We start from the raw sequence: 144179 nt of genomic DNA on the forward strand, positions 1-144179 counted from the left end.
TGTAAGTAAGGATTCAGAAGACTTTGGCTCAACTCTCACTGCTACTGCTACCACTGTTGGTTACTTCACCTCTCCACCTCCCTTTCATCTCCCGTAGTCTACCCTCTGTATTTAAACAGGAAGACTTTTAGGACAGGGATATTTCAATGTCTAGTGCCAAGGGTTGTGGAGATCAGGAGGGGCCTCTTGGTGCTAGCTAAATACAAATAATAAACAATGATAATGGTAAAATTGTGAACGATGGCAGCCAGATATATGCAAGGTCCTGACGAGGTCTTGTGACAGAACTGCAGGCTAGTCTTGTTGTCCTAGTGTTGAGAATTTTGCAGTTGTGTATATTTTCAAATAATAGATGCACTACTGAACTATGTATTTCAAGACCATACCATAAACCACACCATACCTATATTAAATATATTTAATGCAACTCTGCTGCAAGGATTCCTTTCCTAATCATAATGTAATGGATTTAACTGTTCAAAAGCGATGGCTGATCCCATTCTAAGCGGTGGATTAGATCAGATTTGAATTTGTTGTGTAATCTGGGTTCAATAACTGCTTGGAAATTGCTGAGGACTTTATGTTTTGTTTTTAAGCTTTACTCTCTAAGGACCAAGGCTGCATGTATGACAATGGGAGAAGGGATGCATTTGAAATGCAGATGTGAATCTAGAGGTTGCATTAGCAGCATTTGCTCCCTGCTCTTGGTACTCTGCCCAAAAGTTGGCAGATGTAAATCTAATTTGCCCTAATTATGCTTTGCTAAAAGACTGCTGATTAGAGAAGTAGTGCACATCAGTCTCTCAAGTTGTATTCTTGTAAATATGAATCATCTACCCATTTAAAACCACTAAAACTTTTTTCCCCGTGTGTTTTCAAATCTTCCCACTTATTTTATAAAAACACTGCAGGAAGTAACGAGAAAAATATTTTAACTTTTCCTCAAATCTTAAATCTTAGATGAGCAAGGGCAAACTACAGACATTGAGCACATTACAAGGGATTACAAAAGATGAATACAAACCTGTATTGTATACAGACTATGGTTTTATTGTATACAATACAGGTTTGTATCTACCCTTCATCATTACCAGTGGAGTGTCTTGTCCAGGTATACAATGGGCTCAGAAAGCACAAAACACAGAAATATTCCGCATGAAATGAAACAAACTCTCAGAAACTTTGTAGCTCAATGCATGATGGACAAGAAATGAATGGCCAAATCTTCAATCAGTATGAATTGATCTCATTCTCTGCAAGTCAACAGAGCTACACTGATTTCCACCAGCCAAGGATTGGGTTTGAGCAGGGATCAGAGATCCAACTAACAAAATGTCTCAAGGAAATTTTTAAAAGCATCTTTTTGGTCCCTCTTCCCAAAATAGTGATCACATATTTCCTTACAAAATATGTTACCTGCTATTTAGAGAAGACAATGTGCAAGTGAAAAAAACCTAAGGCTCTTAGGTAGCTTTTTCCCCTCTTCTCTTGAGCGTACATTTTTTTCACACAAACTTTTCTCCTGGGAGAGGCTGGGAGAGTTTAATGTTCCTAACAAACAATGGAGCAAAATTCAGAGGTCCATCTTGCTCTCATATGAAAAACAAAAGAATTCAAACTGGAAATGAAGGCATTAGTGCTTAACAGAGGCGGCTGTCAACCACTGGGAGTACTTGATGAGGAATACATTAAAAATAGCTGGTCAGAAGCAAGAATTTTTATTACGGAGAAAATTCCAAAATTCTCAAAAAAACTCTTAAATTCCATTTCAGAACAAAACCCATACTTTCAAATTTCCTGCAGAATGAGGAAGAGAAAATTTGTCTGGAGAAAGAATAATTTGTAGAAAAGATATCATTTTTTCCCAGAATTGTGTCAGAAATGAGTTTTAGGCCAGAAATCAAGCAGAAGGTAGAGGCTGGAGGTATCTTAGAGGCCTGATTTAAAGTCCACTGGAAGATTTTGACATACTTTTATGTGGGTGATAGGTTCTCGTTGATTTAGAACAGCGGTTTTCAACCTGTCATCTACGGACCCCAGGGGTCTGCAGACTATATCAAGGGGTCTGCAAACGATGTCTATGATCAATCAAGAGTATGTGAGTATCCACACTTACAATTCAAAGGGGCCCACAATTCCATTTGAAATTTATTTTGGGGTCTGCAAAACAAGGTTAAAAACCATTGATCTAGAATATAACACCTTGCTTTGAGCCACTATAAATGTGGATTTCTCTCTGTTGACTGGGAACTTGGGGTGACAAAGAGCTTTGAAGTTTCCTACCTACCAGGGTGATCTGCCTTGGATTAGCTGGTCATTGAGCTTTGGCAGGACCATACCTTGTCTTCTTGTTCCATTAAGCAGTACCACCACTGCCAAGGCACTTGATGGATACTTCTGATGCTGTGGAAATACCTACAAGCAAGACCTTCCGCTAGAAGTGAGATGCTCCTATTAGGAGTCTGGGGTATTTCTGTCAGGTGAATGGACAATATTCAAATGTACATCTCAATGAGACAGCTGTGAACCAGGTTTGGAAATTTAATGAGCAGATGTTGAAGCTAAAGTCAGCATCCTGAACCTGAAATGATGGATAAATTTGATGAAGATATCAAAGGTCCAGTGGCTCCTTGTTTTGTGAGACATTAAAACTGGAAAGAACAGCTTCTGTCCCCAAAATTTAAACCTACCTGCTCTACTGCTTTAGACTTGGTACCCCCTATTCACTTTCTTTGATGTGGCCAGAAAGGACCCTGGCATGTACTACAGGCCTCTCAGGTTCTAAGACTTCCTGAGCTATATGGGGGGTGTCTAACAGGCACAGTAAGGGGCAGTCTAGGTGATTTGGTCTCTTCTATACCACCCCATATAGTGGTGGTGGAAGCATACAGGTGGGGATATACAGGCTGTGGAAGCAGGGGTAGCTACCAAGGAGGAGTATACTTACTTGGCTTGTAATTGCAGGGAGTCAGTTAGAAAGGCCAAAGCTGCAACAGAATTTAGACTGGCAATGGAAATTAAAGACAACAAAAAGTCCTACAGGTAGATAGGGAGCAACAAGAAGGCACAGGGTGACATAGGACACCCTACAGGGAAGACTTGGGCAGTTGATGACAGATAGGAGGGACAAAGCTGAGCTCTTCAATAAGCTTCTTGCTTCCGTATTCCTGAACACATATCAGGACAAATCTCCCAACTGGATTATAGACGAGCACAGGAGGGAAACCAGCCCACCAACTGTTAGCGCTGACTTAGTGAAGGGACACTTGGAGGGGCTGGATGTGTTTAAGTCAGCAGGCCCGGATGATCCTCTTCCAGGGGTGCTGAAAGAATTGGCCAGTGTCATAGCAGAGCCACTGGCATGGCTGTTTGAGCACTCATGGTGCTCAGGATGGGTGCCAGAGGATTGGAAAAGGGCCAATGTGGTCCTTATTTTCAAGAAGGGGAGGAAGGAGGATCTGGGTAACTGTAGGCCAGTTACCTTCACCTCTATCCTGGGAAAACCTTTGAAAAAATTATTAAGGATCACATGTGTGGGAGTCCAGCAGGAAAAATAATGCTGAAGGGCAACCAGCTCAGGTTCATAACAACTAGATCCTGCCTAACCATGTTTCTTTTTATGACCAGGTCACAAAATGCTTAGATGCAGGTGACAAGGTAGATGTCATCTACCTGGATTTTAAGAAGGCCTTCAATACGGTATCTCATCCTATACTCATAAATAAACTGAGCGGCTGTGATGTAGATGATTACATGGTCAGGTGGGTGGCAAATTGGCTTAGGAGTCGCACCCAGAGTGATGGTGGACGGGTTGGCATCAACCTGGAAAGATGTAGGCAGTGGACTTCCCCAAGGTTCAGTCCTTGGACCTGTGCTGTTCAATGTGTCTTTATTAGTGACTTGGATGAGGGCATGGAGAGCACTCTGTCCAAATTCGCAGATGACACCAATTATAGGGTAAACACACTAATGGGCAGGGAATGAATCCAGGTGGATCTGGACAGGTTGGAGAAGTAGGCAGAACAGAATAGGATGCAATTCAACAAGGACAAATGCAAAGTGCTGCACCTAGGGAGAAGGAATCACCAGCACGCTTACAGGCCGGGGGGGAAAGACCATCTTAGCAGCACAGTAGCAGAAAGGGAGCTCGGAGTCAACTTGTAAGATCAACATGGGTCATCAATGTGATGAAGGGATCAGTAAAGCTAACTGCACTTCATCATGCATTAGCAGGTGCATCACAAACAGGTCCACAGCGGTGATACTTCCCCTCTATGCGGCGCTGGTGAGTCTGCAGCTGGAGTCCTGCATCCAGTTTTGGGCGCCATACTTCAAGACGAATGTGGATAACTTTGAGAGGGTCCAGAGGAGGGCCACTCGTATGGGTGGGAGCCTGCAGGTAAGGCCCTACGAGGAGAGGTTGAGGGACCTGAATTTCTTCAGCATCTCCAAGAGAAGGCTAAGAGGTGATCGTGTGACTGCCTACAAACTCATCGAGGGGGACAGCAAGGGATAGGAGATGCTCTGTTTACCAGGGTACCCCTTGGAGAAACTAGAAATACCAGCCACAAACTGACAGAAAGCAGATTCAGGTTAGACATCAGGAAGACCTTCTTCACGGTAGGGGTTGCCAGACTCTGGAATGGGCTTCCAAGGGAGGTGGTGCTGTCTCCTACCTTGGGGGGTCTTTAAGAGAAGACTGGACAAGCACCTGGCTGGTGTCATCTGACCCCAGTGCTCTTTCCTGCCCAGGGCAGGGGATCGACTCGATGATCTGTTGAGGTCCCCTCTGACCCTATTGTCTATGAATAAAAAACCCCAAAAGATACATCAGCAGTTTTTGCCATGCTTTTGATGAAGTCTTGAAACACCTTGAAGTCAGTGACTGAGGAAAGCATCGGAGGATTTACTGCTTTGTACGGAAGTGATGAGATGTCAGTAGAGGCAAGTTGTTCTTTAAAGATATTGTTTAACACTTATCATTGTGCTACCCTGAAGGTAGCCTTGACCCTACAGACACCACAAAGTGGCTCACCTTCACTCACATCTGGAGCAGCACTGCTCCCTATCCTCATCGCAGGTCACTGAAGCCGCAATGGAGGCAGGTGACTGGGGCTTCTTGGTTGATGTACATGGGAATTTAGGGCAGAATCCCAGCTTACTAGGTCATGGACCTCTAAATCCAACCAGAGAACTGAGGTTTAGTTGTTTGAGCCTGCTTAGACAAGAAGCAATGCACCATGCATCACTCAGGAACATCTCTCTCCTAAAATAAAAAAGGCATCTAATCCACCTATCAGCCAGCCCTGAGACTACACATGAGCAACATTAAACACCCAAGACTTTGTTCCTGCCATTTTGTTGGGATGCAATTCCCAAACCCTGACTCAAATACAAATGTGTGTGTTCCCAATAAGCAACACAGACAATTAATGCTAAGCTATTGTACAGTGGGCAGAGAAGCAGGTATTATTTTTATTATTATTATTTAGATGTGTATCCTTTCCTACTCAGAAAGGCGCAGGGAGGTTTACATTAAATGACAAACTTACAGATAAGAATCAACAGTAACTCTCCACCTGATACTCCAAAACTTTAAGACTCCACCCCACCCATTTCTTCTTCCCTGCGTATTATCCAGGACAGCCAACACTGGCCCTTCTCATCCATGCTTGCTAACCTTCTCAACCCCCATCCACATGCAGGTATAGGAAAATCCCTCCCACCTTGCGCACTCACACCCATTCCCCTGCCTCCCACTCTGGGGCATCCATCCCATCTTCCTCATCGTCCCTCCCAATCCCGCACTCCCATATCCTAAACAGGGTCTGTAGTTCGCACCCAAAATACATACATCCTACCCGTCCCTTCCAACAAATGTAACAGTAAATTCAAAAGACCCATAATGGGAAAGTAATGGGAAGACACCCCTGCTGATGGGCACTCAAGGCATCCTGGAGGGTTGCTCTTTGGCAGCATCTCAAAGCTGTGGCTGCCTGGTTGCCTGCCAAGGGTGGCCTGCTGGCTCTGCAGGGCTTGCAGGCTGGCTGGCTCCCTCTCCCATAGTTTGGGCAGCCTAGCTGGTAGTCACCAAAGAGGAATTGAGGAAGGGTTGGGTCTACTCATCCCGAGTGGTAGATAATGGGGCATCTATGATGAAGGTACCAGAGGGCCAACATCAAAAAGAATCTGATTTCACTTGTTTGGGGCGCACACATACCGACAGAGAAATCTATGTGAACAACGACAGCCCAGGGGTTGCAAGTTCAAAGCCATAACAGGCACGCTCGTGTCACATCTGCTAATTTTGCTAAATACCTTGTCACGCCAACGACATGTGAAAGGACCATTCAGGAATAATTAAGACCTTTGTATCTATACCTACACTGGGGACATGCACATTTGATGGAAAATATTTAGAATTTATACTAAAATCAGGAGATGAAACTTTTAGCTATGAACAGCAACATTCTCAACAGTTTAATACTGACATATATCTTGCGACAACTGAATTACAAATGTATGTGTGAGATCTAATACTTGCCCTGCAACCATCGCCAAGGCGACTGAGTTATCTGATCAAACTTACTTGTTACTAACAGCTGAACTAAAAGGCTCATTTGACTTCTATTAGAACTGGGGGAAAAAACCTCATAGTAATTATGTTCTTCATAGGGCTGTTTGCTAAGATTCTTGTTTGCATTAGCTGTACATCTATGCAGAACCTATTAACTTGCACAGGACTGTGGATTCATTTAGTCTTTGCTTTTTTCACTTTTTTTTTTCGATTTCACATTACCAGCTCCTTACAGACACACAATTTATGCAAATTTAGTTCCCTTAGCCATCTCAGAAACCAATACTGAATTTGAGGGTACAATTCAAGAAGCTCAATTTACCTTGTACAGCCTGAACTCACAGGGTAAAGTGAATAATGATTCAAATATTGCACATTCTCACTTTTTATTGTTGTTTTGGTAGTTCTCCCAGAATTCATAAATCTCTTTGATCCAGCAGAGTGAGCAAATAATGGAATAAAGAAAGGGAGCCAATCTCAGTAAAAAAAAACACTTGCTCGTCCATAGGATCAAAGTAAGCTCGGGATAAAACTGAAGCCCAGCCATGCAGACAGACACTTGACTAGGAGGTCAAAGCCCAAGCACTCTGATTATCAACTGGGTGAGGAGCAGTTGTATTATAGCAGTGGCACTGAGCAGAATCAGAGCTAAGGGTGTTGTAGTGTTGGATTTGGTCATAAAAGATGTTTTTCAAGATGTTATAACTTGGTCACAGATTTACTCTTGATTGCTGCTTGACGAACAGGCTCTCAACCAGCACTAAAAAGGGGGTGGGGAGGGGGAATTTTGATAAAAGATTATATGGAAAATATTTGTCAATTTATAAATTCTAGAGCGCTCGAAGTTAAGAAAGAAAAGTCAAGTTGCAAATATTTAAGCTCTTACATTCCTGTGTATAGGAACACAGGAACCTGAAGAAGACATCAGGGCCTACAAGTCCTATTCTTGATACCTTGTATTTTAAATTTTTCCTGACCATTGCATATGTGCTGAAGCCTATAGCCCTTTCTGGCATTTTTTATATGCATTTTATAACATATTTTTAGACGTATGTGTATTTATTAGCATTGCATTAGCTCCATGCTGCCCAGATCAGGCTATTTTCTAACTTTCAGAGTCATGAACACACTCTCATGACACATCAGTCAGTGACAGAGGACACCAAGCATTATATTGGGTACAATAATTATTGGTATTACAGTATGACCTAAAGCTGTCACTTGAAACCAGGGTCTTATTGTGCTACAACAGCAATTCTCAACAGCAGGATGCCATGGGTTGTCTCCCAATATAGGCACTGTTATGTGCTATAAACTCTTACTTATGATTCTCAAGACAAACCCAGAAATTTCAAATAGAAATCTGTCGTGTCAAAAAACACTCTGACCTGTTGTGGGCTTTTTGAGTTCTTTGCAACAGAAGAATTGCCCTATAATTTTTCTGTAATCAATAAAGGAGTGAAAGCTAAGAGATGGCATATTCCAAAGGGTACCTTAAGTCTAAAAAGGTTGAGAATTACTGTGCTAGACACTACTGAAAAACAGTAACAAAATCTCAACCCTAAGTATCTGACCTTAGAGAAAATGCACCTGCTGCTCATGACAGCTCTTGAAACTTAAGTCCTCTGTTTATCTGCAGGAGATATACAAGGAAGACAATTGTGCTTTGCCCCTAAAAAAGAGCAATTTTTTTCGGGAGCTTGTTTCATAAATTTTATAGATGTTAGGGCTGGAAGAGACCTCATGAGATCATCAGGTCCAGCCCCTGCCCACAGGGCAGGAAGCCAGCTGGGGTCAGATGACTCCAACAAGGTCAGCATCCAGGCGTTTCTTAAATGTATCCAGAGTAGGTGCTTGCACCACTTCTGGGGGGAGTCTATTCCAGACTCTGAAGACTTGGATGGTAAAGAAGTTTTTCCTTATGTCCAGTGGAAATCGGTCTTCCAGAAGTTTGTGACCGTTAGACCTGGTCTTCCCATGGCATGCCCTGGTGAACAGACATTCCCCCAGTTCCTGGTGCACACCCCTTATATACTTACAGGCTGCCATCGAGTCCCCCCTGAGCCTTCTTTTCTCCAGGCTGAAGAGTCCCATGTCCCTCAGCCTCTCCTCATAAGGCTTATTTATAAGGCCTTGTTCTGCACATCCGCTCGATCCTTACAGTCCCATCTACCATTGCCAAAGATAATGTCATTAAATACCAACCTTGATGGTAACATCTGTGATTTAGATACCATTCTGTGTACATCTGGACTAGAGCCACATTTTCACATCAGACACTTACTCCATCCTAGTCTGTATTGCCTTTGAGTCAGTTGTCTCCAAGTGAAGGATTGCACATGACTTTCTACTATCACTTTCCTGGGAATCCAATTCTTTAGTAATCCTCATAGTACAAATAATATAGCCATAGTGATAAACATTAACAGGTTCATTAACGTGGCCAGATTCGATCAATTCTCTTTCTTTCAGGCATTTAGTTATTTCATATGCCAAATGGTCTGTTTCAGAAGATGACGGAATAGATGCTCTATAATCATATTCATGTATTGTACGCAGGGATACATGAAGGTAGCTCCCATTGGCTTCAATGTGAATTCATATGTAACAACAACAGTAACTACATCTTATATCTGGTGCTTTTCATCACCCGGATCAAGGACAAGAAGTCCTTTTTTAAATACACAGGGGGCAAAAAGAAGATACTGGGTAATGTGGGGCTTCTGCAAGACACAGTAGGAAATCTGGTCGTCACACCAGACAACAAAACTAACCTATTTAACGACTTCTTTGCCTCCATTTTCTTGACCAGGGACCAGATCAGCCCCCCCACTGGGCCCCCCTCAGGGCCCAGGGGAGGCGCACCTAGGCCAAGGGTCAGGGAGGACATAGTCAGGGAACATCTGGAGGGACTGGATGTATTTAAATCAGCTGGTCCAGACGAACTCCACCCCTGAGTGCTGAGGGAATTGGCTGAGGTCATTGCGGGACCCCTGGCACGGCTTTATGAGCGCTCGTGGTGCTCTGGTGTGGTGCCAGAGGACTGGAAGAGGCCCAATATGGTTCCCATCTTCAAAAAAGGGAGGAAGGAGGACCGGGGAAACTATAGGCCAGTTAGTCTTACCTCGATCCTGGGTAAGCTTTTTGAGAGAATTACTCTGGTACGTCCACGAGGGGCCAGCGGGGGAGGTTATGCTTAGGGGCAACCAACACAGATTCATTAAGGGCAGGTCCTGTCAGACCAACCTGGTGGCCTTCTATGACCAGGTCACCAAATCCTTAGATGCAGGGGTAGCAGTGGATGTAGTCTTCCTGGACTTTAGGAAGGCCTTTGATACTGACTCAGGCCCGCACTGTTCAACGTCTTCATCAGTGACTTGGACGAGGGGGTAAAAAGCACCCTGTTCAAATTTGCTGATGACACTAAGATGTGGGGGGATGCGGGCACACTAGAAGGGAGGAATAGGCTACAATCGGACCTAGACAGGTTACAGGGGTGGGCAGACAAGAATAGGATGGGATTCAGCACTGACAAGTGCAAGGTGCTGCACCTGAGGAGGAACAACCGGCACCATACCTACAGGCTGGGGAATTCCCTTCTCATCAGTGCAGAGGCAGAAAAGGATCTTGGAGTCATTATTCATGCCAAGATGAACATGGGCCGGCAGTGTGGGGAGGCAGTTAGGAAGGCCAACCGCACCTTGGCATGCATCCACGGATGCATCTCGAGCAGGTCCAAGGAGGTGATCCTCCCCCTCTATGCGGCACTGGTCAGGCCACAGTTAGAGTACTGCATCCAGTTGTGGGTGCTGCACTTCAGGAGGGATGTGGACAGCATGGAGAGAGTCCAGAGGAGGCTACCCGTGTGATCAGGGAACAGCAGGGCAGGCCCTACAATGAGAGACTGTGGGACCTGAACCTGTTCAGCCTCCAAAAGAGAAGGCTGAGGGGGGATCTAGTGGCCTGTTATAAATTAGTCAGGGGGGACCAGCAGGCATTGGAGGAGTCCCTGTTCCCCCAGGCACTACCAGGAGTAACAGTCACAAGCTGGCAGAAGGTAGATTCAGATTAGACATCAGGAGGCGTGACTTCACTGTCAGGGCGGCTAGGATCTAGAATCAACTTCCAAGAGAAGTGGTGCTGGCTCCTACCTTGGGGGTCTTTAAGACAAGGCTCGACAATCACCTTGCTGGGGTCGTTTGACCCCAGTACTCTTTCCTGCCATGGCAGGGGGTTGGACTTGATGATCTGCTTAGGTCCCTTCCAACCCGACCAGCCATGAAACTATGAATAGATCTCCTTTACCAAAGTGAGTCAGTATTAATAACTCCATTCCACAGATATAGACCTGAGACATGTTTAAGTGAAGTTACTCACACAAACTCACCCTGGAGACCAACGAAAGAATAAGAACCGTCTCCAGGGTCCCAATCCAGTGCAACCTCCACTAGGTCACGTTACAAAAGAGAACAACATTTGACCCGAAGGAATCAATTATCATTCAAGCAAACAAGGAGGCATTTGTTCCAGTGTCAGTGCACATGTTTTAAGACCTTTAATTCATACCTGTTATCATCACTGGTGCACAGCATTACAGAATACATTACAATGAACCTTTTGGTTGGTACATTCTCAGAAAGCACATCATGAGGGTTGTCTGCAAATGTCTGCGCACAAGCCCATGGGATGAAATTTCTGCATGCTAAGAAATATGTGCCCTATTGGACCTATGTACCATGGAGCAGCTCTCTGTGAGGATGAGCACAGAGGGCTAGGAATGAGGCAAGTATGTCTCTGACTTCCCAAGTCTACTGGCCAGAAACCTTTAGAGGGACAGCAGCAAATATTACAGTAAAGCAGCTGCCAGTACTCCAGGCTCCCCTGGTGAGTGAGGGCGACAGCTACACTAATGCACTCTGGGAGATCAGGATTGGTACAGGATTGTCACTAAACTAGAAGTCCTTTGTTCAAACATATTTACTCAAGATTTATACAGGGAACCAAAACCTGTCACCTAAAGTGAAATCCTGACCCTGCTGAAGTCAGTGGGAGTTTTGCCATTGATTTCAGTGGAGCAGGATTTCACTCTGCTTGCTTCATTTACAATTCCAGACAGATTCTCTCTGTGAGCGCGCCTTATGTTTGTCAACAGTTCCTGCTCCAACAACAACATTTCTACTACGCATATCTCATATTAATCCACAGAACATCCGGGAAGGCATTTGTCAAGGTTATAAATCATAGGACTTGCTTTTCATTTTTCTAGCTGCTCTTGGGCTCTGTGGTTTTGAAACCACATGAAGCTGAAGATCACACCCATTGTCTTAGGGAAATTTTCATTGAAAGCAAATTTCATGGAGTCCTGTAATGGTATTTCTATCACTTCAATCAGCTCTCCTTCTTCAGGCTGGCCACCCCCTTCTCCAGTTTTCATCTGATCTGTTACCTCTGCATAGAACATGGTCTGCTTAGAACCTGTCACACCGACTCCAGACCTGGGGGAAAAAACAAACAAGCCTCATATTTTTTTGGGAAAAAGTCATTTAATGAGTAAAAATGGAATCCTGATCCTCCTTAGATGTCTCTAAGCAAACCTGTAAGACAAATACTTATTTTTATCAATGAATTTTAAGGGTCCCCAGGTGCAAGGTGATAGGATAGAGGGAAGCAAAGGACATAATACACTGCAGCTTTAGTTAAGCTTCTGACATAGTCTCCCACAACATTTTCCTAAGTATGGAAGCACGTGAATAACAGGTCGCGCAATTAAGAGAAGTCATGCTGGCTCAGTCTCAAGTTGGGAGAAATTATCAAATGGGGTTTTCTAGGGACTAGTCCTCGGTCTGCTGCTGCTCAGTATCTTCATTAATGTCCCATAGGTTGAAATTAAGTCTACACTTTTTAAATTAGTGGGTGCTGCCAATCTGGGTGAGGTAGCAGACATTTTAGAGGACAGGATTAGGATTCAAAACGACCTTGATAAAACGGAAAAATTATCTGAAATATAAAGAGGTTAACATTTATACAGGATGAGTGCAAAGTACTACACTTAGCACCTGGGCAGACACATTTACATGTGTAAAATTTACACTGATTGGGTACACAGCTCCTCCAGTATGGAAGCAGACAGAGGACACCTTCACCAGTATAGCTTTAATTCTGAGTTTTTGCTCCCCAGGAGAAGACACTGGATCCAGGTATATTACACCGGTACAAGGGCTTATGTCATCTTTCTGCTTGTGTTGTCCACCGAAGCCCTTTGGCTAGAATAAGCAATTGCACAAATACAAAACGGATAACAACTGTTTCGTTTGCAGTATTGCAGAAGGGATCTGGGGGATCACAAGCTAAATATGAATCAATAGTGTAAGTCTTGCAGAAAAGACTAAGAGGGGAGAACAGGGATGCTGTATTGCAAGTTATGGGAATGGACCCTCAGTACTGTGGGCACCACGCTTTATGAAAAAAAGGACAAATTGGAGAGACTCCAAAGGAAAGGAAAAAACGTGATTAGAAGTCTTGAAAATATGACAAAGTTTGTAAAAGTCTAAATTGTTTAGCCTAGAGAAGACAGAGGGGATTTGATATCAGTCATCAAATACAAAAAGAGGCATGGTTTCTTTTTTTGTGTGTGTGTCCACAGAGGACAGAAGCCTAGTCACGGTTGAAACAGTAGCAAGGGAGATTTAGGTTTGATTTAAGGATTAAATTACTATGACAGTAGTTAAGTACTGGAACAGATTTACCTAGATGCCACTGAATCTCCAGCATTAGGCAAACATACATGGGATGATTCAAACAGTGAAGATCCTGCCTGAGACTGAGGTTCAGACTTGATATCTTTGGGTTTCATATTATTCTATGATAATATGAAATCCATTTTATTACCTATATGTGGAAATACTAGCCCCCTTTTAAAGTGGGTTCCTCTTTAGAACTGGGGCCCAGTGCTAGTCCCACTAACATCAATGAATGATTTTTCAGTTGCCAGCAAGCCTTGAATTAGGCTCCATTCCAGAGAAAGCCACAAACAACAAAGCTCCCTGGGTATTTGTATGCTACACTTTAGTAGTTTAAGAAGATTAGGTCCATGCGCTATCGGCTTCCTTTATTCATACACTGGGCGGGTATGAGAATGGAATGGCTGGATGGGACCCTACTCTGTTCAGCCTGACCCTTTAGCCTTGAACCCTAGGCCTGTGTATATCTGAAGTAATTCAACCTCCCAGCTACATTTATTATAGTGGATCTAGCTGAGAATATTTTAGATTATACAGTCTTCAGATAGACCACTTGCTGTGTCATAGACTTTTTATTTGTTAATCCTCTACTTCTTTAGTTACTTCATTTAGACATTTTTAAAATAAAAGATAAGTCCATAATCCACTCACAGGGTTCCTCCAAGAAAATATTCATATTGCAACTGCAACTTGCATTTCATGTAATTACAAGTGACTTCTCAAACGCATTAGAGCCTGACCCAAGGCTCACTGAAGCTCTGGATCAAGCCCTGAATACTGAAGAATTATTAGCCTCAGTATAATCTTAGTGAGTATAACCCTGCTTATCCAATCTCTAGTTAACTAAATCTTCCAGTTAATCCAAGGTAAATCGTGTCCCACAGCAGGAATAAAGCCATGCATAATTATTCCTTCAATCTCCTAAAACACTTCTAATTATTTTGGTTGGAAAATGAATATTAATTGTTCTGTTCAGCTAGTTGCTAAAATCAAGAGAACAATCTTCTTTCTTTATGAAAGCAGAACTGGGATTTGGCAAGCTGGGTTCTTTTTCTTGCTCTGCCACTGTCTTGTTGTACAAGAGTGGTACTCAACCAACTCTTCCCTGTAGCGTGGGGCCAGTCCATGGGCTGGATCCCGTGCATGAGATCAGTCTGTGGCTGGATCTGGTAGTGGAGCTGGTACATAGGCCCCATCCTGCATGCAGGGCTGGCCCTGTGCACTGGATCAAGTTGTGGACCAACCCTAAGGACAGAACTTGTGCACTGGATCCAGATCTGGATCGATCCCATGTATCTACCTGAACCGGCAAACCATGTAATATGGCCCAAAGAGCTTCCAGCTGGTCTGGAAATCCAGTAGTGGGGGAACAATAGCAGCATTAACTGCCTGTCTCCCATAACCGCAGGAATTAGCTGCCACCACGTCTGCACAGCCAAAGTCCTGAACTGGTGGGGAGCCCCACAAGTCGGATAACACAGCTCTGCAGGCTGGATCCAGCCCAGGGGCCCACAGGGTGAGCACCACTGCTGTATGAAGATGGGCTAGTCACCTCTCTCTACCTCGGTTTCTGCATTTGTAAAAGGCAGGTAATGACACTTATTCACCTTTGTCAAGTACCTTTTCCACGAGCCTGGGATGAAGGGTGCTACATAAGGACTCTATCACTTTCATACTCATCACTGTACTTTCATAATTCTTTCTGTATACTCCTTGGCCAAAGGAAAAGTGACCAGCAGGGAAGCAGCAAGAAAATGGACTAATGGGCTTCTCCTCTTTCACCCCCTCGGTTGCTGAAGAACTTGACCTCCTTTCTCAGTTGAACTGAGTTAGAATCTACCGTTTCTACTGACCTTGTTTGTGCAGACATTACCCTTAGCATTTGTATCTTATTATGGTGGCCATTAGTGCCAGGTTTATAGATTCATATATGTTAGGGGCTGGAAGGGACCTTATAAAATCATTGGGTCCAGCCTGCCTGCACTTTGTCAATAAAGGAGCCGTCCAGTCCTGATAATGATCCACAGACTTGACGCACCTGCCACAAGTTTAAATGCCTTCTTCAGACTCCTCCCACTCCCTGCTCTCTTCTTCTTTCTCTATTGGGAAGCTGCTCAGAGGAATAAGCTCCCTCATCAGGCACACTGCCACTCATCTCAATTGCAATGAAAGATCCACAGACAATACAATGGAAACACGGCTTTTGAAAGCAGCAGGATTTACACACTGGGCCCACCGGGCTGGCTTAATCGTTCTAATCTCATTATAAAAGTAAAGGAGACCCAGTTTTCATCAAGCTACTCCCAGCAACCACTTTTCAAAAGTCGGAATGGTATTTTTTATGCTAATGTGATATCAGTGTTCTTTCTGCTGTGATGATGACACACTTTACTATATTTTTTGGCATTAAAAAGCAATATATTTTCTTAGTACTAACACGCAATAACACATGGTGCTAAAAGCAACTCTGCAGATGAATCACTGATCAAAAACAAAGAAGGTTCTTTCAGAAGCCATCGCAGGCAGCCATTTAAGTCCTAAGAGAAGTGCAAGATATTTTGCAAACATGCTGACCACAGTTATTCAGCTTGGTTTCTATCACTGACCTCTACCCAAAGTGCTGTTAACTTTTTTCAATCCTTCCCCAGTACGTTGAACAAAATTGTAACATAAGGGATTTATTCACTATGGAATAACACCTTGGTTTTAATTCACCCTTACTTAAATCCTTGAATTTCCTTTTTCTAACCCATTTTCTGTATATCTTATGTTTAACAGGGTGAAGGGGCATTTGGTTTTTGTAATCAATGAAGTGGAGATATTCGATTTTCTTACCTTTTTCTTAAAAATAGAGTGATACTTTTTCTTCACTTATTTATTTTTGGAGGAATTCTTTTTTTTAATAACTATAAAGATGTGCACAACCTGGGATTTCTTGATTATTGTTAGTAGAAACTTAAAGAAATTTAAATAAATGAAGACATGGCAATTTAGCATCTAAAATCTTTAGGGCAGAAAATATGACTTGTTAATATCCAGACACCGTAAAAAGTTAGAATATTATAGACATGTATAACAATATTATTATTGCTGGTAGCTCTGTTCTCGGTCTCATCTTCTGCTCCCCATTTCCTAACCTGTTTTACACAACTTGATTTTAGTACCAGTTCTAACACATGTGTTTCATCCAAAACAGAAGTGGGAAAAAAAGAGAATCAGTTGAGTAGAATACACTGCCTACCCTTTTAATTTGTTTCTGAAGTATATTATCTCTTTTGAGTAACACAACTGGTGTAGATCTGTATTTAGATGGTGACAGCATTAGTCATTATCTAGTCAATTTGACCCTTATTAACATTTTCTGACTTATTTACAGAGTAGTCTCTTCCTCTTTAACACTTGACATAGCTGCAGCTGTGGAAATCACTGGAGTTCTCCTACCATGCATCTTTTCTTTAAAGTAGAAAATTTCTGAGGCACAACAACAGGAAAAAATGAGAGATTCAGTTTCTTGCCACTGTAATTGAAATGGCTTACTGATATCAATCTGTGCTTGCACTGCAAATTATTTACTTGCATTGCGTTTCTACTTAATCAATATGCATTTTCTTCAGAGCCCAATAAACCAAACCAGTCCATTATTCTCAAACTTAAAAATACTTCTAAATGTCATTTGCACTGGATCTGCCAATCTTGTTCCTTTTTTGTGGGGGGACCAATGTTTTTGGTAGATGTGCCACAAATTGTCACTCTGATTCCCTTCCCCTGTCTGATCTATCACTCTGCTCTCTGCTTCCTGCCCTTTACTCCCTGTCTAATCTGCTGCTCTGCTTTCTATTCCATGTGCTGCCTATCCCCTCCCTGATCTGCCATGTGCCACACACCGAGGCTGCCCAGGTGATTGGTGGCCTGTATGTAAACCCACCCCTGCTTTATACCCAAGAGTTGCATTGATTTGAGGTCATCACCTGCTATTCGTATGTTTGCAAAACTTGCCACTGAAGTCAATGGGGCAATGCAAATTTCGGCAGGACACAGCCGCAAGTTCATGTTGTTTATTATTTCTTTGCTATCTCCATTTTAATGTGCGTCTCAAAATAAACCCTATTTAAGAACAGAAGACCCAAAATGATTTTCAAAGCAGTTTATTTTACTCTTTTCTCCCACTGGCAATTTAAAACCTATTAATGTTCTAACTCAGCCATCTTCCCCCCACCCAAAATTTAACTGGCTGATTTTTGGAGGCTTTGCATTACATTACGTTATCTTCTGTATAATATTAAATTGCCTACATAATGTCATACGGTTTCAGTTGCCCAACTATGCATTTGTCTCACTGGTGTCTGAAAAAGGTAATTTGGTTCATTGAGAGAGGAAGATATTTTGCTTCACAATATGATCTATACCCTATGTTTTCCTGCTTTCTATTTTTGATCTAATCATTTATCTCTAACCCACAGTTAGTGGGCTACATGTTGCCCATGAACCTTCCAATGCTGCTCACAGATACAGGAAATTACAAAGTTAAAACTGAGGTTAACAGGGAACAACATGATGTGTTGGTGTGGGTATATATGGGGTGGGAAAGCATGTGGGTATGTGTGTGCATGTATAGAGTCTGGGGGGTATGGGTGTGTGTGGTGGGGAAGGGTGGCTGGGGTGTGTGTGGGTGTAGGGTGTGCATAGGGTTGTGGGTGTGCTTGTGGGGCGTGCATGTGTATGGTTGTGAGGGGGGTGGGGTGAGGTATGTGATGGGCCCCTGCCCCTACAAACACCCTCCCCCCATTGCACACAGCTCCTGCCACCAGCACCAACCGCAGGCAGCAAGCCCTTGGAGTGCTCACAGCCCGCAGCAAGTGAAGCCCCCCAGTGATGCACAGTCCTGGTGAGCCCCAAGACTGCATGTGGCTGGGCCGCCGGCTCCATCGCATGGGGCTCGTGTGCCTGGGCCACTGGGGGGAGCCCCAGCACAATGAAGCTGGCAGTGCAGATCATGGGGCTTGGCTGGGCCGGCAGGGCGGGGGTGAAGCCAACCCAGCTCCACAGTGCAGAGCTCCCCACCATTCCCCATGACCTGTAACTGGCAGTGAATGGGGCTGGGCTGCCTGCCCCAGCATATGGGGCTCCCTCCGGAGGCATGCAGCTCAGGTGGAGAACTCAGGAACTACATACGAGCCCTGTGGAGCCCAGCGCAATGGAGCCAGGCAGTCCTTGTGCCCCTACTAGCCCAGGATCTGCACTCCTGCTGCCCTGCCCTGGATCCTCACTGGCCCTGGCTCCTAGGCATTGGTGCAGGCCCTGAACTCCCACCCAGCAGCCACTTCGCACACTCCCGCCTGCCCACTGCCATTACTACCCCCACCTACCTGCTGCCGCTCCACCTTCTGCCTACCTGTCACCTCCGCCACCACTTACCCTGCCCCCACCCGCTGCTGCCATTTCCCTATCTTCCTGCCTGCCGCCATGCACCACCGCTTCCCGCTCACCGGCTGCCGTTGTTCTCTTGCCCGCCACTGCTGCTTCCCTACCTGTGGGGTCAAGGCCATCCCGCATGTGAGGGTGAGAGCTCAGCATGTGCTGCCCCCGTGGGAATCAGCAGGGCTCAACCTCATGTGAGCACAGCAGGAGCAGGAGCAGGAGCAGGGGCAGGGACCAGGCTGGATACAGGGAATTGGTAGGCACCCGCCCATGGGCCATAAGAAATCACCTGGTGGGTATTTTGCCCACCCCTGCCTTATTCCCTGTGACAGGGCTGTCCAACTTCTATGTGGCTGAGGGCCACATGCCCCAGAGGCAACAACAGTGGGAGCTCTATCCTGCACAGGTGGCACCACTGCATGCCGCGTAGGCACCCCTCTGCAGCACCATGCATGCGGGCATCTACCTCTACTTCGCTGCACTGGGTGAGTGGGAGCCCCAGCCTCACCCTCAGTGGCTTCAATGCATGCTCCCCTGGCACCACATGCTGCACTGTGCTTCCTGCTCCACCTCCTAGGAGGGGCAGGAAAAGGAAACTGGAAGAGGGAGGGGGAGCCAGGAGACCTTGGCTGCTGCAGCTGGAGCAATGTGGAGAGCAGTGCCATGTGGGAGCCTGGAGGCTGCAAATGAATCCCTTGGGGGCCACATATGGCTCATGTGCTACCAGCTGGACAGACCTGCCCTATGAACTTTTTCTTTCTTTCCTATTCTATCTGCTGTTCATATAAGTCTGTGGTATTGTGTTTTTTCATCTCTATGTTTTTTTCCTTTTCATATTGTTCCAGATTTCAAATGAAATTGCTTTCTCTGTGATGGCAAAACAAGCCTCCCAAGAACAAAGATAAGGACTGTATTTATTACTAACTACTGCATGGCATATCGCTGAACCTCCCAACCCCCAATGTGCTACGCCACATGAGGCAGAGCTAAAATAAAAACACAGAAAAAATTATCCTGTGGGAATCTAAAATGCTTGGAAATTTATTTTTTTGGTGCAAACTAATTTCTGATCTCCATCTCATAAGTACTCCAGTGCAAACACACACACACACACACACACACACACACACACACACAATGAGAGGGCACCAAATTTGAGTGGAACACAGGTATCTTGGGGATGAAAATAAAGGTAGTTCCTTGAAATGAATGACAAGTGTACAGATAAAGTATTTCCTCCTGGGAATCGGGATGAATACCTACATGTACTGTATATAACGAGACTAGGTGCGCAGGTTGTGTACATCAGTAAATCAGAGCGGAGCCTGAGAAAGCCACTTTGCCATTTGTGGGCTCTTCCTTCCCAGCCTAAGGAAGTGAATAGCTCTAGAGAGAAAATTGATAAAAAACAAGCAAGCAGATTTTCCACTATTTTCATTTGCTTATTTCTGTTTGAAAGTTGATTAAAGGTAAGTCACTTTCCACTTGTTTTATTTCTAGCTTGTAGAGAGAGACACTTTCTGGGTTACTGTTTATTAACCCTTTCATTGCTCTTAGAAACAGCTTGGAGATCTTACCCATAATATTCTCAGAATTTATAGCTCAAGAGAAGAACCAGCAATCAGCAGATACTGGTGACAAGTCATCCCAGCATGTCTTCAAAATAACTTCTGGCCACCTTTCATCCATACCATTTAATCTTTTCAATGCCTCTTATTAAAGTTCTGGCACTTAGGTCAAGAGTCATAGTTTCATAGTTTCATAGTAGCTAGAGTCGGAAGGGACCTAGGTAGATCATCTAGTCCGACCCCCTGCCTTAGCAGGAAAGAGCACCGGGGTCAGATGACCCCGGCAAGGTGCTCATCTAACTTCCTTTTAAAAATCCCCAGGCTAGGAGCCTGCACCACTTCCCCTGGAAGCTGGTTCCAGGCCCTAGCCGCCCTGACTGTGAAGTAGCGTCTCCTAATATCTAATCTAAACTTACCCTCCGCCAGTTTGTGACCATTATTCCTGGTCACTCCTGGCAGCGCACGGGGGAACAGGGACTCCCCCAATCCCTGCTGATCCCCCCTGACCAGTTTGTAGCAGGCCACAAGGTCCCCCCTTAACCTTCTCTTGTGGAGGCTAAACAGGTTCAGGTCCCGTAGCCTCTCCTCATAAGGCCTGCCCTGCTGACCCCTGATCATACGAGTGGCCCTCCTCTGGACTCTTTCCATATCGTCCACGTCCCTCTTGAAGTGTGGCGCCCAGAACTGGACGCAGTACTCCAGCTGCGGCCTGACCAGTGCCGCATAGAGGGGGAGGATCACCTCCCTGGACCTGCTCGAGATGCATCTGTGGATGCATGACAGGGTACGGTTGGCCTTCTTGACTGCCTCCCCACACTGCCGGCCCATGTTCATCGTGGAGTCAATGACGACTCCAAGATCCTTTTCCGTCTCCGTGCTGGCAAGAGGGGAGTTCCCCAACCTGTAAGTGTGGTGCCGGTTCTTCCTCCCCATGTGCAACACCTTGCACTTATCAGTGTTAAACCCCATCCTATTCTCATCCGCCCACCGTTGCAACCTGTCAAGGTCAGCTTGTAGCCTATTGCACCCTTCTAGTGCACCCACATCCCCCCACATCTTAGTGTCATCAGCAAACTTGAACAGGGTGCTTTCTACCCCGTCATCCAAGTCACTGATGAAGATGTTGAACAGTGCGGGCCCGAGGACCGAGCCCTGCGGAACCCCACTGCCCACGTCCTTCCAGGTCGAGAAGAACCCATCCACTACCACCCTCTCGGTGCGGCCCTCCAACCAGTTGGCGACCCATTTGACCGTGTGGGCATCGACACCACAGTCTCCCAGCTTTTTGATGAGGACAGGGTGAGAGACAGTGTCGAAAGCCTTCCGGAAGTCCAGAAAGACTACATCCACAGCAACCCCTGCGTCTAATGATTTGGTGACCTGATCGTAAAAGGCCACCAGGTTGGTCTGACAAGACCTGCCACTGATGAACCCATGTTGGTTGCCCCTGAGCATGCATTCCCCCGCAAGGCCCTCCTGGATGTGTGCCAGGATAATTTTTTCAAAGAGCTTACCCGGGATTGAGGTAAGACTAACTGGCCTGTAATTTCCCGGGTCCTCTTTTTTTCCCTTTTTGAAGATAGGGACCACATTGGCCCTCTTCCAGTCCTCCGGCACCTCGCCAGAGCACCACGAGTGCTCATAGAGCCGCGCCAGGGGTCCCGCAATGACCTCGGCCAGTTCCTGTAGAACCCTAGGGTGAAGATCGTCCGGACCAGCGGACTTGAACACGTCCAGCCTCTCCAGAAGTACCCTAACTAACTCCTCGCTAACCCCTGGCCCAGGCGTGTCTCTCCCGGGGCCCGAGGGGGGCCCAGCAGGGAGGTGGCTGAACTGGTCCCTACTTAGGAAGACAGAGGCAAAGAAATCGTTAAATATGTTAGCTTTGTCATCTGGCGTGATGACTAAGTTGCCCATCGTGTCCTGCAGGGGCCCCACATTACCCGGGACCCTCTTTTTACCCCCTATGTATTTGAAGAAGGACTTCTTATTGTCCTTAATCCGGGAAGCTAGTCCTATCTCCAACTCTGCCTTGGCCCTCCTGACTGCCCCCCTACATCCTCGGGCGACTGTAACATAGTCCTTCTTGGTGATGACCCCATCTCTCCATTGGGTATATGCCTCCCTTTTAGCAAGGAGGCATTCCCGGATGCTCTTAGTGAGCCATGGGGGTTTATGTGCCCTCCTGCTCCCTTTGACCCTTGTTGGGATTACCTCCCTTTGGGCATGGAGGATCGTCTCCTTCAGGAGCAACCACTCACCTTCGACATCTGATTCCCTTCCCCTCTGGGTCCTCAGCGCTTCCCCAACGATCCTCCTTAGCTTGTTGAAGTCAGCCCCCCTTAAGTCTAGGGCTGTTGCCTTGCTGCAGCCCTTTGCCACCTTACGCTGGATGGTGAATTCCAGCAAGCGATGATCACTGTCTCCCAGGTGGCCCATCACCCGCAGCCCCCTCACCAGGTCATCACCCGTGGCCAGCACCAGGTCCAACAAGGCGTCTCCCCTGGTGGGACTGTGCACCTCCTGGGTTAGATGGAGGTCCTGCACTCTGGCTAAGAACCGATGTGAGCGATCAGACTTGGCTGACTGCTCCTCCCAGCAGATGTCTGGGAAGTTCAGGTCCCCCATGATGACCACATCCTTAGCTCTCACTGCCTCTGTAAGCTGACCTAAGAATTCCTGGTCGAGCTCTTCTCCCTGGTTGGGAGGTCTATAGTAGACTCCCACCGTTAAGTCTCTCTCCCCTGGACTGCCTTTTACTCTAACCCAGAGCACCTCAGAGTGCCCCCCCTCTACCCCCTTGCTAATTAACGAGGAAGTATATTCCTCCTTGATGTAGAGTGCTACTCCTCCACCTTTCCTTCCTATCCTGTCCTTCCTGTATAGCCTGTAGCCCTTGACACTCACCGCCCAGTCATGCGATGAGTCCCACCACGTTTCTGTGATCCCTACTATGTCAGGGCTGGTGACAGCTAGGAGGAGGGCGAGTTCCTCCTGCTTCTTCCCCATACTTCGAGCATTCGTGTAGAGGCATTTGAGGCCTCCAACGGTTGTGCCCACTGACCCCCTAGTCTCAGCAATGCCCCGTCCCCCATCGCTTACCTGTTTCTCCCTTTTGACCATTGGTCTGGGCTCGATAGGTCAACTGGGTACCTATTTGAGACACAGGCAGAAATGACTCTGACACCCCATCCATAAAGCTGCTCAGGCACCTGAGTTAGGACTGCAAAGTGCCCAAGTGCAGGGTTGTGCTCATGTGCAGATAGGCGCCTCACTCCTCAAGCTCTCTTGTGATCCAGAATGAAGGTGGAGTGGTGCCCATGCTTCGCCTAAATCCTTGGATTGACTTAGGCAAGAGACAGCAAGCAAGAGGAAGCCTGATGCTAGCCTGGTGGTCCTGCGGGGCAGGGAAATCCTGGATGCCCGTTCTTACTCTCAGTATTATCGCTATCAAATGCTCAAAAAATCCAGGAGCAGGAAGTGGAACGCATGACTCCCCCCTCCCACCTGAGTGCCCTACCTACTAAGCCACTGGGTTTGTACTACCTTTGGTTTGCTCTCCTGTTGCCCATGACTTGTGTTGTTGCCTGCAAAATAGCCCACCTTCAACAGAGGGGCTGGAGGAAGTCCCAACCAGACTAGTCCATGGTCTGGTGATTAGGACGCTATCTTATAACCAGGAGATACAGGTTTGAATCCCTTCAGACTGGGAAAAGACTAAAACTTAGGCCTCTCACTTGCTAGCTGAGAGTGCTAACCAGTAAGTTATGATGTAAAAGATGGTTGCCATCTCTCCGCTCCATTAGAAGCCTGCCCTCAGAAGAGGACTCAACACTGAATCTTGAGTGGATGAAGATGTGCAGCCTGGGATTAGGCACCTGGTCTCCAGCAAGGAGATGATGTTCAGACATGTCCTTGTTGAGCATTTCTAATCTGCTAGCACAGCTGGCTCCTTTCTCAGCCACTGGAATCTGACTTGCCCTTTGCAAGGGCCTGATTTCTCTCCACTGACTGCAGAGTATGCCTAGGTGTCTAACCCAATTTTCTTTGAACCACTCCTGGCTAGATGCCTATTTTCATACATTACAATATCTAAATTGAAGGGTCTTAAGAGTTCAATCTAGATTTTTCCCTTAATAGCTCAGACTGTGATTTTCAGAGGTGTTGAAGGGAATTAGGCACAGTCACCACTTCAGTGGGATTTGAGTGCCTGATTCCTTTAGGGTATATAAGAAATCCTCCTCTTCGCTATAAAACAAAGTCAGCCAAGGAGTGAGAGACTGCACCTGCTGACTTCAATGGAAACTGCATTCTCCTACCAGGGGATCAATATCTTCCTGTGGAGTTCACAACTGCTTCAATTTAAAATGATAGCACTTACAAAATCTGCTGGTCCAGGCACAGTACTCGAACAGCTCAGAAGCCAGCTACTTTCCAGACAAAGAACCTGTTGGATCTTTCGCATTACTAGCACTTTTTTCCTGTTTTGTTTCAGAGAAAATCAGAAATAGAAATCTCTGTCACTTTTAGTAACATAAAACAAACTTAAAAGCATTAAAATCAGGATATGAAAAAATAATGTTTTCCATATTAGGGTTAATTCAACCGCATTACATGAACGCTGTAGTTTCCACTGCTGTGTTTCACTAGAAATAAAGACGATAGCTTACTGGGGCCAAGTCATGGCCCAGCTTTTGCAGTCAAGGGAGTAGGCAGGCACTCCCCTATACCAGATCAGCATAGACCAAGTCTTAGCACAGTTGGTGATGTGGCCTGTGCACAGCCATTATGTTCCTCTTGCTCTCCCTCACATGACAGGGTTGGACATGAGCTCACAGGGTGGGACATATAATTCCATCTCAGACCAGGGGCGAAAACACTATTGGCAGATGGGTACTCCAGTCTGTTCTTGGAACAGTGCAATTAATGTACTGCTTCTTGCTTGTGGGTAAGCCACAGTTTAAGCCTTAATACCTGTTAAATGGACCATGACATATACAGGACGTGCAACAGTGCTGCAGAACATTCCTCTGAGAACTGGAACTCTTCATTACAAGGCTTGCTGAATTTAAGTTCATAACCATAACATGTTTCACAAGTGTTATATTTATCATACTTCAGAATGTATGTAACAGTATGTGATCGTTTAAAACATATATGCATACATATACACAAATACATACATACATACACACATATACATACATCTATCTATCTATCTATCTATTCTTATTCTTTGGTCATATATGTACACCCCCCCTATATATATATCTATATATATCTACACACACACACACACAAAATATATATATACACATATATATATATATGGCCAAAGAATCAGAATCCAGAATCTGTGTTCCAGGTTAGCTTTCCTGTTTCCTAACCTTTGTCTACTTAGTTATACAAACTTAGTATGGCAATCCCATACATTTAAAAAAAATTAAAATCATGCAAGTATCTAACAATTATAACATGATCATAATTTAAGAAATTGCTCCCTGCTGAGGCATTTAAGTAATGCACCATAAACATGAATGGACTCTGTTATCCAAGATGAGGTTTTCCATAGAAATCTATATACCAATATTTAAAAGCTGAACTTCTAATTTTTTTCCTTAAACATTAAATCTTTTTAATGTGATAAGTATTCAAAGTTTTACTTGCCTGCTTTTGTACTTTAATTATAGGTAGTTAAAGATGAAGTTCTTTAAATGGAACATACTCATGTATAAAATATAACATATTTATATGCAAAATCTGGTATATGAGAATGTATAATGCCTTGTTTACAAGTAAAAACAGTGTCTCTATGGTTTCTTTACTGCATTCCAAATCTATTCAGACATGCGACGGGTAAGCTGATGAACAATTACATGCAGTTCCCACTGTAATTTCTTAAGACCTTTATACAGTTCTAATGTTAAGCAGCAGGTGCAGAAAACCCCCCAGAATAGAAGCAATTAACACAAAATTATATTACATTATACTGTCCACAAACAGGTGTACTAGCAGGTGATCTTTCTAATTATAATACACTTGATTGTACTACAGCTATTAAGCACAGTGCAGCGAGGTAAAAATGGATTGTATTCAAAAGTTAATGTGTAGAAGGAATAATGGTTTTGAAAATATTACAGTGCACAATCTTGGCTCTATACGATAAGGACTGTGTTCTTTCTTTTATAGCTTCTGCTTGTTGTAAAGCACCCAGGCCAAAATATTCAAACTTGTAAAAATTAAAACTAGGCCCCTAAATAAACTGACTTAATTTTTAATTTTGCATACCTACAGCTTCTATTGTAGCCACTATATACAATTTGTTACATCCTCTGACAGAAAACAAAAGGGGGGAAAGGGAAAAGGGGCTGAACTGGCAACCCAGAGTATTTTTTTATCTTGCTCTTTGGCTGCATTATTTAAAGCTGGAGCATTCTATAAATATTTTTGATGAATACTGAAAATGTTAGAATGTGTGGAAGTGCTACGAGCTTAGAGAAACCTTGCAATCAGCAAGAAATAAAAAATCTATTATTTTTCTTCCGCCGTGTACTAAAACATGTCAGCAACAAAGCACTAGGAGCATTTCTACCCCAAAAGCTAGCTTGGCTTCAAATGAGAACGGTCTTCTCCTCGTGACAGGGAGGGAATCTGTCAGCATCTGTTAAAGGGGAAAGCCAAGACACCTGATCACTAACAGAACAATGAACAACCTGTGACCGCTGCTGTGTTAATGGTTCTCTCTCAGGTATGCCGTTTCCATTCAATAAAAATGATATTTTTGCTTGTTTAACTTTTGAGTCTAATAGCTCCTGCTGCTTCTAAAAGTTCTTGGAGCTTCTGATCATGCTCTTGTACTATTTTCCACCAGATTAAAATGTAGACTCATACAAAAATAGGACTGGAGGGAATCTCAAGGGGCACAGACATAAGTCATATTTGTTGTGTGATCGGCCCCTTGAAAGCACTCTACAGCTGTGCCATGACTCACGTGCATGGCTGCACAGTACTTTTACAGTAACAAATTAACCCTTGTCAAATGAGGGATCAGAGGAAAGGTGCTCTAACTCATGGCACTTTATGTAAAACACTGAGAGTTAGACTGGGGGCCTGCATATCTGTCAGTGCCCAAGAAGTCTTTTAGTTCAACCCCCTGCTCAAGGAAGGAACATCATGTTATATGTGTCCAAGGGGATCCTGAAATAAAATGACTCCAGCCAGCAGTGTGGAAAACTGCTGCCAGGCAGGTAAGGAAGGAGTGCATAGAGAACATATAGTAAAGCCATGCATTCATTGTCATTAACAGATTCCACAAAAACTATCTTTAGATTATGTGCACATTCATGTATCTCACATATCCCGTCTAAACCACACCACACAAATGTTTGTCTTACCTTAAAAACTTGCACTAATGGAGAGTCTACAGTCTAAGTAATCTGGTCCTTGTTCAGTTTGCTTTTTCCCCATATGTCTAGTTCATGATAAGGTTACCACTCTGGCCATGTCTAGCCTGGAAATGTAACATGCCCACCACAGCTGTCCTCAGGCGTGCTATACAGGTCCATGAATGCCAGCTTCTGAACTGGAAGCAGAGCAGCTGCAGCTGCATGGCATGAAGGACATGTTAGAACTACTGAGGGACATGGCTGATTAGCATGGCTACACTGCTTCTTGTCTGGGAGGCAGCAGGCATGGAGCTGTGGGCAATGCTTTTTGTTTAAGGAAATGCTTCTAAGGACAGGGATCAGGGACCAGTGTCCAGGGCACCCTCCATTCCAAGGGTAGTAGCCTGGCTGTGGCTCAGCAAGACGGACATCTCTGGCTTGCTCTTTTTCCAGGCCAGCTTCACAAGAAGGGGTGAAGGCTGCTCTCAGACCTGCCTATCTGATCACCTGGTGGTTAATGCTTTTTACTGGAAACTGGGAAGTCCATTCAGTCCGTCTCATAGTGAGAGTGGCCTAGAACCCAGCTCTCCTAGTTCCTGGACAAGTGCTCTACCCCTGAGGTTAATGGGCTGAAGGGTGGGAGTGCCCTTATCTTCTGGCTACTCAAGGTATTTCTATTCTTACAGGGAGTTACGTGCCTCTGCAGGGAGCACAACATCACAAGAGAGCCTAAGTGGCCACAGCAGATTCCTTCTGAGCATGGTCAGAAGGCCAAGACACGATGCACAGTGAGGAGAACTATCTAAAACACACATCAGTGGTCTTAAATGCCACTTATGCATCTACCTTTAAATGCCTTAAATGCAGAAGTAACACTTAGTGACCTAAACAGGAACGGGGCATTGGGTCAAGATGTCTGATAGAGGTGCGCTTCATTTAGAGGCCACAGTTCTGATAGATCTGCCTTAGATTACATGAACTTCTGCACAGTCCAGTAACTGGTTCCAACTGGCTCGTGCCGGAGGCTCTGAGAGGTACAGTACCCTGTCTCCACCATGCTACTCACTTGTGTCCGTTGGCTTCCACTCTCCTTCCCTGGACTCTTCATTTGATTTCTTCTGCCCAATTCCACGTAGACTCTTTTTCCAGATTTCCCAAATTCTCTCTACGTAACTCATATCCTAGTCAGATAAATTGCTCCTCCTTGCCCAGCCCCAGTGGTTCCCAACTCCTAGTCCCAATCTCTTTGTCTAGTGAGTCCCAGTTTCCTCTTCTAGCTCCTCATCTGATCACAGTCTATATGCAATCCCAGGAGCACCCAGTGTCCCCATGATACCTCTGTTGGTCTTCCTGGCTCCAGGTCACAGCCAGTCCCCAGCTCTATTAGGGTGAGTCTAGTTCTCCCTGTCCAAGCCAACTTCTCATTAGATCCGTCTCCCACCCCCTCTCAGATGCACTTGGTCCCTTTGCATTCAAAATCAGGGAGCACCCTCCCCACTGCTTGGGTGCTAGCAGCCATTGAGAACACAAGAAAGACTGTTTTAGCATCCAGACCCAGTGGGGCATGCTACAACCCACACTTGCAGTTGTTGTGAAAGATGTATTCAGCTTCAGGTGGGTTACATTTGGGGAGAATCGTCCAAGTTCTCAGCTGTAAAGCTTTACCCAGTACGCATGGGATAAAGGAGCTATTATTTTTAGAGGTTTTTAATCTGTCTGAATCTGTTCAGAGCACCATGGTACATCCCTGACACAAAGGTTACCTCAAATGCATACCAAATTTGTGTCCCAGCTCCAGAACTTGGGGTCAATGGAGCTTCTCAAAGAGAGAAAAATGGCACCAGAATGTTTTCACCATGGGCAAAACAGGATTTTTTCACTAGCTTCTTAGTCTTACAAATGACTGAATTGTTTTTTGCCTGAAATGTCCATTCTTCTTTTCCCTTTCCCCTACATCCAAAAATTAAAACTAAACAATCTCTCTCTCACACAGCATAGAACATTTCTGCCCCAATAATTTGTGTGTGGAAAAGCTATGGACAACTAAAAACAGGCCTTTATGACGAAAATAAGAATAATAATCCCTCCTATAATAGTATTAAGATACAGGTATAGACTAGTGGTCAGCAAACCTTTTGCTGTGGCAGGCTGGAAGGACCCAACTCAGGTCTGAAGTGAGCTTATGCTAAGACCTGGCTGTTGCCACTGCCTCTCTTTGCCACATGGCCATGGCTTGGGGGAAGCTCTGCATAGCCTAGGCATGGCACTGCGTGGGCAAAGCCCCCACCAACCTGCTGTGGCATGGTGTAGGTAAAGCCTCTTTCCACCCCTGCCACTGACACCCTGTGGGTTTGTGAGCCAGATCCAGCCTGCTGACCCCAAGCATAGGTTGATTTCTTACTAACTGCCCAGAGTACTCTTGCTCCTAGACTGCTGGAACAGCTATTTACTTTCTTTTCTGTGCCACATAAACTGCACTGGTCAGCTTGTGAGAAGGGAAAGGGCAAAGTTACAGCTCTGCCCACTCTCCAACCCTTCCCTCTCATTCCCTTTCTTTCTGCAGGGAGGTACAGGGAACCTCAGCAAGGGAGTCAGAAGAAACCCTGCACCGTGCTGCTGCCCTATCAGCGCTATCAGGCAAGCCACAGTCGCAACCCCAATAGTTGTCATATTATCTATCAGGAGGTGTCACTGTTACACAGTCACTCTCTGGTCATTAATAAACTATGAGTTCCCAATATTGATACCATCAGAATTTCTTAGCTTTGCTCACAAAACCAAATGCAAACAATATTCATCTTTTTATTATGTACCTGATTCAAAACACCCAAGAGAAGAAAATTTAGATTGATCTTGTTTCCTCTATGTCCAGGTCCTTCTCCCTTAGTTCAAACTAATTCTACATGTGCATGCCTCGGAAGTGCTTATGTACCATGATACATCCAAAGAACATTGAGGCAAGGACTGGACGTATGATATGTAGAATGGGAAACACCGACCTCACCTATTGGATTGTTAATGGAGCCACTATGATATGATTCATGGAGCTGATGGATCGTAATAACAAATCTGGATAACATAGTTTATGTTAATCCAAATATTACTGATGTAATTACTGACTCAGAGGAGCCATTGTAATGTCTTATGTCAGTGCTTTGTATTAGTTTCAACATGGATACACTTTGGACAGTGTTTATAGATTCACGGATATTAGGGGCTGGAAGAGACCTTATAAGATCATGGGGTCCAGCCCCCTTGCGCTTGGGCAGGAAAGAATTCTGGTGTCAGGTGACCCCAGCAAGGTGGGAGTCGAGATGTTTCTTGAAGACTACCAGGGCAGGTGACTGTACCACCTCTGGGGGGAGTTTGTTCCAGATCCTCGGCACTTGAATTGTGAAGAAGTTTTTCCCTATGTCCTACCTGAAGCATTCTTCAATCAGTTTGTGTCCACTGTTTCTCGTCTTCCCCTGGGGTGCCGTGGTGAACAGATGCTCTCCCAAGCCCTGATATATGTCCCTAATAGATTTACAGGTTGCCACCAAGTCCCCTCTAAGTCTTCACAAGCATCTGAACAAACATCCTGTTCTTCCATAGTTTCATAGTTTCTAGGGTCAGAAGGGACCTGAGCAGGTCATCTAGTCTGACCCCCTGCCATGGCAGGAAAGAGTACTGGGGTCAAACGACCCCAGCAAGATGTTCATCTAACCTCCTCTTAAACACCCCCAGGGTAGGAGCCTGCGCCACTTCTCTTGGAAGTTGGTTCCAGACCCTAGCCGCCCTGACCGTGAAGTAGCACCTCCTGATATCTAACCTAAACCTACCCTCTGCCAGCTTGTGACCGTTATTTCTGGTCACTCCTGGCGGTGCTCGGGGGAACAGTGACTCCCCCAATGCCTGCTGATCTCCCCTGACTAGTTTATAACAGGCCAAAAGATCCCCCCTCAGCCTTCTCTTGTGGAGGCTGAACAGGTTCAGGTCCCGTAGCCTCTCCTCATAGGGCCTGCCCTGTTGTCCCCTGATCACGCGAGTGGCCTCCTCTGGACTCTCTCCATGCTGTTGACATCCCTCTTGAAGTGGGGTGCCCAGAACTGGATGCAGTACTCCAGCTGCGGCCTGACCAATGTCGCATGGAGGGGGAGGATCACCTCCTTGGACCTGCTCGAGATGCATCTGTGGATGCATGACAAGGTGCGGTTGGCCTTCCTGACTGCGTCCCCACACTGCCGGCCCATGTTCATCTTGGAGTCAATGATGACCCCCAGATCCTTTTCCGCCCCTGTGCTGACAAGAGGGGAATTCCCTAACCTGTAGGTATGGTGCCGGTTGTTCCTCCCCAGGTGCATCACCTTGCACTTGTCTGTGTTGAAACCCATCCTAGTCTCGTCCGCCCACCGTTGTAACCTGTCTAGGTCTGACTGTAGCCTGTTGCATCCTTCCAGCGTGCCCACATCCCCCCACATCTTAGTGTCATCAGCAAATTTGAACAGGGTGCTTTTTACCCCCTCGTCCAAATCGCTGATGAAGATGTTGAACAGTGCGGGCCCGAGGACCGAGCCCTGCGGAACCCCACTGCCCACGTCCTTCCAGGTTGAGAAGGACCCATCCACTACCACCCTCTGGGTGCGGCCCTCCAGCCAGTTGGCGACCCATTGGACTGTGTGGGTGTCTACACCACAGCCCCCCACTTTCTTAATGAGAACGGGGTGAGAGACAGTGTCAAAAGCCTTCTGGAAGTCCAGGAAGACGATGTCCACTGCTACCCCTGCATCTAATGATCTGGTGAGCTGATCGTAAAAGGCCACCAGGTTGGTCTGACAGGACCTGCCACTGATGAACCCGTGTTGGTTGCCCCTAAGCATGCAGTCCCCTGCTGGCCTCTCCTGGATGTGTGCCAGCATAATTTTCTCGAACAGCTTGCCTAGGATCGAGGTAAGACTAACTTAACTGGCCTATAGTTTCCTGGGTCCTCCTTCCTGCCTTTTTTGAAGATGGGGACCACACTGGCCCTCTTCCAGTCCTCTGGTACCTCACCAGAGCACCACGAGTGCTCGTAAAGCCGTGCCAGGGGACTTGCAATGACCTCGGCCAGTTCCTTTAGAACTCTAGGGTGGAGATCATCCGGACCGGCTGACTTGAATACGTCCAACCCCTCGAGAAGCTCCCTAACTAAATCCTCGCTAACCCGTGGCCCAGGTGTGCCTCCCCTGGGGCCCGAGGGGGGCCCAGCAGGGAGGTGGCTGTTCTGGTCCCTACTTAGGAAGACGGAGGCAAAGAAATCGTTAAACATGTTAGCTTTGCCATCTGGTGTGACGACCAAGTTTCCCATGGCGTCCTGCAAGGGCCCCACATTACCCAGGACCTTCTTTTTACCCCCTATGTATTTAAAAAAGGACTTCTTATTGTCCTTAATCTGGAAAGCTAGTTCCAGTTCCATCTCTGCCTTGGCCTTCCTAACTACCCCCCTACTTCCCCGAGCAACTATAGAATAGTCCTCCCTGGTGATGACCGCTTCTTTCCATTGGGTGTAAGCCTCCTTTTTAGCAAGGAGACATTCCCGGATGCTTTTGGTGAGCCACGGAGGCTTGTGTGATCTCCTGCTCCCTTTGATCCTCGTTGGAATTACCTTCCTTTGGGCTTGGAGGATCGTCTCCTTAAGGAGCTACCACACTCCTTGGATACCTGGCTCCCCTCCCCTCTGGGATCTCAGCGCTTCTCCAACTATCCTCCTTTAGGCACTCCGAGCTTGGTATTGCCCCTTCGCTCCTTGAACAGACCTCGATAACCCCGACAGAAGCTAGAGCCCACCTCTATTTCCTGCCTTGACAGCACGTGCAGCTGCATGGCCCTGCTGGGTCATCATCATTTGGCATGAGGGAGAACAAACAGGACAGTCATGAGTGATGCAACTACCCTTCTCTCAACAAGGAGCTGAATGTGCTCCTAGCAAGGGAGCAAGATCACAGGATTTGGAATCAAATCCTCCTTTTCCACACAGAGGCCGCATTATAAAGAATCCAGTGACAGGCCACATAAATAAGCTGGTATTTCCTTTAAAACAACAAACTACCAACAGCCAATTCAAAATAAAAGAGAAATACAGCAACATCTCACTGTTAAGGCCTTGAATCTACACTTGATCCATGGAGAGGAGTCACTCCACTTGTCTGGAGCCTGACTACCTCAGGGAAGTTCTGCACAGGCAGAAAACTGTGCCTGCATGCATTAAACTGCAGGATCAGGACTTAAAGATCAATCATCTTCTGTAAAGTCACATCATGAAAGCTGAATTTGACATCTTTTATTTGGAAGTCAGGAGCGCAGTGACCAAGTGACTTCAGAGGAGTGAGTTCAAGCCCTGCTCTGAATTCATGCCAAGGGCTCCTCCCAGTTGACCCAAATTTATATAGACCCATGGTCACTTGGGCTGGGGAGTCAAAGGTAACCAGATGTGATACTAGCCATGTCACTCCCTTCTGTGCCACTGGCTACAGAAGCTGGGGTGCCTTAATGGATGTGCTTAGTTCAATGGGGTCATTAGGCAAGGGTTAACCCTTGATCTTGATTTGGGAGTCACGCGGCAAGGAAAAATGAATAAATTTTTAGGCAACTCAATGAATAAATATTCTCTACTATTAAAATAAGTCTGTCATCAGATTATGTATGTTTCAATCAGGTATGAATCATGAATGTCAAGCCAGTTGGAGTTTATACCAGAAATAATGTAACCATTTTTATATCTGTGGGGCTGCAGCCTCTCAGCATCACACAAACACTAAATGCTCTGAACAACTTTTGTTCAGAATTCTAGAAAGGGCTTTTTTCTTTTTCTTCTGTAGAGAAAACCCCTAATCCATCTTCAAGGAACTGCAAGAGACAACTCCTATGATTTACCACCCCCACCTCAACAGAAGTACTGCTTGTTAATCCAGCAGGAAATAGCATTTGCCAGGATTGACAGCTGTGGATTTGTATTCAATTCCCAAATTAAAAACCAATGACAGGGCTGAGTTCAATAGAGTTGTCAAACAAAAATGAAGAAAGTAAAGAAAAAAAACACCCCCCCCTTAAACTCTGCAGCCTTCTTGGTAAATTTGTACATATATTATATTTTGAATAATGGTAACAGATGCCTTTAATGGTGCTACAGCCTGTGTGGGAGATATAATGACAATAAATCCAGAAGCACATTTCCATCTGAAATTATTTAATTTGTGAGGTTTTTCATTCCAATAAGCATAAGTGTATTCTCCTCTTATTGCCATATTGTTTTTTAAGTGGTGCTAAAGATTGAATGTAAAAATCTTTGTTACTGAGATAGCAAGAATTCCCAACACGGATTTCATAAAAACCTCAATGAGGGCCCCGATCCTGGAAAAACAGTGGTACAAACCTTCTTGCTACAAAATTAGAACCCAGACTGTTCAACTCCTATTATCTATCAGAATAATAGAAATTAGATATGGAAAAGGCCAAATGCAGGAGGTCAGTTGGTTTTTCCTCCTAAGCATCAATCAGCAGAATTATTTCTTAGGATTCCTACCACTTTATCATCTCTCATCCTAAACACCCCCAACAATGTTGTTTCCACCAATTCCATTGGGACTCTATTAGATTAGAGAATAGAGCTCACTAGTCTGATAGCTCCAAGTCCAAATATTACCCCATTAATACCAGTTTACAATACCTTATCTCTTTCATTGGCATTTATACCTTTCACACCCTTGTGAATGACTTTTGTTTTTTTCCAAGTCATTAATTAAACCAGGAAAATCAATCTACTTAAGAAATTTCAAAAGTTGTCCTATAAAAATGATAAACTACAAAACACCATCTTGGCTGCTATTTACCTGTATGAAGTGATTCTCTTCAGGTTTGCAATGGGAACATCATAGCCACACTCCTCCAGGACTTCTTTACAAGCTATTTCCTCCAAAGACAGTTCTGGTTTGTCTACTATGCCAGCACAAAGCTCATAGGTTACTCCTGATGCAGCAGGTATGGGATTCGCTACAGGGTACCAGCACTCCTGGTCTTTATGTTGAAAGTCTTGAGGTTGGTGTCTTTCCATTTCACACATGTAAACAGCTAAAGAACATAGAAGAAAACGAAGTATAAATGGATCTGGAAAAGCCTTCTTTTTTCTCTTCAAATGGTACCTTTCAAAAATAATTTGGCCATGCCAAATGGAACAAGGGCAGCAATAGGTACCATAACTCATAGATGAACACATTTAAAAAGGTGCTTCCATTGATGTTTGCACACAAATCACACTGACAGAATTTTCTGCATAATATAACTTGCTTTTGAATGCATTAATTCTCTTAGTTGAACAAAAAAGTGATGGGCCATAGTAACTAACCCCATAAGCAACTGGTGCATGTGACTTTTAACACTTTTTGGAAAATGTGTGCCCATGAAGGTACACGCATACTAGATAATGTTTAGATCTGAAACTGCATTTAGGTGGTAGCAATGGGAAGGCAGTAATGGGAAAAACAATTACACTACTTGGTAAAACTGAAATAGCCTTGAATTTTTAATTTCATTACTGCAAAATGGCTTTCTGAACATTGTTTCTACATACATTGATTTGGAAACATATACATATTGCTAAAAGTAAGCATAGCTGGGTCAACCCAGAGATCTACTGCTCAAAACAACTTCCATTTGTTGTCCAATATCTGGATTTATTTTCCACTACGCATTTATCTTTGCTGGGAAGTTGGGTTGTACATTATGTACCAAGTGTACAATGATGAGTCTTTCAGCCTGTCAACTCAGCTGTTATTTGGAGAGGGTTATGAAAAGCATGTATGTTTGTTTGAAAAATCCTCTTTTGAACATATAGTTCCTTGCACAGATCCTTGAGTGGAATTTGCAAAGGACCTTTTGCATTAATCTAGAAACAGCTGTCAGTGTAATACACTCCTAAAGGAAATGCTAAGGGCCAGATTCTACAGTCTTTATGTCAAAAGTCCCATTGATGTCAACGATAGTTCTGCCTGGTTAAAGCTCACAAGACTGGGAGCTAAGACACAGAGTAGCACTATTAAAAATTTAAAGCCATTCTAACTTTGACAGATGTCATTTCCATTTGTCCTTTATTTGTAGTTTCTCGTCTTCACTCCCTTATTTTAATACATTTTGATATTAGGGAAAAACACTATTACAAATTTACAAAATACCAAACAAAAAGTCTGCCACTGTATTTAATAATATTTTTGCACACTCTGCTTCTAGCACACCTTCAAAAGGAGGGCTAGAGAGTGCTAAAGTAGCCTACAGATTACGGCACTCTCCTGGGAGTTGGAAGATGTAGGTTTGAACCCCATCAGGGTATTGATGGTACTGAATATGGGTCTCCCACTTCCTGGGTGAGGGCTCTAACTACGAGGGTATATTATAATAAGTGGGCAACCAACAGGACCAGAAACTCCTTCTCCTCTTCTTAAAAAGAAAGCATCTAAAAGGCATGTTGTGAGGGGTCCAACCTAGCTGGCATGTGTAAGGTGTGTCAGAAACATGTATAAGAGACATTCTTCTGAGGCCCTAATGCTTTTCACAGGTTAAGCCAAAATTTTCCAGTCTGACCTGCCATTTGGACACTAGGCACTGATTACTGCTTTTGCAACTTTTAGGAATGGCATGAGACTAGTCACAAGGATTTATTGGGCAGCTGTTTAATGCCATTGTGGTGTGAAAATAAGTCTTTTGGGTATTGGTGGGCAATACGTTTAGAACAGAAGCAGACACTTCATTTATTAAATTAGAACAAATATTGAAGATAATGCTGAGATGCACACAGGCCCGGAGCAGCAGCCCTGATACAGCCATAGTGCTCCAACAATCTGGAGTGTTCACAACGTATCATGATTAACAATCCAGGATTTAATCACGTTTTCTGAACTTTCAGCATGGAAACTCCTGAATAACTTCCTTCCTGCGCAGCTGAGGCAAAGGCAAGACAGCTGAACAGGTGATATTAGTACCCAAAACAAGCTCTCCGAGGTGACTGAAACCAAGAGGCTTGTTTAGTCTCCAAAGCAGAAGAAAGGGAGACAGCAATACCGATTTGGAGATACTCCTGGAATTTAGCAGACTGGGAAAGAAACTAGTTTTGCTGTTTAAGCTTTCCATTTCTCATGTTTGCACCAATTCTCTGGGCACCTTGTGAAGCAGAACATGGCTTGTATGTCAAGTCTTTGGTGCTATTTATTTTGAGTCACTGGAACAACAAACAACCCACTGAAAGGCTGTTACACTTCACTGGAAAATCCTATGGCATATGTCTAGTGGTACTAATGTGAGTCTTCCCTATTTAATTAAATTTGGAAAGGCGTGGTCAGTTGCCTACTGAAACAAACAACGCCTTGACTTTACCCCATGGAGACGTCTTCAGAGAGCCATCCCGGACATGACTGCAGGAGTCTTTCTGCTCTTTGTTTTACCAGAAGGGTCAACTGGCTGGACTTGCTGGTCCATCTGAGAGGGGGCTAGTTCATCTGTCAGGCCACACGCACAATGGACACACTTAGTAATTAAATGTGATGTGCTGTATCCCCTTTCTGTCGGCAGTCTGACAAGGGAATGCAGAGATTCTCAGCCCTTAATTTATGCATTGCTCTGTGCCACCAGGCAAGGGGCAATGGATCCGAACAGAATAAATACTCTGGATGGCGTGGCAGTGGACAGTAGCTGTCATTGACTGTTTGACTGATCATTCACTCAACTTCCTGACCACATTCAGGACCCTCTCCAGTCTCTGAGATTATAGCACCAAAACAAACAGGCTTTTTGGGATCCCTACACTGAGCAGAAACTGACCCTCCCAGGGTGCCGCATAGCTGTGGTCTCTGCTTGGCTAGATAATGTATCGAATTCAACTTATTTAGTTTTCTCTGCTTTATTTGACTAGGGACAGCCTATTTTTATATTGACTTGGCTTATTGTTCTTCTCTTGATATAATAAATGTATTCTGAAAAAAACCAACCCCACATCTCTGACATTCATAATGGCAAAACTAATTTTATCGTGTGTTGCTCCTGATTCAAAGATAAAATGTGTCCATCTCTGCCTTGCATATTAAAAGGCTCATATGGAGAACTGAACTTTATGCCCTCAGCTCATGAGTAAATTTCATACTCTGTCATTTGAAAAAAAAGGTGACATACAAGGATGTTTGCAGCTAGAGCTGCCTATGAACGTCTCAACGAGAGCAACAGCCGTACAAGCAGTTTGTATTTGGTTGGCAAATAAAAGACATAGGATTTTAAATACGCATATAAATAAACTCTGTTTCTTAGAATTGGCAGGAGTGTGCTGAATGAGCTCGAAATTGTAATAGGGCTGCCTTACACTGAACAGCCTGTCAATCACCATCAGCAAGTGAGGATGGTAAGACGCTGCACCAGAAAGTTTCTAGTGAAATGGTCTTGAAACAGTCTCTTAGCAACAGAGAGTAAGAAGTCTTTTAGACATCTTAAAAATAAATAAATAAATGAATAAATATGCTCAGAGTTATACATTTTATTTTTAACCTCCAAAAAAGTAAATATTGCCAGTAGTTATAACAACTGATACAAAAAGGTTGACATTAATTTAAATAGATTGCCTCTTAAACTAGAAATATACATTTTGTAATGAAGAAAGCCAATAATCCACTATTACTTTGTCATAGAATAAAACAAACCTTCCCACATATTTATGCAACTTGTATCAATATTCCCTAAGTGTAATTCTTGCTTTCAATTTCCAAGTATATACAGCCTTGCTCTATATAAGATTTTTAAAAATCAGGATTGTAAAACCTCATGTTGCCAGGCATAAGTGGTCTGATAATCACAAGAGGTCAGGAAGAAACTTCCCATATAGGCAAATTATTCTGTAATTGCTTGGTATAGGGATATTTGCTAGCCCCCCCAACCTCCGAGATGCTTGGCCATGGCTAAAGCTAAGGGCAGAATACTGGGCTAGCTGAATCACTGGTTTCATCTGGAAACACAATTCTTGTGCTTAGGAATTCTGATCTACTGAATAGTGGGGCCAAAATAAAATGGAGTAGATATGGAACAATGATTTTATCACAAGTATTGATAGACCCAACAACTTTTAATGACTAAATCCTTAATAGTTTGTTTCATTTGACAGAAAAGTAAAGATTTAAAAAAAAAGAAAAAAAGAAAAAGAGGAGGATTACCTGGGCGGAACTGCTTCACCACAACAAAGCACTGCCGGGAAGTGTTAAAGATCAGGATTGACACGCTAAGGGAGAGGGGAAAAGCACAGATCAATGCACTAGGTAGGATAAGTACACCATTATTACTTTTACATCTCATGAATTTTCACTATATAAATGTACATGCGGTGTATTATTAAAGCTGCTTTGCAAAAAAAGGGGCCAAGTCGAACTCAACTGATTGCACTGGCTTTTGGCTCAGGTGTTTTGGCACACCCCAGAAGTGAACTTACCTGAACAGAAGTAGTTTTTTCAGCAAGTAAAAGACTTAGAATTTGGTTATTAAAACATAACAAGAGGAAAAGCTTCTTCTAAAAGCATTGAATAATCTCTGATATCAGGGGAGACACATTGGAATCACATCCCAGCACTTGGAAGAAAGACCACTGAAGTTAAGGGGCTTGCATGGGCACACAGACCCTCCTGTTTGTGATCCTCTGATGAGAGAAGGCTTTAAAATAGGTACCACATCTTAAAATCAGCTTACGTACAAACTCAAATTAAAAGCAGTTTTAGATGTTAAGATACTGTTTTTAAGATGGTGCCCATGCTTATTACCCTAACATCCTACCTGTTTTGTTTTGCCTAGTTTCGTTATGCTATTGGTGAGTTCATTTATTATTATATATAAGTTGTACAGGTTTTCAAAACAGTAAGATATATTGACAATGCCATATTTACAAGCTGCAGTCAAACTTTCAGCGTTATTTGAATGAGAGATATGGCAGATATTCATGCTTATGACTTGACTTAATCACAGTTTTTCACAGGGTGCTGACAAGGGTCTGGAGCCATTTTATGTTTATGAAAAACACCCACCATGCTTATTGTAGCAGTGCATAAGGACTGATCAAGAGTAGGAAGTCCAGATGTTAACATTTTGCATTTATGGCTGCTACACCCAAAGGCCTCTACTGGATATTTATGGCTCATGTCCCAGGAGATGTCGTCTGCAGGAGGTTTTAGAGTGAGAAATTTTGGGGTTATTTTGTATTGAATGAATACTAATTTTTAATTACATATATAGAGATTCTGTAGTCCAATATTAGGGTATTTGCTAATAATGAGGACATCTACATGAGATGCTTTACTGGACAGTGGACTAAATTGCACAGTAAGTTGTTACCATGTGACTGTGTGTAGCAGCTAGTGCTCAGTAAATTAGTCTACTATGCAGTTAGCTAGTACCTGTGAATACAGGTACTAGATTACCTGTGTAGTAGTTACTGTGCAGTAGCGCTCATGTAGACACTGACCAGGAACAAATTTGTTTGTGATCAGCCTAAGCAGCAGGGGCCACAGGTGACAAGGAGCTCTCCATCTCTGGTTCTGTTCAGCTTCTGACTTCTCCCATAAACCAGGAGCCAATAAGTGCTGGGACTGGGGAGCAATCTGCTCCCTGTTCCGGTGTGGAGCTGGCAGCTCTGGGGGGTTAGCAGGGGCTAAGACTCCTCCATGCCATGCAGAGCTGCTCCAGAGGGCAGGCAGGGACTGGGAACCCAAGTAGGGCAGCTGGCAGCAAGCCCTGTGCTCAACCTGGAGTCTTGCCAGCATCTACCCCATACCCCACACCTGATGGGCATGGGGCCAGGAACGCTCTGCCCACTTCAGGGGCAGCTGTCTTCTGGCCTTGTGCACATCAGGTCCCTTCCCAATGTGCATGGGGCCAGGAGTCAGATGCTGATGAAACCAGCAGAGCTCTCCTGGACCTGTGGGCATTGGGACTGGCCCTATGCCCCTTACCAGGCTCCAGGTGAGCACCAGGGGGAGCCGGGAGCCCCCCCTGGCCGCTGCAAGGGGGCAGAGCAGGACAGGAGAAGCCCTGTACTGGGCTACTCCCAACAGGGAGAACGTATAGACAGTGCTCCTGGGCATAGGTGTCGTGTAGGGTGGCATGGGGGGGCATGGCCCCCCCCCCGAAATTGGACCTCATCACCTGGGGAGTGCCAGCCAGTGCCCCCTCTGCCTCCCCCCTGCCCAAGAAGTGCCAGCAGCACTTCTGGTTTTGATGGCAGCACTTCTGGTTTGCCACCAGCGCTTCTGGGGTCAGTGATTGGCGATCGGCCGCTGGGGGACCCATCCTCCCTACAGATCTAGGAGGCATCAGTCGCCCACGCTCCCAGGGAAAGCTTACTGCACAGTATTTTATTAATGTGAATGAATAGCAGGCACAGAAGTGCCCAATGTGTACTAATGGAGGAGCAGATGTTAAGTCTGAAGCTGTAAAGGATTTTTAGTTCTCTCAAGTTTTGGGCACTGTTCTTATAGGTTCCAGAGCCGTCCTGTTTTACTGCTTTAAGTTTCTCTGATTTATGACTATTTTGTCCCTGTGAGAATAACGTTATTTGACTGCTGTTCTAATGAGCTTCCTTTCTTTTGAGTCATGGCTACAAGACTGTGAAAGTCATCTGAAAAGCTGAGGCAGCCATCTAAAGTTCGAGGGGACTGCAGAGACTCCTTGAACAATACACTTGCCTTCAAGATTGCCTTATGCCTCTTAGTGAAGCACAAGCTCTTTTTTACTTGGATTTTTTTAGTGCATCACATTTTAATAACTTGCATCAACTCATTAAAATGAATCAGCTATTAGACATTATTTTTCCTAGGAGTCAATCACTTGAGACTTTAATGGAACAGATGGGAAAACTAAAAAACAATCTGTCAAAATTAAGGAACAAGATCAAATTAAACTAGAACAGAGTAGTAGCAAGTTATTACAATTGTCTGCCTCTCACACCATCTTGAGACAGGAGGGTACAGAGACACTACAGAGCTGCAGAACTTTCTTTTTAATTACATTTCATTTTCTTGGAAGATGACAGACAACTTTGAATATTAATTTACAATTTTTTTTTAAATGACAAAAGACAAGTGCTAATATTCCCTGATGGATCTTGAGAGCCACAAGCCAACAGGTTCAAACTGAGCTCTCAGAAATGAGTCTGTTATAAGAAAAGTGTGATTTGGTATTTTTTCTAACTCACCAAAATACCTTATCCATGACACTAGGAAATAGATTTTCATAGTTTATGACATGGTCTGTATCTTCTTACTTGTAAAATGCCTTATTTTGTTAAAGGATTAGGCAGTTGAAGAATCTATTAAGTGGGGACAGATTTTCAAAGTGGATCTGCATAGATCAGTGGTTCTCAAACAGGGATCTGTGACAACCTGTCAGGGGTGCCAAATCACTGGTGATGCCACCATGGCTACAGCCAGATGAAACCTTCCTGTGCACCTTGGTTTCTAGCAGGTATATTACCAGAAGTGCAGCCAAACCAGAGAAGTTGTGATGGAAATTGGCACTCCTGCCTCCACTGGGTTTATCTAATAACCCTACTGCAGGCAAGAGCACAAACGCCTGCCACAGCCCCTCCTGATCCAGTCCAAGACACACCTCCCAGAAACAGAAGGCATGGGGGACAACTCCATGTGGTTGTGACACCAGCAATAGAGGCATCTATCTCAAAGCTGCCACATCCCTGCTGTCACTAGGAGGAACTGTCCTGCACGCCTGCTTCCAGGAGGAGTGCATGTAGCTGCACTGGGAAAGGCAGTGGCATGAAGGGTATACTTACCTGCTTATCAGATAAACCTAAAGTAGGCAGGCATGCATGTGTGTGCTGCAGCCCTTTCTGGTCTGGTTTTTCATGAGACACAGCAGGCACTTTTAATTGGTGGTAGTGGCAGCATCCAGGTTGAGAGACACTGAGGCAACACAACAGTGAATCTCAACCAGGGTGTCGCCAAATTCAAAAGTTGTGGAGGATGCTTTGACTCAAACAGTTGAGAACCACTGAATCAGAGCATTGTCAGAGCCCCCAAACAGCCCCACTGCTTTCTGGACTCTATGTGGGTGCAATAGCTCAAATGCAAGATTCAGTTGCAAGGTCTGGCCTGCTGAGTGCATAAAAATTCCTATTCTTTCTGAACTTCAAATCAGTCATTCATATACAAAAAATGAAAAAAAAAAACCCTTTATTTTTTGTACAGGATATATGCAGCAGAACAGAAGTCATCTATTGCCAAGACAGTGCTGCACTCGTGTTTTAATGAGTGAGATATTCCAATGCATTCATGTGTGTTTGATATTTCAAGGCAATTTCTTAAAAGAGCATTAAGAGCTAAAACTTAAAGCCATCTATACAAATCTACATTTCCAAATGATAAATAAAAAGTAAAATAAATGAGAAAATGGAACATTCACAGCAAACCTTGGGAAAAATCTTTGGCATCATAATACACAAAAGATTAATCCAGCCCAAGGTTTATGTTATCAGAGCAACGACACAGAACTACAAGAACAGGAAAACAGTAGACTTTCCTTGGAATGTATGAGGCCTACACAGGAATTTAATCTGCCATTGACATCAAAGGCCTTAGCTTAACAATAGACTTCATGTGCTCGCATGCCAAAAAGATGCATAGGATTTATTTTTGTTGCAGCTCCTTTCCTGGAGAATTTAAGAGTCATTCATGAGGAAAAGTCGTACCAGATGTTCTAGGATGATGGTAGACCCAAGGCACTTTTAAAACACCAGTAGCTACAGAATGAGCATATGGATAAAAAACAATGTTCTAGCTCACACTGCAGGTAAAGGCCCCAGGAGCAGAAAATTTCTCAGTTCATTCCAGGAGTGGGCTATAGCTTGCTTCTACTCAGAATACTTGATCCACCAAGTATTATGGATCACTTTGGTTCTGAAAGGAGGCACAGTCCTTCCCCGTGTTGTCCTCCCAATGAGTTTGATAATCCTGTTTTACACTGCTTTAACACCTTTTGTTATAATTATTTCAACACCTTTTGTTATAACTAATATTTAAACAAAGACATTAAATGTTTTAATTGTTTGGGATGGTTTAAACAGAGATGATTCTTTCAGGGCAGAAGGAGGGACGAACTGACATTAAGGTTCTTTCCAGATGTATTTGTCTATGTGTCTAGAGAGGGTGGAGGTCTTTCAAAGAAGGCTCCCCGTACTTACTGGTTTCCTGAAAAAGATCTGAGATCCTGTTACATTTTTCCATTAACACATGCAAAACTGGTGGTAGATTTATCATGCTAAGAATGCAAGGGTGTCCCTACATGTGCACTTTAATGTGTGGTAGCCCACTTAACTGTGCATTACTGTGTCATGGCAAAAACAGTGCTAATATGCTAATGTGCAATAAAATTAGGCTACTGCGCATTAAGCATCACTAAAAAAGTGCATGCTTTTGCTACTCCACTTTAGGGGTGCTAAATTTAATGCGCAGTTGCAAAAGCACATAATGAATGTGTAGACGCACCCAAACATACTTAATACTGCACCTAAGGTGCATCTTTGAAGGCAAGGCAATCTAAAATTTAATAACTGCAAACTGCAGTTGATGTGGAGCTAATGTATAATACTAAAACAAAAGTATAACATGTGCCTAATACTAGGGCTTCATTATGGCATTTGTTCAAAGACAATTAAAATAAAATGACCAATACTTTCAGACCAGGAAGTAATACTTTTATAACATTATTTAACCAAATTTGCTTTGCAAAAGCCATGAGCATGTGTACTTTCAGATCTTCAGCAGGTATTTTTGGTATGGCCCCTTCTTTGGCAATCTTGTATGTTGATGATCCATCAGTTGTTGACCTGGGTTGCAGTTAATCCATAAGCAATTGCTAACTGCTACTAATTGTTTTCCATTAGATGAAAACAAGATTTTAAAATCCCTTGATGGATTAAGATTGTCCTATAATGTTCCCTAGCTTTCCTAGCAATAGAAACCTTACAAAAAGAATGTGGTTCTTACATGTTGTTTACAAGTGACGAATATGACTATGGTAGCGGGGACTTTAGAGAGAATATATTACTCTGAACATTATTTATGATCAGATTTTGAAGGCACTCACCTATCTTCGGTGAAAAAGCGAAACAAATTATAAGAACTCAAAATGACATGGTAAGAAATACAAAGATGGTGTGCAATGATAAGAGGGGAAGAAATGTTATCAGTCAGTATCACTGATTCTCACAAGATATCTAGTACTAAGAATTGTCTTGGTACAGTTAGAAGAAATAACCTAATACAACACGCAACCACAAAAATCCCTGTAGAAACAATCTATTGTAGATTCAACCCTGTTGGAGAGCATGTGGATATAAAACAGACATGTGACATACATTTGCCAGGATGAGTTTGAAAAGGAAACCTAAATGAGAGCAAAACGATCAGATTAGAAAGGGATCAGAAGGGGAATCCAGAATGTTTTAGTTTAGTTTCAAATATTTAAATGCTAAAGCATAATCTGTTTTTTATTCAAATTTATAAGACTTCGGGGGGTTTTTTTGCTCAGACTGGGCACATCTATACTAATGCTTTATTGCACAGTAGACTAATTTACTGCTCAGTAAAGTGTCACCATCTATACATGAGCCGCAATTAGGGCACAGTAGATTAATTTTACTCTGGCATATAATAGTTCCTTCAGACACAACTACTTTCCAACAATGCAGTAAATTACTGCACTTAAACGCACATGTAGACAGTGATGTTGGGCTGTTTACTCTGGCTCAGATTGCACCAGTTTATTCAGTCACATTAATCACACGTGTACATGTGTCCACTGTGTTGAAAACTAGAACCAAAAGTCTTCATATTGTTCTCCTTACTGAGACCATTAGTAAATCTTGCAATAAATAAATAATGCCTTTAATAAGTAAGTTACAGTGGATGCATCTACACATTCAGTCAACCCAATGCAACAAACTCTGGTGCAGTTTGTGCTGGAGTTGGTTGCTCCTGGGATCAGCATCTGCATATGTGCCCAAGACAGCAGCAGTCTGAGTCAGTGCAGAGCAGCTATGGGCTGGCAACATGCTCCAGGGATCAGCCCCAAACTCCAGGTCGTGGCATTGGGTGGCAGAGGGGCTGGCTGGGGTATGAGCGTACCGAAGTGCAGAGCCATGCAGCAGGCAGCTCCTGCACTTTAGCACCCTCATGCCCCAGCCAGCCACAAATCTGTTTCTGTTCAGTAAATGACTCTGCTGTAAGATAGTACAGCCTTGAAAGTACTATCTTATGACAGAGTTAATTAATTTACTGCACCCTAGTACTGGAGCATGTGTAGACAGTAATGCTTTACTGCAGAGCTAAGTAGTCAACTCCACAGGAAACTGCATGTGTAGATGCACCCAGTGAGATAAAAGCAGTTGCAGCAAAACTGTAATTTTACTGTTTGTGTAAGAAATGTCTCTGTGCAATTACAAAGAAATATCATTTCTTTTGAACTCTAATGCAATCTAAACAGAATTGTCACATCACATATTTTTCATGGTGCAGACTTCAGAGAGGCTTATTCTACCTTGAGCAAGAGATCCAAAAACTTTTTTGTGAACATAAAAGATTAGGCAATTGTGTTCAGAGCTATTATCAATTTTTATGAAAAATATCTGTACCTGCTATTGAAATTTATACTGTAACATCTGAAGTGCTTTAATCAGACAAGTACCTAGTATCTTAAGCTAGGGAAAACATGGTCCCTTAATTTTCAGAACAGACAGTGTAATAAAGCTGCAGCCTTTGATTATCCTCCAGTGCAACTCCTTCAGTTTCCCAGAGCTTTAACTATAATACAGATAGTCCCAAGATTAAATGTTTGTTCTTGCACATTCTTTATTGGTTAATTTAAGTCTTCCTTCAAAGCATTTTACATTTTACAAAGGCCAACACAATCCACATGGCTGCTTAAAATGCAGCCTACTACAAAAGCAAAGCTATAAGCTCCTGACAAAAACATTCAGCCTTTCATACTAATCACAGTTAAGGTGGATTTGGCAAAAGATAATTAGAGGGGTCTAAGAGGCTTCTGTATTATGATGAAATTTCCAAGTTATTTTTCAATACAATTTAAACACATTTAGTATTAAGTAAACTCTGCATAAAGTGATAAGACAAGTACATTTAAGAAAACAAACATTACTTTGGAAAAAATCAAAAGGAAGATTTGTCTCTTTGTAAATCTAACTGCCACAGGAAGTTGCTCATGACACCATAAAACAGGAAGCATATGTTTGGTTAATCACCAGGTTAGTGGGAGAATGAATTGTGGCAGTTATTTAAGACGTGTTAACAACTCCATGTACATATCAGATAATATAGTACCTACTGGTAAAGCTCCAAGTTGGTCATCATTTCTTTAATCAGTCTAGCAAAGAATGAGGTGCAGCAAAACTTCCTGAAATAAATAACTGCTTTCCACCACCCAATTCCCATGTAATAAAGGAAAAATATATGCCATAAATTCAACAACAGAAATGAGACTTCTTACTTACTAAGGTTGCTTACTTATAATCATATAGTGCAGGGCTGTTCAACTTCAGGGCAGCTCAGAGCCACTGTCTGGGACCAGTTACCATGTCTGGGTTTTCCTGGGCACATATCCTCTTTTTAGAGTCTCTGATTTCCACTCAGGCAGTTTTTTGAAATCTGAACCAATGCTGGGGATTTTGCTCTGTTCTGCTGATGGGAGCAGAGAGAGGGCTATTGGAGGCAGGGGATACGGCGTACATGTGCGTGCGCACATGCATGTGACCAGCATGCAGCCACGCAAGGTGGTAGAAGCAGCTTCAGCAGCTGGATGCTGGTAAGTCTATGGGGAGTGGGTTCGGAGGGCCAGGGCTTGGGAACTGTGTGGATGGGGGGTGTGGAAGGGATGTATGCGGGGCGGGGGGCGATGCCTGGCAGCACTGGGGGAAGCTGTCCGGGTGCTGGGGCTCTGGCAGGGTTGGGGGGCAGTGCCTGCCCCTCCAGTGGGGGAAGATGGTGGGTGAGGCCCTTTGGGGGCAGCAGGGAGCTTCATGCCTGGACTGGAGGGGGTGGGGCAGCTAGGAGATGCTGCGGGGTGGGGCATGGCCAGGCTGCTTGGCACTGCACAGGAGCCCCAGTCCAGGGCAGGGAGTACCACAGGCCTCCTCTCTTCTTCCCTCCTGCCCATGCTGGGGTCAGACTAGCTTTGTTGCTGTCTGCACAAATCAGAGTCGCTGCTCTCTGGCCTGGTTAGGATGGGTGCAGCTAGGGGCCCCTGCCAGCAGGGCTGGGTGAAACAGGGGGCTGCAGGTCGGGAGTGAGGGGCACCAGCAGGGATGGGGGACTGCAAGTCAGGAGTGAGGGGCACTAGAATGGCCTGGAGAGGGGTAAGGCACTGTGGGTCAGTAGTGAGGAGCAGCAGCAGGGATGGGGCAGGGCTGTGGGTTGCGAATGAGGTGTTCCCCCCTAACAAGCGTCTTCTTTTTTGGAACTGGAAATATAGTAAGCCTAGTTTAGGGGCTGAATGCTGCCCTATTCTGGGCTCTCTCCCACTATGCCCCAAATGGCATGTACAGTGCGGGCAGTCCAGCTCCCTCTCCCCAACTCCCTGCAGTGCACAGGTAGCCTAGTTCCCTCCCTCTTGGCTATGCATGCTGTTTAGCTCCTCCCCCTCCTGGTCACATGTGCTGTGTGGGCAGCCCAGCCCCCACCCTCTCACAGCACAAGCAGCCTGGCTCCCCTCTGCCAATTTGCAGCACTCCCCCACTCCATCCTGGCCACATGTCCATCTGCAGTGTGTGTAGCATGGCTCCTACCTCTTGTGTACAGCTTGAGTGGCCCAGCCTCCTTCCCCACCAGCACCTCAGTCCCCTCCCACTACACCATGTGGTTGGGAGCCCCAGGAGCAGGGCAGGAAGTACCAGCCACAGGAGGTCCCGGAGGACTGGAAAAGGGCCAATGTGGCTCCCATTTTCAAGAAGGGGAGGAAGGAGGACCCGGGTAACTATAGGCCAGTCAGTCTCACCTCCATCCTTGGCAAAATCTTTGAGAAAATCATCAAGGCTCACATTTGTGAGAGCCCGGCAGGACAAATTATGCTGAGGGGAAACCAGCACGGGTTCGTGGCAGGTAGATCGTGCCTGACCAATCTAGTCTCTTTTTATGACCAGGTCACAAAACGCCTCGACGCAGGAGGAGGGGTGGATGTCGTATACTTGGACTTCAGGAAGGCCTTTGATACGGTATCCCACCCCATACTGGTGAACAAGTTAAGGGGCTGTGACTTGGATTACTGCACAGTCCGGTGGGTGGAGAATTGGCTGGAGGGTCGCACCCAGAGAGTTGTGGTGGATGGGTCGGTTTCGACCTGGAAGAGTGTGGGCAGTGGGGTCCCGCAGGGCTCGGTGCTTGGACCGATACTCTTTAATGTCTTCATCAGCGACTTGGACGAGGGGGTGAAATGTACTCTGTCCAAGTTTGCAGATGACACTAAGCTATGGGGCGAAGTGGACACGCCGGAGGGCAGGGAACAGCTGCAAGCAGACCTGGACAGGTTAGACAAGTGGGCAGAAAACAACAGAATGCAGTTCAACAAGGAGAAATGCAAAGTGCTGCATCTAGGGAGGAAAAATGTCCAGCACACCTACAGCCTAGGAAATGACCTGCTGGGTGGCACGGAAGTGGAAAGGGATCTTGGAGTCCTAGTGGACTCCAAGATGAACATGAGTCGGCAGTGTGACGAAACCATCAGAAAAGCCAATGGCACTTTATCGTGCATCAGCAGATGCATGACAAATAGGTCCAAGGAGGTGATACTTCCCCTCTATCGGGCGCTGGTCAGACCGCAGCTGGAGTACTGCGTGCAATTCTGGGCGCCGCACTTCACGAAGGATGCGGATAACCTGGAGAGGGTCCAGAGAAGGGCCACTCGTATGGTTAAGGGCCTGCAGGCCAAGCCCTACGAGGAGAGATTAGAGAAACTGGACCTTTTCAGCCTCCGCAAGAGAAGGTTGAGAGGCGACCTGGTGGCTGCCTATAAGTTCGTCAGGGGGGCACAGAAGGGAATTGGTGAGTATTTATTCACCAAGGCGCCCCCGGGGGTTACAAGAAATAATGGCCACAAGCTAGAGGAGAGCAGATTTAGATTGGATATTAGGAGGAACTTCTTCACAGTTCGAGTGGCCAAGGTCTGGAACGGGCTCCCAAGGGAGGTGGTGCTCTCCCCTACCCTGGGGGTATTCAAGAGAAGGTTGGATGTGTATCTAGCTGGGGTAATGTAGGCCCAGCACTCTTTCCTGCTTATGCAGGGGGTCGGACTCGATGATCTATTGAGGTCCCTTCCGACCCTAGCATCTATGAATCTATGAATCTATGAATCTATGAGGGTGGGGGAGCCTGAAGAACAGGGCTGCTGTGGCAGAAGGAGAGGTAGTGGCAGCTATGTCAGGAGCCTGCAGGCCACATGCTAAACTTTTGAGGGCCAAAAATTGGACAACCCTGGCATACTGTATATGTCATACCTTAGCCCATATACCAGGATACCCTTGGAAATGAGACCTTGCATATTACTGAGTCCAGCAGAAGGCAACAAAAAAGTTTAGGAGGCTGGGGCATGTGACTTCTGAGGAGACGCAGATGGAAATGGGCTTATTTAGTCTACAGAAGAGAAGACCGAGGGGGGATTTAGCAGCAGCCTTCACCTACCTGAAGGGGGTTCAAAAGAGGATGGAGCTGGACTGTTCTCAGTGGTGGCAGACGAAGGAGAAATGGGTTCAAGTTGCAGCAAGGGAAGTTTAGGTTAGATATTCAGAAAAATATTCTCATGAGGAAAGTAGTAAAGCACTGGAACAAGTTACCCAGAGAGGTGGTGGAAGCTCCATCCTTGGAGGTTTTTAAGACCCAGTTAGACAAAGCCTTGGCTGGGATGACTTAGCTGGGGACGGCCCTTCTTTCAGCAGGGGGTTGGACCTGAGGTCTCTTCCAACCCTCATTTTCTATAATTTTACTGGGATTCTACTGATAAAATATTTGACTACATAAATGCAAGTTTTAGTCTAACTTTTTCAACTGGATTCAGTAAAACTTGTTGGGGGTTATCTGTAAATGACACTGGTCATCCATCCTCTCCCCTTCTTAATGATTTGTGAAATCATTCTATTTTACCAACTGTCTAACATAAGAAGTCTAATTTTTTAAAACTTATTCATTAAAATGGCAAAGATAAAGTTTCAAAGCAAAACCAGATTATATGATGGGGAAAGGAAACTAAACAATTCAAGACATATATACCAGTTAGAGAACATGATTTAACCATTTTTCACATGCATAAACAATCTACTTTTTTTTAGAAAAATAGTCAAACTTCCTTCAGATATAATTATTTAACCTCATTACCCAAAATCAGGAACAAATGAAGAATAAGGAGTGAAGATCAAAATAGTAGCTACTTCTTAAACTGTAACTATGATTATCTCTCCATGATGCATATATGACTACAACAGTTTCATTTTTTTCCTTTTTGGATGCTGTTCCCAGGAAAAGTCAGATTTTTGCACATCTGGACTTAAGAACATCTTCAGACCTTTCTAGCCTAAGCCCTACAATTGCCAATGCAATCCAGGGCCCATAATCTCACCAGGTCATGCCTAAACTTTAGGGCATATCCACAAGATGAATCTAGGACTTGAACCAAAGCTACATGAGTCAACACAAAGAGTCTTGTAGACCTCAGTGAACCTCAGAGGATATATTTGTATGCACTGAACAGAGTTTGTCCCAAATTTTCAAGATAAGTATCTGAAGTCTGGCCCCCTAAAACTGTACTGAGACATTTATGTCCGATTCATCAAAGCACTTTCTGTATGTGCTTAAGTATGTGGAATTAATCAAATACTCCAAGCTAAGTGATATTTAACTCCTTGACTGAATCAAGGATCTAAATATGCAAATTAACAAGTGCTCTGTGTATGTGCCACTCTGAATGACTTCAGTGATATAACATCACTAGCAATTGTGTAGATATTCGAAACTAAAAAGGGCAGTTTTAGAAAACTTAGGTTAGATTTTGAAAATCTGCTCCCCGGCTTTGTATTTTTTGCACCTACTATTTCAAAACTGCAAAAAACAGTGAGTTCAGTTTTAGCCACTGCTATTAGTTAGGCATCACTGATCCTGAACTGAGGATGTAACAAAATGATCATACATCTAAATGAGGGGTATCAAATGGATCCAGCCCATGGAGCTGCCCTCTTTGGCCTGCCAGACTACTGGTATGGCCAGGAGGAATGGCCTGATGCAGAATGGCAATCAGTGGCAGGAGGATGAACAAGGACTGGCACCACCCTGCTCTCCCTCTGGCCGCTGTGCTGGTCGCCACTGCTGCAGCCCTACCTCCCTAGCTGCTGGCACTGCTATGTGCCACATGGTGGAGCTGGAGTTGTAGGGGGTACACGGCAGTGGCAGTTCCGACATGGGGCATGTGGCGGGGACCGGAGCAGCTGCCAAGTGCTTCAGTGTGGATCTGGAGCTGCCTCTGTGTGCTCTGGGTCTGAGCTGGAGATGCTGTTGCAGCACGCTCCAGTCTGGAGCTGGAACTGGCACTGTGTGCTCTGGTCTGGAGCCAGAGCTGCTGCCACGGCCCAGTGCTCCAGTCTGGAGCTGGAGATGCTGCCATACGCTTCACTCCGGAGTCAGAGCTGCTACTGCCAATACAGCTTCCTTGTCCCGTAGTTGAGGGCTGGCCCCCAAAGTGTCTCTAGTCTGGATCCAGCCCAGGGCACAAGGTGAGTTTGGCATCCCTGAACTAAATGATAGCAACAGTGCCGGGAGAACTGCTGACAAACAAACAAGCTCTGTCAAGCCTGAGCTGAAAATTAGGTCCTAAGTACATTCTACTTGCAAATACCATATGAACCAAATCATATAATTATCCAGGTTGAAAGGAAACTAGCAGGTTACTTGGTTTGTTTCTTCTCATAACAGCAGGAAAAATTTAATTATCCCTATATGATCCTTGATAAACAAGTGCCAAGTCTTGGCTTGAAAAGCACCAATGACAGTGATTACACAACATCCCTTGTAGACTGTTTTATGGCTTACCTCTTCCTGTTGTTTAAGAGGAGTCCATACTATCTTACCTGAAATATTCCTCCTGCAGCTTAAGACCATAACCCCTTGTTCAGTCTTTCTTGACCAATAACGATGATTGTTTCCTGTCTGCTCTATGACATTTCTTTACATACTTGTAAAAAACCCCAAAAAACCCAGCCCTTTCCTCAGTCTTATCCTTTGTTCAAACACGTCCAGTTCTCGTAACCTTTCCTCTTAGATACTACATCCATCACCATTTTAGCATTTTTGTTCCTCTTCTCTGAACTCTCTCCAGCTCGTATTTTTAATATGCTTTACTTGCCGCATTATCATTTGAAACGTGATCATAAAAATGCCTGTTGTCATCAATTCACAAAATGAAGGCATTAATTACAAAGAAAAACTAGGTTTGTGGTGCAGCAGCATGTTATGGCATATAGCTGTATACCTTCACTATAAAAGGATGTTAAAAAAATAAAATGTATTAGTTTTCAAGTATATAAGATAATTCACATATAATATGACTGACCTGAGTAAAATTTCACAATGTATAATAATCAGGGATCTTGGCTTTCTCTGTTTAAAACCCACAAATTCTCTGATTTAACGCCCACCACCCGCCCCCTGCCAATTCTCCAATTAAAATAAAAAACCCCAAATCCACATTTTTCCGTGATTAAAATGAAATGCTACTATATGCATAGAGATCAGTTGGACATAATGTTTAATTGATATATTTACAATTATAAAGCAATTTGGAAGCCTCCCAGTGCCACAATCACTATAATAAAATAAATTATAAATACCTATACATTTTGGCATTTGATTTTGGGCTTTTTATCATGGAAAATCAGAACTCCTCCTGCTCTCTTTGCTAACCAGGACATGGGTCCAGCTGTGGCTGTGCCACCCACTGCTTTGTGGCACTGAGCAGCCCTGATATGCCAGTGCCCTGCCCATGCTACTGCTTCTCAATCCTGACCCAAAGCCCTCCAGTCCTGATGGTGCCCCTCAGTCCCCCCATCCACAAGCCCCTGGCCTCCCATGGACAGCATGGCAGGAGCAGAGCGGGGATGGGGGGGCAGGCTTGGGCAGGAGGCGCAGCTACTCACTGCTGCACGCACTCCTGGGGTAGGGCATGGAGGGCACATGCCCCCTCCTCTGATTTGTGTACAGGGAGGGTGCAGGCTGAGGACTTGGAGCTCCCCATCCTGCAGCCTCTCCCCAGGGGCCTCCATGGCTTAGTGGGCTCGACCTGGCGTAGCAGAACAAAACAGGGCCAGGCACAGCCCCGTGCCACCATGGTGAGGTGCCCTCCGCGCTGCCACCTCTGCTGCTGCTGGACGGGAAGGGAGCGCTTCACGATGGCAATGCAAGGCTCCGAGCAGTGGCAGCATTGAGCTTCGCCACCCAGTTGTGCTGTGCCTTGTCGGGTCCCACCTGCTGGAATGTGGAGGTCCCAGAACGAGAGCAGCAGGATATGGAGCCCCAAGCCTGCAGCAGGCAGCCTGCTCCCGACCTGTGCACAAATCTGGGGGGCACATGCCCCCTATGCTGTCCCCAGGATGGTGCACAGAAGCAGGAGCTGCAACAAACACCCCACTCCCTGCCTGGGCCCAGCAGCCATGCATTTTGACCCTGGGCCCCAAGCCCCACACACCGCCTGGGGTAGCAGCAACCCCAGCCCCAGCCCTGCCCAACCCCCTCCCTCCCTATGGGGGCCTCAAGCCCCACTCCCCTCCTGCAGGAGTCTCTACTGATGACTGCTGCAGCCAATGAACTGGAACAACAACCACAATTTTTCCATGTCACTTGTGTAGTTCTAGTGACACATTATCTGGCCTAGTCTTATGGTATGAAGGGGGCACAGAGGTCTCCTTGTGCAGCTATTCTTCTGATAATGGTCCCCTCTCACTTCTGCAATGACACTTGGGTGGGATGGGGGCGCTCAGAGTAAATGCAAAGCATGCAGTGCTGAATTGAGCTCATATTTAGCTATTTTCCTTATAGTCTATAAGATTTTTAAGAGAACGTTCAACTTTCTGTATATGAAAGCAACTAAGAAGAGTGCTACTGTTTTAGGGTCTGCAGCAGACCCTATAGTGTAATGAAAATAGCCCATATCCCAGACAGCCTGAAAATCCCTGTCAGAAGGAAAACTGTTTTTCAGCTACCTTTATAATATCTGCAGAAGGAAGATTTTTTTTTATTAAGTAGATAAAATAAGATAGCAGCAACTTTTAGAGTCATAAAGTGAATTCATTCTTACTCAGTTCTAAAAAGAGTCAATGCATATGTTAAGGAAATTACTTCCACTCCTCTTCCCTCTTTTCTTTAAAAGGAAAGGATTGACATAGTAAGCTTCTCCATCAATAACATGTTTTTACTTTGAAACTATTGATGAGTTAACGTGATTTGTGCCATTTGACTAATTTAAGATTCGATCTGCTTGTCCACCAGTGGACAGTATGCTTAAATTTCAATTCTCCATCTCTTCGGAGGCTAGATGAACACCTTGCCGGGGTCGTTTGACCCCAGTACTCTTTTCTGCCATGACAGGGGATCGGACTTGATGATCTGCTCAGGTCCCTTCCAACCCTACAAACTATGAAACTATGTAACAGTGTTTCTTGGTCCTGTTTTTGTATCATTAGTATACTGAAGGGATGGGCAAATTCTGGCCTGCGGGCTGGATCTGACCCACAGCAAACTCCATTTCCCAGCAGCCCCTGCAGTGGCAGCTACTTCTGGCTCTGGACCCTGCCCCACTGCCCAGGCACCCTAGCCCATCTGCCCTGTACCCACCGCTGGGGGTGGGACCTGCGTGGGCAGGGCATGTGGCTGGGAGTGAGACAGGTAGGTGGGGCTTGGGAGATCTGGGATCTTGGGGCAATGAGAGAGCAGGGCTGGGAAGAGTTGTGGGCGCGCAGGGAGCAGTCTGCAGCTCTGCCCCAGCCCCATGCTGTCACCGCCTCAAGATCCCAGCCCCGGAGCAGCTGCATGGCTCCCAGCCAGTTTCCATGGAGACTCTGGGATCACCGGGCTGTGATGGTGTGGGGCCGGGGCGGAGCCTGGGTTCCGTGGACAGGGGCACGCGGGGAGCACATCGCAGCTCTGTCCTGCACTGTCACGGCCCCGTGATCCCAGGGTCTCCATGGAGACCAGCCGGGAGCTGTACGGGCAGGGGCTGCCAGGAAATGGAGTCCGGCCATGGGCCAGCTTTGCCATTTTGCCCACCCCTGGTATATTGTCTTGTATAAGCTCCTACATTATGTCTTTTAAAAATCTTGGATCAGTTTCAGGGGAGTTGCTGAAACCTGAAATGAGCTAGAGCTATGGCTCTATAAAATGACTGAACGCAAAACTGAAGTATTATCTTTCATGCTTTTAGTGTACTAAGTATAGCAGAATTAGGCTAAGGAACAACAGAAATGGGAACATCAATCTTGTTTTGGCGACACAGAATCATTTTAATTCCATTTGCTTAGGTTATTCATAGAATCACAGCAGTCGGGTCGGAAGGGACCTTGTAGATCTTCAAGTCCAACCCCCCGCCTGGGCGGAAGAAAAAGACTGGACTCAGATGACTCCAGCCAGGTAGGCATCGAGCCTCTTCTTAAAGACCCCCAGGGTAGGAGCCAGCACCACTTCCCCTGGAAGTTGGTTCCAGCTCCTAGCTGCCCTGACTGTGAAGTAGTTCTTGCGGATGTCTAATCTAAATCTACTCTCTAATAATTTGTGTCCATTGTTCCTTGTCATGCCAGGGGGCACTAGGGGAAACAGTGTCTCCCCTAAATCCTTCTGGTCCCCCCAGTGAGTTTACACCAGTCACCAGGTCCCCCCTCAGCCTTCTCTTGTGAAGGCTGAACAGGTTCAGGTCCCGCAGTCTTTCATTATAGGGTCTGCCCTGTAGTCCCTGGATCATGCGGGTGGCCCTCCTCTGGACCCTTTCAATGTTGTCCACATCCCTCCTGAAATGGGGCGCCCAGAACTGGACGCAGTACTCCAGCTGTACTGTCAGCCCGCCCCTGTAACCTATCCAGATCTTGCTGCAATCTTTCCCTCCCTACTAGCGTGCTCACCTCACCCCAAATTTTGGTATCATCAGCGAATTTCAACAGGTTGCATTTCACCCCATCATCCAAATCGCTGATGAAGAAATTGAACAGCGCAGGCCCAAAGACCGAACCCTGGGGGACTCCGCTGCCCACTTCCCCCCAGGTTGAATATGACCCATCCACCATCACCCTCTGAGTACGACCCTTCAGCCAATCTGCAATCCATCTGACTGTGTAGGCATCAATGCTGCAGTCGCCTAGTTTTTTAATGAGGATGGGGTGGGAGACGGTGTCAAAAGCCTTGCTGAAGTCTAGAAAGACTACGTCCATGGCAACACCTGCATCCATTGCCTTTGTGACCTGATCATAAAAGGCAATCAGGTTGGTCTGACATGACCTGCCCCTAATGAAACCGTGCTGGTTGCCCTTGAGCATCACCCCTGAAGCCGGCCCATCACAGATATGCTCCTTGAGGATCTTCTCAAAGAGTTTCCCAAGGATAGAGGTAAGACTGACAGGCCTATAGTTGCCCGGGTCCTCTCTCTTCCTTTTTTTGAAGATGGGGACCACGTTAGCTACCTTCCAGTCATCTGGCACCTGGCCCGAGCACCACGAGCGCTCGTAAAGCCGTGCCACGGGTCCTGCAATAACCCCAGCTAGCTCCCTCAACACCCTGGGGTGGAGAGCATCCGGACCCACTGACTTGAACATGTCCAGCCTCTCCAGAAGCTCTCTAACCCGGTCCTCCCCAACCTGAGGTCTGGAGGCGTTCCCCTCAAGTCCGTCTGGCATCGCAGCGGGGAAGTCCTACTGTCATAGGCAACTAGAAGTTGTTACTATTTCTACTGATTATTTTCTCCTAAGAAACCAGGCCCACTTTTGGAGAAATGCTGTTTATTCAATAAAAAACAATGCAATTATCAATTCCCGCACTCCAGCTTACCTCTCCTTTCTTGCTCACTGCTCTTCTCTCCACTCTACTTTGCACCCTATGGGGGGAGGGAATGCAAGCAGAGGACCGGCAATTGCTGTCGCCTGCCAGGCACCAGAGTAGGCTGCGGCATTCTGAAGCTTTCCTACCAGGAGTGGCACCCTAGCAAAATACATGTCCCCTGGCTGACACTCTTTCTTTATGAAACACTTCCAAGTGCATTTTTTCATTTAAAAACATTTTGGCTGTTATGTCTATCTGGACCCAAAGCACCATTTATTTCATTGCAACTTTACAGTTGTCTACAGTAGAGGATCTCACTGTAGCATCAGAACAATGGTAGATACAGTATTTTCATAGAGAAAAAGGCTGCTTGCAGGTTGATGGGTTTGCTTTGAAATGAGTAACAAGAATAACCCAGGAATTGTAATCTTGACCATGTGCTAGTTGTAACAACTACCTGTAGTGAATATACGTATGTATACATATGGGCTTATGTACAGGGGTGGATCCAGGGGGTGGTTCAAGGATGCAGTTGCACCCCCCTTTTGGTTCTTGGTTTGCCCAAAGTTTAAAACCAACTGCTTGGAAGTAGCAGTAGCATTTCTATTCAGGCAGTAGTGAGGGAGTCACTTGCCTTCATGGCTCATTGTAATCCAACCATTCCCTTCTTAACTTCTTATCCCTTAGCTTCTTTTTTAATGGTGTTAATGTTCCATTCATCACGAAATTATTTCTTCTGAAATTGCTATGAGCTGCTCCTCTTAATGTCACTCGTATTTCATGGCCCTGCAGGCTATTTTTAACTTTATCTAAAAACAACTTAGAGGAACTACACAAAGTAGCTGATGATGGGCTTCCACCACACCGATTGCATATGAGTGAATTTACCTCGTATGTAACAAATTTTTGGTATAAAAAGGGTCATTGCATAAGAGTGAATTCACACATAGAACCCGCATAAAGGGAGAGAAACCTGTATGCTTTAAGCACACTGAGGAACAGAGGTGAACTGCAAATCTAGGACTAAGGTAGGGACTTCATCTGCCTGAGTGTTTGGACATGGGGGAGGGACAATTCCGATAGGAATTTTTGGGTTCTCCCACAATACAAACAACTACTAATTTTTACATTTAACTTCAACTATTTTATTCATTTATTCAGATACATTATGTGTGTATATATAATACATGCATCAGAAATGTGAGTTGTAGCTGTATTGGTCTAGAGGAAAAATGAATTAGGGCTCATGGTAGACGTGATATCTTTTATTAGAGTAACAAGATTTTTGGGAAAAAAAGGTTGCAATTAAAAATTTTTTGCATTGCCTTGTTCTAATAAAAGAGATCACCTTTACCATGAGCCCTGATTGCTATAATACATGCACACACATATTTGTACAGGACTTGATCAGAAATCAGAGAGTTATTATACTAATAAGTGGCCTGAACTGTAAAAGTGTTAAGCATCCAACAGCTCCCATTGACTTTGAAGGAGAAAAGCTAATTTTTAATCTCTTATAAAGATCAGGTTCCAATTTAGGAAAACACCTTTCCTGAACTAAGATGATTCCTTAAGCTGGGGGCATTTTAGATGCTTACATACGGGTTATAGGATCCTAATTTTATACACTTTTGTTGAAATCCTGACCCCATTATAGCTCGTAAAATTTTACCACTGACAGCAATAAGGCCAGGATATCACCTCTGATTTTATAGATGTTGCCTCTGATTAACAATAAAATGCCTTGCAAAATGCAGAAACAAAAAACCTTCACATTATCATCTAACTTTAAAGATCTCTATACTCCTGTACAACTGCACAATGCTATTTTAGCCATACAACACAAGACCCTACTGTAACATTCTGAACCTATTTTAAAACAATCTCCTACAATTTATAGCAAATTTTTGTTTATTTAGATGCTTATTCCTGCTCTGAGCATCTGCTGAACAACCTGGCAGTTTGAAAAACTAAAATTCAATTTCCAATGTACAGAACAGTGGTTCACAACATTTTTAGTCTCAAGGCACCCCTAGATAGACTCAAGGCACCCCTCAGAAAATGCCAACTCTTAGTTTTTGCTCTTTAATTACAGAAAAATAACAGAGCAGATTTTTCTGTTGCAAACAACTCAAAGAGACCACAACTATGGATTTCTATTTGAAATCTCAGGGTTTATCTTCTGAATCTTGTTTCCAAACCTAATAATGCTAACATTGTATGGTACCCCACCTTGAAAGGATCTCAAGGCACCCTATGGTACGCGGGCATCCTGAGAATTGCAGGTACAGAGAATACTTATGGAGTGTGTAAACACATAACACAGTCACTATAGAATATATTGCCTATATTTAATATTATAAGGGGAGCAGATACACAATACATATCCTTATGCTGAAAATGAAGACTAATTATTAACGGATTAAAAAAACTTAGCGACACCCGTACACCGTTCCATATGTTCTTTCATAGTCAATCTCCTTCCAGGGTTGATGTCTGCTCAGGGTAAATCAGTTCCCCCACTTCTTAATGGTTAGGTGCCTAATAAACGTAATTCAGGCAGCTAGAGCTGGTCATGTGTCTGCTCCTTAATAGGAACTAAATTTACTTTGGAGTACAAACCATGGTAAATTACTCCATGCTAATTGTGTTCTGTGTCTTTGCCATAAAGCAATCAGTTCAGTTACAATGCGCTTTTTTGGTATAAGTTTATTCTATTTTAGAGTATTAAAAACAATTTATAAGAACTTTTTAAAATGTTCCTCGTATCTGACAAAGTAGGTTGTTGCCTATGAAAGCTCATGAACCAGCTAGTCTCTAAGGTGCTACCGCACCCCACCTTCTGCCTCTATAATATCAGTGAAATAATGATTAAAAAATGAATTCTTCCTAATTACACGTCAAGAATGTTGCTATCAGAAACAAAAATCAGAGACCACCAAGCAATTACTCAGTGCAATAATTTCTAGCTATAAAGGAAAGCTTAGCCATATAAATTTCCACAAGCTGTTATGCTAAATTATACTGAAATCAAATTTTCCAATCAATTTTAAAGTATTCTGAACCAGTTTATGAATGTGATGCATGTGATAATTGCTCTCATATTCATGGACAGGATTTATGCAAAATGCAAATAAAGGAAAGTAATTCTGCAAATAAAGAAAGTTGTTGTTATTTCTCAGAAATGACAGAAGTTGGAATTAATTTATTTGCCAAAAAGAGCATTCTACATTCTACAGTTTAACTCAGTAATCACTAATAAGTTAGGATGGCAGCTGTTGTACATGTTAAGCTAACAAATGTTACGTGACCAGAGATGACTGGCATGACATGTGGCTGTAGTTCCTTTATATAGTCATGTTCTGAACTATTTAAAAAATGTCCACAAAAAGTCCTTTAAAAGGAATATTCTCAAGCAGTTTCAGAGAGCTGCTCTTATATTATGTATCCCCATTCAGTTACATGCATATGCTAATAACATGGATCATTTAAGATTTAAATTTAAAATGTGCAAATAGTAAAAAAATTGCATTTCTGAATATCAAGTGCTTCTCAACACTGATGTGAAGCTGGATTAATTTCTCTGGAACCAGAGGGCATGTATTCTGTTTCCATAATCAAATATCTGTTCAATTTTTTGTATTTATGAACATAAATCTGAACGTATACCCACAGGTACAAAATGGTTTGCTCTCTAGCCAAATTAGTAGGCTGAATCTGAACTGCATTAATAAAATGAATGTCTTTTACCCTTATACTCAAGTACTGCTAGCACATTTTTGATTGATTCAAAATTTTCAATAATCTTTTTCTAACTCTTACCTATATATTTGTTATACTGATAAAAATTTGTCCATTTGTTACTACTATTACATACCTCTAAAGTAGTTACAAATGAAGCTACTCACTATTCTAAGGATTGCACGAAGCGTCAGTCCCTGATTCGATTTGGCAGAGATTTGGCCCGATTTAGTGGCCAAATCTCCGAATCTGAATTCATAGTTTCATAGTTCATAGTTTCTAGGGTCAGAAGGGACCTCAGTAAATCATCTAGTCTGACCCCCTGCCATGGGAGGAAGGAGTACTGGGGTCAAACGACCCTGGCAAGGTGTATATCTAACCTCCTCTTAACGACCCCCCAGGGTAGGAGCCTGCACCACCTCTCTTGGAAGCTGGTTCCAGATCCTAGCTGCCCTGACCGTGAAGTCGCGCCTCCTGATGTCTAGTCTGAATCTACCCTCTGCCAGCTTGTGACCATTATTCCTGGTCACTCCTGGCGGTGCTCAGGGGAACAGGGGCTCCTCCAATGCCTGCTGATCCCCCCTGACTAGTTTGTAGCTGGCCATTAGATCCCCCCTCAGCCTTCTCTTTTGGAGCTGAACAGGTTCAGGTCCCGTAGTCTCTCCTTGTAGGGCCTGCCCTGCTGCCCCCTGATCATGTGAGTGGCCTCCTTTGGACCCTCTCCATGTTGTCCACATCCCTCCTGAAGTGCGGCACCCAGAACTGGATGCAGTACTCCAGCTGTGACCTGACCAGTGCTGCATAAAGGGGGAGGATCACCTCCCTGGACCTGCTTGAGATGCACCTGTAGATGCATGACAAGGTGCGGTTGGCCTTCCTGATTGCCTCCCCACACTGCCAGCCCATGTTCATCTTGGAGTCAATGACGACTCCAAGATCCTTTTCCACCTCTGTACTGACAAGGGAGTTCCCCAGCCTGCAGATATGGTGCCAGTGGTTCCTCCCCAGGTGCATCACTTTACACTTGTCGGTGTTGAATCCCATCCTATTCTCATCCACCCACCCCGTAACCTGTCTAGCTCCTGAATTGAATCAGGAGACCCTTTAATCTCCCCAAATCGAATCAGAACCCTCCAAATCAATTTGGAGAGATTCAGAAAGATTCGGACATAGACACAGCTTTAAATGTTTTTTCTGCATACCTCAAGGTACCAAGCGGCTCGTGAATGCTGCAATGCTGGGGCAGATGGAGCATCCAACAGGAATGTAGGACGTTCCCCAGTGTGCTTGGCAGCAGACCCGGAAGTGGATCAAAAGCACTTCCAGTCCACTTCTGGGTCCGCTAGGCAGTGTGCAGGGGGCCTCTCTGGCTTGACAACTGGTGCCCCCTGGGTTTAGGGGATACCCAGGGTTCCCCCCCACGGCCGACAGCCGGGCTGGAGATGGGGCGCTTCCAGAAGTACTTCTGGTCCACTTCCAGGTTCTCTGCTGAACATGTGGAGGGCTCCCCCCCACTCCTGCTCCATCTGCCCCAGCTTCGCAGGAATCACAAGCCATGCCTAGTACCTCAAGGTATGTAGAAAAAAAATTAAAGCTCTGTCTATGTCCGAATCACTGATTTGCTGAATCAGCACTGGATCTTCAGATCTGGATTTGGCCAAATCGAATCAAGGACAGTGATCTGAATCAATGAATCAAATCACTGTCCCTGATTTGGGCCAAATCCAAATCTAATAGTTATAACCCCTAGTACATCACGACATCTTTGAGCTGTAGCATATCATACATTAAAAATATATATAGGGTTTTTTTTTAAAGCATCTTAAGGAAAAAAATCAACTAAATAAAAAAATCTGATTTAAATTTAAAATCCATTTTTTATTTTTTTTTTAAATCGTTGATTTTTATCCTCCCTATGGTTAAGAGAAATGTGCGATGTTGGGATGAGATAGGTTGACAGGATGTGGGCACTGGTCAGAAACTGAAATTTTCCTTTCAAGGTCGATTCAGTAAGGCCTTGCTTGAGACTGCTACAGAAATTAGGCTATTGTAATGTTAGGCCCTGATTAAAGAAGAATTTCTCATGCTACATTCATACTAAAGATTGCATGTGGAAAACTTAAAAAGATATGGCCATATCTTCCTAGTGATGTTTTAACTGTCTTTATACTAAGGGTCTAGGTAGTGGCTATATAACCGTAACTGAAGAACAGGGTTACATACTGGTTCATCACATTTAACTGTAGTCTGATCAGGATTAAGAGCAAGGTTTGGGGAACATCAGCCTTCCTCTGAAGGCTGTATTGTATTCATAGTTGTACAGCAAAATGCCATGCACTCCTCTTCTTCAAGTGCACATTGTAGATCAGGGGTGGGCAAAATGCGGCCCAGGGGCCAGATGTGGCCATTCTATCTGGCCTGTGGGGCTCCTAAAAAAATTTAGAAAATTAATATTTATCTGCCCATGGCTGCCTATTATGCAGCCCTTGATGGCTTGCCAAAATTCAGTAAGAGGTCCCTCGCCCAAAATAATTGCCCACCCCTGTTCTAGATCATCTCTAATATATGCATTGAGCTCTAATATATGCATTGAGTGTAGCAGTTCTTGGATCAAAAAAATTACACTCTATAGTCAGACACAGATAAGACAAAAGGTGTGTAGTAGCCTAAAGAAGAACCCTTTTAATTTCCTTTTACTCCTTCTCCTAAACTGCGCGAAGGAAAAGACAAGTGACTGAATAGTAGCTCCTATCTGGAAGCATCACAGAAATGTGTCTTTAGAAGGATTTGAAGGAGAAAGGGAGGACCCAACACATGGGGATTAGGATTGGTGAATACAACGTTGAATGAAATAAAGCTCAGAGATGAGTGGTTTTCTACCTTTTTAGATTCAAGGCACTGCTCAGAAAATGCCAGCTCTTAGTTTTCACTTGCTTTTTGTCTAAAGAAAAATAATAGAACAAATCTACTGTTGGAAAGGACTCGGAGACTATGTCCAGATGAGCATGGCAGTGCAGTATGTGGAACTGCAAATACAACCACACGCTGCACATTCAGCTGTTTCCTGCACTGCAAAGCAGCAGCACAGGGGCTTTGTTTTTTTGACCCTGAGAGATCCCAGGGTCAAAAAACACTGCGAAAAAAATGCGGAGTGCTGCATGTGGTGGCAGGATCACTGCTGCTGCAGTCCCAGGAGGTCTCCAGGACCTCAGATAAAGCTGCTGGGGCCAGTGCTGGCCCCAGCCTCCCCTATCCCACCCAGGGTAACCTGTCATGTGCCAGAGGGCATGTGGTACAGGCATTTCCTGGGGACAACTAGCAGCAGCACAGGGAAACAAATGTCCACGCTCATGTGGACACGACCAGAAAGGCCACAACAGGTCAGAATGTTTATGGACTCCTGTTTGAAATCTCTGGATTTATCTTGTGAATCATGTTTTCACATTTAAGAGTGGCATGGGACACCATGGCACACTTGAAAGGATCTCAAGGCATCCCAGGATGCTGCAGTACCCTGGCTGAGAATTGCTGATATAGATAAGAGAGACACGAGTTCACGCGTCTGTGCTTACCTGTCATGAGTCCTCATGAAGTCCCAGAACTTCTTAGTGCCATTCTGAAAAACAAAACAAACCACATGAAGGAAATGGGTTCCAAATAAAAACTGACCACAATTAAAATCACACACCAGTTTAGTAACAGTAACTTCCTTTATAGCTTGCCAAGACAAGCTGAGACATACTGCTTCAGTTTTTACCTTAACCGATCCGAAAACTACTTTGTCATTTTCAACAAAGCTTGAGAAGGAATGAAAGTCCCCACCTGCAGTAGATTCATGCAGCTCAATTTAAGGTGCCTAAGCCCCACGCTGCAATCTTCAAAACTCACCCCTAACCCCTCACTGTAGAGTCCATTAGTGCACTGCCAGGCATGCCCAGAAGTGCAGCTGTCTTTGCAGGGCTGAGCAGCTTGGCACCTATCTCTCATCTAAATCCTTTTGCAATACAACAATGAAGTATTCCTCTTCCTAAGACATCTGACAGCATTCTGCTCACCAAAAATCAGTGGTCACAGCCACTTTCATTCAAAAACACTGGTGGCAGGGTGGTACCACCACCTACCTTCTTACAATAATTTGGTAGACTATACCTCCAGAAACAGGACTCCAATGATTCAAGTCTGCCCCCATCTTCTACCTTCCAAAAGACTGCCCTAGCCATTAGGTCATTACATAAAAGATGGACACCTTAACTACTAGATGTGTTTTAAAAGAGGATAATGAGAAAGTTTTCTATTTTCAAAAGCACAGATTTTTAACTTAGGGCTGTAGACTTCACCCCAGAAACTAGAAGACTACAAGTTGGGAGTTGAGGTGCTCAGTGTGGATCCAGCCCTCTATGGTTATTACCTACTGCTCTGTAAAAGCAAAGGGAGGGGAACACGTGCAAATCACAGTGGCAACTAGCAGGGCTCCCTTTCTCAGCTATTCTTGTGCCCTCTTTACTTCAGTTTCTTCTGCCACTTCCCTCGCTGCCAATTGTTTGCTGATGCCACCAGTGAGGGGGAATCAGCAATGACTGGAATAGGTGGGAGGCACAATGGTGCCCAACTTTATGCTGGCTGGGCATGAACCCACCAGGTTTGGGAAATGCTAGCCTAAAGTACACATGTTAGTACACTTCAGCTACACTCAACACAAGCTTTATCGTTTCCATCAACTTAAATACACAAGTCAGGTTCCTTGTGCAAAGTGGAGAAGATCAACTGTAGTCATTACAGCTTTGTCAATTTATAGCAGCTGAAACACTGCCAAGAGATTTATCTCCTTAAATCACAGTTTAGGTTGATGTAAAAAACTGAGTTCTCTGAAGGAAACTCTTGGTAACCGCCTCTCTACTATCAGTAAGGCAAGAGAGAGGCCTGTTGAAAAGGTGATTATCTAAACAATGCCCGAAATAAAAAGTAACACGCAAGCAAGAAAAGAAAAATCATCAGGACCCACTTGTAAATGTGGAGGAAGAAGAACCAGAACATCTGAGTGCTTTCTGGCAGGTGAATAAGAATTTAAGACTAGCAGGCAGGAGTGGTGAAGGAACAAGTGAGCTCAGTTGGTAAAGGTGTCACCCAGTATAGACAGGGTCTTTCAGCTCCATTACAGATGTCAGGGTCACTGAATACAGAACAGCTGGTGGGGATTAGATAACAAGCATGTTGGTTCAGAGATTAAGCTCCTGAGCTTTATGAGTTTACCAAGCTTTTTGAAAGAATGACCGTTTGCCTGCTAGCTGGGCTTTCCTTCATTCCCACAGCTCTAATTATAAAACAGTTGTTCACCTCAGGAGAAACTCTAGTCTACCATCCTTCAATGTGTGCACATACCTCCTATTAGCATCAACAGGAGTCACATGCACAGATCAAAGGAAGATGACTTCAGTTTTGAAATACAGTATAATGTTGAAAAACAAAATATAGATGTGTGAATAGAAAGATTAAAAACCTTCATTCATCAAGTTGACTATACAGCCAACCTTGTCTCACCCAGGGATAAGTGCAGAAAAAGACTGTTGAAAACACTATGTACCAGAGCAGTTTCCACTAAAACTTAATGGGATGGCTTACTCCTTAATAGCAAGACAATATTTAACGTATTAACTCTATGGGGTCATCTCACTCCATTTGCAGGTTAAGCTCATCCATGGGACTGGAAACTGAGAACTTGTATTCATGCTTGTATTCATGGAGTATCCTTGCTATTATCCAGTGGTATGGTTTGCCTCTTGTTGCATGTGATAAGGACAATGTGTGTATTTTAGGAAAATAATAGGTACAGGATATACTAGGGAGATATACCAGAGGTCAGAATCATCTGCACCTGCCTTTAATGGACTTCTCGGTGCTAGCTTTCCCATGCCTCAAAGGCAACACTCAGTCAATGGATTAATTCTCCCAATGTTGCTCCTCACCTCAGGAATCTCCTTTAGGAAACACGGTTATTCAGACTATGGATGGGCAGAAGAAAGCCTGAATTCTTGCTTACACAGCTTGAATTTAAACAGTTAATTTCTTCAAAACTGCAGAGATGACGCCAAAGGGAGCAGCAATCCTTTTGGCTCTACATTCTTTTACCTGGATGATATGGGGCAGAAGGGTTCTCACACAGTTCAGGATAATTATACCTTGGAGATGACACCACACTGTCCCATGCCCCAACCCAGCTGAGATCCAACAGATTAGAATCTCTGCTCCCCAGGGGTATACCTCATTAACAGTAAAGAGATTTGGCTCAGAAATGATGCATAATATCTTTTCTATAAAATAAAATAAGGTATTTTAGCAAAAAAGGAGTTGAATGGAACAGGAAATGCACATTGTGTGTGCAAATGACTAATTTGCACACAGACAGCTTATTGGCTAGACTGTAAATACACAGAAAGATTTACTTATTATTAATGATTCTCTTAATGTAAAGATCCAACACCATAGAAGGGTTAATTTGCACTGAGTCCTTCATGAAGCTGTTTATCACCATGCCCTGATCAGATAGTTTAGACTATCTTGTGGCTACATGTGAATAATAATCTATTTTATATGATCAACCTGCACCTATCCAAATAAATAAATCAATATACAAATGAAACGTTCTAACATCCCATTGTTTACAGTGGCAGAAGCCCAAAAGAGCACCGTTCATGCCTATTGTCCAAGTCTACAGTAATTTGAAACCAACTGTATGGAGTTGAGTTTCTATTGTGCCTAATGCCTGGTTCTTTGCTAACAGACTAGTACGAAGGTTGCTAATTATTAATAGCATGTAAACAGTTACCAATGGTTCCTATGCTGCTTTATGTACGTTACAGAACATTAATTCTGCCCAGCTTACTATAACTTTGTCAAGCAGCATGTTGTATCACTGTCTTGATTTATTTGTCTTCTGTTTAACCTGAAATATATACTCACTACAGAAAATGGTTTATAGTTTCATACAGTTAAAAGTCATCTCATATTATTTACCAAATAGCTTCAGTCTATTTAAGTTCCACTGATGAAGTAGTAATATTTATTCTTGCTTCTCAATATGTATGCAAATAATACCCTTCTTGTTCTGCTACCCCTGAAGCTGTCAGCAATTTTAGAGTTTACACTGAAAGCACTGAGAAGCATGTGCAATACCACAGAACTGCAGTCTTTCCAGTCTCATCATGAAATGCAAAAATACCCCAAATGCTTTCATTTTATTAAAATACTTAACACCAATTAAAAAAATACCTATTTCTAAAGTTTCTCAAAGGATGGTGTTCCAAATATCACTACATGAAAAGAGTATCTGTAAAAATCAGCTTATTACAAAAATCTACAGGCTGATGTGTAAAAGAAATGGGGTTATTATTTATTCATATTTAAACACTTAGCCTTGAAATAAGAAATGTGTCCTACAATGTTGTGCGGAAGCAAAGATATGTGCAGTGTATTATGTTATGTTAGTCTTTACCTGTGTAGAGAAGCAGCTCTGTCATTCCAACAATATCCTATGATACCATACAGTATTGGACGCAGTAAATCTTTCAACACAAAGTCATCATGCTCCCACTTTATACTTAGTGATCGGGCTCCATCACGGTGCAATACACATACTGTATGCACAAGTGCAGCAAGTCAACAGAGTCGTATTCCAAGAGAAGCCGTATGTGAGAGAACTCCAGTTTCATATTACAGGGAAGAGATTATTTACATAGGCAAAAAATAAATATAGTCTGTTTCTTCCTGGAAAAGCAAGTATGAATGAGACCTCCAATAGTGTGAAAAACAATTGTCAAATATAAATATAGTGTTATAAAAAACAAACAAAAACAGACCCAAAAATTATGGTAATGCATAAATTGGGGGCAGCCCTTTTTTTGTTTTTTAAAAACAAACAAACCAAAACCCTCCCCAAAAAACCTTTCATTGGGAAAAATCCAAATATTATTCAATTTAGCATTTACACAAAGAAACTGAAATTAAGAAGTTCTTTAACCCTTTTAAATACGAAATGAAATTTATGGCTCTAGGCGTCACAATACCAAAGGCATAGGTCTGGATCAATTGTGGAAACCGAGCAGCAGTTCAGATGCTCAACTCTCAAATTCCAAGGGCGTGATGCCTAATTTCTTTAGGCTCATCTAAAAATCACAGACAGAAATTACTGTTGCTTGGCTGACTAGAACAGTTCCCCCATGGAAGAAATGTTATTTAAATCAAAGTTTCTATGGTTTCCAGGAGGAGGAAGGGCTAGGTGGGAACAGGAGAGAACGACGGTAAAAATATACTCCAGACGAAGGCTTGAAACCACACCTGTTCCTGGCAAACTTCCATTTACCCATGCCATTTTGGCCTCTCGGTTTGTGCATTTGAAAGGGACAATACTCAAAGGCCCTAATCCCCGGACAATAGAAACTCTTCCATTGATTCTAGCAGGCTTTGATTCAGGCCCTTGCTCTAGGGAAATGTTCCTTATTTTCCCTCATCATTACCTGTTTTTCCTTGTGTTAGACTTATACAGGCCCTAAAAATATACACAAAACCCAAAGAAATATATATAACTGGAATTAAACCACTTTTGAGCCCATGTATACAAGCATTCTTGTTTAACTTCTTGATAATCTGTATTCTATGTGGTTGTGTGTGCATGTAGGTATACAATGATGACAAAATACACTATGTATAATGTATTTTGTCATCATTTTATACATACATGCACACACAATTATTTTTAATGATAAAATAATGTTTCCAGGCAATATAGTATTATGAATGCACAAATTTAAGTCAGCAGACAAGGTTCTTTGGGGAAATGTGATACCTTGTATTAGACCAACTGAATAGTTAGAAAAATTGTTCTTTTCAAGCTTTCGGGCTCAAACACCTTTCTTCAGGCACAGTCTGAGTCTGCTGGTGTTTTGTGTGCTCTCCTGGGTGGAATAGAAGCCAAAATGTAGGTCTGTGAAAATGCAAATCCTGGCAGTGAGGATCAGAAGGAATGGGAGACAATAGGTATGTGACAGGTAGGTGGGGGGAATGTAGAACGGGGAGGGGGGGCGATGCAGAACAGATTTAAGTCTTTTCTCTCTTTCCCTCCCCACCCAGACTTCATGTTGTGAGGAAGTGTGGTGGGGGGTGATATTATGCTGCCCCTCCCTTGCAATCCCACCGAAACAGATTGACCATAGGTGTAAAAGAGAAAAATCTGAATCCTTACCTACCCTAAAGTTGGGATGCACTGCATTTTTGGATCTTTTATAGCATGAAATGTTTAGCCGCATATAACCAACACGGATCATGTTACAGCAGTGTTTTCTTCCAGCACTTACAAGGTCATTCTAAAACCAAACTTCTAAGAGACTGCACCAGTTGTCATTAACTGAAAGCCTTTGACCCTTCGTATTGAACACTCAGTCAGCTTTGTCTCGGGGGGATGGAAGGCTGGTGCAGAAAGGCAATGGGACCCTGGGAGCCTTGTTGACCCCACTGCTTGCCTGGTCTTGCTACGCTGCTGTAAAACATGTTTTGAAAATGTTACGTTAAAAAGAAATAAAACAAAATTCTGTACAGCTTAAAGTCAAGTTAGGATGGTTAATTTTTTGATTTCTTGACTCCTTGATAAAAAGATTTTCACAATGTAACATTTTACCACATGAGCTGGTGGAGAACTGAATGAAAATGAAATTACAACAGAATCCATCTACCCTAGTCTGCCTATGCTAAACAAAAAAAAAATCCATGTTAATGTAACGTGGTTAACTTAAACTAGCAGAAACAGTATTATCAGTGACTCTGTGCCCAAGACATTTTCTCAAATCTGAACACATGTAAAATATGGTATGGGAAAATACTTTGCACTCTACGCCAAGTATGTAAAATCCATCCGTCTTAGGGTTTTCATATCCCAAAGACCTCTGGTGGTCTATGAATAATTACACTGAAGGTTTTAATCCACAGTTTCCACTGGACACACTTCCACATCACAAAATAATTCTCAGAACTGCCTACATGGGTTGCAGTCTGAGTAGAGATGGCAAGAACTGACTGGGCCATAAAGACTGAACTATTTTCTCTTTTCAGAAGACCAGTGCTGAGGCACGATGGCCGGGCACTGCCGGAAAGCTTGTACTGCCTGGCCTCTGTATGACGACTTTGACATGTTAAATGTTATGGAATTGCTAAATTCTATTATACTGTACATCTAAAATCTGTCCTAAACATTCACAGATATAGGACTGAGTTCTTCTCTCAGTTACTCTGGTGGAGATTCACTACTGCTTAAAGCAATCAATCCAGATTTCCTCTGATTTAAATGAGGGAAAAAACTTGGCAAATTATAATCCCTGGCAGACAACAGAACAATGGTGCAATTGAGATCAGAGGAATTTTATGCCCCACTCCAAGCAATATGCCTCCTGCCACGCATGTCTGGCATAGCAGGAGACACAATGTTTGGGATTGGGCATAAAATTCCTTTGATCCCAATCACACCACTTCTGAGCTGCCCCGGCCTGATCCCGTACGTCCTGGTTCTGATGCTGAACTCAGTTCCTGTCCCACTCCTGCTGATCGTCATCTTCGACATGGGGGTACTCCACATTCAAGTCATGGCCTCACACAAACGAGTCATAAAGATGTTCCACATGTTGCTGAGTATCTTTGTGGCTAGTTTGCAACATTGTTACTATTTATAGTGTGATTAACCCCTTAATCCCACCGTAACTGTAATGTGTGCCAGGGCCTTGTTTTTGACAGAGAGTAAAATTCACTTATCTTTTCAAATCACATTTAGCCACATTCTGTTCAGTAACTTGGGGGGGGAGGGGGTTGCTCTGAGACATCTAGCTTATTTAACAATCATGAAAGCTACTGATTGATCTCTGTTTATTCACAGGCGCTGACTTTGTTTTTTGCTGGTGGGTGCTTGCAGATGTAAACCACCCTCCCCCACCAAAAACCCAGCACTTTACTTTTAAAAAGACATGCTCCATCACCAAGCCTCGCAAATGCTCAGAAAAGGCAGCCCGTTACTTCGACCTGGCTCTGCAGCATCTACAAAGATTGAGCGCTTTAGTAGGGGTTTTTTAGAGCTTTTATTTAATAGCTGCCTGAATCAGCTTTAGCTAAAAGCACCAAAAAGCCCCAATGAAGTGCCCAATCTTTACAGGTGCTGGAGAGTCGGAATGAAATAACACACTGCTTCTTCCAGCACAGCTTGTTTTTTTTAATGTCCGCAGGCATGGCTCTGTGGGTGCTGAGCACCTGGTTTTTTTTTTTTGGGGGGGGGGGGGGGTTGATGGGTGCTTGAGCCCTGGAGCACCCACAGAGCTACCACCTATGTGTTTATTCACAGAAAGCTGGTGCTTGCACAGAGGATTACAAAGCTTCCATGCAACATATAGTATTGTTGATCTGTCGTACTCAACATCAACACAAAGAGTTCACACTCTGTTGAATCAAACTTTGGCCTCTTTGAGACAACCAACAAGAAAGGTAATCAAGTATTTCACTTAGGATGGTGGGGCTTTTTGGTATGTGCACATATATTCAGAACAGACCAATGAATTTCAATTAAGAAGTCTTCCAAGAAATATTTTCTGTATTATAGTAGGACCTAACGATAACAAGAGCCTTGGAGATCCATTGTGGGAGATAATAACAAAAAAAAAATGGGACGAATGCCTGCCCCAACACTCTTTCCACTGAGTTAGAAAACAGACAAAAAGTAGACGTAATCTAGCGTGTGCAGTGGAAGAGGGAAAGGCAAATATTTTATGGTTCCAGATAAGCTATCTGTATAAACTGTGAGCTTTTCATGACTTTGTGGTGCTTACCAATCTGGACTGGAGTCAAACCTGTAAACCATGAAATGATGCATAACGCTGTAAACCATTTAGTCTCTATGAAGTTATCTTACATTAAATTCTGACTGTACTCTCACTACTCCACTTACTCCCTTCCTAGAGCTATGAAGACGTAATGAAAGGTAATCTCTTTGATAAGGGGGGATTATGATCACACATTTTGCAATGAAATCATAAAACCATAATCCAAAAAAAAAGAAAACAGATAAGAGAATGAATTGCCAAATAATGATCTTGAGACAAAATCTAGGGCACCAAACCACCTCAAAGTCCCTGCTAGAAAGTTTCATTGCTTTACTGCACGTAAACAATCCACCATATTTTACTTCTTTTCTTGTTCTCAATATTTCTTTAAATTAAGACTTCTATTTCTTGAACTGTACATTCTTGAGCTCTTTTGTTGCATTTCATTACCCAGTCCAACCAATTTGTTCTAAAGAATTTATCTTTTTCCAAAGAATTAGATATATTGTAAAGTGGGGGTTTTTTTTAATGCTGTTAAGCATTATGTGATATTCTTATATCACGGAATTTCCTTACTGTTTTCTTGTTAAAGTGATCCACTTCATGCATACAACTGCTGGGAAGGAACACACCAGCCCTATCACTTTCCTATGTTGTGTTCCTTGTGATATAAACCAGTCATAGAAAAATGGATAGCGGACAAAGTCATTTATCCCCAAAGGAAACCAACATCTAAAAAGACAGGGCCTGCAGCTCCAGGTCACCTACATTTTTCTATGCATCCAGTCTTGCTCTTGTCACTTGCCATGCTGCATTTGGCTGGATCCCCTTCAGCCATGTCCAGCCTTCTGTGTAAAACTGCAGAGGCAAATTACTGATGCCATGAGCTCAGTAGCTCAGTGGTTTTTTTTACCTTGTAACATGTGTGCTGTCTGAAAGAGGAAAATATTGAATCAAGTAGTTGTGTACTAGCCTCTCCCCTCCCCCAGTTATGCTACGTTGGCCATGCAGAGCCAGGCTCCTACATAATATCCACAGAGAGGTTGGGGACGAGGATGCTACAGTTTAGCTCCCATTCCTCTCTGAATAAACCCTTTGTCTCTTTCCTTCTCACCCTATGCAGTCGGTGCCCCTATCACTTCAAGCCACAATTTATTTGTTAAATTTCCATTTAAGTTCAATAGAAATTGATGTTGCATCTACTGCAGATTTCAGTGAGAATGAATCAGGATTTATAATCTAATAAGGAACATTTTTAGCCCACTGCATTATTGATGTCACAGTGGTTGTTATGTAAAATCAATGTGTGACATTTCCGGTGGCCACAGCAATTCCCCTGCATGACCTCTACTTTTAGATCACTCTGAGTCCTGAATACTTTCATCTAACGCAATTTTGCTTCTATAACACAACATTATTGTTTGAATTACAATGTGCTGTATGAATAGCTATGCATTTTATTTTCAGAGTGAAGAACTATTGAAAAGTAGCAGGATGCTGTCTTGGGAGCTAAATAAACATACTTAAACTATGGTTTTGGATGCTTTTGAAAAGAAATACAGAATTAGTATTTACTATCCTGTTATGAAATCTGTATAATCAACAAAAATATATATACCATACGAAATCTGGACTAGTTATATCTTCTGTATAACAAGAAATAACGTCATCTTCCATTTTTTAAATACTTTTGATATTTTTGGGGTTTCCCAAAGGTGTAACTTCTCTCTCAAGATTTAGATTTTGGCATTACATGTTTAGAGATGATAAAGAACTGTTTACTCTTCTACATGGCATGGGTACCCAAAACGCATCATCAACCAGTGACCATTCAACAGCCTATATGAAATAAGCCTAGTTCATATCCAAATCACAAAAACCATGGCTTCAATTGGCTCTAACTGATAATGATGAGTCTCAACATAGAGGTTAAGAACAGCAGGATTCGTGGAGACTCAAGTATCCCAGTTCTAGATAAGGTTCGTTTCCACCAGTTCAGCTCGACATTCCTTGGTAGTGCAGTTATGGATAAGCTAACCCTGTCGTGTGCTTTGCTGTACCCATCCTATATTCAAGTAACCTGAAAGGGAGTTTGGGGCGCTCAGTTCCTTGAGGTCAGGCCCAACAGGATGCATAGATGCAAGTCTGTATTTTGTATCTTAAATTAGCCGGAAGCCTTTAGTCAGGAAAGGCACTTTTTAAAAGCATTTATAAAATACATTAGTAGAGACCACACTAGAGGCACCAAAACAGCACATAACCTAAGATCAGAGGCTGTAATTTTTACACCCCATATCAATTTTTCTCTTCAAAGCAAGGGTTCATTTGGCAGGAGATTGTAATGAAACTGCAACCAGATGGTTACGGCAATAGAGTTTACCGGTCAAAGGTGCAATTTTTTCACACTTTAGGAGGTAAAACAAATAGCTGAGAACACACACTCATTTATTCAACTGTTAATACAATACCTGAGCTAAGCCACTTTGTTCATTTTACACAAATCAACTGTCAGAACAATTACTACTAAGATACCTGATGTCTAAGTAAACCTTCTCTTATAATCCTATGGAAGTTTGCTTTACAGGTCACAACTGGTCTTTTGTGTGTACCTTTCAACAAATGTAGTGGCTGTAGTTTCATTTTGCATATACCTACTATTGATATCCTTTAACACTGAATGAAATAAAATCTAGGAGAATTTCCAGGCTCCTCTTCCTCATATAAGATGAAAAATTAAGTCGCATTTGTAGTATGCCCCTATGTAACTGCTTTAATAAGCACTGTGACGAAAAGCAACTTCACATCACACACAAGTCATGCTTCATTTCCAAGCAGATATACAGTAGCATGTTGAAATCCATACCAGAAGGAACAGAGATGATGTGGTACTTGCATTAAGAAATGCGATATGTTCACAGGTCAAACTTGGGACTTTTCTTGCTAACATCAGTTTACCACCAGGTCAGCATACAATTTAAGGTTATAACACAGGATAGAAATGTGTTTCTTCTGGCACCATGTGAATACCAATAAGTTGCAGAAAAAATTAACCATTGCTAGAAGCCACATATTGTTTTTAAAAACTAGGGGTGCACCAATAGAGATTCTGGGGGCCGATATCAATAGCCGATTTTTAAGGAGGCATATTGGCCGATACTGATCCAATTTCTGATACAGCTGCATGCAGCTGGTACGTCTGTTGTGGTGGAGGGCAGGGAGGGAAGGGTTGTGTGGGGGGCAAATCAATGCCCCTGCAGTGAGAGAGGGAGTGGGGTAGGGCCATGCCTTGTCCGGGGGATGTGGGGGGGAGGGAAGGAGGGGTCGGTTCCTGCCACTGCACAAACCCCTGGTGGGTACATGGGAGTGGGGGAGTGCATTTTTCTTATTGACAAAATTTCAAACGACACATTAAAAATAAAGTGATGTCAAAATATCTGAAGTTTGAAACTTGGTATAGGCATACAGCTCACAGGGAACAAATGTCCTTGCCGGACCTCACAGAGATAGTGCCATTGGAAAACTGGCACTGAGCAGGTAGGGTAAAAGACTTTTCTGTGAGTTACCAGTATGCACTTTAACACAGATCTACTGAAAGTTTGTGGCATAGTTAAATCTGCACTTAATGAACAACTCATAGGTTTGGGATTTTTATTCACTTTCTTTAAATAACAAACAAGAAATAAACACCCAGCCTAGGATTAGTTTGCAGAATTACACACTCAAAAAAGAGAAAAATAATGACATCTAAAAATTAAGATTTTACAGTTCACATCAAGTTGGCCACTTCACATTTCTGTAATATTTTTTATTCCTTTTCCCAGGTTAAATAAGTGTCAACCCTAGTATTAATCTCAACTTTTATATTTTAAGAGGCTGATTGATCTGGTAAACAAATAAGAGCAAGTTTGACTTACGTGGATCAATGGGACAATGCACAATGTGCAAATATAAGAACGTGTTCGGTATTCAGAGGATTAGGGGCTCTGAGGGGCTGAGACAACTGCGCTGGGAAAAATCTGCAATAGAAATGGAACAGTCTGTGCTCTTAATTTCTATTATGACTATTGGTAACCTGTAGCAAAGTGAGTTATGCCTATGCTGCAAGCTTACTCTGCTGCTCTGTGTGGAAAGCAAAGGTCCTTTTGGAAAGCAACGTATGCTCACATAGCATTGTGCCCAAGATAATCAACACTGCTGAGAGTGCTACATAGCCCTCTTGGAAAGCTGCACAAATGCTGCTGCGCTATTTCCGATTCAGGTGGCAGGAATGTGTTTAGCATGCCGCTGCCTGGCACAGTATGTTTGCAATGCAGACGTGACCCAGAAGTGATAACCACTTTAAAGGAAACCCCATAGTGCCTGCCTGTGCTACAGAAGGGAAGCGAAGTGCCGAATCTGTTCCAGTTTTAAGGCTGCTGGACACAGCCTGTATTCAAAGTGTATTACTGTAAAAACAAAGACACGGGATAACACTTTAAAAACTAAAGATGTAGGAGTTCCTAGACTAAACTTTGGGAATTCAGGAACTCATTGGAAATTTTTCAGCTACAATTTTCTATCAAAAATGCAACATCTTTTTGATGCAACATTCATCAGGAAGGTTTCCTGAAATTTCAGTCCCAAATTGAACATAGATCAATCGCACTCCATTATTGTAAACGGTCTCCTGATTAGGTCAATCCCCCCAGAGATGAAGGAAAGATGCCTGCCTGGACCTGAGCAGAGATTTTAAGCCAGGTGTCCTGTATCTCAGAGGCATTAGTTAGTGAGCATTTTGTGGTGGGCTTTTTTAAATTTCTTCCATTAGAGCTGTTCCACTTTGTATAAATAATTAAATATTCCTGAGACAGAGAGACTGACACTAAAGTACTTACAAAGGAGACATGGATTCATCTCCCTGCTCCAATTAATATTTCCTTAATTATACAACATGGAAGAGGTCCAACAGGAAAGTCTGAGAAAGACCTACCTTCTTATACCCAAGAGGCTGGTGGTTATGACAGCTGCTTGGGGTACAGATCTGGGTTCAAGTCCCTGCTCTGAATTCTTTCAGGTAAGTGCTATAGTCTCTGGGCTACTGGCTAAAATGTCTTGATTGCATCCCCCTATGAAACAGGAAAACTTTCAAAATCATGACATTTCTTGCAGGAACATGCTTTAGTGCCAAAGCACAGAACCTACTCCTGGCTGAATTTCAATAAGGTAAAATTGTCAAAACTGTGTAGGTCCCATGGCTTTCAAAGGGGCTTCAGCAATTAAGTGAAACTAGAACTCAGGTCCTTTTGAAATTTTTAACCAAAAAGAACAAAAGGCAAAAGGGTTGGACAGCTTGTTACTTTATGTTTCTTGTAACAGGAACTTCTGCATCAGTCTTGTCTGTTTCCACTAGCAGCATATTCCTTTTGAATGCAGAGTTACAGAGCCAAAGGGTATCCCTGGAGCATCTCAATAAGTGATACCTAATGACGGAGAGGAAATCATTGTGCATCTGACATAACACATTAAGATCAGTAAGAGATAAAACACAAAGCGAGCGAACACCAGCTAGGCACACAAATAAACAACAGTAAAAATGAAATATGTCTGCATATGTGATCTTAACTTTCCCCTGCTAATATCTATTTTATCATCAGTTTGAGGTGATAAAACCTTCCTTCCAAACTTTTGAGATGAGGTATCTCTTTGGGGCAATACAAAAGGGACTGAACTCCGTGCTGCCCAAGTTATACCCTGAAATGCCAGTGATTTTCCTGATGCTTCATGGTTTCACAGTTTCATGCTGTAAGAGAATAATACACAAAAGAAACTGGAGATGCAGAAAAAGACCCTGAGTCCCTTACATCTATAAGTGTATGTCTACATCTTTTAGTGTATAGTCATGCCGTTAATGAGGTGCTAAGACCAAGGTAATTAACTCAACCAAGAGGCCAAGTCAATTAGTCAGCTCATAGTGCCTCATTAAAGCGGCTATACGACTTCTGGATCAGGAAATATTACATGCACCATGTTGTGTTTTAGTATGGCATTGTGGGACGTAGTCAGTGAGAGTCAGACATGCCCTAAGTATCTTCCCTGAGTTTTGACCGAGACTGTCTGGATTTGAGCTGGCACAGCTGAGAACAGCAGAACAAGAAGCAGACATGAGGGCTGTCCACAGAGTGAGAAGGAACTTGAAAAGTATGGGTCCCAAGGCTGCTATCAGTATAATTTCTCCTTTCTTTCCTTTTACTCTGCCATGCAACAGCTAAATTATGTGAGAATGGAAGACAAAAATAACCGAGAACACAGTAGAAACACAATTTATGTCGACATTTGGATAAAATACTAACAACAACCAATGCCAATTTGCTAACAGTTCTCATTATTTTTATAGTAATTATCCTAACGAATCCCACTACACCTTCACTATGGCCTGATTAAAATCCTTCTTCAACTGACAAGAAATCAGCAGGGAAAAAAGTTACTCTGGCCACTCGAATATAGTACTGTATTATCCAACTAATTAAAAGCCTTTAAAAGCCCCAGGACAGGTGAGGGATGGGTCCAGTTTCAAACAGCTTTGCTGTAGCCAATATGCTCTGTATACCATTAATCACTAAATCATGTGCAACAGAATGTGGACTGGGAAAAGCTTATGTCTATTATTGTATGTTGAGCAAGTATTAACAAAGCTGAATTAAGAGAGAGTGTTTGCAATATGTAATCTTCTTTTACATTTTGAAAATCATCTTGTAAAACAATCAAGATGAACCATGCAAATCTGGTTGATAACCACATTATTTTTATTATTCTTATCTGAATTCTAATAAAGACAAAATGGTTTTGGATGAACAAGTTAGTCACTGCAGGAAATATATAACTCAATGAACAGTACTTTGTATCACAAACTTGTTAACACTGGTTCTTTTGTTGGTCTATACCAAGATTAGCAAAGGCCTGCAAGCAACCTGCGAGGAGCCCTTAGTTCCTTAGTGAGTTCCAACAAAATTGGGAACAAAGTGAGCCGTAGCACCTTGGTGTCTCCATGGTGCAAGGGAGGTAAAGAAGGCCTCCTCCTCCTTTGCTGTACAGTCCCACGGGAAGCTCAGCCAAACAATTCTACCCCATGTCCTTTACTACAGAAGGCCTATAAAACGTCAGTGCATCTCTTTAGCAACAGTGATTACTGGGAAAACATCAAGCCTGACCTCTACTGATTTTCCCACAGACTATCAAGTCTAGTTAAGATTTCAGTCCTTATCTTCAAAACACTCAACAGGCTGAACCCAGCATATCTAAAAGAGGCTAAAAGCCCAGAGATGAAAAATGTGGTTAACCACTGTGCTTCATGGGCATAACAAAAATGTCTACCATAAGAACCAATCTCATCCGTGCAGAAAACAAAAGGTTATTTTCCCTGGCCTGTCTGAGACGGTGGAATGAACTTCCACAAGAACCAGCAATCGTCACAAGCCTTCTTGCTCCAAGCTCTGCTCTGGTTTTTCCCTAACAAGCACATAGCAGCACGCACATTTTATAATGCACAAACCCAAACAAAAGCCTACGGTTGTGCCTCTGGGGGAAAGAATGAAAGAGAAAATGAACCAAACATGGCAGATGTTCATTGCACCATTTAGTGCACTAAAGGAAGGCATCTAGCAACTACAGAGATATAGTGTTGAGAGCTGTATAAAAACCTATATAAAAAACACAAATAAAAGGCGAAGTGAGGCAATACTTACTAGTCTTTAAACTCTTCCTTTTCACTTTATCACTGTTTATCCAAGAGTTTCTTTTTTTAACTGCTTTAGTTTGTTTTTCTTATGGTGACATTTTTTCACTGATTAGTCTGTTGTCAGCTCTAGGCTGCTGGGTCTGATTAGATCTTTAAATTCTCTTTCAGAAAACAATGCCTGCTTTGGAAGTTTACTGCCATGATATAACTCTTACATTATTAAACCTTCCCTGGGGACTGCCCCTTGGTGCGGTAAGAAGGCTCGTGAGTTCCAGTGACCCTGACCGCGCGGCCCACAGGAGTGGCAGGGGCTGATGGGACTCTCCCATGCCTGGCAGGTCAAAGGATAAGGGCCACGTGAAAAGCAACAGGTTAAGAGGGAACCACTTACCCTCAAAAAATGTTACAGATACATAACAAGGTATCTATTTCAGCAAACAGCATAATCGGCAGGGATGATGGAACTTCATTCAAGCTCTGAGCAATATCTGAAAGTGCAGGAAGGCTTCAGATTCAAGGCTGATCATCTGTTATAATGGGACAGAGAACTAAGATGAGGATATATCCAGAAGGATGTGATCCCACTCACTCTCTCCTATAATAAGCAGGCCCATTTCTGCACCCTATGAAGATAATGGTCTTCTCTCATGGTCCTTCAGTTGACTTACAGTCTAAGCACTGCAAATCAGAGCGAACTACTGACACCAAGGTGCAATTCGGAAAAAGCTAGAGCCACAGATTCATTTTTAAAACCAATGTGTATGCTGCAGATCAACCAACTCAGCAACCACTCCTTTAATTTTTTTAAGTCTGAGTCAACCAAGTAAACACTTTTAAGTAGTGGCAATACTAAGAGTTTCTTCATCCAGTGCTGGAGGTTGCTTTCCCATGAAAGCTGTCTAGTCACCTGCTTATTAATTGAATCTCAATATTTTACAAACACTGCAAACTTCAAAATGCCAAAAGCAAAAAGCCTTAAGTACAGTAGTAATTGTACAAAACAATTACGACAGACCTAGAAGACTGCTGAATACTACCATCCTATGTTGCTGCTTCAACTTCAATATACTCTCAAAAAGCTGCCATCATAACACAGATCTATACTAAAAACTAAACGAAGCCTGAATCACAGCCAACAGCTACCAACTAGAAGTGTCTTCATGTCTCGAAGACTCTTAAATATAGTAGTATTTTCAGCATAATGTATTTAAAACATTATTTAAGAAATACTACTTTTTTTTGTACTTTCTCCATTTATTGGCTGCATGCTCATATTGCATGTGGTCATGTCAGGAGGGCACTGATGATCCCAATAGCAGTATAAATTCTGATCATTTTTATTATAAGCCACCCTGAGCCTTAAATGTAATAAATAATTCAGTGTTTGCTTTTTGACAAAGATATTTGTTAGATAAAATGTTTGGGAATTTGTGTAAATAAAAGTTAAGGGGAAAATACAGTGGGTGAAACCCTTATTCCACTGAAAATACCATTAATTTTGATAAGGCTATGATTTCAAAAAGTGTATTTATATAGCAAGAATCACAAAATTTGGCCCTTTATGCAAGTTACATTAAGCTCAGCAAAACATCCTGTTTACTTCCATTTCAAGTTCACAAAAAAATCACTATAATTGTTCCCCAATGATAAAATGCCTGGCAGGGAGGAACACGTTTTAGAGGTTCAAGTTACAATCAGAGGAGGTTGGTGGGATTATAATTAGTTTCACACAGATTTCCAGAAAACATTTACACATCAAGATGGGAGAAGGGTGGGAGAGGAATGATGATTAATCACTGATGTTTAACTACAACGTTGGATAAAGTGACATAATTTTCAAGGTAGATAATTATTAAGCTCTTGATGCAAAATGTTACCAAAGTCTACTGTAATCTAGTTTTCATTAATCCACCTTCCTATTTTTTATTCTAAATGTGAGATTGTGTGTCATTGGTTTTTAAAGACTTAAAGATCTTTATGTAGTAAGAATTTAGGACTTTCAATGCACGTATTGCTTCTAACCAGCAAATATAAAAAAAGAAAAATCAGTGAAATAGCCATACCTCATGCTACGATCAAGAGCTGTTTTCTTCATTAAAAACATGGCAATGGCAGGTGCTGATATTCTAACAAATCAGCAATGAATTAAGATTGAAATCACTTTACTGGAGTATTTTCTAATTGCAGGATGGAGCAGGAGTGCAAATAAAATAATGCAATATGTTTTATCTGCTTATCAATGAAGTCTTTTACAAATCATTTTGTGTTTATACAGTAAAAAAGTTCTTCAATGTTATGTTTCTTTACTGAATGTACAGGTTGATCTGAAACAGTCTTATCTGCCAGAGCATACATCTTATTTCAAAGAGAAAATTCAGACAGTTAAACTCTGCATGGGAATGTTAATTTCTATATGCGCAAAATCTTTTTTTTTTCTCATTGAGAATATATCAACTGTATAGCTCTAAAAGCATGTTCTGTAACATACAAAGTGAAACTTTTTTTTGGAGAGGAGATGGGAAAGGATGCTGAAAGAGCAGGATCCAGATGTAATTCTTACATGATTATTGTGTTTGATATATAAAATATATGCCTTATGGTATGCACACATGCTACATACTTTATACTGCATTTCATAGAGACAACAACGATAGTTAGCTATAGAAAATAGATAAAGTTCTATCTTCAAACACATCCCTGCATATATGCAAAACACAGCCATCCAAGCTTTTATTTTGCATGTTTTAAACAATGTTAATAAATGTATTTCATTCATGCAAATGTGAAGAACTCTAAAAATAATACCAAAGAATACCAAAAAAAAATGAAAACGGTACTTAACACTGGCTCCTCAGATGACAAGCCATTAAGCTTTCACCTTTAGGTAGTTATGATGACTCTGATGTCTCTTTTTGATATCTCCATTTTTAATTAGAATCTTTAATGTGTTTAACAAGCAATTCTTCCATCAATCTTTGATGTATTTTACTTGTAAAGCAATGACAGTTTGCAGTTCAGTCTCCTTAAAGTTCCAGAGAAACCATTTTCCACTCACTTGCTTTGAAAGCCATTAAAATAACTTGATGAAGAACAGCAGCAGGGGGCTAATGGAAGCCAAGGCTTAGTAACAATCTTTAGATTTTCTCCTAAGACTTTCTCACAGGCCCTCCTTACAAAGGTCCTGAGGACCTTTCATCCTTCCTCCCCTTCCCCCCACCAACAAAATCTGAACACAGCTGACAGATGCAACTAGCTCCAGGATTTGGTGTTTTCTTAATTTTACCTTTACCTTCCGATTTTAAAAGGCTAAAACATTATCCATTTCCATAACAGACCAACTCTTCATTGTATTATCATTTGAGAAGGCTGGAAACATGGAAAGACTCAAGCAGCTTTGAAACTTCTCCTAACTTACCTCCTATTTTGAAAAGATAAAGGTACAAAGCAACACATCTGCTACCTAACCCACACAATGGGAATGACAGCTTGAACTTCTGAGTCATTCATTTATCTGCATGGCTGGTTGTTAGTAAAGTCTTTAAGGAGCCCTCAGAATGAGAGCCTCTCTATACATTAATGATAATATTTTAAATACATAGATATATCCCAAAGAGGTAAAACTGTCAAATGATCTCTAAGCAGCCTGTACAAGTGATGAATCAAAAAGCAAACTGGAGCTCCTCAAACTGTGATGCGATTCAAATTTAGTGGCTGGGGGTATGTTGGGAAGTCTAAAACATACTTCTAGTTTGATCGCCTATGTAAGTCCACTGTGTTTGTGTTCACCGTTAAACTGGAGCGCTTATTTTATCTACCAGTATGATCTACTTAGTACAATCCTTCTTTCCAGCTACTTTTTCAAGGGAATTTCTGGAACAGAGGAACTCATGCTGCTACTCCATTCAAGTTACAGTTCATAACGTTTGGTTACAGGAGAGGCTACTCTATCTGTAACAGGGCCCTGGGCCACGGGCACGCATCTCAGCCCTTGGTTTCTTCAAAACTGGAAGACGTATTTGCAGTTTACATGAGCAAGAACAAGAACGTAACTGGGCAAATGACTTCATGTCTCTAGCACAGCAGTAGATATCTGGGGCCCGGAAAGTCCAGATCTCTCCTCCAGCTCCACAGCAATGGCAGGAGGAAAGGATGTGTCCTGTCCACTCCCATCTAGGAGAAGCTAGGGGAATCTCACATGCTTGGTATACTGTATTTTGAGTTTAACTGCTATTATACTGGAACTCTTGTTTAAAAATAATGCTAGCCCAGAGCAACAGTCCTGGACTGAACAGTTGCTTTATTACCCATTGGCTCACAGCTTAAAACTGTTATACAGTATTTGTTTTGTTCTGCCTTAGTGAACCTCCAACGGAAGCACAGGAATGGTAAAGCCAAAATTCAGCATCCAGTTTTACTAGAAGCGACGCAGACAGTATGTCTGACAGTCCATGGACGCTGACTGACTGCTTTCGTCATGACCAAAAAAAAACAGATCCCACAAGAAGTGGAAACCAACCAACAAAAACCTGCACTTCTGTGGCACCCCCCCACCACCACCCAAACTGAGAAATAAGAAATTGTGTATTATCTTTACTATGTTCCAACACCAGGTCGTAGAATATAAAAAATGAAGGGCTGGAAGGGACCCTCAAGAGATGAGCGATCCAGAGTACTACATGACATATATCAAGTGTATCGCTCTACCACTTGAGCTGCTCTACCTTCAAAAAAAAGGACCTACAATATTGCTATTGCTTTATGAGCAAGTGTACTGTAGTTTGTTATAAGGACCATGAAAGTACAGACATTTAATAAAGTCAAAATCATCATGTGTACACAATCCTGAATCAAGTATACAGGTTGCAGCTGTATTGGTCTAGAGGAAAAAGCAACCAGGGCTTGTGGACAGAGGCAAGATCTTTTATTAGACCAACAAGATTTTTGCAAAAAAAATGTCTTAATTGCAAGCTTTTGGGCACAAACACCCTTCATCAGACACCAGAGAAAAAATTGCAAAAGTTCCTGGGTAGAAATGAAAGGTCATTTCTGGGGAGAATGTTCATTTCTGCCCAGGAGAACTTTTACTATCTTTTCTCTGATGCCTGATGAAGGGTGTTTGTACCCGAAAGCTTGCAATTAAAGAATTTTTTGGGCAAAACTCTTGTTGGTCTAATAAAAGATAACACCTTTGTCCACAAGCTCATGATTGTTCAGTCATGAATCATAACTTTTCATGAAGAAATGTTTATTTTCTGGACGGGGGAAATCTTTCCCATATTTATATTCAACATTTTTATGCAAAGAATATCTCTCACCTTTAGGAGTTTTGCCTTCATTTCCCTATAATGTATTCATCACCACTCAGCACATCTGTCCTAGCAAATCCCATTTCCTGTTCTATTCATGAGGCTCAGCAACCTGGAGCTTTAGTGATTGCCGCCACGCTTTTCCCATGGCCTTCTCACCTCTCAACCCCCCCACAAGTACCCAGCTCCCATTGTTTATCATCTGTTCTCCCCTGCTGCAAACTGCTGTCAGATGTTCACTTATCCCTAATCTTACTCGCTGCCTTTGATATTCTTTCTAATCCAACAACCTGTCAACTGGGGCATCAGCCCATGTCCAGACCAGCTGCTTTGTCACAGGCCCTAAGATTCCCTCTCAGCTTCACGAGGCATTTAAAAGATTTTGACACAGCAAGCACAATGTGAAACAATAATTAATGTTGTTTTGATCAGCGATCATGGCTTTAGTGTCACATTAGTTGACCACTTTTTAAAAAAATCTGAATTGTACTTTGTTTAAACTTCAGTCTTAACAAGACCTTGGGCAATGTTTAAAGGACAAAACTTTCGAACGCTAAGTTCTTGGGTGCAGGGCAGTTTTGTTTTACTTGGTCAAAAACCATGAAGGAAAGTAAATTCACACAGACAGAGAATCTAGTCAGATGGTTATTTTGCATATCCTGTTGACTAACAGAAATATGCTTATGCAAAGGCATCATTTTACAAACAGACTTTTCAAAACAAAGAATTTAATGATTGAAGAGTTATAGCTGCTAAACGTGACTCATACATTTCAAATATGGCCAGGAGTTTAAGTGCAATTTCTTATTAAAACTGTATTTTCAATACATTATATGAAGGTAAAAATATGCAATGCTGTCCTCTCAAAGATCTGTTTGCCCACATTTAAAATTCTACAGGAAATTCCCATTTTGAGAAGATTTTCTACCTTCCATAGTATTCAGATTTACTGCAAAGGCTTTTAGACGGCTACCAGCCATCTGTATTAAAATGTGCACCATGTGTACAATGCTACATGTCACTGTTAGATAACTGATTCAAATGACAGAATTTTTAGCACAAGAAAAGGTGGTCATTTTACATATCTCAAATTCTCTTTCTGACATCTATTTTTATTCTTGATTGAAAAATTATGCAAACAAGTACTTAGCAGTTAAAGTACATGATATGGGTCTGCTTCTCAAACCATGCTGTAATTATAAAAACAATCATGGGTCATAATTTAAACAAAAGCAGATTAAGCAAGGATTGTACAAACATGTGTCAGGGGGATGCTACATGCATCAAAATGCCAGTTATATTTGACACTACAACTTAAATAAAAAATTACAGCACTAAACGCCTTAAATTAGTTTATTCATTCTGCACGTGGCTATTTTCACTCTTAGGACTTCTCTACACTCAGAAAACTTAATCCAAAGAAAGTAAAGCTGTAGTTGGAAGTGGCTTAGTTAAACTGTATGACATCGTGTAGAGAATGTGCACTTGCAACATTAAAGTGGTCTTAAATCAGTTTAACTTACTGCTCCCTTAGGGCTTCTCTAGACCTGAAGGCTAACACGGATTAAGGTAGGGTATGAATTTAAAGTCCAACAGCACTTTGAAAATGGATTAGCTATGTAATAACAAGACACTCCCATTCTAGGTCTGATTGTTACATGGAGTTCATTAAAAACAACATAATGTATAGGCAAGCCCTAGAGGCAATTATTTTGAAAGGGAAGAGCCTGAGCTAGCCAAAGCAGAAGTGTGATATACATTTACTTGCACTCAGCTATAAGGTTATTTCTCAGTTATTCTAATCTTTGGCACCTAATTTGCAGAATAACTGCAATATGCAAATTCACGTGCCCTAGCTACTAATGGCCTGTGGCCCTTAAATAAGAAGATAGTCTTTTCTTAATCAGTTCATTTCTAAAAGGCAGCACATTTTAAAAAAAATCTATATACAGCTTGTACAGGCTCTGTACAGCATTGCTCTTTTAAACTCACACCTTCTCTAAATAGCCAAGTTCCTGAAAAAATATGCTCATTTTTTAATACAGTTATCACCTTTCTAATTTGAGGCTGCATCCTGTTTGTAGCTAAGCAACATGGCAAATGAATGCATTTCCAGTCTATACACCTTGCAAGCTCTCTCAGGTAGAAATGGTGTCTTCTTACTTTTATATAAAGTGCCAATCATTCTTTGGAACTATACAAACATGCAATAATAACAGATGGAGTTCAATCATTTCTGTTTCATTTGATTGCATATATGAAACCATTTGGAGCAAGGTGCTCAGTTTAGGATGATACCAGCTGCTAAGAATTTGTTAACATTAAAATAAAGGCTATGAGTAACCTAAAACTTCAGATTTCAGTCATTACCAATTAAATCTCCCTATTTTCAACCATCAGCTTTGAAACGGCACCAGGTTGGACTGTACATTGCATGAAAAAAAATATCAGTATGGTCTCACATTTATGAAAAAATACCTTGTTGTTTTCCTTCTGACACTTGTCTGATTTCCTAAATTTTCCTTGCATTTCCTCCCTGCAGCAATTCCCAACCACTCTTCATGAACTGGGAATTTGTAATTTTTTGCATGTAACATTACAATCAGTGGTAGAAGGCATGGAGAAAATCAGATAAAACATACAGGAAAAATATTCTTCCTTCAGATTACTGCTTTGCAAAATTAACTGCATAATAAATGCATTATTTGGGAAGTTACATCTCACTAGTAGACTCTTTGAAGATTTAACAGGAAAGTACTGCTTGTTTGAACACGTTACTTTAAAATCTGTTTATAACTTGAACAGCAGCATTTTAAGTGTCAAACTAAAAAGAATGTTCTTTGTTTATAAAAAAGCAGACTGAAGCTTCTGAGAATGCTTTAGACAGCTGGCCACACTCACATTACTATTTCTATATAACATTTTTTTGAATGTGAAATTAGCTTGTACGGTGCAACAACATCTTAGTACTCTTTTCCCCCCATCTTCAGCGTTTTGGGACATAGGCCCCTATACTATTCTGCCCACATGGAACTCATTGCTGAATCAGGATCTTAATCCTTACAGCAGCCCCGAGACAGGTAAATCTCACACCCTGCTTTAAAGTTGTGAAAACACAGAGATTAAGTGGTTTGCTCAGGTCACACGGAAGTCAACATCAGGTCTAGGATTAGAAACCAGAACTTCCTGGTTCCCAGTCCACTGATTATACCTCCCTTCCTTTTTATATGGGGTATTTTCTGCTCATTATACAGTAGGTCCAAGCCTACAGTATTCTTTAAAAAAACTATTTTAGAATGATCTTAACTTTCACGTGTAATGCTTCTATTCTCTTAAAACCAAAGACAAATGTCATACTTTAAAATGAAAGGGTAGGGGGAGATCTTTTTTGCCTATGTTCAAACCAGAGGTAGAATGTGAACTTTAATCAGTAAAGAAAAATGTGATGCACTGAACTATCTTGAAGATCTGGAAATAGGGTGAAGGCAACTTAAGTATACACTAAGTTTCTTGTTACAATTATTGGCCCTGTATCTAATTAAACTGAGCTAGATCTTAACCCTATACCAAGTTCTCAGGTATAGCTTACCATTATTCAATAGATGCTTGCTCACTATTCCACTCTAGCACAGGCTTGAACATATATACTGGGAAATTTAAAGGCAGTTAAAATTAGTCTAGCCAACGTACTTCCAAAAGTTCTTTGACAGATCATACACTTACAATTAAATGGGAGGAAACTGGGATGAGAGCACTCTTGTCAGAACAAGCTTCTAAAACAAAGCCACAGAAGGAATCAGAACTACATCCACAAAGGGACTAACAGCCAATTTAGGTGCCAAATCCAACATATGGCACAACAGAGAATTCTCCAAATGCCTGCTCAGCTGCTGCTGAAAGTTTCTTAAGCACCCACAAAACAGCCTCAAAATCCTGACATTAAGGTGCGCAGAGCGCAGGATTCTCAAAGTGGGTGTTCCCTTGCCTGTATTACCTGTAAGGCCCAATCCAGTAAGGATTCCTGCTGCAGACGCAGATGTGCATCACATTATGTAGGTATTAGGATGCTCTCCTAAGCTGGGATAGACCCAGGTGTAAATCCCTGCTCAGCTTGCACTTCAGTATTAGCCAATGTTAGCTGGAACAGCCGTTTGCAACATGAATTTCCCAAGTAAGTGAGTTACACTCTGTCTTTCTCTGCCCCGCTCTCTCTGGCCCAATTAATAATTGACGACGTGTGCAAAATGGAACAGTTTCAGCCAAAGGGTTTGAAAGTGATTCACCCCCCAATACCAACAACTTAGAGGCTAGGACACTTTCCTGGGATACAAGAAACCTGAGCTGACGTCTACTCCAAATCAGGTAAAGATCTGAAAATTGGTCTTCCACTTCCCACATAAGTGGTCCAAGTGCCAGACTACTGGGCGTAACAAAGCTGAGTCTTTATTCTTCTTTTCTCATTGGTTTTCCACGATAAAGGGTTGACTTCACATAGAACCTCACATAAGAGGGTCTGCAGTTAAGATGGGTATTTCTTTGTGTCCTGGTGTTAAATGGCTAACTATCTTTGAGAAGCAAGGTTTTGTGGTGATATCTTTTATAGGCCCAACTATTCAGTATAGTTGGGAGAGATGTTAGACAAACTTTCAGTCACAAAGTGTCCTGCTTCGGGGCCCTGAAACAGCAAAAACTGGTGTATATGGACAGTTAGGGCAATTAATTCAATTAAGATACCGGGACCTGAAGAACAGCACATTGTGCTTGAAAGTAGGGCTGTGCGAAGCTTTGGGTGCTGATTCAATTCGAAGATTTCCCCAATTCAGTGGCCAAATCTCCAAATCTGAATTGAATCAAGGGACCAATACACAAGTCCGAGTCAGTTCAAGCTCTCTGAATCTCTGGAAAAGAATCGGAGAGTTTTGGCGATTCGGGAAGTCCCCGCCCGCTGCAGCACGGAGCTGGAGCCAGACTCAATGCCAGTAAGTAAGGGGCATGGGAGGGGGGCTGAAGGAGGGGACCAATGGGGGAACCCCTGCTAGGCCCCATCCCCTGCCTGCTCCCCCAGCCCCCCTGGCCCCCGCTCACTCCGCCTGCCCCAACTCCTGGTACATTAAGAAAAAACCCCCATTCAGCGGGTGCTGCCAAGCAGGGGACCATCCCCACTGCTTCACGCTGCATGGGGGGCTCTGCCACAAGCCCTCCAATCCTCCCCCGCTGTCCCAGCCCCCTCCCCCACCCCCATGGCTGCCCCACCCGGCCCTTTAAGAACCCCTCCTCCCCCCCCCGGACTCACCGGCTCCTACAGCAGCCTCAGGGCTTTGCGGGGGGCTCGTGGAAGAGCCCCCCAATGTGGCTCCTGCACTCCTCCACAGCCCTTACCTATGACTGCCACTTGGTAGATCAGTTAAATCTCTTTGCTGGTTTGGACCTCAGACTATGTCTATATACAGAAATACTGGTGGCAGACTGCAGCCACCACTGTCATCAGACTCTGTGCCATCAAAGTGCTCCATTCAGTGGCACTCAGCAGCTGTCCTGCCAGAACGGGAAGTGCACCCTGGAAAGGGAACTGCTGCTGAATAGGCTGAGCAGTGACATGACAGTGCAGGAGTGTCTACTCACAAATTCAGCCAGCTACTGGGTCACCTTAGTGAAGCCTTAGTCTACTCCGCTGCTTGGTACAACTGCGTAAGCCAGGGGTGTCAAACTTCTGTCCTGTGAACTGATTCTGCCGTGCACGCTGGGCCCCAATAGACACGGTCATTGACACCAAGCCCCCAGATCTATGCTGATGCCCGAACAAAGCCGCATAATACTGCCCATCCCTGCCACTTAAATGTGGTCCTGTGCCACCACAAATCCCCGTGCTGCTACCTGAACATGGTTCAGTGCTGCCACCCAGCTCTGGACCCAAGCTTCTTTCCAAATGTGGATGCACCGTGACTGTAGTTGCTGCTGGCCCCACACATCTAGCCTAGGAGGAAGCCCTGTGGTCCAGATCCAACCCAGGGTCTCAGGTGAGTTTGATGCTCCTGGCTTAAACAATATTATTCAGTGCATTCTTCTAGTTAGCAGAAAGAAACACCCAGTATAGCGATATAGTTATGCTTGTTGGCAAAGCAGTACATTTTAACGAGGGTTATTCTATCCAGTGACAATTAACTGCACTTTAGTAAAATAACTAAAGTACAAAGAAAGATTAAAATCAGTTATTTAAAATTGGTGATTTAAATCAATCCACCCTGCTCTGACTCCCCCCATTCAATTTCCTGCTTTAGCTTTTCAACATCTTATATAACTAATTTTAAAAGTACCTCCTCCACACGGTCATATTGCTTAGTTAACAAATGTCTCTGAAGGAACAAAAGAAGGGATAAGGGGGTGAATTAGAGTAAAGAGAAGAAGCCTAGCAGCACCTGCTTTAGGATAGATTTGGATTCTGCATTTCATTACAGCCATGGAACTGTAATGACCTAATGGCCTTCGCAAGGCTAGTAGCTGACACTATACTGACTGCTATGGTATTCTCAATTAGAGAAACTGGTTTTGTACCAATACAAACCTATTTGCCATACACATGCTGCAGAGAAAACATATTATGTTAGAGTATTAGGGAGACTAATCTGAGTGTATCACTTGCTTGCATTCTTTAAATTACTGAAGGTTCTGATGCTCAGGGATCATCTAAAAGATAATTAAAGGGAATATTATATGGAAAAGGATTTCCTATTACTATTTCCATTGCTTCCCTCATAGAGGTGGTGCCTTACATGACAGTTTCATTACATTTGATGATCACCTGACTTCACTCTGTTTACTACAGCCATACAATTGTGAGCTGTGATTTCATGTGCTGTTTGCAGTAAAGTCCAGACTGATTAGTACTTGAGTGTGACCCCCCCCATGAAAACCAAGTTACAGCAGAACGTGAGGTTACAGTCATTTAGCACAAGCCAACAGTGAGTTAATGCTTCAACCCCAGTGGCAGGAAACAGTCTAATGCTATCTTTCAGGTAAGATGGTGAGTCTCAGCCATTTTAGATGGCGGACTCTTCTTAAAAACTGTTTTACCACTGTGCATCTCTATGACTCTGTGTTATGTAAATTATTATTTTATTATATATAACTACAGCCACTCCATAACCTCTCCAATAGCCTAAGAAATATTGCAGTCATTCCTCATTTTTATTTGTCTTCCCTTCTTCTTTGTGTATTTCCCTTTCTTCTGCTTCCCCATTCCTTTTCGCAGACCCCCTAAGAGTTTACCACAGGCCTCAGTTTGAGAAACACTGGGACATAACACCATGACTCTGGTCACCTACGCTCATTTACAAAAAGCCTGTGGTAACTGCTGACAAAGATGGATATGTTTTAGACAATTTCCAGTTCAAACATAACTTTTCACCTTCAATTTTAACCCAGCATTCACCTTTACTTGCAGCCCTATGCTGTTATGTATAGTTGTGCACCATTAAACATGGGTTATGGTCTACACCAGAATGGACTGTATTTTAGCAATGGGTGGACCAAATGATTCCTGTTTGCACAGACACTTTTAATTGCTCGATGAAAGGTGTTGTGTTGACTGACTGATATCAAGGAGAGAGAGAGGTGGTTAGCCCTGCTAGTCTGAAGTTAAGCAGAAGGCAGGGCAGGGGGGCATCTCAGAGGTGAACTGAGTGGCATGAGCTTTCATAAGTGACAGCCTGCTTCATCAGTTGCTAGGAATGGAAAGCTCATGCCTCTCTGTACCAGTTAATCTCGCATACTGAACAACATCTAATAACAGAACAAGCCAAGTTTAGACCAGGCAAGTCCTGCACTGGCCAAATACTAAATGTCACCCAACACATAGAAGATGGATTTGAGAAAGGGATGGTAATAGGTGCTGAGTCTGTAGACCTATCAGTGACATAAGACACAGCCACCGAAACCTGCTTGCCAAAGTCTACAATATGATGCCTGACTACCACTTAGTGCAGCTCATCCCACGTCTTCTGGAGAACAGATGTTTTTATGTAGAACTGTGCAAGAAACAGAGGTGCTAGAGATGACAATGAAATGGCTTCGCACAGGGTAGCATGCTAGCACTAATCCTTTGCAACATATATAATAATGACCAACCCATACAGAATAATACGAGGAGCTTCATATTTGGTGATGATCTATTCATTGTGTCACAAGAGAAGGACTTTGCCACTGTTGAAAACAGACTGATGTGCACTGAGCAACCTCTCAAATTATTAAAATAAGAACTAGCTTTGTGCCAAGCCAGCCAAGACACAGGACACAGCTTTTCACCTATGCTGGGTTGGGCAAAATATGGCCCACAAGACAAATCCGGCCTACCAAGTTATTGGATCCAGCACACAGGTGGGCGCCTACCAATTGACTGCATGCAGCCTGTGGCTGCCCCCGTGGAGCTCTGCATAGGTCCAAGCCCCACCTGCTCCCACCTGGGGCAGCCCATGCCACACTTCTGCTTTGGCCTGGGCCTACCAATGGCCTGTGTCTGCACGCACAGCTTCCCAGCAGGGCTTCTCCAGATGGGGCTGTTGCCACAGGGGTACTGCTTGGCTCCCCCTGCCTTCAGCGGCTCATCCTCTTGCCACTGATACACGGCTTCAGGAAGCAGGCAGTATATGGAAGCAATGATGGCCATAGGGACATATGCCAGGCACCACACACCCAGCCAGGTGGCTCCTGCCACAGCACACAGACCTCCAGCTCCAGACTGCTTTCCATTCACTCCACCTGCCTGACGCGAATGGCAGGCACCACCTGTAGGTGGCTGAGTGGGTAGAAGGCAGCTAGGAGCTGGAGCCCAGCACGCTGAGGCAGGAGCTGTTTGACTGCAGTTTCCCCTTCTCTGCCTGGCTTGGCATGTGGTGCCCGACATGTCCCCATAGCTGCCGCCCTTCCCCATGCTACCTACTACCCACTGGTGCAGCAGGGGCAGGAAGAGGAGGAGGAGCTCAGCACTACCTGGGCAGCTGCAGCCGCATCGGAAGCAGTCCTTCTGGGAACTCTGCATGCTGGCTGGGGCCGTCGGTGGGTGTGGGCGGGAGCGCGGCTTGGGCTCTCCCAGGCAAGCTCTGCTGCGCCCACCCCCTACCTCCACCCCTGACTGGCCAGCTCCCAAGACCCAGAGCACAGGCAGCCCCCCCACACATGCGCACACCCCCACCCCCCCGCAATATACAAAAGTAAGACTTTACTTTGAAATATTATGCAGTCACCTCTATATACACTACTCAAAAACACACCAATAGTGACAAAAATTATTTTTTGAAATAAAATTAAAATATGCTACAGTAGATGTTTGATTTTTAGTATACAATTTATTTTTATCTATAATTTGTTAAAATGATATCTTCTAAAACATTTTGTGTGTGCAGCCCTCAACAGCTCACCAAAACTCAGTAAGTGGTCCTCCACTCAAAATAACTGCCCACTCCTGACCTATGACAGAGAAGCCAAGCAGAAATTAAACATCATCTGGGATGGAAACCCACTAGCTGATCACCCCAAACCCTGTGCACTCAGGGGTTATACTGGACCGAATACTTACCTTCAAAGCACGTGTAGAGAAGATGAAAGGGAAAGTCAGTACCTGCAACAACATACTTTGAAAGTTGGTCACCTCAAAGTGGGGAGCAAACCCAGCTACATTACAAACCACTGTTATTGCCTTATGTTACCCCACTGCAGAGCATGCATGACAAGTATGGGAACAATTAGTTCATGCCAAGAAACTTGACCCAGCTCTAAATGACAGTCATCGTGAAATAACAAGATGTCTAAAGCCAATGGTAAAGGATAGCCTGTATTTACTGGATGGCATTGCACCACCCGATATCAGAAGAAAGGTAATGAGCCACAAAGAAAGATCAGAGCAGATGAAAGACCTCAGGCGTCCACTCTATGGTCTCACAGATGTAACTAAACAGATTAAAGTGTGAAAGAGTTTTGTGAGCAGTGTTGTGCCACTGGATATGACAGCTGACAGGGTGGGACGATATTATGGAAGGAAACATTACACGCAATCAGGTGCTCTGAAATGGATCTGGAATGCCAAAAGTACTTCCCAAAGGGGTTGATCTAGACTGGCCAACATAGTGATTCCTGAATTGCCTGCACATGCAAACTGGAAAATCAAAAACAAACATGATCAAAAGGACCCACTGTAATGACAGAAGTATATGTGAGTGTGGTGACACAAGTACATGCACCTGCTCATTTGCCGTCTCTTTGACCGGACCTGAATGAAGAAGGACCTTGCTGCAGCAATGGAAAGAGCCATCGCTTGTGCCCGATACTGGAAAAACACCTGGTTTATGACAAGGACACAAGAAGACATCTCTCATCCTAAAAACAGATGACCGGTTACCAGAGATATGGAGTTTTAATCTGTGTTCCTATGTACAAACTTATTGTCCCATATCAGGTACCTATGAATATGTTCCACGTTTTCCATTTTTACTTTTGGAAAAAAAATCCAGGAATTTTTCAGGGTTTATTTTCCAAACATAAAAACCAAGTTGAAATTGGGATAAAAGGAAGAAAAGAAAAAAATAGGTTTAAATTGGGGAAAATAATAATACGTCCTGTGGCAGTGAGAGGGGGAGGGGGTAAGGCTGGGACTACGGAAGGGGCAGGGGGAGGGGTACAGCACAGTCCATTGGTTGCTCCTGGGGTTGCTTAAAGGAGCGAAGTGGAGGGAACTGTCAGTGGGTGTGGGGCCGGAGGGATGCAGCTCTTGCTGCTACGTGCACCCCAGGAGGGCTGGGGGGCTGCGCCAGGCTATTCCTGGAAGGTGCATGCCCCCAGATATGTATGCAGGCTGAGAGCAGGCTGCTGCTGCAGGTTGGGGCTGGTGGTGGCACCTGGCTCTTCCCAGTGCTTGGGGTGGTTGGCAGCCTGCTCTCGTCCCGCACACAGATCCAGGGACATGCGCCCCCCCGGAAGAGCCCAGCATAGCCCCTCAGCCCACAGCCCTCCTGGGGTGCACACAGCAACAAGAGCCCCGCCCCCCCACCCCGTGCCCCACACCCACTGACATACAGTTCCCTCAGCAGCTGGCATCGGCCACTCCCAGGGCCACTACAGCAGGGGCTGGGGTGAGTGGGAACAAGCAGAGCCCTGGGGGCATGGTGCATGGCAAAGCTTGCCCCACTCACCCCAGCCCCTATTGCAGTAGCCCCAGGAGCAGCCGATGCCAGCTGCCTGCAGTTGCTGGGCTGCATCGTGCCCCAACCCCACCAAGGCTCCACTTGTCCCTACTCATCCCAGCCCCTGGGCTCCGCCATGCCATGGTGCAGGCAGCTGGCATCGGCTGTTCCTGGGACTGCTGCAGCAGGGGCTCGGGTGAGTGGAAACAAGCAGAGCCGCAGGGGGCACAGGACATGGCGCAGCTTGTCTCTGCACACCCCAACCCCTGTTGCAGCGGCCCCGGGAGTGGCCAATGCTAGCTGCGTGCAGCTGCTGAGCAGTGCTGCACCCCAAAACCCGCAGGGATCTGCTTGTCCCCACTCACCCCAACCCCTGCTGTAGCAGCTCCGTGAGCAGCTGACACCGCCTGCCTGCAGCACTGCACAGTGCAGCCCAGGGGCTGGGGGGAGTGGGCAGCAGCCGGAGCCGCTAGGGTACAGCTGGGACGCGCCCACCCTGGGAGCAATTCCTGCAGCTCCTCCTGCCCCAGCCAGTGTCAGAGCTGGGAGCCCCACACCCCCAGGCAGCAGCTTGAGCCATGCTCCACCTCCCCCATGTTGGGCTGGAAACCTGTGCCTCAGGTAACTAGCACTTTTAGCTTACTGGCACCCACAGCCATTCCCTAATCATGCCAGTTAACAGAGATTTTACTGTACCTGGTAAAACTGAGTGAACTGAAAAACAGGTGTAAATCAGTAAAAACCAAAAAACTTCAATAAAAAAAAAATCAGGGAATTTATTTAAAATGTTAAATCTGCAAACACAGAACACTACCTATGAAGTATCTAAACTAACTCTCTGCCCCAGGAAAATCAAGGCTAATTTGAACAGATTACTGCTGGAGCTACCTGTGTAAACAGTTCTCCCGGCCTGTTTTAATTCAAAACCTGGAACAACCAGCCCTGGGTTAAACCATCCTCTCTTTTGAGCGTCAGGTACCACTCTGTGCATCAAAGACGAAACAAAAATCAACAGGCACTGCAGGAACATGTCCATGCTCAGGGAGTGTATGCATGTGGCCATATAAATACCACAAACCATCATATGTTGCATCCCACACAGGGAAGACATGAGCTCTCTGAAACGGTGCAAAAACATAAGAATCATCGCTCCCAGCTTGGCTAAGGCCAACACTCAGGCTCTTCTAGGGGATCTTACTGGGGAACCCTGGGTGACTATGGGACCGTTTTCCAGTCCTTCCTCTGCACATGTCCCCAGAGCAGTTTTATGGGGTGGTATCCACTGGCTCCTTGGACATAGCTGAAGGGCAGTGGGCACTGGCCTGCTGTACTCTGCTCAGAGTCCCCCCTCCAATCCCTCATGATCAACTTATGACCCCCGCGCCTGCCCCAGTGTTTCTCTTTTGGTGCCGCCATAATAAGTTGTATGGTATCTAGCAGCTGGACTGAGAAAAAGGAGGCTTATCATTGTGAGGACCACTGTTTTCCAGGACCTAACGAACAAGCCTTAGGATCTTATCACCCTTGGGGGAGGATTTCTCTCAATTTCACCCCACCCTGGAGAGCTGGGCCCAGTGCCCACTTAACATACAGATACAGATAGATGTGCATAAGCATACATATACACGTGCTTAACATACATACATAGGACCATTTCCGGACAGCACACCACTCTCCAGTGGACAAGCTTATTTATATTCCACCCTCATTCCACAAGCAAGCCACTCAGGACCTCAGCTGGTGGTTCCTCTATGGAGCCATTGCCACAGGTGTGTATCTGACACAATTCATGGACACTCCTTACACCTGCCCCTTCTGTGAGGAGAGGGAGACCAGGCTGCAGCCCCTGCTCTGTCTCCTCCAGAACCTCTTGTTCCTCTGCACCATTTTCTCCAGCAGCACTCCCTGCACATTTTTATTTGTGCACTCCCCATCTGTGGCCCCACTAAGTCCTAGGACCTCCTGGTTAACCTCCTACTAGTCCTAGCTAAGCTGGCCATCTATTGCACCAGAAAGGAGGCTCTGGCCAAGAGGACCAGGAGGACCCCCAAGAACTGTGGGGCCTGTCCCTCACTTGCTCAAGTCTCTGGGTAGAGTTTCTCCTGGCAGTGTCTGCTAGCCTCTCGGACTCGTTCGATGGCCAGTGAGCACTGTCCGGTGAGCTCTGCTCGGTGTCTCCCCTTGGTGCACTCTTTCTGAACCTCTGACCTCTATTCCCAGCCCTGCTTCATTATCATTTGTCCCCAGAAATCAGTTGCCACTTTCCCTGTAGCCTCCCTTTTTGAGGGAGGTCTTTAGTTTTACTCAGTGGGCACTGGCCCACAATCCCTTAATGTGGCAAACAGGCCCTCACCAAGCTAGCAATATACCTAGGCAGGAAGGAGGCCCGGGGTCTCGCGGCAATGGCAGGACTGTTTTTCTGTCCCTTGTCCGATCATATCTCCGGGCAGAGTTTCACAGAGCAGTGTCCAGTGTCCTGGGAGGACAGTGGGCACTGTCTGGTGTGTTCTCCTTGGTGTCCCCCCGCAGTGTACTCGTTTTGAATCTTTCATCTTCACTCCCATCCCTATTTTGTCCCTTAACTGTCCCAGGCGATCAGTGATATGCCCTTAGTGGCCTCCTTCACCAAGTGAGGCTTACAGCTCTCCTTGGTGGGCTTTGGCCCACGTTCTCAAATGGGAATGGCAAATCAAAAGGCCTGTCCCTTGTCCATTCACATCTCTGGACAGTGTTTCACTGGGCAGTGCCCACTGGCTCCTTTGAGGGCCAGTGAGCACTGTTCGGTTATTGTGCTCGGTGTCTCCCCTCAGTGCACTCATTTTGAACCTCTGCTTCACTCCCCTCCATTTTCTTCTTTAGTTTTCCCCAATAATCACTTGATGCTCACTTTACCTTTACTTGGTGGGTAGTGGCCCACATTCTCAATGTACATCAGATAGATCTGACAGGACACCATTTGCTGGGGGACAAGCTTATACTCCACTCTCATCCCACAAGTCACCAGGGCCTCAGATGAGAGCTCATCCACAGAGCTGTCACTACAGGTGTGCGTCTGGCACAGTTCACGAACCTCCCTGATGCCTGCCCCATCTGTGCGCAAAGGGAGATCCTGGCATGCACGGCTGCAGCCCTGCCACCGCCTCTTGCAGAGCCCCCTGCTGAGGGCCTGAGAGCACAGCTCCCTGCACCATTTTGTTCATGCACTCCCCATCCACAGCCCCACCAAACTGACACCATAGTTAACCAGGAAGGAGGCTCTGGCTGGGAGGACCCCTGAGGACTATGGTGCCATTTTCCTGTCCCTTGTGCGTTCACATCTCCAGGCAGCGTCCACGGGCTCTTTGGCCCATTTGAGGGGCAGCAGCCGCTGTCTGGCGGGCTCTGCTCAGTGTCCCCTCTTGATGCGCTCGTTTTGAAGCTACGACCTTCGTTCCCATCCCCGTTTTGCCTTTTGTTGTCCCAAGTGATCACTGATGTGCCCTTAGTGGCCCCCACCACTCAGAGGGGCTCACAGCTATAGCCGGTGGGCTGTGGCCCAGGCCCGGGTGCCACATCAGGCAGCTCGCCCGGGGCCTAGTCACGTCTCCAGGCAGAGCGGCACCGGGCAGGGCCCACTGGCTCCTTGGGCACGTCCAGGGGGCGGTGGGCACCGCTGCCCCCCGCTCCTCTCCCTTCACCTGTATCAGGGAATCACGCGAGAGCCCCTCCGGCAACGGGGGATGAGGGGCGCACGCCTGCGAGTGTGTGCGCTGCACACCACATGTACACACGTACACACACAGCGCGCAGGGCGTGAGCGCGGGCCCCGGGCCGGCCGCACTCACCTGGCGGTAGCGCAGGCGGAAAGGCCGCAGGAACGGGGAGGCGGCGCAGGGCCGCAGCGACAGCTCGTCCACGGCCTCCATGCGCGCGCCGCTGCCCGGGGGGGCGGGGCCAAGGAGCCCGGACACTCACCGCCCCGGCGCCGCCACGCCCCGCCCCCCGCCACGGGCACCAGCGCCGCCGGGAGCGGCCTCGGCCGCGGCTCCGGCCCGTGCGGGGGGGGGTGTGCGCGCGCGTGTGTGTGTGCGCATATATATTTGTGTGCACGTGGATATATGTGTGTGTGTGTATGCATGTATATGTGTGTATGCATGCATATGTGTGTGTGCATGCATATATAGGTGTGCGTGCATAGCTACATATGCGTGCATGCATATATGCGTGTGTGCATATATGCATAAATATCCACATACACATGTGCATATGCCCACCCCTAGAGTGATAGCTATAGATGCACATGTATGTGTTTATATGTGTGTATATGCATACATGTATGTGTGTGTACATAAGTGTATATCTACAGAGGAACAGATTATACACGTGTGTGTGTGCATTTATATGTACCTCAATATATAGATATACATACATGTAAATGTATATCTGTGTATGCATGTACATATATGTGTATGTATGTATTTGCATATATAGGCACATATACAAATGCATATTTATTTATATGCCTATATGTATATACACATGTATGCATGTGTATATATATACACCTAATGTGCCCACATGTACATGCATATATGTGTATATTGCACGCACACACACATCTGTCTATTTATTTAATTACTCCTCCCCTTTAAAAAAAAACAACACACCCCTGAACAAGGTTATGAACATCTGTGTCTTCTGTAGGGTGTGGAGGTAGCAGAAATCTGGCTCACAAAATGCCACCTCCCTGTTTGTGAGCTTGTTCTAACGCAAATCTTCATGGAGTTGACTTTAAAGATTAGTAAATTCAAAACCGAAGGCTTTTGGATTCCTGATATTTTCTGAAACGTGTGTAGGAAGCCAGGAGTATAAGCCCCAGCACTGCTGCAACGGCTTGCGATTTTGACTTCACGCAGACTGCACATATAGCTCAAGCACATGCATAAATCTCTGTAGGATCAGGCCCATATTGATAAGTAATGGCTTGGTATTTTTTATTCATGCTGTGTTTTCGATAACAAAAATCAACTGTGCATAATATTTTAGGAAATCCAATCAGTCAGCTGAGATTAACAAAACCTGCAGCATGTATTACAGAAAACAAAAGCGTATAATTCATGTCCGCGTGCTAAATTGTATACACTAAGTATAAATCTAGATAAGAAGATTAAAAACTAATTTTTTTAATCCATACTAGAATGGCAAAAGAACTATAGCCTCGAATGTAGCTGGACGTGTGTGAGCAGATATTTGCATCCATTCAGACTGCCGTTGGCTCCATTTCAGCTATGTGCAGTCAGTCACAAGGAGCCAGGCCAGGCCGATCTGGTACCATCTCAACCAGTACAGCCTGTTCCACGGTCCCTGCAAGTCAGTGGCCATCCATACCTGGAGAGATGGGCACCACCAAATCACTCTGCCTGAAGAATCACCAATGATGCAACTCAACTAACCTCAAGGGTTGTTACAGCATCTAAAGTGCCCCAATAGTTGCAGGAGCCATGGGACTGACTTGACTTGACTTGCAGTCAGTCACAGGACGTTCCACCTGTATGTATGCACTTGGAGAAGTGGAGCCTAAATTACTAGTCCTCTGAATGGTGAATAAGTCTACTACGATAAGTATAATAAAACTCACCAAGAGCCAATATTGCCAATTTTAGCAGTTTTATTGAGAGTTTTGCAATATGTGGTATTTTTCTTAAAGCACTAGATTCTAGAGTCAAATGATTTTGTGAGATCCTCAGCGCTTATTAAAAACGTAACAACTAAATACCTTTACTTGAACTTCTACAAATCCTAACACTGCATCTGTGCAGACAAACAGACCCATCATTCGCACTCAGACCTTATGCTGACACAGGGGTCAGTTCCTACAGGCATATATACCATGTAGATGCAATTACAAGATTGGAGCCATAATACCTGCTACAATGAATAAGAATCACAGAATCATAGCAGCCGGGTCAGAAGGGACCTTGAAGATCTTCAAGTCCGACCCCCCGCCTGGGCGGGAGAAAAGACTGGACTCAAATGAGTCCAGCCAGGTAGGCATCAAGCCTCTTCTTAAAGACCCCCAGGGTAGGAGCCAGCACCACTTCCCTTGGAAGTTGGTTCCAGATCCTAGCCGCCCTGACCGTGAAGTAGTTCTTGCGGATGTCTAATCTAAACCTACTCTCCAACAACTTATGTCCATTGTTCCTTGTTATACCAGGGGGCGCTAGGGGAAACACTGTCTCCCCTAAACCCTTCAGGTCCCCCCTAGTGAGTTTATAGACAGTCACCAGGTCCCCCCTCAGCCTTCTCTTGTGAAGGCTGAACAGGTTTAGGTCCCACAGTCTTTCAATGTAGGGTCTGCTCTGTTGTCCCTGGATCATGCGAGTGGCCTCCTCAGGACCCACTCCATGTTGTCCACATCCCTCCTGAAATGGGGCGCCCAGAACTGGACGCAGTACTCCAGCTGCGGCCTGACCAGCGTTGCATAGAGGGGGAGGATCACCTCCCTGGATCTACTTGAGATGCACCTGTGGATGCACAACAAGGTCCGGTTAGCCCTGCCAACAGTGACCTCGCATTGTCGGCCCATGTTCATCTTGGAGTCATTATTGACTCCAAGATCCCTTTCTGCCTCTGTGCTCTCAAGAAAGGAGTTTCCCATTCTATAAGTGTGCTGCTGGTTTCTATTGCCGAAGTGCAGCACCCTGCACTTGTCAGTATTGAAACTCATCCTGTTTATATTAGCCCACTCCTGTAACCTATCCAGATCTTGCTGCATTCTTTCCCTCCCTACCAGCGTGCTCACCTCACCCCAAATTTTGGTATCATCAGCGAATTTAAACAGGTTGCATTTCACCCCGTCATCCAAATCGCTGATGAAGAAATTGAACAGTGCAGGCCCAAGGACCGAGCCCTGGGGGACTCCGCTGCCCACTTCTCCCCAGGTTGAATATGACCTGTTCACCATCACCCTCTGAGTATGACCCTTCAGCCAATCTGCAATCCATTTGACTGTGTAGGCATCAATGCCACAGTCGCCTAGTTTTTTTAACGAGGATGGGGTGGGAGACGGTGTCAAAGGCCTTGCTGAAGTCTAGAAAGACTACGTCCATGGCAACAACTGCACCCATTGCCTTTGTGACCTGATCATAAAAGGCAATCAGGTTGGTCTGATATGACCTGCCCCTAATGAAACCGTGCTGGTTGCCCTTGAGCATCATCCCTGAAGCCGGCCCATCACAGATGTGCTCCTTGAGGATCTTCTCAAAGAGTTTCCCAAGGATACTTAAGGTAAGACTGACGGGCCTATAGTTGCCCGGGTCCTCTTTCTTCTCTTTTTTGAAGATGGGGACCACGTTAGCTATCTTCCAGTCATCCGGCACCTGGCCCGAGCACCACGAGCGCTTGTAAAGCTGTGCCAAGGGCCCTGCAATAACCCCAGCTAGCTCCCTCAACACCCTGGGGTGGAGAGCATCTGGACCCGCTGACTTGAACACGTCCAGCCCCTCCAGAAGCTCTCTAACCCGGTCCTCCCCCACCTGAGGTCTGGAGGTGTTCCCCTCAAGTCCATCTGGCATCCCAGTGGGGAAGTCCCGGTCCCTGCACAAGAAAACGGAGGTGAAGAATTGGTTAAAGAGGTCTGCTTTCTCCTCTGGCGCAACCACCAGATTGCCTAGCGTACTTTGCAGGGGCCCCACATTACCCGGTGCCTTCTTCATCCTCCCTATATATTTGAAAAAGACTTATTATCCTTGATCTTGGACGCTAGTCCTAGCTCTATGTCCACCTTAGCTTTCCTGACAGCCCCCCTACAGGCCCAAGCAGAGGAGGTATACTCCTCTTTGGAGATAGCACCCCGCTTCCACTGGGTGTACTCCGCCTTTTTGGCAATCAGGCATTCCCAGATGCCCTTGGTGAGCCAGGGGGGCTTTCGGGCACTCTTGCCCCCTTGCATCTTGTTGGGATGGACTCCCCTTGGGCCCTGAGTATCGTTTCCTTAAGGAACAATCACTCGTCCTGGACACTGAGTTCCCATGCCCTCAAGGACCCCAGCGCCTCACCCACTAGTCTCCTCAACTTGTTGAAGTTGGCCCTCCTAAAGTCTAGGGCTACCGTCTTGCTGCAGGGCCTTGACACCCTGCGCTGGATGGTGAATTCCAGCAAGCGATGATCGCTATTGCCCCGGTGGTCAAGAACCTGGAGGCCCTTTAACAGCTCATCGCCTGTGGCCAGGACCAGGTCCAACAGGGCATTTCCTCTGGTGGGACCGTGCACCTCCTGGATTAAGTGGAGGTCCTGTATCTCAGCTAGGAACTTCCTGGAACGGTCCGCCCTGGCTGACTGTTCCTCCCAGCAGATGTCTGGGTAATTAAAATCACCCATGACAACTACATCCCTTGCCTTAAGTACCTCTGCAAGTTGGCCTGAAAATTCCCGGTCCAGCTCCTCCCCTTGGTTGGGGGGTCTGTAGTAGACCCCCACCATCAAATCGCTCTCCCCACAGCCCCCTTGAATCTTAACCCGGAACACTTCAGCCTGCCCCTCCTCTGACCCCATTCTGCTGGCAGAGGATGTGTATCGCTCCTTGACATACAGCGCCACACCCCCAGCCTCAGTTAGGGTCCGGAGCAGTGAGAGACGCACGGGTGAAGCCCACTGCGCCCCCGCTCCCCTGAAGCCCCCAGACACCCCCTCAGCAGCCGCAGAGCCCCTTGCTGACCCCCAGCACAGCCGGAGGTAAGCGGGCTCGTGGTGGGAAGAGGTTAACTCCTTGCTCCCTGGGAGGAGGCGGCTGAGTGGAGCCCGGCCAGGTCAAGCCCCGACCCAGGCCCCTACTTGGCCCAGCCCCCCAGGGAGCCACACGACCGGAGCCACGCGAACAGGCTGCATAAACAGGCACTTGAGTTAGCGCGGAGTTCGCGCAGGAGAGGGCGCGAGACCCTCCCTGCGACCCCCCCAGAGTACTCAGTCCCAGCCGTAGCCAGCCTATCAGAGTCCCCTCGGGCTCTGCGGCCCCCCCATCGGGCACCGCAGAGACGGCCGCACAGACGGAGCCCATGGCCCCGGGCTCCATGCAGACGGAGCCCCTGGCTCTTGGCTGCGGGGGCTGCCTGTCCCTTTTTCAGGCTCTGGGGCCCAGGAGCATGGCCACCTCCCCTTGCGGGGTCTGCTCCCTACTGGGGTCTCTGGCGCGCCAGCTGGAGGAGCTCCAGGCTACAGTCCAGAGACTGCGTGCCATCAGGGACTGCGAGCAGGAGATAGACTCCTACTGCCAGGCCCTTCTCCCCCGGGAGCCGCAGGGTAGAGCACCGTCTCCCTCCAGGACTAAGAAGGACTCTGGGACCTCCCGCTCTGCCCAGTCAGGGGCATGGACCAAGGTGGTCAAGGGCCCCAAGGCCCGCTGCACCAAGGCCCCTGCCCCGCCAGAGCTTAGCAACAGGTTCGCACCTCTTGCAGCCCCAGCAGAGCCTGCTCAGTTGCCAGCTCCCACAGGCAACACAGGTTCACCTGCAGCTACCGTCCCTGCTCTCCCCAAGACATAGCGTAAGGTGTTTGTTGTGGGAGACTCCATCCTGCGGGAGACTGAGGGGGCAATCTGCCACCCCGACCCCTTAGCCCGGGAAGTCTGCTGCTTCCCGGGAGCCCGCATCCGAGACATTGTGGAGAGGATCCCACAGCTCCTCCGGCCCACAGACCACTACCCCATGCTCCTTATTCACGTGGACACCAATGACACGGCTCGGAGCACCCCCAGCCAGGTCACGAGGCGCTACAGGGATTTGAGAGCAGGGCTTAGGGGTCTGGGGGCTCAGGTGGTGTTTTCCTCGATCCTCCCAGTCTCGGGCTATGGGCTGAGGAGGGAGAGGAGGATCCACGCAGTGAACCAAAGACTGCAGAGCTGGTGTCATCAGGAAGGCTTTGGCTGCCATGACCACAGCCCGCTCTTTGGCGAGAGAGGCAGCGAGCTGCTGGGAAGAGATGGCCTCCACCTCTCCCCCCTGGGGAGGAGGCTCTTCTCAGCCAGGCTGGCTGACCTGCTCCACCGGGCTTTAAACTAAGTCCGCTGGGGGATGGGGGGAATACTGCCCCTGCTGGCCCGCTGAGCGGCCCTTGCAAAGCCAGCAGACCAAGGCACTTAAGGGAGCCCACCCCTGCCCCAGCCCTGGCACAATCTGAAGGCAAGGCAAGAGCCCCCAAGGGCACACTTGCCTGCCTGTACACTAATGCCAGGAGCCTGGGTAATAAGCAGGACGAGCTTGTCCTCCTGCTCAGTGCAAAGAATTATGACGTCATTGGGATAACGGAGACCTGGTGGGACTCCACCCATGACTGGACCACGGGTATAGAGGGCTATACCCTGTACAGGAGGGATCGTGTTGACAAAAGGGGTGGGGGTGTAGCTCTCTATGTGAAGGAAAGCTACATGTCCCTGCACGCTGATGTTGGTGACAAGCATGGACAGCTAGAGACCCTCTGGGTAAAAATTTGTGGGGAATACGGCACAGGGGACACAACGGTGGGAGTCTACTACAGACCTCCCACTCAAAGTCCCGAGCTTGACCAGGAGTTCGCCCGGGAACTGACTGAGGCCGCTTGCTCCAGGACCTTGGTTGTCATGGGTGACTTCAATTACCCGGACATCTCATGGGAAGATCACTCAGCAAAATCCGAGTGGTTGCAAAGCTTTCTCTCGTGCGTGGATGACCTCTACCTGACTCAAGAAGTCTATGGGCCAACGAGAGGCAAAGCGCTTCTCGACCTGGTACTGGCTATGGGGGACAACCTAATTGGCGACCTAGTGATCGATGGGAAGCTGGCTGACAGCGAACACGAGCTGATCACCTTCACCATCTGCTGTAAAGCTGGCAAGTCAGTCAGCAACACAGAAGTCCTTGACTTCAGAAAAGCTGACTTTGACAAGCTCAAGAGGCTAGTCGGTCAGGCCCTCAGGGACCATGACCCCAGGGAGATGGGAGTTCAAGAAGAGTGGTTGCTTCTCAAGGAAGCGATCCTCAGTGCACAAGCTAAATCTATCCCAACACGGAGGAAAGGCAGCAAGAAGGCACAGCAGCCCTCCTGGCTCTCCAGGGACCTAGCGGACCTCCTGCGGCTAAAAAGGAAAGCCTACAAAGGATGGAGGATGGGATTCACCTCCAAGGAGAATTATTCTGCACTGGTCCGGTCCTGCAGGGAGCAAACCAGGAAAGCCAAGGCTGCAACTGAACTCCAACTAGCTTCAGGCATCAAGGACAACAAGAAGTCCTTTTTCAGATATGTGGGGAGCCGGAGGAAAAGCAAGGGTAATGTTGGACCCCTGCTGAACCAGATGGGGCAACTGACAACTGACGCCCAGGAAAAAGCCAACCTATTAAATAGGTACTTTGCGTCAGTCTTTCATCAGTCCCATGGGGCGCCCATGCCTGCTATGGGACAGGGAAATCTGGGTGAGGGGGATCCCCTACCCTCCATCAATGCTGACCTCGTGAAGGAACACCTTGAGAAGCTGGATACCTTCAAGTCAGCTGGCTCTGACAATCTGCACCCCAGGGTACTCAAGGAGCTGGCAAGCGTCATAGCCCAGCCCCTGGCACGGGTCTTTGAAAACTCCTGGCGCTCTGGTGTAGTGCCCGAAGACTGGAAGAAGGCCAATGTGGTGCCGATCTTCAAGAAAGGGAGGAGAGTGGATCCGGCTAACTACAGGCCCATTAGCCTGACTTCTATCCTGGGGAAGATCTTAGAAAAGTTTATTAAGGACGCCATCCTTGATGGACTGGCCCAGGCTTACATCCTAAAGGATAGCCAGCACGGGTTTGTTGCGGGTAGGTCTTGTTTGACCAATCTCATTTCCTTCTATGACCAGGTGACCTATCACCTGGACGAGGGAGATGAGATTGATGTCATATATCTTGACTTCAAAAAAGCTTTTGATCTGGTATCCCATGATCACCTCTTGGCCAAACTGCCCAGTTGTGGCCTTGGCTCCACCACGATCCACTGGCTGGGAAATTGGCTCCGTGGTCGGACCCAGAGGGTTGTAATTGATGGCAGTCACTCATCGTGGTGCCCTGTGACCAGTGGGGTCCCTCAAGGCTCTGTCCTTGGACCCATACTGTTCAACATCTTCATTAATGATGTGGACATTGGAGTCAGGAGTGGACTGGCCAAGTTTGCCGATGACACCAAACTTTGGGGCAAAGCATCCACATCAGAAGATAGGCGGGTGATCCAGGCTGACCTGGACAAGCTCAGCAAATGGACGGACGAGAACCTCATGGTGCTTAACACCGAAAAATGCAAGGTTCTCCACCTTGGGAGGAAAAACCTGCAGCACCCTTATAGGCTCAGCAGTGCTACGTTGGATAGCACTACAGAAGAAAGAGATTTGGGGGTCATCATTGACCACAAGATGAACATGAGCCTGCAGTGCGATGCTGTAACTAGTAAAGCGACCAAAACGCTGGCTTGCATCCATAGATGCTTCTCGAGCAAATCCCGGGATGTCATTCTCCCCTTGTACTCAGCCTTGGTGAGGCCGCAGCTGGAGTACTGCATCCAGTTTTGGGCTCCACAATTCAAAAAGGATGTGGAGAAGCTTGAGAGAGTCCAGAGGAGAGCCACGCGCATGATCAGAGGGCAGGAAAACAAATCTTACGATGATAGGCTGAGAGCCCTGGGACTCTTTAGCCTGGAAAAGCATAGGCTCAGGGGTGATCTGATGGCCACCTATAAGTTTATCAGGGGTGACCACCAGCATCTGGGGGAACATCTGTTCACCAGAGCGCCCCAAGGGATGACGAGGTCGAATGGTCACAAACTCCTGCAAGACCATTTCAGGCTGGACATAAGGAAGAATTTCTTTACTGTCCGAGCCCCCAAGGTCTGGAACAGTCTGCCAGCGGAGGTGGTTCAAGCACCTACATTGAACACCTTCAAGAGTAAATTGGATGCTTATCTTGCTGGGATCCTATGACCCCAGCTGACTTCCTGCCCTTTGGGCAGGGGGCTGGATTTGATGATCTCCCGAGGTCCCTTCCAGCCCTAATGTCTATGAAATCTATGAAACCTTTCCTTCCTTCTTTATCCCACCTGTAAAGCCTATAGCCTCTAATGCTAACCGCCCAGTCATGGGACGAATCCCACCACGTTTCTGTTAGTCCTATGACATCAGCTATTCTGAGGGCGAGTTCCTCCTGTTTATTCCCCATACTGTGAGCATTGGTATATAGGCATTTAAGGCCTTGCAAGACTATGTGTGGCACCCCCTGTTTAGGGAGACTGTCTGGACCCCCGTTTCTTACCTTAGCACTCCTTGCCTTTGTCACCTGTCCTGCTCAGATGGCATCTCTTCATCTTCCTGCGGCCCCCTCTGGCGGGGATGATGCCACTCCCCACACAACAGGGAATGGGCAGAGAGCGAACACCAGGAGGAAGAAACGCCGGGTCTTGGTCAATCAAGCAATGAGCAATCCTACTGAACCCAATCGGGGTTATTTCCAGTAGTTGGCAGGATGCTTGGTAGATAGTTTTTACAGGCTCAGGTCCTTATTTAATGTCTTGTTAAAACATTCAAAAGTCACCCCCCATCATTAGAGTGGCTTAACATAAGGAAGGGGTTTTTTTGGTTGTTTATGGGTTTTTTTCCTTTGTTCTCTAGTATTTAAGGTATACTCAATGCACAGCCACAACATATTGTCCACCCTTTTTCCTCAGCCACGAGAACAAAGAAATTTACTTGTGAGATCCTCAGGACTTATTAAAAAATATAACAAAATCATTCAGCTCTAGGATCTAGTGCTTTAAGAAAAATACCACATATTGCAAGACTCTCAATAAAGCTGCAAAAATTGGTAATATTGGCTACTGGTGACATTTATTATACTTATAGCAGTAGATCTATTTAGCAAAAAAAAAATCCTACCACAAAGTTGCATCTGATAACTAAGTAACAGTGGTATATTTTACATCTTTGGCATGTTTTGCTGATCCTTGGAAGGGGCTCTGTGGGCATAGGTGTCCTGCATTGCAAGACTTGAGCCCACATCATGAAAATGCCCCACCATATACCCTAAAACCAACTATTATGTTTTAGCATTACATAAATGCATCACATCAATCAACCCTATAATTTGGTAGTTTCCCTCCATGGGACAGACCCCAAAACAACTGTCTATTCAACTTATCTTGTTTATAAGACTGTCTCAAATATAGTACAGACAAAAAACCAGAGGTTATCTTAGATACTTCAGTGCAATGTGGAGCTAAATAAGTAACTGATAATAAACTCAGAACTTAATTTCCAGTTTCTCACCCTCTGTGATAGTGATTGTGGGGTAGTGACAAAATATCAGTAATGCTGCTTGGTACTTGCACTATACAGGGCATGTCTACATGTGCAATTAATGTGCCTGAATTTTCTTCATAGGCAGCCCATTGGGAGCAAATTGTGCCTGACAGGAACAGCCCAGTTCAGGGCTGCTCCTGCCCTGCTCTGCTCCCCTGCAGCAGCCAGGCAGAGCTCCCGGCTCTCCTGGGTGCCAGCCCTGCAGCTGGCAGGAGGCACAGGAGCCACCAGTCCTGATCCCCACATGGCTGGGAAAGCTGTCCTTGCTCAGTGGAGATGGTGCCTGCCAGCTAGGTGGGGATTGGATCCCCACGTGGCTCGCAGGTAGCATCCCCACTCAGCAGGGATGGTTCTCCCAGCCACACTGGGATTAGGTCAGGACCTGATCTCCACATGGCTGTGATGCACCAGTACCAGCTGCCAGGACAGCTCTCTGGGCCATGTGGGGATCGGCATAGGTCCTAATCCCCACGTGGCAGGGAGACAGCTGCCCTTATAGCTGGCAATGCTCCCCCCACCATATTGGGACCTAGCCAGACAGCAGCAGGCTCCCTGCTGCCTGGGCTGACTCGGAGCAAAGATGTGCTGTTACTCTAGTACCAGTATTTCTTGGTACTAGTAAGCAGCACGTTACCCTAATTTACTGTGCATTAAGTCCCACACATGTAAACAGGGACGCTTTACTGCACATTAGATTAGCCTAATGTGCAGTAAAGCATGTCGTGTAGACGCTCCCACAGTGAAGTTATCTTCAAAGCACTAACAGACAGAAAGCACTGATGAACAGGAACAAATCTCTCTCCTTCATTTACACCTACTGTGTCAGATTTTTCTTTCTGTTTCAAAACGAGTCGCATTAAACTTGCAGCCTAAAGTTTCTATTCATTCACATTTTGCTGCTACACATTTGCTTACAAGCTTTTTTACTAATGTCATTTCCCTCGTTACTGAATTTAAGCAGCAAGCCACATCATGTCTAAATACCATGTTTTAAAATGTGTAAAAAAAACTTGCTGCCCCCACTAACTTGCACATGCTAAGAATCAACAGCTACTCATTAGGAGGAAAGGGACTTAAATCAATGCTCTTGAGGTCAATAGCGGTTTTGTTTTGGGGTTTTTTGTTTTGTTTTTGTGGAAGTATAGACCCATGCACAGAACTGGAAATCAGCAGAGATGGCTTATTATTATATAGCTGTGTGCGACAGGGTGGGACCTAGGGGGTGCCGTGAACTCCCCTAGTGCCCCTTACCGTGCCAAGTTGGTGTCACCACGCACCCTCACCATCTCGCCAGCCACGTCTTTGATGTTCTTAGTGTTTAGGGGAGGCTGCCTTTTCTGTCTACATTGACATGATGCCCTGGTGTATCTTGGCCAATGCTCTGTCCTTGTTGCCCCGGTGCACTCTAGCCTTAGTCAATTCTCTTCTCTTGGCGCCCTCGCGGGTCCCCTTGGCTCGCCTCTGGGGCTTCTCACTTCCCCCTCTCACCTCTGGGGCTTCTTGCAGTTACCCGGACCCCACGGACACTCCCTAGCTTCCCTCACGATCCCTGCCCGCACTGGGGCCTCACCTCACAATCCCACAATTGAGGCTCAGGTGGCTGTAGCCGTGCCTGGCCCCCAGACCCTCTCCTCGGGTCTTGCACCCCATTGGGCTCCTCACAATCGAGGCTCAGGTGGCCGTAGCCGTGCCTGGCCCCCAGACTCTGCGCCCTCTCTGGCGCCAGGATCCCCCACATTACTGTGGAGCTCCTATGAGGCTCCCTCCAACCCCTACAGCCTTACCCGGTCCTCCGGTAAACAGCAACCACAAACAACCAACATAGTAACACAAGCCAATCAGCTGTAACTCAAACATAAAGCCTCCTGGCTAAAGCATTCGCTCCAACAAGCATTCTCTAATCCACACCATATTGCACCCATAACTAATGACTTATATCTCCAGGCCTTTCTCCTTTTTTTTTCCCCCTTTCAGGGTCAAGCTCTTTTCCTCAGCCTAACCATGCCCCTTCAATCCAGCTGCCGGTCATGAGAGGGAGGGAGAGAGAGAGAGAGCACCCACAGCCTCCTGTCTCTGTTTTATGGTGGTCAGCCCTGCCCCTTCCAGTCAGCTGACCCACCAGAGGTCGGTCCTTAGCGCCTCCTGGTTGCCCCTAGCAACCAGCAACTGAGCCCATACTACTGTTTTTCAGTAGCAGGCACCTCAGTGCCCTGCTACACTGTGCCATAGGCTTCCTGTAGCATAGCAGATTCTCAGATGGTATAAATGGATATAGTGCTACTGATTTCAATGGTGCCACAACAAAACAGAGAAAACTGAAAATCTATATAAAAGCAATGTGAAAAGTGTTAGTATTCTGTGGGTTCCCACATTAGAAGGTGATGTCTAGGATTGTGCATAGAAAGTTAGAAACAGCCCAGAGGAGGACGGTGCCTGAGGTGAACAGTGGGAATAGTTTGGCTTGAAAAAGTAACAAGTGAAGAGCTATGCAGGAAAGCTGGTGTATGACATATGGCTGAATAAGCAAAGGAAAGAAGATGGAGATGTCCATATATACAGAACGAAGAACGGTGCCCCACCAGACATAGTTCTAAAGTGGAAAGCAAAAGGGACAACAAAAAGAGGGACAACCAGGGAAAAATGGAAAAGAATAATAGAAAGGGAAAATGAAAGGCTTTAACTGGCATTCATTCCATCAAGACAAATGCTGTGACAGGGAATATTCTTAATGAAGCCTCCAGTCCTTCTAGCACAGATAACTGACAGGACATAACATGATAGTTGTACCAGGTGAAGTTCCTGCCAAGGGTGTGAAGCGTGCCAAGAAGATAGGTGGAGGGGGTTCAGAGAAACTGCACCCCAAACTCTTGAGAGCAAAACTCGTGTCACGTGTATGTGTTAAGCCACAGCGGGGTCAAAACTGCAGGAATGGTAGCCCCTGCAGAGGCAACAAAGCCTGCCAAGTTTCAAGGAGATAGGTGCAGGGGGTTCAGAGAAACTGCACCCCAAATTCCTGAATGTAAAACTTGTGTCACTGCCCTCCAGTGTGTTAACTTTGCCCCATAACTTGGTATCATCTGTGAACCTGGAGAGGGTGCTCTCTGCGCCCTCATCCAAATCGCTGATGAAAATATTAAATAACACTGGTCCAAGGACTGTACCCTGCGGGACCCCACTGCCCACCTCCTTCCAGGCCGAGAACGACCCGTCCACCACCACTCTCCGGGTGCAGTCCCTAAGCCAGCTGGCCACCCCTCTGACTGTGTAGCCCGCTAGCTTCCCTATGAGAATAGGATGCAAAACGGTGTCAAAGGCCTTCTTACAGTCCAGGTAGATGACATCTGCCTCAGCTCCTGTGTCAAGGCAGTGTGTGACCTGGTCATAAAAGGCTATAAGGTTTGTCAGGCAGGATCTACCTATGATGAACCCATGCTGGTTTCCTTTCAGCATTATTTCCCCTGCTGGGCCTTCACAAATGCACTCTTTGACGATTTTTTCCAGTATTTTCCCAAGATAGAGGTAAGACTGACTGGCTTCATAGATTTCATAGATTTCATAGACATTAGGGCTGGAAGGGACCTCGGGAGATCATCGAGTCCAGCCCCCTGCCCAAAGGGCGGGAAGTCAGCTGGGGTCATAGGATCCCAGCAAGATAAGCATCCAATTTACTCTTGAAGGTGTTCAATGTAGGTGCTTGAACCACCTCCGATGGCAGACAGTTCCAGACCTTGGGGGCTCAGACAGTAAAGAAATTATTCCTTATGTCCAGCCTGAAACGGTCTTGCAGGAGTTTGTGACCGTTTGACCTCGTCATCCCTTGGGGCGCTCTGGTGAACAGACGTTCCCCCAGATCCTGGTGGTCACCCCTGATAAACTTATAGGTGGCCATCAGATCACCCCTGAGCCTGCGCTTTTCCAGGCTAAAGAGTCCCATGGCTCTCAGCCTGTCATCGTAAGATCTGTTTTCCTGACCGCTGATCATGCGCGTGGCTCTCCTCTGGACTCTATCAAGCTTCTCCACATCCTTTTTGAATTGTGGAGCCCAAAACTGGATGCAGTACTCCAGCTGTGGCCTCACCAAGGCCGAGTACAAGGGGAGAATGATGTCCCGGGATTGGCTCGAGAAGCATCTATGGATGCACACCAGCATTTTGGTCGCTTTACTAGCCGCAGCATCGCATTGCAGGCTCATGTTCATCTTGTGGTCAATGATGACCCCCAAGTCTCTTTCTTCTGTAGTGCTAACCAACGTAGCACTGCCGAGCCTATAAGGGTGCTGCAGGTTTTTCCTCCCAAGGTGGAGAACCTTGCATTTTTCGGTGTTAAACACCATGAGGTTCTCGTCTGCCCATTTGCTGAGCTTGTCCAGGTCAGCCTGGATCACCCGCCTATCTTCTGGCGTGGATGCTTTGCCCCAAAGTTTGGTGTCATCGGCGAACTTGGCCAGTCCACTCCTGACTCCAATGTCCACATCGTTAATGAAGATGTTGAACAGTATGGGTCCAAGGACAGAGCCTTGAGGGACCCCACTGGTTACAGGGCACCATGATGAGTGACTGCCATCAATCACAACCCTCTGGGTCCGACCACGAAGCCAATTTCCCAGCCAGCGGATAGTGGTGGAGCCAAGGCCACAACTGGGCAGTTTGGCCAAGAGGTGATCGTGGGATACCAGATCAAAAGCTTTTTTGAAGTCAAGATATATGACATCAATCTCATCTCCCTCGTCCAGGTGATAGGTCACCTGGTCATAGAAGGAAATGAGATTGGTCAAACAAGACCTACCCGCAACAAACCCGTGCTGGCTATCCCTTAGGATGTTAGCCTGGGCCAGTCCATCAAGGATGGCCTCCTTAATAAACTTTTCTAAGGTCTTCCCCAGGATATAAGTCAGGCTAATGGGCCTGTAGTTAGCCAGATCCACTCTCCTCCCTTTCTTGAAGATCGGCATCACATTGGCCTTCTTCCAGTCTTCGGGCACTACACCAGAGCGCCAGGAGTTTTCAAAGATCCGTGCCAGGGGCTGGGCTATGACGCTCGCCAGCTCCTTGAGTACCCTGGGGTGCAGATTGTCAGGGCCGGCTGACTTGAAGGTATCCAGCTTCTCAAGGTGTTCCTTCACGAGGTCAGCATTGATGGAGGGTAGGGGATCCCCCTCACCCAGATTTCCCTGTTCCATAGCAGGCATGGGCATCCCGTGTGACTGATGAAAGACTGATGCAAAGTACCTATTTAATAGGTTGGCTTTTTCCTGGGCGTCAGTTGTCAGTTGCCCCATCTGGTTTAGCAGGGGTCCAACATTGCCCTTGCTTTTCCTCCGGCTCCCCACATATCTGAAAAAGGACTTTTTGTTGTCCTTGATGCCTGAAGCTAGTTGGAGTTCAGTTGCAGCTTAAAGTTACCCGGCTCATCCTTTCTCCCCTTCTTAATAATGGGCACCACATTGGCCCTTTTCCAATCCTCAGGGACCTGGCCAGAGCACCATGAGTGCTCACAGAGCTGTGCCAGCAGCTCAGCTATGACACTGGCCAATTCCTTCAGCAATTTCTTCCTTCCTACTTGCTGGGTGCTGCTCCACATGCAGCAGGGCTGGGCTGAGTTCCCAGCTGCTTGCAGTCTCTGGCTGCTTGTCCCTGTCTATGTGTGCCCTGCCACACCCCCTGCTGCAGCCACCCAGAGCCTGCGCTCAGGCTGCCTGTGTTTAGGGGGACTAAGCCCCGTTAGCCCCAGCCTTCTGCTGCCTATGCACACAGAGCTCTACCACTCAATGTCATATTCCCTGTATTTGTTGTACTAGTGCCCAAGAAACTTTTAGGCATTTATGGCTTAGCTTCTGCCCAGTCTTATGAGTCAGGTTTCTGTTTTGAGCAACAGTCTCTATTGTTTCAGCTATTAGTAAGAAATGATCATTAAAATGCTCCTTCCATTAGCCTGAATGGTAAGATGGCAGTTACAGCAAGCAGTTTTAAGGAGCTTCAGTCCAGTTTATAGTATTATCTTCTGTTTATAGCATTATCTTCATATTCCCTGAACCCTGAAAAACAAGGTAATAAAATGTAATAGGTATTGTACATGTAAAATATCCTTTTGTTGTGTCAATATTTGCTTCACCTGGAACAGAAACACCAAACTTCTCTGACAGAAGAACAAACGGAAGTTTTATTAGGTTCCTGCCAATATTTCTATCTATAAAGTTATTTTACTAATCATCCCCTTCCTGTTGTTTTTCACTAGATCATTAGTAGAGTTGACGGTTTACTGGTTTTACCAAGAGTTTGACTATTAATATTCAACATAAGTGGAGGATTGTTTTGATGTTTTTAACACTCTGACTGCTGATTTAACAGCATCAGGATTTTGACCAACAGAAGCTCACAATTTGTCATGGTCATTATCTGCCTGATTTGTGTTCATTTTCTATGCAAACTTAGAGCAGATGTCTGTGCACAACTATTTGACAATTGCCACATAAATCAAACTATTTGTCAATATATTGATTGCACTATGAGAATATTCTGAAATTTCAGCCATCTGTTTCTTTCTGCCTTCTAAACTAATACATTTGTTACATCACCCACAAAGCTTATTGGCATTACGTAGACTGTTAATAACATTACTATAGACTAAAATGAAGAAAATCTGACCTGCCATAAAACTAGAAGTAAATCAGTTGTCACTCATATTACAGAACATTTGCCTTTAGAGCAAATAAAAACTTCTCAAATGTTGTCATTTCACAATATATGAGTGAAAAGTATTTGATTTTTTAATCTATATGGATAGTGCTGTAACAGTGAATAAGCAGCTGCCTGTATTTTATTAATTGGTTTGCTTGCACTTCATCATTTGGGAAATGCTGGGTTAAATTTATCCTTGGTATAACTTCACTTGCATCCACGGACTTAATCGAAGTATGATTTTTTTTCCTACATATCTATTTGATTGGACTAATCTTCAATTACTTGGTTACTTGGTCACAATATTTCTTAGGAGTTGTAGCCAGTATTTTTATTTTAAAATATTTAGTTTTCCCACTTTATCTGGAATAGCGATACAATTTTAATGTGTAGCAGGTATATAGTATAACCATGTACTTATATTAAAAGTTATAGGATACCTAAGTATTCAGGCAATCAGATTGCTCTGTTATATTAATATTCCAGCACCCCCTTACTTTTTTTTCCCCCTTTTAAATAGATGTAATACGTAATGAATTGTTCCAAACATCCTTGTTGCTTTTGTGGAAACCTTTTGGACTTTTAAATTTTCAAAGACGTGTAAAACTGGTGATATTTTGTAGACCTAATCCTCTAAACATACATGTTCCTGTCTTTACCACTAGCATTACCACTAAATGATGTTTTGCTAAGAAGTCAAAATCAGATGGGAAAGATTGCTCACACGAAAGCCCATACATTTTGGGGAGCTGAAGTATTGCTGTTAAAGTCCAAAGAAAAGGGAGAAGGTTTACAACATTCCTTGTGAAGATAGCTGGGCTTAAAAGCTAATGAATCAAGGCTAAGACCTCTTCATAACAGGGTCCAAGTTAGCATTGTGGAATCCAAGTTAGAAAATGAATAGGAAAGATGTGGTACGAGTTCTGGAACAACTGGCACTGGATTTCATTAATTCTCTTCATTAAGGGCTAGAATGAATTGTATGGTCCCACCTGAGTAAAGGTTGCTATGTAACTTCTCTGTCCTGAGAACAGCTCCTGCTCCTCAGATATCCCTCCGTGTGAGCAAGCAAGCAAGGAAGTAGTGATGTAGAAGTCTCCAGGAGCTCAAGACTATTCCATTTGGCTCAGATCATTTTTCAGAGCCTGTACAAGAGAGTCAATATGCCCAGCCTGATCTTGTCTGAAAGCACAGGTCCTGCCAAAAATAAAGGAGAAAATGGGGGGAGCCTTGAGTATTCCTCCTGTAATCAAAAAAATCCAGTGATTTCATGGGGACTGAGTTATTTTTAAAAGTTCTATAAAAATAAAAATGGCATTTTTTAGGCTCTGATTTTGCCAATGCTTACAAATAGAGAAAGATCCAGTGGCCTAGAGGCCCAACCTGTGGTTGGTGAGACTCAGGTTCAATTCTATTCTGCGACAGCTTTCTTTCCTTTGTGACCCTGGGAAAGTCACTATCTAGTAATTTAGTGACCAAATCTAGTTTGGTCATGTAGCTTCTTGCACTGAGGGATTTGAATGTTAAAAAATTAGGCCTCTTACTCTAGGAGGGCAAATTAATCTGGCCAAGTTTAGGTACTAAGATTCCTATACAGAGGACTGGAAGATGAAAGTGCTTTCAAAGGGGAATCCAGAAATCAGTTAAGGCAACTAGAGGCAGCCAAAAAGGGACACTAGGCAGCAGGGCCCACTGATTATGGCCCTCCCCTGGGTGCAGGGAGATGTGGGTGCCAGCCCCTGCTGTCAGGGTTCTTTCTTGTTGTTAACCAATGGCAGTCTAAGGCAGCAGTCCTCAACCTTTTTAGACTTGAGATACCCCTGCATAGACTCAAGGCTCCCCTTGGCTCTTAGTTTTCACTTCTTTTTTTACTACAGGAAAATACTAGTGTAATTCTTCTGTTGCAAAGAACTCAGACCACAAAAGGGCAGAACACTACAGATTCCTATTTGGAAATCTCTAGGTTTATCGTATGAATCACATTTGCACACTTAACAGTGCTAACATCACACAGTACCTCACATCACCCTTAAAAGGAACTCCAGGCATTCCAGATTGAGAATCACTGATCTAATGTAAAATTCACTGGGTCTGATTGGTTCTCTCTGTGGATATTGGCTCCTTTCCACTAGCAATCTGGATTGCAATGAAGTTTAAGCAGGAGTGAGGTGTCTAAACCAGTGGTGCTCAACCTCCAGCCTGTGGGTTACATCTGGCCTGCCAACCCAAATCATCTGCCCAACAGGCTTGCTACAGGTTTGGAAAATTTGCAGCAGGGGAATGGTGGCAATTAGTGCTGCCACCACAGCCACCACATCAAGTTTCCAAGTCTTGTAGGCCATATGGCATGGCCCTGTGTGCTGGATTGTGTGAGCGTGGGGGGATGGGTTGGTAGGTCCAGTCTGGCATGTGTGTGGCCAAGCCTGGGACAGTGGGCCAATTTCAGTGTGTGGGGGGCTTGGGCTTGAATCACCACACATGGCGTGAAGGCCACAGTGGAAGTCTTGATTAACTGCACACAGGGTTGGGGCCAAAGCAGCGTGTCCAATCTGGCATGTACAGAACTCATAGCCAGGGGCCCCAGGGGGACCCCATGTGATGTGAAGCCATGCAGAGCAGTGTCATGGTGCAGCGTGGATGGGTTGCATGCCATGTGGCACAGTGGGGCATGGGCCATGGAACTGGGTGAAGCCACCCAGGCCATGGCCCGAACAACTTTTAGCACATTAATTTATATAACTGACAAATGTGCAATTCTTATTCCAGTTAAAACTATATAGCTTTTTCTTAACTTAATAGCTAGCTAAATAGCAAGCTATACTTCTACTTTGTTTGTGCCCGATGTGACATTTCTGACCAACACACTAGGGCACACTGAAGTGCTCTGGGTTAGAATACAAGGCAGTCGAGGGGAAAGGGACTTAATGGTGGGGAGTCTACTCCAGACCAGCCAACCAAGGGGAAGAGATAGATTAGGAATTCTTAAGTCAGCTCATGGAGGTAGTTAGGTCAAAAGACGTGGTCATTATGGGTGACCTGAACTTTCCAGACATCTGCTTAGAAGAGTAGTCAGCTAGGTCTGACTGCTCATGTAGGTTCCTAGCCAAAATGCAGGACCTCCATCTAACCCAGGAGGTGCACAACCCCACCAGGGGAGACACCGTGTTTGACCTGCTGCTGGCCACAGGCGATGACCTGGTGAGGGGGGGGTGCGGGTGCTCGACCACCTGGGCGACAGCGATCATCACCTGCTGGAATTCACCATACAGCGCAAGGTGGCAAAGGCCTGCAGCAAGGCAGAAGCCCTAGATTTCAGGAGGGCAGACTTCAATGAGCTAAGGAGAATAGTCAGGGAGGCACTGAGGTCCCAGAGGGGAGGGGAGTCAGGTGTCCAAGAAGAGTGGTTGCTCCTTAAGGACCAAGCCCAAAGGGAGATAATCCCAACACAGATCAAAGGGGGCAGGAGGGCGCAAAAGCCCCCATGGCTCACCAAAAGAATTGGGGAGTGTCTTCTAGCTAAAAGGGAGGCGCACACCTAATGGAAGGGAGGGGCCATCACCAGGGAGAACTATACTGCAGTTGCTCGGGGATGCAGGGGGGCAGTCAGGAAGGCCAAGGCAGAGATGGGACTGGGACTAGCTTTCCGGATCAAGGACAACAAGAAGTCCTTTTTTAAATCCATAGGGGGCAAAAAGAAGGTACTGGGTAATGTGGGGCCCCTGCAAGACACGCTAGGAAATCTGCTCGTCACACCAGATGACAAAGCTAATCTATTTAACAACTTCTTTGCCTCCATTTTCCTGAGCAGGGACTGAATCAGCCCCCCCACCAGGCCCCACTCAGGGCCCAGGGGAGGCGCACCTGGGCCAAGGGTCAGTGAGGGTCTAGTCAGGGAACTCCTGGAGGGACTGGACGTACTTAAATCAGCTAGTCCTGATGATCTCCACCCCCGAGTGCTGAGGAAATTGGTTGAGGTCATTGCGGGACCCCTGGCACAGCTTTATGAGCACTTGTGGTGCTCTGGTGTGGTGCCAGAGGACTGGATGAGGGCCAGCGTGGTTCCCATCTTCAAAAAAGGGAGGAAGGAGGACCTGGGAAACTATAGGCCAGTTAGTCTTACCTCAATCCTGGGTAAGCTTTTTGAGAGAATTATCCTGGCACATGTCCACGAGGGGCCAGCAGGGGAAGTTATGCTTAGGGGCAACCAACATGGGTTCATTAGCGGCAGGTCCTGTCAGACCAACATGGTGGCCTTCTAGGACCAAATCCTAGACACAGGGGTAGCAGTGGACTTAGTTTTTTTGGACTTTGGGAAGGCCTTCGACACTGTCTCTCACCCTGTTCTCATTAAGAAACTGGGGGATTGTGGTGTTGACATTCACACAGTCAATTGGGTCGCCAACTGGCTGAAGGGGCCACACCCAGAGAGTGGTGGTAGATGGGTCATTTTCAACCTGGAGGGATGTGGGCAGTGGGGTTCCGCAGGGCTCGGTCTTTGGGCCCGCACTTCAACATTTTCATCAGTGACTTGGACGAGGGGATAAAAGGCACCATGTTCAAATTTGCTGATGACACTAAAATGTGGGGGGGATGTGGGCATGCTGGAAGGGAGGAATAGGCTACAGTTGGACCTAGACAGGTTACAAGGGTGGGCGGAGGAGAATAGGATGGGATTCAACACTGACAAGTGCAAGGTGCTGCACCTGGGGAGGAAGAACCAGCACCATACCTACAGGCTGGGGAACTCCCTTCTCATCAGTGCAGAGGAAGAAAACGATCTTGGAGTCACCATTGACTCCAAAATGAACATGGTCCAGGAGTGTGGGGATGCAGTCAGGAAGGCCAACCACACCTTGTCATGCATCCACAGATTCATCTCGAGCTAGTCCAGGGAGGTGATCCTCCCCCTCTATGCGGCACTGATCAGGCCGCAGCTGGAGTACTGCGTCCAGTTCTGGGTGCCACACTTCAGGAGGGATGTGGACAACATGGAGAGGGTCCAGAGAAGGCCACTTGCATGATCGGGGCACAGCAGGGCAGGTGGGCCCTGAACCTGTTCAGCCTCCACAAGAGAAGGCCGAGGGGGGATCTAGTTGCCTGTTACAAACTAGTCAGAGGGGACCAGCAGGCACTGGGGGAGTCCCTGTTCCCCCGAGCACTACCAGGAGTGACTAGAAATAACGGTCACAAGCTGGCAGAGGGTAAATTCAGATTAGACATCAGGAGGCGCTACTTCACTGTCAGGGTGGCTAGGATCTGGAACCAACTTACAAGTGAAGTGGTGCTGGCTCCTACCCTGGGGGTCTTTAAGAGGAGGCTAGACAATCACCTTGCTGGGTAGTTTGACCTCAGTACTCTTTACTGCCATGGCAGGGGGTTGAACCTGATGATCTGCTCAGGTCCCTTCCGACCCTACTAACTATGAAACTATGAAACTATGAAGCTCCTGGCATTTGTGTACAGGCAGGCAAGTATCCCCTTGGAGGCTCTTGCCTTGCCCACAGATTGTACCAGGGCTGGGGCAGGGGTGGGCTCCCTTAAGTGCCTTGGCCTGCTGGCTATGCAAGTTTGCTCAGCGGGCCAGCAGTGGTGGTAGACATTAGGAGGTGCTACTTCATGGTCAGGGCGGCTAGGATCTGGAACCAACTTCCAAGAGAAGTGGTGCTGGCTCCTACCCTAGGGGTCTTTAAGAGGAGGCTGGATGAACACCTTGCTGGGGTCATTTGACCTCAGTACTTTTTTCTGCCAAGGCAGGGGGTCGGACTGGATGATCTGCTCAGGTCCCTTCCGACCCTACAAACTATGAAACACATGTCATTACATAAATTGCTTGTGCATACGTCTCAGCTAATGTTGCAAACATGCATTAGTGTAAGCATAAAGTAAGAAATTGGTGGTGAATGTTTGGAGGGGGTGGGAGGGTGTTGGTTTGTTTGGATGCCTGCAACCAAAAAGGCATTCTGCGGCCCCTGCAGTGGGAGATGCAGCCCAGAGGTTGTGCAGCCTGTGACCTCCAGCCAGGTCTGAAGCCACATGGTGTGGTCCAGGGTACACCCCAAGGGGTTAGAAATTTGTCACCAGGGGTTATGCCTGGACTCTGGGGGTTGGGGGGAGCTGTCCTGGCTCCAGGGCAGCTCCTTCCCATCTGTTCGGAGTTTGGGGCTTAGCCAGATCAGGGCTTAGCTGCCTAGAAATTGGGGTTGTGGCCCCCCTGCTGCCTGGGAGCAAATTTTTCCTGGTTAGGGTTTACACGTGTGCTATGGTGCACTAGTTAATCTGCCATTTTTCTAGTGCCTGTATGAATTGGTACTAGCAAACAGCACATTAGACTAATTTAATGCACTGTAATTGATGTGCACGTGTAGACAGTGATGCTTTACTGTGCATTAGATTACCCTAATGTGCAGTAAAGCATCTCATGTAGCTGCACCCAGGACTGACTCCACACAGGACCTGGCTCACAGATTGACCCTGCTTCAGTCATCCAGCCTCAAGGTTGGAAAGCTGAGGTCATAACACTTGACATGGTGCCTTTTGACTGTTGCTGTAAGTGTGTTTCCTGTGAACTAATTTGCTGCCCCTACAACTTAAACAAGAAATGGGGCAAAGGACAGCGCTAATACAGGGTCTTCATAAAGTCCTTGTGCACTTTTAAACTTTAATAGCTTAGGTTGTAGGTATGATAGAAACAATCTGTAAATGGCATTAAAAGTAAATGTATTACAGTTTTAAGACAACTAGAGCGCACAAGGCTAGACTTCATAAGTAATAACGAATTTATTTTTATTTCAGATCCTTTGACAAATGTAACATGGCTACTGTAGACGAGAAGGTAAACTGTATCCTATGGCTGGCAGAATTGAAGTCCATATGAGCTGTGAGAAGAAAGTGGTGGTTATGTTGAAGTCTACCATTGTGCACTCTGGTTGTCCTAAAACTTTAATAAACTTTCTTTTAAATGCTGTTTACAGATTGTTTCTATTATACCTACAGCCTAAGTTATTAAAGTTCAAAAGTGCACAAGGACTTTATGAAGACCCTGAATGTATATACTGCCCAAACAGCTGTACATTGCCCTTCTCTTACATGCTGCTGGGATATAGAAAAAGCAAAACTCTTTGATTCTCAACCAGAGTGCCACAACACCCTGGCGTACCTTTCAAGGGTGCTGCAGGATGCCACACAAGGTTCGCACTATTAGTTTTACAAACATGATTCGCAAGATAAACCCAGAGATTTCCACAAGGAATCCATAGTTGTGGTCTTTCTGAGTTCTTTGCAACAGGAAAACTGCTCTATTAAAAAAAAAATAGTGAAAACAAAGAAATGCTGTTTCCAAGGGGGCACCTTGAGTCTAAAAAAAGGTGAGAACCACTGGGTTAAACAGCCACAAAACAGCTCAAGCCAATGAAAGCAGAGGGCAGGAGAGAGTGCATCTGTCTGGCAACGGCAAGACAAGGGCTGCAGGGAGAAGGAAGGGGTTTCCTGTTTCAGGGGCTGGCATTCTGTGAAAAAAAGCTTTTTTAAGGCCTTCACAGGGATTTTCCCTGATAAAGTGTTGAACTTCATGAGTAACTCCCTCTGTGGGTTAGAGACTGCGTTCTTTGTGAAAGCTCTCTCTCTTGCCAAGCACTCTGCACAGGCTGTGGGGCCATGAATGTAGCATTTATTGCCAGAAGAAAAGTCTAATCAATAATTAAAAAAAACCCCCAACAAAAGAAAACAACTCCCCCCCTCTCAAGCCTGTGGCTTCAGCAGAGGCTTCCAGCTCCTCCTCCATCACAGACTCTCCCCCTGCAGAGGGTCAGGTTGCATCATTATGAGTAGCGTTTTGTTTTATTGCACTTTGCTTTGGGACGCAATGAGTCCTGCTGCTGGGGAATGTTTCCCGCGAAAGCCTGGCGTGAGACATTCCCTGCCCTTCTCCCGCCTCTGGCAGCTGCTGGGGTTGAGCGCGCCCGCCTCAGCACCTGCGCGCTCTGCCAGGGCAGTGAGTCAGAGCGGCCCTCTGCCGCCTGCCCTGGCCCATCTGTTCGGGCAGCAGCCTCGTGTTTACCTTGGACACAGAGGAATGCCCGCTCCAGCTCTTCCCACTGCAGCTTAGCAAAGTGCCTGTGCTGTTCGGGCCATTCATGCACGGTTACAATATGAAACAGTGCCTTTTTCTTTGCGTTTAACTCCCTCTGCGAAACAGTTTCCTTTCTTCCCGCTTGCATCGCGGTTGTGCTCTCAGGCAAGCCATTACCTAGTACCTAGTGTGAGCTAAGCTAGTGGTTCTCAATCCCTTTATGCTCGAAGCACCCCTCAATAGGTTCAAGGCACCCCTCAGAAAATGCCAGCTCTTAGCTTTCACTTGCTTTTTGACCAAAGAAAAATAATAGGAGAGCGAGTCTTTTGCTGCAAATAATTCAGAAAGAGCACAACAGGTCAGGATGTTTCTAATACTGTGGGCTAATACTGTGGGCTCCTGTTTGAAATCGCTGGGTTTATCATGAAAATTGTGTTTGCGCACTAAACAGTGTTAACACTACGTGGCATCCCTGAAACAATCACAAGGCACACCAGCGTGCTGTGGCATCCTGCTGGAGAATCACTGATCAGAGTCTTTGTGTCCCTCCAACATAGGCGACTGGTAGATGGGGCACAGGGGGGCATGTGTCCCCCCTGAGATTGGCTGCCACCACCAGCTTCTGCAGGCAGTCACCACTTGCTCCCCCCCAACTGCTGCCGGCTTCTGCAGGCAGTTGCTGCTCGCCATGCTAACGCCAATGCCACCGATGCTGCTGCACACAAACTGTGCGCCCCAGTCTCAGTAAGCACCAGTCACCCATGCCCTCCAGAGAGATGTCCCACTGTTGCTGATCCTCATGATTCTCATGCAAGTCTTGTGGTATTTGGTGTGCTCTTTCTTAAGCTCGAACACCTTATGCCATGCATTTACCTGAGACACCCAGCTTTCATTTTGCAAGAAAAGTACCCAGAAAACCTATGTGGTTACAGAGAAAATTGGGAAAATATGAACCCAAGGGGCTCAAACATCCGAAAGATAAAAATGTTCAATCTTTATAATCTCCTGATTTGGGGGGCCCTGAGACATGATTTTGAATCTTTGAAGATGGCAGGACAAACGTGTGTCAGTGATTTCGGCCTGTCTTGAGCAACAGAGATTGTGGCTGCTTAGAGTAGCTTTTAGAGGACCAGACACAAGTTTTTTCCCTAATTTATTCCAGCAGCATTGTTGCTCTGAAGCGCTAAAGTTTACCCTGCAGGCTCCTGATGAAATGCAAGCCTGAAGCTGCCAGCACCTAGATTTTAATTATTATTCAGTTCTGGGGCGTAACCACCCTTGGTACATTCATAAAAGACAAGAGTAATGCTTACACAATTCCTCTGGCATTGTAAATAGAAAGCTGGAGCATCTTGGATTTGTTTTTACAGTGACAGAGCTTTCTTGTTAAGCTTTTAATAACTCTTTCCTTTTCCATTACTAAATATACAGTCAGAAGTCAGTTTTGCCACAAATACCATTATAGGGCAGCAAGCTCATTGAGTATGTCAGACCAGTGCTGGAAAGCTATTAGTGCTCAGTCCCCCTGTGGTCACCTGAGTAGCCTCAGGCAGAAACACTACAGAGAATTTTTCAAGTAAGTGCTTGTCGAGTTGGGTTCATAGGACTGGCAGTGTGAGGGTGTGTGGCCTTGGCTGTATATGGCATTTTGAGCTATAGAAGAATACTATAGCCTGATTTCAGGCTTTTTGTAGTATACATTTGTAGGATTTATTAAAACCAGTTTGTGCTCAACTCATCAAAGATTTATACAGTGTGGTTAGTCACAACATAGGAGTAGTGTCTCACTGATTTCAATGGAACTACGTCTGTGCACAAAGTTAAAGCAAATGTCCCTGCAAGATGGAGTCCTTGTTTTTTCTGTCAGCCCACTGGAAATGAGGGAGTGGTACAAAACTCGGTGCTATGGTGTATAGTCAGCATTAAAGTTTGGATATTAAACAATTTAAGAAAAAAGAAACTGAAATCCATTCACTGTATATACAGACATGGATTTGACTACACATACAAATCAATCCCATTTAAACTGGTGAGAAAACAAAAGCTCTCCAACATTTACTCAATTAATTAAAAAGTGTTCGTAATGTAATATGACAAATTATGGCATAAGTGATAGGTAGGGAGGAGAATCTAAGGCATAAATTTGATTACAATATTTATCATGGCTAAAATTTCTTGCTTTTTCAGTTAAGGGAAGAACAAAAAGCACAGGGGAAAAAAGAAGCAATATTCATGCAAAATTCAGATGCTTTTTAATTATTGTAATTACTATCCAACAAATGTAGCCTGAAGCTATCAGAAGAAAATTATTGCAGGGAAGACTTTGATTTTCCAAAAAAACTATTCTCTAGTGAAAATGAAAAAGTTATGAATAACTCTTTAACATTTGTATTACAGCAGTGTTGGGAGGCTGCAGTCATGCCCAGGTTCTCATTGTACTGGGCATAGTTTAAACACAGAGTAAAACTGGTCTCTGCTCTGAAGACTCTGCAATCTAATTAAGACAAAAGCACTAGTGAATGTAAGGTTCCATGAAAAAATGATTTATTGGAACTTTTTCCATGAGCTGGCTGATTTTGAGTCTGATGCATTTTGAAAGAAAAAGGTTATGAATATATGGTTCATATACTGTACTAGATATTGGCCATCTTCTTAGCTCTTAGTTATCATTTATATGCATTGTGGTAGTACCTAGGATGCTGGCTGAGCTAGGTGTTGGACATGCTTGAAAAAAGCCCCGATGCTCAGATTCAGATTGGTTCTATTGGTTCCTGAATGGGACTTACGCAGCATGCAGGCACTTTCATTTCAAAGAGCAATATAAATTGATCTTATTCTGCCAGCAAGTTCAGGCTGTGCCTCTATTTGAGACTGCAGGGTTCTGTAGGTGATTACACAGCCAACACATTTGCACAGGTTCATCAGTGATCCAGTTTAATCACCTGGGTGACTGAATTCTGTTGCAATCCAGGCTGGTGCTGGGAAGGGATCTAAGTCTGCAGACCAATCCAATCCACTTGGCATGTTCCAGTCTTGTCTGATTTACATCAATGGCCATCTGAAAAATGGTGGTAATAATGCCTGCTTTCGCCCAACAATTTAGGGATTAAATCACTCACTCAGACAGTGGAAGAAATGGGTTGTAGGCCCTTCTTAGCCTGAAGGACTCCTGCTTGCTAGTGGAGTGCCTTCATTACCAGGTTTGGTGAGGGTACCCTGTCCTTTCCTATTGAATTCGGCCTCTGGACAGTCAAGAATTCAAAAAGACAGAAAGCAGAAGGGACAGTGATGCAGTAGGGCAGGGGTTTCAGCACATCCGAGCACTTTATGCATTAAACAGGAGAAACTCTGGCAGCAAGAACCAGCACCCACATTTCCCCTACACCTAGGGGAGTTCCAGACCCAGTGGCCTACAGCAGCATGTTCCCTTTTGTGTGCTCTCTGTCTGCCCCTTTATATTTGCATCCTTGCCTCCCCAGTGACTAAGTTACAACAAGAAAAGTGATACATGCCCCGTCTAAAGACTGCTTGTCAGACCACTGGAACAGGGTGATATGTCCCTTTAAGAAGGGGCAGCCAGTCCTGTTACGGACATTTGGCTGTGAAGCCTTCTGATAATGAAGGAGTGACCCACTGGGAGGTTAAAACCTCAGAAGAGAGAGCTGGGAGAAGACAAACTGTGATGAGGGAACAGTTGGCAAGGAGAAAGGAAGCATACTGTGAGCTGGACCACTTGTTGCACAGAGAGGCCAAGCAGCTGTGCTGGGCCAGAGACAAAGGGCTCCTCTCCCAGTGTCCAGGACAAGGCAGAAGGGCTTGGTTTAGTTTATTTGCTTGGTTGTTTGGGACTTACGGGCTGTTTTGTATCTGGGAGGACTGGCTTTGCTTCAAAAGTACAACCCACCTGCAGAAGCCAGCAAGATAGGCAACCCACATACAGGCACTCTTCTGAGAGGTGGAAGATATGGGGTTGAATCCCCTTATGGTGAGGCAGATCTATAACCTACTTCTTGGGCAAGTGATCTAGCCACCAGGCTATCAGGCAAAAAAGTTGGTTAGAGGTACCCACCCTTGGAAACAGCCATATTAATTTGACAGCGCAAGTGATTGAGGTGGGTAAACTGTAGTGTGAATCAGGCTTTTAGGCTTCTTTGAGGTATAGGCGGCCTGACTTACCCATGTGTGTAGTGTTGCCTATTAGCTATTTCTAGGTGCATCCAGGCAGTCTTCTCTGCATTCCCCATATAGATTCATTATGTCCCAATATCTGCTCTAATTGCCATGCTCTAGTCCAGGGGTGGGCAAAATGCAGCCTGGGGGCCAGACGTGGCCCGCCAGGCCATTCTATCTGGCCTGCAGGGCCCCTAAAAAATTTAGAAAATTAATATTAATCTGCCCTGGGCTGCCTGTCATGCAGCCCTTGATGGCTTGCCGAAATTCAGTAAGCAGACCTCTGCCCATAATAATTGCCCACCCCTGCTCTAGCCATTGACTGCATAGGGGGCTCAGGCACCCAAACACAGTCAATCTGTATTGCCTTTCTGGGGCAAGGTGCCTACATTCTATGTGTCCTAATACCCGAGTGTGGGCATATATGGAACCAATTTGAATCTGGCCCTAAAAGCTTTATTTGGTAGTTTCCTGCAGGCCTTATACTAGAAGTGAGGTTGGGGAAGAGAACTGAAGATCAACAGGGCCTGGTCTTCGTGGAATAATTCAGAGAGGGTGCTCCATGTGTCAGGGACCTCATGGAACAAAGTCCATTGGTGCTTGCTTGCAGGAAAAGTGGACAAACCAAGCAATGAAGGCTGACATCACTGGTAGAGTGGGGATGATGGAGTATGTACACAGGATGACAAAATGCTACTGGAACTGTTTAGAGGAAGGGGCAAAGGTGTGAACCAGTTGAATAATGTAAGCTTGTATTTGATGTAGCAGAGCAGTGGAAGTCAACCATTAGAATCAAAGAATCATAGAAAATGAAGGTTGGAAGGGACCTCAGGAGGTGATCTAGACCAACCGCCTGCTCAAAGCAGGACCATCCACAACTAGATCATCCCAGTCAAGGTTTTTGTCTTAAAAACCTCCAAGGATGGAGAGTCCACAACCTCTCTGGGTAACCTGATCCAGTGTTTTACAACCCTCCTAATGAGAAAAATCTTTCAAATGCCTAACCTAAACTTTCCTTGCTGCAACTTGAGACGGATGCACCTTATTCTGTCTTCTGCCACCACTGAGAACAGTCCAGCTCCATCCTCTTTCAAACCCTACTTCAGGTAGTTGAAGGGTGCTAGTACATCCCCTCTCAGTCTTCTCTTCTCTGGACTAAATAAGCCTGGTTTCCTCAGCCTCTCCTCATAAGCCATGTCCTCTAGCCCCCGAACCATTTTTGACATCCTCCACTGGACTCTCCAATTTGTCCACATCCTTTTTGTAGTGGGGGGCCCAAAGCTGGACATAGTACTCCAGGTGTGGCCTCACCAGTGTTGAATGGAGGGGAATAATGACTTCTCTTGACCTGCTGGCAACACTTCTACCAATACAGCCCACTATGCCATTAGTCTTCTTTGCAGCAAGGGCACACTGTTGGCTCATATTGAGCTTACTGTCCACTGTAACCCCTAGGTCCTTTTCTGCAGAGCTGCTGCTTAGCCAGTCATTCCCCAGCCTGTACCAGTGCAGGGGATTGTTTTACACTTTTTTACATTGTTTTACTTTGCACTTGTGCTTGTTGAACCTCACCGTTTTGGCAAGTTTGCCAAAAATTAACCTCGCATTCACCCCAATCTGCTTCCAGTGCCTGACCTGCTGCTCTGTTTTCTCCTCCGTGTCCTGTGTTCCCTGCCCCATCTGCTGTGCTCTGTTTTCTGCTTCTTTCCCTATCTGCTGTTGTGGTGCCTGTCCCTTTCTTGATTTGTCGTGTGCCCCACATAGAGACTGATCGTGCCCTTTGTTGGCTGTGCCTGTCACAGAGAAATGGAAGCTATTGGAAAGATTCAGTGAGGAGGGTTACTGTGTCCAGTATTAAAGCCTGGAAGATGATCCTAGGTATCTTACACTGCGCATGCAAAACTAGTTTCTCTGGGCTTCTTCCTTTGCAATCTTAATAATGTCATTTCAGAACAAATTCTGTGTAGTTATCTGTCTGTTTACAGTATTTCAGTTTCAGGCTGAGCAACAAGGCTTACATTTAGCTATTCATTTCTGAACTTCCTGCTGTATTTAACAGCAGCCTTAAACTTTTAATAGCAGCCTTCAACTACCTGAAGGGGGGCTTGAAAGAAGATGGAGCTAGACTGTTCTCAGTGGTGGCAGATGACAGAACAAGGAGCAATGGTCTCAAGTTGCAGCAAAGGAAGTCTAAGTTAGATATTAGGAATAATTTTCTCTGTAGGAAAGTAGTAAAACACTGGAACAGATTACCCAGAGAGGTTGTGGACTCTTCATCCATGGAGGTTTTCAAGACCCAATTAGACAAAGCCTTGATTGGGATGATCTAGTTGGGGATGGCCCTGCTTTGAGCAGGGGGTTGGACTAGATGACCTCCTGAGGTCCCTTCCAACCCTCATTTTCTGTGATTCTGTGATAGATGGGAAGCCCTGTCATGCTGGGGAATGTGCAGAGTGCTTTCAACTCATTTCAACTGGACACTTGGGAGTCCATAGTCCTAGTTAATTGTCTCTACATGCAGATAGCCAGCCCCAACTTCTCTGTGGCCCTGAACAGGCTGATTCACGGTACTTCTACAATCTGCCTTTTAATAAGGTCTGAAAGAGGGAGACAAAGGGTGGTAGGTATCAAGGGGTTTCAAGGCTAAGGGAAAGAAACCTCAATAGTACCCCCAATTAGTCTGCTATATATGTGAATAAGAACATTACATTTCCCTGGTTCTGCAATTCAGGTAAATATGAAATTGTCCCGTCCATGGTAGTTAAACCATTTTCAACATGGGGTTCAGGGCCAACAACCTTTGACATGTGCTGTCTTAGAATAAACATTTGCTTTTGCATATCATTAGACTTCTGCCTGCTAACGACAACTGAGCAAGACTGCTGAACTGCAGGAGCATCTGGCTTCAGGAAATTGTGCCCCATGCTGTAGGTGTAATTGTTTATAAAGCTATAGGGAGTCACCAGTTGTACGGCTTTTTGCTGGTACTAGGTCTGGGACCTCCTCCAGGTTTAACCAGAATTAGATCAGCTGGATGGAAAAGGCATCCCACCCTCACTGGATGCAAGTAGCATATATTGTTTTAAGTGGCTCTGATTTATTTTCACTTAGTATTTTGTATGTACAAAATCCAAGTTTCCCAATGTACTTGGAAAGATGGATAGTTCGGAGAAGAGAAGACTGAGGGGGGATTTAATAGCAGCCTTCAACTACCTGAAGTGGGGTTCGAAAGAGGATGGAGCTGGACTGTTCCCAGTGGTGGTAGATGACAGAACAAGGAGCAATGGTCTCCAGTTGCGGCAAGGGAAGGAAAAACTTTCTCACTCAGAAGGTAGTAAACCACTGGAGCAGGTTACCCAGAAAGGTTGTGGAATCTCCATCCTTGGAGGTTTTTAAGACTTGGGTAGACAAAGCCTTGGCTGGGATGATCTTGTTGGGGATGGTCCTGCTTTGAGCAAGGTGTTGGACTAGATGTGACCTCCTGAGGTTCCTTCCAACCCTCATTTTCTATGATTCTATAATAAGCACAACAGATGAGTAGCTTTAGGTAGAAACAAAATGAATAGCCTCCAAAGCTCAAAAGGAGCTGGTTTCAGCTGACTGTGTGCTTAATAGATATTCATTTTAAACCATTTCTGCAGATATTGGAATTCCATGCGGATGGAAATGCCCATGCTTGTGGATCCATTTGCAGGACTGGGGTCAAATTAAATACTCATTTAACAGAGCCATTGTGCTTTATACCTGAATTAATCATTCCAGTCAATCCGGTAAGCCAGTCATACACGTTTTATCGTCTCTTATAACTAGTTTATAGCATTAGTGCTTTAAGAAGGAAAAGAAATGAAAAGTGAATGCTGATGCTCTGTCCTTCAGTCACGTTTGATCAGATTCACATTTCCTCTCCGTTATCCCATCTATACTCAGAGTCTTTGATGTCAGTGCAGTAATGGAGGATTTATGCCACTGTAAATGAGACCTGCAACTATTGGGTCTTTTTTCCTGCCTCCTTCATGACAGCAAGAAAAATATTTGGGACATCAGTCTTACTGAATTTTCTTACTTGTTTGAGTTTGCCATAGAACTAACACAATTTAAACCTCCTTTTGCAATGTAACAGCAAGAAAATCTTGCTGATTTTTTTTTACAGGAATATAAACACTAAAAGTCATTTTTCTTTTCCACATGACTTAGGAAACATAATTTACTTGAAAGGACCCTATTATGTACTCCACACTGTATTTGTTTATCCAATTGAATAGAAGTGCTGTTTCAGAGTGAAGCCAATAACCATTCATCTTTGTATTGTGGCAGCAATGTTTGACAACTGGATTGGGTAACACCCATTTTAACTTCAGTTTATTTTATGGCATTGACAAAGGAAACTCTTAGTTCATTTTTTCTTGCCAGCTTGTACCATTGATAAAATGTGGATATTTGGCCAAAGATGCTGGAGTCCTCTGCTATTTATGCACCTAAATCACTGATATGACTCCCATTTCTGAAGACTCCTCACAAACCCTGTGAGGTGAAGATCACGTCACCACTCCTAATCTGGTGTGACAAGGAAGTACTATTACCTGCATTTTATGGGTGATTAGCTGAGGCACAGAGAGAGCATGTCTGTCTGCATGGTAAACTCACTGTACCTAGCAGCAGTGTCTTCAAGCATGGCATTTTGCCCTGCCTCTTAAACTGGAAGCAGCATAGCTGCATCTGTGCAGCACCATGCACAAACTAATTAATTCAGGTATCCCAGATAATTTGTCCAGTCACAGCACCACACAAATATGGTTACTATGTGTCCAGTTCAGGAGACAGCCTACCCAGAGCAGCAGTGCCATAGCAAGGGGGGGGGCGGCACAGCGGGGCAACCACCCTGGGCACCGAAGCAAAGGGAGCCAACAGGTGCTGCCCAGCCGGGGCGGGGTGTGAGATGGAGCCTTGAGCAGCTTGTCTGGGGGGACAGGGGGAGGGAGGCTCCTGCTGCTGCATGCACTCCTGGGCGAGCATGGTGGGACATGTGCTCCCTGGATCTGTGCATGGGGTGAGGACAGGCTGCTGCTGTGGGCTTTGCCCCAGTCACCAAACTTCCTTGTCATGGTACTGCAGAGCTGCACATTGCCCTCAAGGGCACTATTGCCAAACAAAATAATATCATGAGGTGGATATGGCCTAATAGCAGGCGTTTCAAATGCACCAGCATGTCCAACTCCTATCATGGATGAGTGCAAGTCCTTTGCCCTGGGTCAGAGGAAAGCAAAGACGACAAAGGAACTGAACTCCCAACGTTCGATGACAGCACTCCAGCCACCAAACTGTTGCAGTCTCTAATTTCAACCCTTTCAGATTCTGTTTGCAGAAATGCTGAGAAAGTTTGATTCTATCTTTTCAAGATCATGCTTATCTTCACACTCTTAAGTAAAAATCCCATTTAAAAAATCCTTAAGCTCTGACCCCCCGGTCTTAGTGACATTGTATAGGCAACCTCTAATAACCTAGCTCCTGCTGCAAGAGCCCCAGCATATCAGTTCCCTGTGGGAATGGGGTGACTGTGTTCATTTGGGATCATCTATGCTACATACATTGCGCAGTGTCTACAGGAGGGATTTTGGTTACAGGAGCATGACAGGAATGCACGATTCCACAGCACATAAGAAGTACAGTCCTAGTTTAGTGTTGCATTATTTTTATCTTCCTGAGACAGCAGGGCACATTGTCTCATGGGATCCTGGAAAATCCTAGGTTCATGAGTTATGAGAGGCACTGCTTCACATCAATCACATTAGCTCCGTGGCTGGTGGCAGAACTTCTAGGTCAATTATCAGGGGATGTAATGCAAGGGAGTAAGTACTTTCTTGTAGTGGCTGCTTCTCTTGTCCTGCTGAATTTAAGCAACCATAGATACAAGAGTACTCACGGTTGTTAAGGAAACCTTTAAAGCCTGAACCAGGTGTCAATCAGCGCAGTGATATCTGCAGGCAGACGGGTACAATAGCTCTGAGAGGCAGCTGTTGTTGCACCAGATGGGCTGAACAGGTGGGCTTTTAGACCCACCCAAAGCTAAAGGCCCTTCTTGTTACTGAGATGGCCACAGATCTAGAGCTCAGTCCTTGAAGAGAGATGTAAATTGGGGGGGGGGAAGGGGGGTTAGGGAAATAGGGGGAGAGAGTTAGGTCCCTGAAAGCTCAAAGCTCTTTCCTTTCTTGGGAGGGGAGGGGCGCAGGTCTAGGGCTACAACTGTCCAGGCTGCAAAGCAAACTGATACAATCGATCCCATTCATCTCAAAGAGACATTAACTCTGAAGCTTCAATAGAGCAATTCAGGCACTAAAGAACAGAGAATGGCAATCTGCATATCTGTGGTGAATTGAATCACATCCTGGTGTCACTAATATGCTTGACATGTCACTACGGCTTAGAAAAACCAACCCTTTCTCCCTACCTTCCTGTCAGATCCCTGCAAATTATCCTCTCAAGGCAAGCAGCTCCCATTAGTTTATTAGAAGATGCATGCACATAACTGACTAGCTAATAGGTTTGATTTAAAAAAAATAAATGTCCCTTCCAGGGAAAATTCTGATATGTCTTCATTTGTCTATTTTGAACTGATAAAAAGTTTCATCAGATTCTAATACAGCAAATGGGACAAATTTCTTGGTGGCATAGTATTGCCAGCCACCGGTGAAAAAAGTGTGCAACAAAAAAGATGATTTAAAATTACTCAACTAAGGGAAAGTATAAGCTACATCCTGTCATATCTTGAAATCCATCATTTTTCAGTCAGCAGCAGCAACCTGGAGATGTGGTATCAGGGAGGATGGATGTACCGTGTAAAAGAGGCAGTAGATGTCTCTACAGATGCATTTACACCAGCTTAAATTTACTGTGCAGTAAGTTACTGCACAGTAAGCAGAAACATGCTGGCATCTACATGTGCATACATTAAGGCACGTTAAGATTTCATAGATTTCATAGACATTTGGGCTGGAAGGGACCTCAGAGGATTGAGTCCAGCCCCCTGCCCCAGGTGCAGGAAGTCAGCAGGGATCATAGGATCCCAGCAAGATAAGCATCCAAATGTGTCTTGAAGGCGTTCAGAATGGGTGCTTGAACCGCCTCTGGCGGCAGTCTGTTTCAAACCTTGGGGGCTCGGACAGTGAAGAAGTTCTTTCTTATGTCCAGCCTGAATGGGTCACAGTGGAGTCTGTGTCCGTTCAATCTTGTCATCCCTTGGGGGGGCTCTGGTGAACAGACTAAAGTTTATCCCAAGTCAGTCCACACATGCAGTGTTACTGAGCTGTAAGGCACCTACACATGCACTACTGCACAGTAACTAATCAGACATTAATTTGATACCTGTATGATGCAGGTCAGGTATCAAATTTATGATCAAGTTGGCATAAGTCACCATATTTACTGCGCAGTATGGGTGTGCACATGTAAACACGTGCCCACACTGTGCAGCAATTTGAGTTACTGCACAGTAAATGTACGTGTGTAGACACACCCAGTGTGTACCTGCAGTCTGCACAAACACATTCATGTGCAGCTCCTGGGGACCCCCACCATAGCAGACTTCCTGTAACCATAGCAACCCACTCAGAAATGAAAGATATCCAGTTTGAAAAGCAGAGAAGTAGTAGCAACTAAAAGCATCTGCTGAAGCAGGTAGACACACAATGCAAACATGGACAGTGGCTATAGAAAGAGAACAGTGTTGAATCCCAAGAGAGATAACAAGTACATTGAGGTGTGGGAAAATAAATGATCTTCTAACACATATGTGAAGGTGTGCGCACACCCACCCCTATGAACTATGTCTAATATGCAATACTTGCCTCTCAGACCTGGATTAATGATGTTGTTAATAACTCCAACATCATGGATACAAAGAATGCAAATAATTACTGCTAATCTTAAAATATTTGAATACAGTGGTGATCTTACTGGTACAGGCTTCTAAGATGAAAGCATTTCCTCTGCCCAACTATTATCAAATGTGTATTCTGCATCAAATAGGATGTTTAGTCCCTAGAAGCGGAGTTACCAGCTATAATATTGCCCAAGATTGGCCATACTGGGATGATCATTTAAAATATATATACTTTGGGTCCCTTGTTATTTACCTTTTGCCCTGGGAGACTGTTTTTCTCTACAAGCATCAGGGCTAGAGAGGGAAACTGAGATTTTTTAATTGCTTTATTATTTATTATGTGCATTAGAATTATTATTCCCTGAGGCATCCCTAGAATCTAGGCATTGAAGATTTAAGGGACTCACCAAATATCATGAAACTGCCTAGCATCTACCTTCATAGCATCTGATCATGTAGGTTGTCGCCTCTGAAAGCTTATGCTTCTCTGAATCAGTTCAACCTAAAGTGCCACCCAGTGCTGTCTTCGCATAAAACTCCTAGTAATGTTGTTAGAATTCCCAATTGTAGCTCTCCTAATACCTGGAGGAATTTGAGGTCATTGGAAGTTTTAAGGAAAATAGCTAGGTTTAGCTCCATACTTAATTTTTAAAAATGCAGAAATACATTCACAAAAGGTAAATTTCACCATTGCCATACCATTTCACTCTTTCCCGCCTACTCCTGGGATGCAGTATTCCAGATAATTCCAGGGCACGTCTACACAAGATGCTTAACGCACAGTAGCGTAATAACACTGCGCAGTGGCGTGCTGAGCAAAAACCATGCTAATACGCTACTGCGCAGTAGTATTAGGTTACTGTGCAGTAGGCATCACTAAAACACCACATGCCAGCAGGGCTGGATGAACCTTTTAGTGAGCCCTAGGCAAACAAACTTGTGGGCCCATACTTTTTTTAACTTAATAATTATAATATGTCAAATAAGCACAACAGGGCCCCTTCTTGACTTAGGGCCCTAGGCTGTGCCTAGCTTGCCTATGCATTAATTTGGCCCTGTGTGCTGGTAACTGTAGTTACTGTGCATTTAGTTAGTACTGTAGTTACTGTGCATTTAGTTAGTACATCATTAAGCAAGTACTGAACTACACGACTGTGAATGTGTAGGTGCACCCCCATTGTACAATATAAGCACATATATAAGTGTACATTGCAAGCCTGAAAATATTACTCAAGCAACTGAAAGCAATGGAAGACCTATTGCAGAATCAAGCCCATCCACAGTCTCACATTGGTAAGCTGGCAATCCCAACAACAAAGAGTTAAGTCTTCTCCAGGAAAGCTGTAATGGGAGGCAATAGAATGATCTTTACCTCATCAGTCATTTGTAAATCAAGCTCAGAATTAAATCCTCCAAGTTAGGTAATATTCGTTTCATAGTTAGTAGCAGGGTCGGAAGGGACCTGAGCAGATCATCAAGTCTGACCCCCTGCCGTGGCAGGAAAGAGTACTGGGGTCAAATGCCCTCAGCAAGGTGATTGTTGAACCTTATCTTAAAGACCCCCAGGGTAGGAGCCAGCACCACTTCCCTTGGAAGTTGGTTCCAGACCCTAGCCGCCCTGACTGTGAAGTCGCGCCTCCTGATGTCTAATCTGACTTTACCCTCTTCCAGCTTGTGACCGTTATTTCTAGTCGCTCCTGGTAGTGCTCGGGGGAACATGGACTCCTCCAATGCCTGCTGGTCCCCTCTGACTAGTTTGTAACAGGCCACTAGATCCCCTCTCAGCCTTCTCTTGTGGAGGCTGAACAGGTTGAGGTCCTGTAGCCCCTCCTCGTAAGGCCTGCTCCGGTGCCCCCTGACCATGCAAGTGACCCTCCTCTGGACCCCCTCCATGTTGTCCACATCCCTCCTGAAGTGCGGCACTCAGAAATGGATGCAGTACTCCAGCTGCGGCCTGACCAGTGCCGCATAGAGGGGGAGGATCACCTCCTTGGACCTGCTCGAGATGCATCTGTGGATGCACGACAAAGTGCGGGTGGCCTTCCTGACTGCGTCCCCACACTGCCGGCCCATGTTCATCTTGGCATCAATGATGACTTCAAGATCCTTTTCTGCCTCTGCCCTGACAGGAAGGAAGTTCCCCAGCCTGTAGGTATGGTGCTGGTTCTTCCCCCCCAGGTGCAGCACCTTGCACTTGTCAGTGTTGAATCCCATCCTATTCTCATCCACCCACCCCTGTAACCTGTCTAGGTCCAATTTTAGCCTATTCCTCCCTTCTAGCATGCCCACTTCCCTCCACATCTTAGTGTCATCAGCAAATTTGAACAGGGTGCTTTTTACCCCCTCGTCCAAGTCACTGATGAAGATGTTGAACAGTGCAGGCCCGAGGACCGAGCCCTGCGGGACCCCACTGCCCACATCCCTCCAGGTCGAATAAGACCCCTCCACCACCACTCTCTAGGTGCGGCCCTCCAGCCAGTTGGCGACCCATTTGACTGTGTGGGTGTTGACACGGCAGTCCCATAGTTTTTTAATGAGAACGGGTTGAGAGATAGTGTTGAAGGTCTTCTGAAAGTCCAGAAAGACTATGTCCACTGCTACCCCCGAGTCTAAGGATTTGGTGACCTGGTTGTAGAAGGCCACCATGTTGGTCTGACAGGACCTGCCTTTAATGAACCCGTGTTGGTTGCCCCTAAGCATGACCTCCCCCGCTGGCCCCTCGTGGACATGTGCCAGGATAATACTCTCAGAAAGCTTACCCAGGATCAAGGTAAGACTAACTGGCCTATAGTTTCCCAGGTCCTCCTTTCTCCCTTTTTTGAAGATGGGAACCACATTGGCCCTCTTCCAGTCCTCTGGCACCACACCAGAGCACCACGAGTGCTCATAAAGCTGTGCCAGGGGTCCCGCAAAGACCTCAGCTAATCCCCTCAGCACTCTGGGATGGAGATCATCAGGACCAGCTGATTTAAATACATCCAGTCCCTACAGAAGTTCCCTGACTATCTCCTTCCTGACCCTTGGCCTAGGTGCGCCTCCCCTGGGGCCCGAGGGGGGCCCAGTGGAGGGGCTGATCTGGTCCCTGCTCAGGAAAATGGAGGCAAAGAAGTTGTTAAACAGGTTAGCTTTGTCATCTGGTGTGATGACCAAATTTTCTAGCGTGTCTTGCAGGGACCCCATGTTACCCAGTACCTCATTTTTGCCCCCTATGTATTTAAAAAAGGACTTCTTCTTGTCCTTGATCTGGGAAGCTAGTCCCAGTCCCATCCGCCTTGGCCTTCCTGACTGCCCCCTTGCACCTCCGAGCAACCACAGTATAATCCTCCTTGGTGATGACCCCTCCCTTCCATTGGGTGTACACCTCCCTTTTAGCTAGGAGACATTCCCAGATGCTTTGGTGAGCCATGGGGGCTTTTGTGCCCTCCTGCTCCCTTTGTTCCATGTTTGGGCTTGGAGGATCGTCTCCTTAAGGAGCAACCACTCTTCTTAGACACCTGGCTCTCCTCCCCTCCGGGACCTCAGTGCTTCCCCGACTATTCTCCTTAGCTCATTGAAGTCCACCCTCCTAAATCTGTTTGTTTAATTTTAAAGATTTTTGTTAAAATGAGTCGTGTCGGCTGTTTCTTCCTTCAGATTGAAAACAAACATCAGGCGTACAGTGGTGTAAGAGCGAATATGTGGTGCTAAGCAACTTGATTAAAGTGTATTCCTTTTAATGAGTGGTACCGCCCTTATCCTGCCATTGTATTCATACAAAAAAAATAGGGTCTGCCCTTTCCCAGTCTATAGTCACATTTTCCAAGTTCAGCCAAAAAGGATTTTAAAAAAAAAATCCTTTTTTTTAAACAGATGAACTTTGTCTTTTTGCAAGCCAGTGAGAATATTCTCAAGTCAAAGTATTGTTTTATATTTTGCCTATAGATAATAAAAAAACCCTGCTGTATTTAGTGTTTTGGTTTATCTATCAAAGGAAGAAGATAATAATGATTAAGTGTACCACAGGGTAAATGTTATCTCCATTGCTTTGCATCAGGCTTTGCTACAAAAAGTTATCTTAATTTTATTTGAGGCAATGGGGAAGTTTGAGAGGGGGAAAATGGTTTAATAGCTGGAGTGCCTGGGACTAGTCTTGCATTAGTCTGCTGGAATTTACTATCTGATGAGGGTGGTGAAAGCAAGCAGTAAGGCAAAAGTCCTTGACTTCAGGAGGGATGACTTCAGTGAGCTAAGGAGATTAATAAGGGATACAATGGGGACTTGGAGCTTCAAGGAGATGGGAGTCCAGGACTGGTGGTTGTTCCTTAAGGAGAGGATCCTCGGAGCTCAGAGGGAGTCAGTCCCAACGTGAACTAAAGAGTGCTAAAAAGCCCCCTTGGCTCAGTAAAGGCATCCAGGAGGGCCCGAGGGCAAAAATGGAGGCATACAAACAGTGGAAGCAAGGGGCAATCACCAAGGAGGATTACATCTCTGTTGCTCATGATTGCAGGGAGTCAGTTAGGAAG

General features: G+C 45.0%; 1 protein-coding gene across 3 annotated transcripts; it reads right to left on the minus strand.

Moving 5' to 3' along the window:
* Positions 1-11109: 11109 nt before the first annotated feature.
* Positions 11110-102584, minus strand: NUDT14 (nudix hydrolase 14). 3 transcript variants are annotated; one of them, XM_090034169.1, is made up of 6 exons: positions 102394-102514; positions 82484-82619; positions 66105-66148; positions 39886-39950; positions 35536-35773; positions 11110-12072 (listed from the first exon to the last, which is right to left on the minus strand). In XM_090034169.1, the coding sequence occupies exons 3-6, from the start codon at positions 66119-66121 to the stop codon at positions 11832-11834; spliced, it is 561 nt and encodes a 186-aa protein (XP_089890295.1). In that variant the 5' UTR covers positions 66122-66148; positions 82484-82619; positions 102394-102514; the 3' UTR covers positions 11110-11831. The 3 variants fall into 3 exon arrangements, with proteins under 3 accessions (XP_089890295.1, XP_089890294.1, XP_089890296.1); XM_090034168.1 differs by lacking the exon at positions 82484-82619 and having other exon boundaries at positions 102394-102550; XM_090034170.1 differs by lacking the exons at positions 11110-12072; positions 82484-82619 and adding an exon at positions 24646-24784 and having other exon boundaries at positions 102394-102584.
* Between the last annotated feature and the right edge of the window lie 41595 nt (positions 102585-144179).

Source organism: Crocodylus siamensis, chromosome 2 (genome assembly GCF_052110815.1).
Source record: "Crocodylus siamensis isolate JL-2025a chromosome 2, ASM5211081v1, whole genome shotgun sequence".
Taxonomy (NCBI): domain Eukaryota; kingdom Metazoa; phylum Chordata; order Crocodylia; family Crocodylidae; genus Crocodylus; species Crocodylus siamensis.

Bases quoted from the DNA above. Each gene is read 5' to 3' on its own strand.
- NUDT14 (XM_090034168.1), bottom strand. From the start codon at position 102,474: ATGGAGGCCGTGGACGAGCTGTCGCTGCGGCCCTGCGCCGCCTCCCCG. The intron at 35,774-39,885 runs GTAATCCTCCTC...TATGTTCTTTAG, and splicing joins GGTGAAGCAGTTCCGCCCAG to CTGTTTACATGTGTGAAATG. The intron at 12,073-35,535 runs GTAAATAGCAGC...TTTTTCCCCCAG, and splicing joins AAGAGAATCACTTCATACAG to GTCTGGAGTCGGTGTGACAG.